Source organism: Musa acuminata, chromosome BXJ3-4, assembly GCF_036884655.1.
Source record: "Musa acuminata AAA Group cultivar baxijiao chromosome BXJ3-4, Cavendish_Baxijiao_AAA, whole genome shotgun sequence".
NCBI classification, from domain to species: domain Eukaryota; kingdom Viridiplantae; phylum Streptophyta; class Magnoliopsida; order Zingiberales; family Musaceae; genus Musa; species Musa acuminata.
This window is the reverse complement of record NC_088352.1, coordinates 8582647-8708368: the sequence shown is the minus strand read 5'-3', so window position 1 is coordinate 8708368 and position 125722 is coordinate 8582647. Positions and strand designations below refer to the sequence as shown.

At 39.3% G+C, this 125722-nt stretch overlaps 12 protein-coding genes, 1 long non-coding RNA gene and 1 pseudogene across 32 annotated transcripts; 8 read left to right on the top strand and 6 right to left on the bottom strand.

Moving 5' to 3' along the window:
* Positions 1–21878: 21878 nt before the first annotated feature.
* LOC135635580 (steroid 5-alpha-reductase DET2-like) lies at positions 21879–25045 on the top strand (annotated as a pseudogene).
* Positions 25046–27990: 2945 nt separating this feature from the next.
* LOC135634777 (uncharacterized) lies at positions 27991–29849 on the bottom strand. Its single transcript, XR_010495442.1, has 2 exons — positions 29591–29849; positions 27991–28555 (listed from the first exon to the last, which is right to left on the bottom strand). It is a non-coding gene; the product is annotated as an uncharacterized LOC135634777 (long non-coding RNA).
* A 920-nt stretch (positions 29850–30769) lies between these two features.
* LOC135634547 (18.1 kDa class I heat shock protein-like) lies at positions 30770–31660 on the bottom strand. Its single transcript, XM_065144915.1, has one exon. It carries the CDS (start codon positions 31384–31386, stop codon positions 30919–30921), a length of 468 nt encoding a protein of 155 aa, XP_065000987.1. The 5' UTR covers positions 31387–31660; the 3' UTR covers positions 30770–30918.
* Positions 31661–34454: 2794 nt separating this feature from the next.
* On the top strand, positions 34455–38046 carry LOC135636675 (steroid 5-alpha-reductase DET2-like). Of its 2 annotated transcripts, none has more exons than XM_065148559.1 (2): positions 34455–34621; positions 36913–38046. In XM_065148559.1, the coding sequence occupies exon 2, from the start codon at positions 36950–36952 to the stop codon at positions 37748–37750; it is 801 nt and encodes a 266-aa protein (XP_065004631.1). In that variant the 5' UTR covers positions 34455–34621; positions 36913–36949; the 3' UTR covers positions 37751–38046. The 2 variants fall into 2 exon arrangements, with proteins under 2 accessions (XP_065004631.1, XP_065004630.1); XM_065148558.1 differs by lacking the exon at positions 34455–34621 and adding an exon at positions 34699–35488.
* A 4045-nt stretch (positions 38047–42091) lies between these two features.
* LOC135636677 (ethylene-responsive transcription factor ERF096-like) lies at positions 42092–42600 on the bottom strand. Its single transcript, XM_065148562.1, has one exon. The coding sequence runs from the start codon at positions 42558–42560 to the stop codon at positions 42180–42182; it is 381 nt and encodes a 126-aa protein (XP_065004634.1). The 5' UTR covers positions 42561–42600; the 3' UTR covers positions 42092–42179.
* Positions 42601–43525: 925 nt separating this feature from the next.
* LOC135636676 (vacuolar protein-sorting-associated protein 37 homolog 1-like) lies at positions 43526–50913 on the bottom strand. 2 transcript variants are annotated; one of them, XM_065148560.1, is made up of 8 exons: positions 50679–50913; positions 50139–50182; positions 48842–49030; positions 47055–47142; positions 45207–45246; positions 45074–45120; positions 44365–44485; positions 43526–44040 (listed from the first exon to the last, which is right to left on the bottom strand). In XM_065148560.1, the coding sequence occupies exons 2-8, from the start codon at positions 50162–50164 to the stop codon at positions 43880–43882; spliced, it is 672 nt and encodes a 223-aa protein (XP_065004632.1). In that variant the 5' UTR covers positions 50165–50182; positions 50679–50913; the 3' UTR covers positions 43526–43879. The 2 variants fall into 2 exon arrangements, with proteins under 2 accessions (XP_065004632.1, XP_065004633.1); XM_065148561.1 differs by lacking the exon at positions 50679–50913 and adding an exon at positions 50499–50663.
* An 11145-nt stretch (positions 50914–62058) lies between these two features.
* Positions 62059–68439, top strand: LOC103981208 (mitogen-activated protein kinase 2-like). The gene is made up of 6 exons (XM_009397850.3): positions 62059–62487; positions 63417–63546; positions 65065–65202; positions 66116–66448; positions 67693–67876; positions 67974–68439. Exons 1-6 carry the CDS (start codon positions 62318–62320, stop codon positions 68147–68149), a joined length of 1131 nt encoding a protein of 376 aa, XP_009396125.2. The 5' UTR covers positions 62059–62317; the 3' UTR covers positions 68150–68439.
* Positions 68440–69234: 795 nt separating this feature from the next.
* LOC135635228 (putative invertase inhibitor) lies at positions 69235–69957 on the top strand. Its single transcript, XM_065146175.1, has one exon. The coding sequence runs from the start codon at positions 69259–69261 to the stop codon at positions 69826–69828; it is 570 nt and encodes a 189-aa protein (XP_065002247.1). The 5' UTR covers positions 69235–69258; the 3' UTR covers positions 69829–69957.
* A 558-nt stretch (positions 69958–70515) lies between these two features.
* LOC135583205 (UMP-CMP kinase 3-like) lies at positions 70516–77693 on the top strand. Of its 5 annotated transcripts, none has more exons than XM_065146579.1 (10): positions 70516–70639; positions 71336–71392; positions 71721–71775; positions 72332–72449; positions 73390–73546; positions 73633–73713; positions 73791–73898; positions 74680–74751; positions 75029–75075; positions 76455–77410. In XM_065146579.1, the coding sequence occupies exons 2-9, from the start codon at positions 71366–71368 to the stop codon at positions 75035–75037; spliced, it is 627 nt and encodes a 208-aa protein (XP_065002651.1). In that variant the 5' UTR covers positions 70516–70639; positions 71336–71365; the 3' UTR covers positions 75038–75075; positions 76455–77410. The 5 variants fall into 5 exon arrangements, with proteins under 5 accessions (XP_065002651.1, XP_065002650.1, XP_065002654.1 ...); XM_065146578.1 differs by lacking the exon at positions 76455–77410 and adding an exon at positions 77431–77693 and having other exon boundaries at positions 70517–70639; XM_065146580.1 differs by lacking the exons at positions 70516–70639; positions 76455–77410 and adding exons at positions 70792–70830; positions 77431–77693.
* Positions 77694–78820: 1127 nt separating this feature from the next.
* Positions 78821–83889, bottom strand: LOC135635432 (vacuolar protein sorting-associated protein 55 homolog). The gene is made up of 5 exons (XM_065146481.1): positions 83739–83889; positions 79655–79817; positions 79527–79566; positions 79357–79441; positions 78821–79274 (listed from the first exon to the last, which is right to left on the bottom strand). Exons 2-5 carry the CDS (start codon positions 79751–79753, stop codon positions 79082–79084), a joined length of 417 nt encoding a protein of 138 aa, XP_065002553.1. The 5' UTR covers positions 79754–79817; positions 83739–83889; the 3' UTR covers positions 78821–79081.
* Positions 83890–84854: 965 nt separating this feature from the next.
* On the bottom strand, positions 84855–85604 carry LOC135635576 (17.4 kDa class I heat shock protein-like). Its single transcript, XM_065146744.1, has one exon. It carries the CDS (start codon positions 85560–85562, stop codon positions 85095–85097), a length of 468 nt encoding a protein of 155 aa, XP_065002816.1. The 5' UTR covers positions 85563–85604; the 3' UTR covers positions 84855–85094.
* Positions 85605–87104: 1500 nt separating this feature from the next.
* Positions 87105–87611, top strand: LOC103981670 (RING-H2 finger protein ATL39-like). Its single transcript, XM_009398412.2, has one exon. The coding sequence runs from the start codon at positions 87105–87107 to the stop codon at positions 87609–87611; it is 507 nt and encodes a 168-aa protein (XP_009396687.2).
* Positions 87612–92132: 4521 nt separating this feature from the next.
* LOC135585838 (bZIP transcription factor 1-B-like) lies at positions 92133–100583 on the top strand. 8 transcript variants are annotated; one of them, XM_065148814.1, is made up of 14 exons: positions 92133–92292; positions 94174–94366; positions 94477–94542; positions 94659–94745; positions 95442–95528; positions 95632–95691; positions 95771–95798; positions 95877–95940; positions 96049–96103; positions 99136–99178; positions 99255–99511; positions 99649–99726; positions 99874–99999; positions 100090–100583. In XM_065148814.1, the coding sequence occupies exons 2-14, from the start codon at positions 94310–94312 to the stop codon at positions 100228–100230; spliced, it is 1149 nt and encodes a 382-aa protein (XP_065004886.1). In that variant the 5' UTR covers positions 92133–92292; positions 94174–94309; the 3' UTR covers positions 100231–100583. The 8 variants fall into 8 exon arrangements, 7 of the variants coding, with proteins under 7 accessions (XP_065004886.1, XP_065004885.1, XP_065004884.1 ...); XM_065148810.1 differs by adding an exon at positions 93968–94027 and having other exon boundaries at positions 92219–92292; positions 95771–95940; XR_010496048.1 differs by having other exon boundaries at positions 95771–95940; positions 99857–99999; positions 100090–100227.
* A 7395-nt stretch (positions 100584–107978) lies between these two features.
* LOC103981203 (protein TOPLESS-RELATED PROTEIN 2) lies at positions 107979–124933 on the top strand. 7 transcript variants are annotated; one of them, XM_065145775.1, is made up of 27 exons: positions 107979–108073; positions 108178–108286; positions 108532–108792; positions 108883–109062; positions 109132–109245; positions 109324–109482; positions 109667–109847; positions 109929–110055; positions 110140–110249; positions 110367–110502; positions 110595–110704; positions 110817–110886; positions 111000–111073; positions 111138–111233; positions 111316–111411; positions 111577–111704; positions 112080–112314; positions 112402–112575; positions 113871–113978; positions 114056–114205; positions 121627–121737; positions 121817–121996; positions 122104–122232; positions 122656–122751; positions 123003–123188; positions 123584–123756; positions 124320–124933. In XM_065145775.1, the coding sequence occupies exons 3-27, from the start codon at positions 108713–108715 to the stop codon at positions 124531–124533; spliced, it is 3417 nt and encodes a 1138-aa protein (XP_065001847.1). In that variant the 5' UTR covers positions 107979–108073; positions 108178–108286; positions 108532–108712; the 3' UTR covers positions 124534–124933. The 7 variants fall into 7 exon arrangements, with proteins under 7 accessions (XP_065001847.1, XP_009396115.2, XP_009396112.2 ...); XM_009397840.3 differs by having other exon boundaries at positions 107985–108286; positions 108532–108603; positions 108677–108792; XM_009397837.3 differs by having other exon boundaries at positions 107985–108286.
* The last annotated feature ends 789 nt before the right edge of the window (positions 124934–125722 follow it).

Below are 125722 nucleotides of genomic sequence, written 5' to 3'. Positions count from 1 at the left end.
TTAAATGGATCAAACAAATATTAAAGAGAATTAAGAATAAATTAAATGCCAATGGCTCAGTCTATATTTATGTCTAATATCTTTATATTTTACAATTTTATCAATCATAACAAGAATATATTATAAAAAAATTCAAATATTATAATATTAAGTTATAGTAAACTATTTTTTCAAGGTGTTAATGATTTATTAATAAATTAATTTTTAATATTTTAGTATACTAGTTATATTCTATAATGAAGTTTAAATATTATTAATATTTATTACAATTTAATTTTTTTTAATTATTTATCTTATAAAACTTTCAACAATTAAACTTGTGATTCTCTCAACAAATAAAGTCAATATCTAACTTATTATAATAAATTATTTATATTATAATAAATTTTAAATGGATCAAATAAATATTAAAGAGAATTAAGAATAAATTAAATGCCAATGGCTCAGTCTATATTTATGTCTAATATCTTTATATTTTACAATTTTATCAATCATAACAAGAATATATTATTAAAAAAATCAAATATTATAATATTAAGTTAAAGTAAACTATTTTTTCAAGGTGTTAATGATTTATTAATAAATTAATTTTTAATATTTTAGTATACTAGTTATATTCTATAATGAAGTTTAAATATTATTAATATTTATTACAATTTAATTTTTTTTAATTATTTATCTTATAAAACTTTCAACAATTAAACTTGTGATTCTCTCAACAAATAAAGTCAATATCTAACTTTATGTAAATTACACATGCACAAATTATTTATAATAATTTAATCTAAAAATTATAAAGTTATTAGAAACATAAAAAGATAAAAAAGACCATGAATGAAGTATTATTATAACAAAACAGTATAATATTTATATTTTAATTTTTTAGTAAATATTAAATTGATATCATCTATATTTCATCTTTAGTGAAATATTAACTTATTTAATGTTCACATAAGATTTTATCATAACGAATGATTGATATTAGAATAGTATTACTAATATATAATCTTAAACTATAATGATATCTAAAATAATATCGTATTACTAATATATTCCATCATATTATTTTAGAAGTATATTTTCATTTAAGATTATCTAAATCTTTTAATACTTGTGTTATTATGAATATTATTTTAAAATTATTTTTAATATAATTTCATAAATTTCTTAGTTTAAATCATTGTGATAATTATAAAAATACTATAAAAATATAAAATATTTTAAAAATGATAAGATGTTTATTATAATTTATATCTAATAAGATCATCATCGATCATTTTGATAGCTACTAGTTAGATAAAATTTAAATAATCATAATAAATATTAAATATTAATCAATATAAAAAAATTCATATGCTAACTATAATCATGATAAAATATAAATCATATATTTTCTTTAAAAATAATATAATTTTATAATATATATATATATATTAATAATTATATAAAAAATTTAAAAATAATAATTAAAATTTAAAAATCAAAAGTAAATTATTTTTATTAATATGTCATATGAATAAATTATAAAAATTTATAATTTATAGGTTTTTAAAATTCAGTATGGAACCTTAAATTAGACTAATAAATTAATTTTTAGTCCACAAGCCACCATCATGCCTCATCCCATAGCCCAAACACTATGACGTCATCAACACCATGACACTCATACATATTGAACATGTATGATTATGATATCCAAATAATGGTTCTGCAAAACAAAGAGATGATAAATGAATCATAAACATATAAGAAATTGGACAAATATCAATAGGAAAAGGGCTAAGTAGAGAGGGTTAAACAACCACAAGCTAATATATTGTTAAGAATGTTTAGTGAGTTCCTACATGTAAGACACTAATCATCAAAGCAACAAATGTTCTTGACTCAGATGAATACATACACACAGTTGTTCATCAAGAAATAACAAACAACTACAAGCTAATCGAATGTTAAGAATCCTATAGAAACATCAGTTCTTGGCTTTCAAACAAGAGATTTCTGGCACAACACCATCATCCTCGGTTGTCAGCAGTGCATTGAAGCAGAAGGCTGTTGCTGCTGCCTTCACCGAGGCCTCTGCAGGTCGCATGTCGACTCCATCCATGGTGGTTTGGCTGCAGGTTGGATGTTGGCTCCATCCACGGTGACCGGCCAATGTCTTCACCACCATGCAAGCAAAAGAGTTGAGGCAAACGAAAGCTTTTGGTAGATTCAAAACTATCAGTTTAAGCTGCTGCAGACATCTGCATAGTAACAACTATTCTTGTAATCAAATTGTTAGAACAAATATATGAGGAGTTGTGGGGATATAGGGAGAGTCAATGTATTCGAAGCTTCCTTCACTTCACCCGAGAAGGAAGGATGATGTCGTCTTCACCTCTCCTCGGGTGGAGAGAAGGCATCTCCGATCACCTTCTTTCTCCACCTTCATAAATGGGGCGAGCGGCATTGATTTTTGGGATTTGCCAAACATCCGAAGACCACCATCTCCGGAGGGAGAAGCTACTTCCGGAGAAAGATGTGGTCATCTATTTCAAAACGTGAGACGTATGGGTATAGCCGCACGTGTGTCACGTATTTGGTAACGCGACACACACGTACATGGAAAATATGTGTCACGCATCACGTTACTTGATCCGATATTTATGCATGAATGCAACAAAGTTATTACCATAGGTCAATTTGTTTTCTCGATGGGTATTAAAAAAATTATTAATGATATCCTGATTAATCCGATATGATTCTAATCTTTGTGTGTAGAAATGTCGAAGTACCATCAAGATATCCCCGAAGATCAATGATAGATTTTCTGAGAAAAACTTAGGAAGATGAGTTATCATTGTCACTGTCATGAGAAAGTGGAGAGGCTGAGGAGGGAGAGAAGAGATTCAACCGTTGTCATTAAGGTGGAAGCTCGAGAGGATAAATAAGTTAGTTAGACGAGGCCCATTAATGCATCACCACCTTTTCAAAATTAATGGTGCTCCAACCAACAACACTATCTGGCTAGCTGGTGATGCATTATTGGGCCTCGTCTAACTATCTTACTAATTTATCCCCTCGAGCTTCCACCTTAATAAGTCGAATCTCTTCTCACCCTCCTCAGCCTCTCCACTTTCTCATGACAGTGAAAATGATAACTCTGTTGAATCTCGGATTTTGATGATGAAGTCAATTGTCATTTGTTATCTAATCTATGTGTTGAGATAAGTGTGCAGGATTAACTACGATAAGAGTAAGACAAGCAGCAGGAGTTGCGCCGGAGTCAAGATCATGATCACGTTGGGAGTTCGAGAGTTCGACGGAAGTTCGGACGGTCGTCGGAGGTTCAGAGAGAACAGATCCGAGAAGTCCAGAAGCTTGCCAAGCGAAGCTCGTCGGAACTCGCCAAGTGGATCGTCGCAAAGTCCAGGAGTATGCCGGATGTCCGCAGAAGGATCACCGAGGGTTATCGGTTGATCGACGGAAGTTGGCCGGAAACTCGCCGGAAGAAGCGATTGACGCATCGGAGCAAAGCTGCAGAAGTTGTCTTAGAGTTAATCGTAGTTAGCATGATGATTAAGCATGAAAATGGGAGGTGATCCCATTAGCTTAATCTTGGGGCAATTGGGCCCCTGAAAAGATTCAAAGTGGGCCGAATGGAGTGAACCATTTGGACCCTGATTGCACCAGGAGGTGCAACCGCCCCAGCCAGGAGGTGCAACCGCCTGGGCTGTGGGGTTGGGAGGTGCAACCGCCCCAGCCAGGAGGTGCAACCGCCTGGGCTGTGGGGTTGGGAGGTGCAACCGCCCCAGCCAGGAGGTGCAACCGCCAGGGCTGCAAGGCTGGGAGGTGCAACCGCCCCAGTCAGGAGGTTGCACCGCCAGAGCTCAAGTTCCGAGCTCTGCCAGGCGATGCAACCACAGAGCTCAGTCTTCGAGCTCTGGCAGAGTGGTGCATCAGCCTGAGCTCAGTCTCGAGCTTTGCCAGGTGATGCATTCACCAAGCTCAGTCTTCGAGCTCTGGCAGAATGGTGCATCAGCTTGAGCTCAGTTTGGAGCTCTGCCAAGTGATGCAACCACCGAGCTCAGATTTCGAGCTCTGCCAGGTGATGCAACCACCAAGCTCAGTCTTCGAGCTCTGCCAGGTGATGCAACCATCGAGCTCAGTCTTCGAGCTCTGGCAGAGAAGAGCAATCGGCAGAGCTCAGTCTTCGAGCTCTGCCAGGCGGTGCCACCTCTCCAGTCGAGAGGTGCAACCGCCTGATCCCAGAATTCTGGGATTTGATCGTTTTGAGCTCGAATTTTGAATTGGGTTGGGGCCTATAAATACCCCACCCATTCAGCACTGAAAAGATACAGACCTATACCGAAATCTTGATCTTTTCTGTGATTCTAAGAGCTCAAAAGTGTTGTAAAGCCTTTAAGTCTCCTCCTTCTGTTCTTCAAGTTTTTGATTGTAAAGTGAGGAGAGAAAGGTCTGTAAAGGTTGTCTCCTAAGCCTGTCAAAAGGAGAGAAATTGTAAGAGGGAAGTTTGGCCTTCGCCCATTGAAGGAAGGCACCTAGTTGACGTCGGCAACCTCATCGGTGGAGGAAGCCAAAAGTGGAGTAGGTCAAGGCTGACCGAACCACTCTAAATCTCTGGTTTGTGTTTATTTTCGAGCACTTTATCATTACTGCAAACCTCCCTCATCACTACTGCTCTCTGCGCTTTCACGAACAAGTTCTAAGTGCTGTTCTTCCAAATCTGCATTCAGACGTAAACTCGTATTTTCATACATTACAGTTTACGTTTACGTTTGATTCTGCAGAACTGTTTTCCGTGCTTTTACGAACGAGCTTCTTTGCAGTTTACGCTTACATTTTAATCCTATTAATAACTGCAATCTGTCCTCTACGATTTTACGAACGAGTTTCAACATTTAGACGTAAAAACTGTATTCAGACGTAAATCGGCTTTCCTCGCTCAATCATCAGATTTCAATTCACGTTTACGTCTTGATTTCAACTGCATACTGCCTTCTGCGAGTATACAAACAAGTTTCAAAGTTTAGACGTAAATCTGCGTCTAAGACGTAAAACTGCGTTTAGACGTAAATCTGCGTTTAGACGTAAAACTGCGTTTAGACGTAAAACTGCGTTTAGACGTAAATCTGTGTTTAGACGTAAATCTACGTTTAGACGTAAATCTGCGTTTAGACGTAAAACTGCGTTTAGACGTAAAATTGCGTTTAGACGTAAATCTGCATTTAGACGTAAATCTGAGTTTAGACGCAAAACTGCGCTTAGACGCAAAACTGCGCTTAAACGCAATCTGCGCTTAGACGCAAACTGCACTTAGATACAAACTGAGAATTTGCTTTTGCATCATAATCGTTTTTGAACGAACGCAGCTTTTGGTTTATAAATTATTATAAGTTTTCCGCTGCACTAATTCACCCCCCCCTCTTAGTGCTCTCGATCCTAACAATTGGTATTAGAGCAAGGTTAACTCTCTAAAGGATTAAAACCCAAGAGAGATGGCATACGCCGGAAACCAAGAGGGGCATTCGATTACACGTCCACCCATGTTCAGTGGAACGGACTACACTTACTGGAAGACCCGAATGAGGATCTTTCTTATTTCTATGGATTTTGAACTATGGAACCTTGTTGAAAATGGATTTTCAAAATCTTCTCTTCCAATGATCAATTGGAACGATTTGGAAAAGAAGGCTTTCGCTCTTAATGCAAAGGCTATGAATGCCTTATTTTGCGCACTTGATAAAAACGAGTTTAATCGTGTTTCAACTTGCGAAACTGCTTTTGATATTTGGCACACACTTGAAGTGACCCACGAGGGCACAAGTAGAGTGAAAGAGTCAAAAATCAATCTGTTGCTACATTCTTTTGAACTTTTTCGAATGAAACCGAGTGAAACCATTGGCGACATGTTTACCCGTTTCACGGATGTCGTCAACGGTCTAAAAGGACTCGGAAAGAGCTTTTCGGATTTTGAGCTTGTTAATAAGATACTAAGATCCCTTCCTAAGAGTTGGGATCCTAAAGTCACCGCCATTCAAGAGGCAAAAGATCTGCGAAATTTCCCTCTTGAAGAACTAATCGGGTCATTAATGACCTACGAAATGACTTGCAAAGCTCATGAAGAGCAAGAAGACATCCTTCTAAAGAACAGGAAGGATATGGCACTTAAAACTTTTGAATGCCACTTGAGAGAAAACTCAAGTGATGAGGACTGTGATGATGACTTGGCACTTTTGACAAGAAAGTTTAAAAAATTCTTCAAAAGAAACAAGTTTAAAAACGATGTGAAAAATAAACTTGAACCTAAGAAGGACCAAGTGATCTGCTATGAATGTAAAAAGCCGGGACATTACAAAAGTGATTGTCCCCAAGTCAAGAAAAGAACAACAAAGAAGAAGGCGCTCCAAGCAACATGGGATGATTCGAGCGCATCTGAGGAAGAAGAATCCAACACCGAGCAAGTTGCTCATTACGCCTTTATGGCCATCGAAGAGGAGGTAACGGATTTATTAGATGCTGATTTATCTTTCGATGAATTATTAAATGCCTTCCATGATTTATTTGATGAATGCAAAGTTATAAATAGAAAATACAAGTTGCTAAAAAGGGTACATGATAATCTTACTTGTGAGTTTGATAAGTTAAAAGTCGAACATCATGATAGTTTAAACTCATGTATCAAATGTCATGATTTAGAAACTATACAAAAAGAAAACTTGCTGCTTAAGGACACCTTGAAGAAATTCGAGGTTGGTAGCAAGTCATTAAACATGATCCTTACAAACAAGGGTCATGCTCCCAAAAGAAGTGGGATTGGATTTGTGAGGAGTCCTCACCGAAATCCAACTACCTTTGTAAAAGGCCCCATCTTACATGTTCAAAACCAAACCAAGTGCAACTTTTGTTGCAAATCTGGACACAAGACACATTGTTGTCCATTCAAGAAAATAAGTCCAAACAAATTAATTTGGGTTCCTAAAGGAACCATGATAAACTCTATGCAACATGATAGAAAATATAGATCTATTTATGAGGCACCCCAAAGCAAATGGATTCCTAAAGATCATCCGTTCCTATAAAAACATTAAAAGTCTAGGCCGGAGCAAGAAATAATGTTCTGCTCCTTGACTCTTAATGGTCATAAACCAAGAATCAAAAAGGAACTCGCAACGCTTAAGTAACAAGTGGAAGCTATAAAATCACAAATACGATACAATTAGAAACATATGATATCCAAATTCACATACCCCCCTGATCTTCAAAACCTGTTCATCTACGAATTAATTCTTGTAGAAACTAAACATGTCATGATCTAAAAAGGGACACCAAACAAACATCAATTGCTCTGAAACTCTCCTCAAGGCAAAGGCTCCCTAATCAAATCATCCTAAGTGCTCACCTGCTGCAGGCGGTGGCACCTCTCCAGCTGGCGGTTGCACCTCCAGCCTTCACGGGTTGCCAGAGGTTGCACCGCTCCAGCCAGAGGTGCAACCGCCAGCAGCTCTGCCCCTTAAAATCACGCTAGGGCCGGCTAAGGAACCGACCCCAACTCACCCCCATTTCCTCCTCTACTCTTCCAAGTCTCCTCCATTCCCACTTCACTCCTCTAAGCCTTCCAAATACCTCCCATTTCGGAGCAAAACATCAAGAATCCTTCCTTCTCTTGAAGATTTCACAAAGGTACTCTCTAAGAAGCTCTTAAATTCTGTTTTGTTCTTCATTTACTTTAGCTCATCATCATCCCTTTAAAACAGCAGTAGTAATGGGATCTAGAAGATCCTCAAGGGACAAGGGAAAGAGGAGAGTAGTAGAAGAGTTTGATCTCTCTCTTTTTTATTCCAAAAACCATGCTGAAAAATTTCTCTCCTTCGAACTAAGAAGCATCAATAAGGGAAAATACGTAGATCTGAATGAACTAAGAGATGTAGAGACTATCCATTGGTTTGCAAACCTAAATCTACTTCCCATTTTGCAGATCAACGAACCCATTTATCCTAGACTAGTTAGATTGTTTTACAACAACATGCAAAAAGATGATGAAGAAAGGATATCAACCTATCTCTTAGGACAACACATTTCAATCACTGATAGATTCATTTGTGATATAATAGGTATTCCCATGAAAAGCATAGGACTTTACTTTAAAGGATCATGGGATGAAAAAACTATTGAAACATCTTACGTTGACGCCTTAGGAACAATCCTTGCCAATCCTAACATAGAATCTATTCCTAAAAGTTGTGAACATCTAATGCCCTTTAACACTAAGATACTTCATCATATCATGACTAGTATAATTCTTCCTAAGCAATATCATCATGATGAAGTGAGTCAATTGGAATTAGGAATTATGTACCTAATCATGAAAGAACGTGACATTTGTCTTGGCTATCTGATCCAACAAAACATGTTGGAATTATCTACAAAAGATATGATGCTCCCATATGGTGGAATTATTACTAGAATAATGAAAGCTTACGACATTCAAATACCACTAGAAGAAGAAGTAATGAAATCAGATAGATTCAGCATAATAAACAAAAATCTACTTCACCGACTAAGATGTCACTATAGAAACGGTAACTGGGTTAGAATGCCTAGAAGAACTGATCCCCCTCAGCCTGAACCTGAACCTGAACCAGAGCCGGAAACCCCAGTCTTTAGGAGTACCCACTCTCCTCTGATCTGTCCCTTTGAGGAAACACATCCGGTTGAGCAAACTCACACATCATCCATCGAAGATATCGGGATTCGGATGGACCGATTTGAACAAAGACAAGAACGGCTTGAACTTCGACAAGATCAAATCCTAATCGAGCTACAGCAAATCCATCGACAATTTGACTCTTTACTTAGGCACTTTAATCTTCCACCTCATGAATGAGCTTGTATAAACATCTGATGTTTTTAATATGACAGGTTGTAAACTCCTTATGTTATTCATGAAGGACTTTGTCTTTATGGTTACCTGATATGCTGTACATATGTTACCCTGATATGGTTATCTTTGTTTGTGTAAGCATATTTGCAAACATCTCTTGTTGTTTATCTCGGTTTTTACACTGACACTAAAAAGGTTTTAAAGTCTATGCCTTGAAAATATGAAGCAACATACCAATGAAAGTTGATAAGTCAGCAGTATGACATTGATATGGTTGCTATTGCTAATATGATTGCTATCATGCCATGTATCAAGATATCAAACAAAAATTTGCTGAAATAAAAATCTTGCTATACAATATGATATAATGCTGCACTTGAAATAATTGTGTTACTACATCAAAAGCTTAACACTCAAGAATCAAACGCATTGATATTAGACATCACTTTATACGTGATCATGTCACTAATCATGACGTGACCATAGAGTTTATTGATACCGAACATCAACTGGCTGATATCTTCACAAAACCCCTATGTGAAGAACAATTTGATTACATAAGAAGAGAATTAGGAATGTTGATGTGTCCAAATACTTAAACTAGTTAAAATTATCTTTCGGATGTTATTACTATTACATGCCTTGACAACGCTTGATCAAATAACATGTTGCAAATTATGTGACAAATATTTTTAACCAAATGCATGTAAGAAGTTCATTTTTCGGGTTGTATGCTAAAAATGGGATGTTCCCGTACACTCTTATGAAAACTCTTTGGAAAATGACTTTCCTCCGTCAAGCAAAAACAATAAAGAGTTATATGTGTCATGACTTCCTTTATATGCTTGATAATGCTATCATGCTTTTTGTTGATGACAAAGGGGGAGAAACATATGAATTGATAAACACTATGTCATAGCTGAACTGCCATAATCATATCTATGTCATAGTTGCAAATACTTGAGTGATGCTATAAACAATGTTATGCCATCCTTGCATCACCAAGAGATATGTGAACATGTGCTATAGTTTGTATCATATCTTGATTTGATATTCTATAGAAAATGCAAACTTGCTAGAAAATCTCAAATGTGAGCATCATGTAAAAAGTCATTCGTTGCTTTATATGATTACATGATGAATGGTTACAAACACTATCATACAAACTTGATGATGTATGTCATGCCTTGACATCATACTTGAAGAGATACATCATGATGGGCATCATGATGGGAGCATTGATAAGTTTAATTGATCTAACTTATCAATACGTCACTTGAATTCTTAGGTCTTGAATTCAAGGTTGACTTATCTCAACTATGGCATGTAGATAGGGGGAGTTAAGGACAACTCCTTTATCAATTGATTGTCATCATCAAAAAGGGGGAGATTGTTGAATCTCGGATTTTGATGATGAAGTCAATTGTCATTTGTTATCTAATCTATGTGTTGAGATAAGTGTGCAGGATTAACTACGATAAGAGTAAGACAAGCAGCAGGAGTTGCGCCGGAGTCAAGATCATGATCACGTTGGGAGTTCGAGAGTTCGACGGAAGTTCGGACGGTCGTCGGAGGTTCAGAGAGAACAGATCCGAGAAGTCCAGAAGCTTGCCAAGCGAAGCTCGTCGGAACTCGCCAAGTGGATCGTCGCAAAGTCCAGGAGTATGCCGGATGTCCGCAGAAGGATCACCGAGGGTTATCGGTTGATCGACGGAAGTTGGCCGGAAACTCGCCGGAAGAAGCGATTGACGCATCGGAGCAAAGCTGCAGAAGTTGTCTTAGAGTTAATCGTAGTTAGCATGATGATTAAGCATGAAAATGGGAGGTGATCCCATTAGCTTAATCTTGGGGCAATTGGGCCCCTGAAAAGATTCAAAGTGGGCCGAATGGAGTGAACCATTCGGACCCTGATTGCACCAGGAGGTGCAACCGCCCCAGCCAGGAGGTGCAACCGCCTGGGCTGTGGGGTTGGGAGGTGCAACCGCCCCAGCCAGGAGGTGCAACCGCCTGGGCTGTGGGGTTGGGAGGTGCAACCGCCCCAGCCAGGAGGTGCAACCGCCAGGGCTGCAAGGCTGGGAGGTGCAACCGCCCCAGCCAGGAGGTTGCACCGCCAGAGCTCAAGTTCCGAGCTCTGCCAGGCGATGCAACCACAGAGCTCAGTCTTCGAGCTCTGGCAGAGTGGTGCATCAGCCTGAGCTCAGTCTCGAGCTTTGCCAGGTGATGCATTCACCAAGCTCAGTCTTCGAGCTCTGGCAGAATGGTGCATCAGCTTGAGCTCAGTTTGGAGCTCTGCCAAGTGATGCAACCACCGAGCTCAGATTTCGAGCTCTGCCAGGTGATGCAACCACCAAGCTCAGTCTTCGAGCTCTGCCAGGTGATGCAACCATCGAGCTCAGTCTTCGAGCTCTGGCAGAGAAGAGCAATCGGCAGAGCTCAGTCTTCGAGCTCTGCCAGGCGGTGCCACCTCTCCAGTCGAGAGGTGCAACCGCCTGATCCCAGAATTCTGGGATTTGATCGTTTTGAGCTCGAATTTTGAATTGGGTTGGGGCCTATAAATACCCCACCCATTCAGCACTGAAAAGATACAGACCTATACCGAAATCTTGATCTTTTCTGTGATTCTAAGAGCTCAAAAGTGTTGTAAAGCCTTTAAGTCTCCTCCTTCTGTTCTTCAAGTTTTTGATTGTAAAGTGAGGAGAGAAAGGTCTGTAAAGGTTGTCTCCTAAGCCTGTCAAAAGGAGAGAAATTGTAAGAGGGAAGTTTGGCCTTCGCCCATTGAAGGAAGGCACCTAGTTGACGTCGGCAACCTCATCGGTGGAGGAAGCCAAAAGTGGAGTAGGTCAAGGCTGACCGAACCACTCTAAATCTCTGGTTTGTGTTTATTTTCGAGCACTTTATCATTACTGCAAACCTCCCTCATCACTACTGCTCTCTGCGCTTTCACGAACAAGTTCTAAGTGCTGTTCTTCCAAATCTGCATTCAGACGTAAACTCGTATTTTCATACATTACAGTTTACGTTTACGTTTGATTCTGCAGAACTGTTTTCCGTGCTTTTACGAACGAGCTTCTTTGCAGTTTACGCTTACATTTTAATCCTATTAATAACTGCAATCTGTCCTCTACGATTTTACGAACGAGTTTCAACATTTAGACGTAAAAACTGTATTCAGACGTAAATCGGCTTTCCTCGCTCAATCATCAGATTTCAATTCACGTTTACGTCTTGATTTCAACTGCATACTGCCTTCTGCGAGTATACAAACAAGTTTCAAAGTTTAGACGTAAATCTGCGTCTAAGACGTAAAACTGCGTTTAGACGTAAATCTGCGTTTAGACGTAAAACTGCGTTTAGACGTAAAACTGCGTTTAGACGTAAATCTGCGTTTAGACGTAAATCTACGTTTAGACGTAAATCTGCGTTTAGACGTAAATCTGCGTTTAGACGTAAAACTGCGTTTAGACGTAAAACTGCGTTTAGACGTAAATCTGCATTTAGACGTAAATCTGAGTTTAGACGCAAAACTGCGCTTAGACGCAAAACTGCGCTTAGACGCAAAACTGCGCTTAAACGCAATCTGCGCTTAGACGCAAACTGCACTTAGATACAAACTGAGAATTTGCTTTTGCATCATAATAGTTTTTGAACGAACGCAGCTTTTGGTTTATAAATTATTATAAGTTTTCCGCTGCACTAATTCACCCCCCCCCTCTTAGTGCTCTCGATCCTAACAAACTCATCTGCCTAAGTTTTTCTCAAAAAATCTATCATTTATCTTCAGGGATATCTTGATGGTACTTTGACATTTCTACACACAAAGATTAGAATCATATCGAACTAATCAAGACATCATTAATAATTTTTTTAATACCTATCGAGAAAACAAATTGACCCATGGTAATAACTTTGTTTCATTGATGCATAAATGTCGGATCAAGCACGTGTTGCGTGACACATATTTTCCATGTACGTGTATGTCACATTACCAAATACGTGACACATGCACAGGCATACCTATACGTGTCATGTTTTGAATGAGATGACCACATGCTTCTCCGGTAATAGCTTCTACCGCCCCATTTATAATTGCATATATAATATATTATATTCATGTTTTTAAAATGTACTAATTAGATCAGATGGAAAAAATAATCATAAATATTATTGATTTTTTTTTTCTTTTATTCATAATTTTATTTTATTAGTATTTTATTTATTGATTTTCTTTTCTCTTTTTTTTTTTTGTAATTTTCTCTCATTGACCACAAGTTGAATGTTTGGTAACTATAATCAATGGTTGGTTAGATTTTACTTTATGATTTGGTTAAAATTTGTTGTTGTTGTTGTTAATTAAAATTAAAATTCGAGCTGCATTGTATATATCATTGTATATATCATTTGAATTTCCATTAAAATTCAAGTCTCATTTTGCAAACGAAAGATATGGGGTCTCCTATATTAACTTTTAGTGTTTGTTTCTGCTAGTGACTTATTCATGGTTTTTTTTTTCTTTAAACTAAAATCAAGATATTAGTAGAATCATAAATGACAAAATTGTACCTTTGGTTTTATATGATTTCAAGTTGATTTATTTATTATTGGAATTTATAAAAAATATTATCATCATATTTTATATATCATTGTATAGAAACTTGTTGATGGTCAAAAATATTTTTTTAAATTCATATGTCAAATTATATATATATATATATATATATATATATATATATATATATATATATATATATATATATATATATATATATATATATATATATATATATATTGCGAATGCTTAGGTTAATCTATATAAAATTTTTTATCCAGATTTATATTCAAGAAAATTATTTTATATCCATATGATATGATGTTATTCAAAATCATAATAAGCCATTAATATTGTGACAATTGTTCACAAGTCTTATTGTTTTTCATGAGTAAAATCTTTAGTCATAAATCTGATTTTATATTATTTGTTGATATTATCCCTTAAGTCATGTTTAGTTTTAAATATTCATATATAAAATAGATTTTTTATAATTATTAAATAATTTAACAAGTTCTCAACCTTTGTTCAGATCGACTAATCTTAAATTTTCTTTTATTACATTATACTTTTTTTAAATTATTAATTTTCATAACTTGTAAAAATAATAAAGAATTCTTATGATATCTATATATCATAATTTGATTCTTATAAATATATTATATAATTATAAAAATAATATTTTTATGATTTTTTAATTATGATTATTCTACACGTTATCGGTTGTGATATCAAGATACTAGTTAGTTCAATTAAATTTATTTTTATTTATGTTATAATAAATTATTTATATTATAATAAATTTTAAATGGATCAAACAAAGATTAAAGAGAATTAAGAATAAATTAAATGCCAATGGCTCAGTCTATATTTATGTCTAATATCTTTATATTTTACAATTTTATCAATCATAACAAGAATATATTATAAAAAAATTTCAAATATTATAATATTAAGTTATAGTAAACTATTTTTTAAGGTGTTAATGATTTATTAATAAATTAATTTTTAATATTTTAGTATACTAGTTATATTCTATAATGAAGTTTAAATATTATTAATATTTATTACAATTTATTTTTTTTTAATTATTTATCTTATAAAACTTTCAACAATTAAACTTGTAATTCTCTCAACAAATAAAGTCAATATCTAACTTTATGTAAATTACACATGCACAAATTATTTATAATAATTTAATCTAAAATTTATAAAGTTATTAGAAACATAAAAAGATAAAAAAAGACCTTGAATGAAGTATTATTATAACAAAACAGTATAATATTTATATTTTAATTTTTTAGTAAATATTAAATTGATATCATCTATATTTCATCTTTAGTGAAATATTGACTTATTTAATGTTCACATAAGATTTTATCGATGATTGATATTAGAATAGTATTACTAATATATAATCTTAAACTATAATGATATCTAAAATAATATTGTATTACTAATATATTCCATCATATTATTTTAGAAGTATATTTTCATTTAAGATTATCTAAATCTTTTAATACGAGTGTTATTATGAATATTATTTTAAAATTATTTTTAATTTAATTTCATAAATTTTTTAGTTTAAATCATTGTGATAATTATAAAAATAATATAATAATTTAAAATATAATTTAAAATATTTTTAAAATGATAAGATATTTATTATACTTTATATCTCATAAGATCATCATCGATCATTTTGATAGCTACCAATTAGATAAAATTTAAATAATCATAATAATTATTAAATATTAATCAGTATAAAAATTCATATGCTAACTATAATCATGATAAAATATAAATCATATATTTTCTTTAAAAATAATATAATTATAATATATATATATATAATTATATAAAAATTTACAAATAATAAATAAAATTTAAAAATCAAAAGTAAAGAAAATTTATTAATATGTCAAATGAATAAATTATAAAAATTTATAATTTATAAGTTTTTAAATTCAGTATGGAACCTTAAATTAGACTAATAAATTAATTTTTAGTCCACAAGCCATCATCATACCTCATCCCATAGCCCAAACACTATGACGCCATCAAACCCATCACATGGGACAAGTGGCCTCTGGTGACTCCAGCAACCTCGATCGTTATATAGATCAGCACCATGACACTCAATCGTTATAAAGATCAGCATCATGACACTCATACAAAGAGATGATAAATGAATCACTAACATATAAGAAATTGAACAAATATCAATAAGAAAAGGGCTAAGTAGAGAGGGTTAAACAACCACAAGCTAATCTATTGTTAAGAATGTTTAGTGAGTTCCTACATGTAAGACACTAATCATCAAAGCAACAAATGTTCTTGACTCAGATGAATACATACACACAGTTGTTCATCAAGAAATAACAAACAACTACAAGCTAATCGAATGTTAAGAATCCTATAGAAACATCAGTTCTTGGCTCTCAAACAAGAGATTTCTGGCACAACACCATCATCCTTGGTCGTCAGCAGTGCATTGAAGCAGAAGGCTGCTGTTGCCTTCGTCGAGGCCTCTACAGGTCGCATGTCGACTCCATCCATGGTGGTTTGGCTGTAGGTTGGATGTTGGGTCCATCCACGGTGACCGGCCGATGTCTTCACCACCATGCAAGCAAAAGAGCTGAGGCAAACGAAAGCTTTTGGTAGATTCAAAACTATCAGTTTAAGCTGCTGCAGACATCTGCATAGTAACAACTATTCTTGTGATCAAATTGTTAGAACAAATATATGAGGAGTCGTGGGGATATAGGGAGAGTCAATGTGTTCGAAGCTTCCTCACTCCACCCAAAAAGGAAGGATGATGTCGCCACCACCTCTCCTCGGGTGGAGAGAAGGCATCTCCGATCACCCCTACCTTCTTTCTCCACCTTCAGAAATGGGGCGAGCGGCATTGATTTTTGGGATTTGCCAAACATCCGAAGACCACCATCTCCGGAGGGAGAAGCTACTACCGGAGAAGGATGTGGTCATCTATTTCAAAACGTGACACGTATGGGTATAGCCGCACGTGTGTCACGTATTTGGTAACGCGACACACACGTATATGTATCACGCATCATGTTGCTTGATCCGACACGCGTAGCTTCGCACACATTTTTTTAAGAAAAAAATGTTATTCAATTGGTATAGATAAAAACAGTAAAATCCTATTTGATATTTCTATAGAAATGAAAAAAAAAATTATTACAATGGATCAATTTGTTTTCTCGGTAGGTATTAGAAAAAAATATCAATGACGTCAGACGTGAGACTTATTCCCCCTCCACCCATTGACTATGACTTGTCTACAATAGGAAAGGATCTCATCTTCTTAGACATCGTTATGATACTATCTTATAGTGTTCATCCAGAAATATTATCATGCTAATATCACCACAAACCATAAACTCTTCTATGTTTACTTTCGATTGTATAAGGGATGAAGTGGATGTTACTTGACTACTTTGGAGGGCTTCAAAAGTAGTCAAGTAGTAAGTAACATCACTATCTGACTAGCTGATAGTGATGTTATTTGACTACTTGACTAGCTGGTGATGCATTATTGGGCCTCGTCTAACTAGCTGGTGATGCATTATTGGGCCTCGTCTAACTATCTTACTAATTTGTCCCCTCGAGCTTCCACCTTAATAACAAAGGTCGAATCTCTTCTCTCCCTCCTCAGCCTCTCCACTTTCTCATGACAGTGACAATGATAACTCATCTGCCCAAGTGTTTCTTAGAAAATATACCATTGATCTTCAGGGATATCTTGATGGTACTTCGATATTTCTACACACAAAGATTAGAATCACATCGAACTAATTAGGACATCATTAATAATTTTTTTAATACCTATCGAGAAAATAAATTGATCCATTGTAATAATTTTGTTTATATGTCGGATCAAGCAATGTGTTGCGTGACACATATTTTCCATGTACGTGTGTCACGTTACCAAATACGTGACACATGCGTAGGCATACCTATACGTGTCACGTTTTGAATGAGATGACCACATGCTTCTCCGGTAGTAGCTTCTATCGCCCCATTTATAATTGCATATAATACGTTGTATGCATGTTTTTAAAATGTACCAATTAGATCAGATGGAAAATAAATAAATATTATTGATTTTTTTTTCTTTTTTCGTAATTTTAATTTATTAGTATTTTATTTATTGATTTTCTTTTCTCTCTTTTTTTTTTGTAATTTTCTCTCATTGACCACAAGTTGAATGTTTGGTAACTATAATCAATGGTTGGTTAGATGGTGTGTACAAATTCTTTGTTTGCTAAGATTTTACTTTATGATTTGGTTAAAATTTATTGTTGTTGTTGTTGTTGTTGTTAATTAAAATTAAAATTCGAGCTGCATTGAATATATCATTGTATATATCATTTGAATTTCCATTAAAATTCAAGCATCATTTTGCAAACGAAAGATATTGGGTCTCCTATATTAATTTTCAGTGTTTGTTTCTGCTAGTGACTTATTGGTGGTCTTTTTTTTTTCTTTAAACTAAAATCAAGATATTAGCAGAATCATAAATGACAAAATTGTACCTTTGGTTTTATATGATTTCAAGTTGTTTTATTTATTATTGGAATTTATAAAAATATTATCATCATATTTTATATATCATTGTATAGAAACTTGTTGATGATCAAAAATAATTTTTTTAATTCATATGTCAAATTATATATATATATATATATATATATATATATATATATATATATATATATATATATATATATATATAATTTGACTTATTTAATGTTCACATACGATTTTATCATAATGGATGATTGATAATAGAATAGTATTACTAATATATAATCTTAAACTATAATGATATCTAAAATAGTATTGTAACCCATCATATTATTTTAGAAGTATATTTTTATTTAAGATTATCTAAATCTTTTAATACAAGTGTTATTATGAATATTATTTTATAAATATTTTTTTTAAAATTATTTTTAATATAATTTCATAAATTTCTTAGTTTAAATCATTGTGATAATTATAAAAGTAATATAATAATTTAAAATATAATTTAAAATATTTTTAAAATGATAAGATATTTATTATAATTTATATCTCATAAGGTCATTGATCATTTTGATAGCCACTCGTTAGATAAAATTTAAATAATCATAATAATGATTAAATATTAATCAATATAAAAAAAATTCGTATGCTAACTATAAACATGATAAAATATAAATCATATATTTTCTTTAAAAATAATATAATTTTTATAATATATATAAATAATTATATAAAAATATTTTAAAATAATAATTAAAATTTAAAAATCAAAGTAAGAAAATTTTATTAATATGTCATATGAATAAATTATAAAAAAATTATAATTTATAGGTTTTAAAAATTCAGTATGGAACCTTAAATTAGACTAATAAATTTTATTTAATTGTAAGGTCCAAAATTAGACTACCTAAAAATAAGCTAGTAGATTTGGGCTAAATATCAGCCTCAATTAGGTCAGTTTAAATTAAAATTATATCAAAATAAAAAATAATCAAAATTTAACTTTTCTTAAATTCGATTGAAGATCAAATCTAAATTTAGTAAGTAGTTAAAATATAGTAAAAATTAAATTCAATCAAAATATTTGATTAAAATAAGTCAAATTAGTTAATTTCATAGTTGAAGACATAAGTAAGAATATTTAATTTTTGAAGGATAAAATTATAATTTTATAGGGATATATTGAAAATATTTGATTTCTGAAGGGGAGAAATATCAAGGGCAAAATAATTTTTAATATGTGAAAACTCTTAAATTTTTTCTTAATTGTTGTAGTGCCTATGTGATACCTACGGTCATTGCGATGCATAGTTGTTCGTCGACTATGAGTCCCTTTCGATCATCCTCACGTGGTCAATCGGTGACTTTTACGGTCACTATGGTGTGTGATTATCCTCATGCTGCTAATCGGTAGCCTCTACGATCATCGTGACATTTTACCATGCCCATGCATAACTGTTCTCATACGCCATCATCGATGGTCATTGCTAGAAACAGCACCACAAGCCACCATCGTGCCTCATCCCATAGCCCAAACACTACAACGCCATCAACATTAAAACCCATCACATGGAACAAGTGGCCTCTAGTGACTCCAACAATCTCGATCACAACCTACAGCTATCGAGAACCACGGTGGTGACCCACTATGTAATCGTTATATAGATCAGCACCATGACACTCAGCCATCATATGTCGTCACACCTCTTCCGTGATAACCCATTGATGTTGCACTCCACCCTCTACAACTCCTTGATAAGGGCCATTACACTATATTGTATCGACAACTATAGTAGCATCCCGCAACAGTTGTAGCAATCATAGCAAGCTATCGTCTTTCGTAGTGTCATTATCAATAATAAACTTCCACGATAACCCATCGATGCCCGAACATAATGACTTTGCCTCTTGTAAATCATTAGAGCAAAATCTCCATCACCCACGAGTAAGCGAATAGTTTGAGAAGAGAAGACTCAAATGGATCTTGTAAGTCCCATACAATCGAAATAGAAATAATAATTTGACATAATCAAAATAGATTTAATGCATAAATTGATAAAAAAAATAGATCTAATACACAAATAGATCTAGATATTTTAAAAATCTACATAATCTATATTTCAATCATATAGCTTTATACCAATTGTAAAAAATAAATTTATTATAAGAATATTTTATGTCAAAATTGAAATCAAGTATCATAGATTCAAGATAGAAGATATCTAGTTTTTAAACATGATATAAATAAAGTATCTTAAATATCGTGAAGCAACACCATGATTTATAGGCACCGTGAATTGGCATAGGACAGAAGTTAGATTTTTTTTTTTTTTAAGACTACTGTAATTGATAAAGTAGGGATTTATTAGGAGGTGAGAGAAGAGATTTTAATGATCATTCTTAAAAGGCCTTACTTATATATAGACAAACGAGAGCAAATGGCCTATAAAAAGATAATTAGGAGTCCCTCCCATAAAGATCATATGTTATATCTAATATAAAGTAGATTTTTTTTATTAACCGATGAAATTAATCAAAATCTAATAAATCTTAATCTCATATATTTTATTGATCTGAATATATCTTAACCAATTATTCAGTGTTATAAAATCTAAAAATAGACAGATCGGATGTCTTTATAAAAATATTATCTTTAAGTATCATTCTAATTTTATCGGATGTCTTCATAAAAATAAAAATAAAAATTATTTTAAGCTCTCTAACTTTTGATAAATAGATTTGTTATATCATTACTATATCAATTACTAAACCAATATGAATTGACTATAGCCAAAATGATTCATCTCCCCTTTTTCAATAATTTCACTTTCCAAATAAAAGTTTCATTTAAGAAGGAACATCTAATTGAAAGCAAAATCCTTGGAGGCTTGTATTATGTCAAAACAGGATATCATCAATTGAAACCTAATATTCTAATAAAATTATTTTCTAAAAATTAATTTTTAAATGGATCTATTAGCAATTAAGTAAACATAATTCAATTGAATTTAATACATTAAATATTAAGGACTAAAATAAATTAGTGGATCAAGGCGATCAAAATTAGCAGACTCTTTTCTTGGACTTATAATTCAAATTCAAAACCTCAAATAAATCTGAAATTTGATATATAATCATAATCATTATCCCTTTATTTTGTTCATAATTAGAGTGATTAAGGATTCGAGTCACCAATATAATTTCTCCATTTGTGATCGTCCTCAGGTTCTCTAATGATATTATTGCATGTGACATTGACTCTCTCCATATTCGATATGATCATATCTTTTGAGATTTAGTGAGATCATCACATGCATTAAGTCTTTATATAACTCGTTTATTTTATGTTTCCTTACAAGAAGATTACAGGTGAACGAAGACAGCGTGGCCGGGCCCCAGACAAGTATGGCCCCACATCTATGAATGAATCTGTCCCCCCTCATCCACTCTATGACGGAGACATCAGTGTCGAAGCGCACTCGACCCCTAATTCCGTCTTCGCCCGTCTCCTCGTTCGCCGGCTGCTTCCGGGTCGTCGCCACTTCCCCTCCGGCCTCTCTTCGCCCTTCCCCTCGTTCGCCGTCTGCTTCGGGGCCGTCGCCATTTCCTCTCCGGCCTATAGGTAACTCTCTCCCGCCGTCTCTCTCCTTTGCTTTCTGATGTATGTTTTCATGATTTATTGAGGGTTTTCATCTGGCTGGAGCCGAAAGCCCCTTTTTCGCTTGCTTGCTTTCTTCCTCTGCTTTTTGGGAGTGGCATCCGTCTTTGTTTTGGCGTGATTGAGCACGGAACCTATTTGCTTGAATGCATGCTCGAAACTCGTGTGTAGTAGTTGTTTCTTCAGGTAATAAAACCAACGCACTACGCACCTTGATCTCAGCAAGCCAAGCTCCAAGATTGTGGTAGGATGAACGGCTTCTTCTTTATCTGAGAGGAGCGAAGAAGGTGGCAGAGATGGAGAGAGACCACGACGAGACCTATCTTAAAAATCCAGATCTGGATCGTACGATCTTGCGATCCTACGGCCTGGATCGAAGTGGTTGTTGAACCAGATAGAAGCATGGGCTCGGGCTGACCAAACGGAGTCGCTCTCCCTCTTTCTCTTGGCTGGCCAAATCTCTCTGCTTCTTCCCTTCTCCCTCCGATGGCCACCCTTCTCTATTCCACCAAACAGAGTTGCTGCCACGAGCTCCTCTCCTCTCTGTTTCTTACACAGTCCCGCCGCGACCATCCTCCCTTCTCTTCTCCTTTCCCGCCTCTGCTTATATCGTCCAACCGCAGGCCCTCCTATGCTTCTTTCGTCGAACATCACTACCCTCCTCTATTTCTTTGGTCGAGAAGCAATTTCCCCCTTTTTCGTCGAACAACACCCCTTCTCTCTCTCTCTCTCTCTCTCTCTCTCTCTCTCTCTCTCTGCTCTACGCTCGTCCTCGGCTTGCTCCACCAAGAGAGCCGCGCCGTCACCGAGCTCTCCGCAGGTCCCTTCCTTCTCTCTGCATCTTCACACCCCCCACCCTTCTCTCACTTACCGACAGCTCCCTCCCCCAAGCTTTCCCCTCTTCTTCTTGTTAAGAAGGGTTATCTTTTGTTAATATTAATTTATGAATTGTTTAAAGGGCTGAATTTGACATTGCTGGTAGTTTGGGTTGTTTTGGATTGCCTCAGATGAATTATCGGCAAGAAGTGGACCTTGATAATCGTTGATTTTCTTGATGAAATTCTTGGAATTTTGATGTTAACATTCTTTAGTTTTGTCATTTTCATTGTTATATATGGACAATGGAGCACATTAATGTGTTATAGATGGTTAAATGAATTAAGTCGGTGGTTTAGTAGTGACATTTTGAATAGGAAACGTTATGAAACTTATGTATTGACTACTTTTTATTCTAATAATTGTATTTCTCCTTAATGATATTTTTCACCTATGTTTGTTTCGGCAAGCACTTAGCGGCCCGAGCATTTTGGAACTTTGGCACTTTTTGCGCCTACCACCTTTGACAACACTGGTTTGATCATGAATGAAAGTAAATATGCTTGGTGAAAATTATTCCTAGTATATATTTTTGCAAGTTTGTTTGTCGTACAATTTCTACAATCGAATATCGTTGTAATCTTGATACGTTAAAGGACTTGTAACTTTGTTGATGAAAAATATATTGGTGCACTTTTTGGGCATGCAAATGCTTTCTTGCTATTTTGCTTCTATGTAGATAAACAATATGCCTAGACAAAATTGATTTTGCAACCAATATGTTGTATTCTTTGAGGCACCTTTTTCCCTTGCATGACTTTATAATTTTATCAAACTAAGTTTAGCATTATGATGTCATGAATATGGACCTAAAAATAATGTGATGAGGTTCAAAGGTAGAATATGGTAAGAGCTGAAGTTCGATGAACTGCTTGGTAATTTCTTGAGTTTGTCCTTAAGGAAGCCACTGGTAGAGTAATGTTTTAATGAGCTTGATTGTCTGTTATGGTGTAAATAACATGTTAAAATTGTTTGGATCCAAATAATTGGATTGGTGGATTGTGCTGCTCTCAAACTCAGTTGGTGATGATTTGGTAAGATTAGGTTGGATATGCTTTTGGTTTAGTTTCATGCAACCAGAATTGAGTTAATTTTTATCTATATAGATAGATAGATAGATAGATAGATAGATATAGATATAGATATATGTTTTGAAACTTGCCACTAGAAACCAGATTTTTTTTTTTTAATAGCTGGAATTGCATTCTGTTCCTATCTGCATTTGGCCTAACATACATTTGACTCTTGTTTCTTGTCTCTAAATGATTTTATGGTGGAACTCTTTCTTTTTCACTTGCTGCTTAACTTTAGTATACATGTAGCAAATGTGATCTTAGCCTTTGAGATTTACTGACATTTGTATTGCTTTTTCATGCATTTCTGCCTCTGTTGGTTCTTTGTAGGTGAAGAGATCCTTTTTAGTCCTAAGAAGAAGAAAGGATGGACCAATTTGACGATTCTAAACTCTTCTGGGCAGCTCTAGTGTCTCTGTATGTCATATGCCTGCTCACTATTGCATCCCTCCAGTTCCTATTCGCGCCCTATGGGAGGCATGCCCAGCCTGGATGGGGGCCTCCTTTGCCTGCAGCACTCGCCTGGTTCCTTATGGAGAGCCCTACCCTCTGGCTCACGCTCATCCTCTACCCCCGTGGCCATTATTGCTCCCACCCTATTCCCCTCATTATCCTCACCCTCTATCTCCTCCACTACACAAACCGCACCGTCATCTAACCCCTCCGCCTCCACTTCTCCAAGTCGAAAAAAATGAAGCCTAAAGACTTTCCCCTCTACATTGCCATCATCGCATTTGCCTTCAACCTCCTTAACGCCTACCTCCAGTCCCGCTCCATATCTCATTACACTGACTATCCCACCACCTTCTCTAATGGATGGTGGTGGATTTGCTTGCAGGTGGCAGCAGGGATGTTGCTGTTTTTTTGGGGCATGGCCGTGAACATATCTTCAGATTCAGTATTGCTGAGGTTGAAGTCAGAGGGGGGAGGATACAAGATACCCAGGGGAGGGTGGTTTGAGTTGGTGAGCTGCCCCAACTACATGGGTGAGATGATGGAGTGGCTCGGTTGGGCAATTATGGCGTGGTCGCCAGCATCCCTGGGCTTCTTCCTATACACCTGCTCCAATCTGGGGCCTCGAGCAAAGGCACACCTTCAGTGGTACCGGCAGAAGTTTGGGGATGAATACCCCAAGTCAAGGAAGGCATTCATACCCTTTGTCTATTGAGCTGCCTCTCAGTTTGATCTCTGCATCTTGAATATCAGGATTTATACAAGAAACATTTACCAGCCTTTTTAACCGAATACTGACTGCAAATACTTGCCTAAACAATATCAGGGTTTAAATAAGAAACATTTAGAAGCCCCTTTTTCAGTCAATACTGACTGATGGTTCTTCATTGTCACCTCCATTCTGTTCTGATTAATAACTTATCATGTTTGTTTCACTGCAAATACTTGCCTAGTAGTGATTTAGCTTCTAATTTTGACATTGAAAATATTATGTTGCAGATCCATTGTTCCTATGTTTTTATTGGATTGCTGGATGTCAATTTATCGATTTCTTATATATATTGAAGACAAATTTGAACCATATTGTATAAAGAAAATGCATCCTGTAAATTCATAGATGTAGCCAGTTCAGTACTATGAATAAATACCCAGCCTAAATCTGCAAACTACCTGAACCATTATGATTCTTAACACACTTGGATTTACATTTATCAAGGAGTTATTGCTGTCATGTCACCAAAATGATATGCCACAACTTGAAACCTTTTGGATCTGCAAAGCTCTAACTACAGGTAAAGAACCAATTTCATTCTGATATCCAAACACCAATGGAAGATCAGAGCCTAAAAGCTGTGCAAGTGACATCTATTGTTGGGTGCAACTGGATTTGTTGCACTCATTCCACATTCTTATTTCATTTAAAGAACCTCTCAATTACTCTGTTAAATTTCAAATTTTCAATCTAAGTACCTTTGTGAATGTTGGTTGTCTGCCTTGGAGTTTGCTGGCTTTATTAATACAAGGGGTATACTTTTCATGGTGTTTGGATTCTTAATTTCCATTAGGGTTGAACTATGCTGTTAGTAATGAACCATCTAAGGCCTGATGTAGGTAGAGGATATAGCATCATGTAAATCTTCTATGGGTTATTTTTGTTGTATTTTATATATTGTTGATTCTCTTAAATCTTTTTGGTATCAGAGCATATCTTGTACAACTACACAATGAGCACCAATATACTGCTGTTTCCAAATGAATTAAACTGATATTTTCATGAAATTTTTTTGTAACTGCTTGTCTCTCAAAAGGGAAATGAGATTAAAGTAAGTAACTACTGTGGTGAATGGGAGATGATCACCAAAAGAGACTGAATGGAAGCAGTACATGATAAGTATTGTGTGGTGAACAAGAGATGCACCTGCTGCAGTCTTCACCGAGAGGGACTCAGGTTGGAAGTAGTACATGAGAACTACTGTGGGTGGTGGAAGAGAGATGCATCTGCTGCAGCCTGAGATTGCAAGTACATCGTAGCTACTGCATGGTGAAATGGAGAATTACTAAGGTTTATTTCAGCCGATTTATGATTTTTGTCATGAATCTCTTATGCCCTTATTTTTATATTTTTTAAAACGTGATATATAAATTTTTTCTGTCAAGTTTGAGTTACAGCTTTTTATAAAAAGGCATGTATTATATTTACAACTTTTTCAGCTTTTAAAACATCTAATGTGACTGAATATATTAGTTTAGATTCAAACCACTTGATCTGCACAACATCCAAGTGGTCAGAAAGCAAGTTGAAGGTTGGACGCATACTATGTAGCCTCACACAAGGCTTCATATTGAGAACCACACAAGTGTGATAGGCTGCCAAAGGGAGGAGACTGGAGCTCCATTTTCAGGGTCCCACAAGCTAGGGACTTCAAGACAAGGAAAAAGGTCAGGATCCTTCCCTGAAACCCATAACTTCTTCCACCAAAGATCGGAGATTCATGGATTCTTTGTCTAAGAGAATAACTGCTCTTGCATTTATTGATAAGTCCACTCGAAGCTTGACTATACTGCTCCAATAAAGTTGCAATTGTGGGTACCCCACCTGGCATGGCACGCAGATTATGCACGCATGATCCACTACCGGCACAAATATTGAATCTCGGATTTTGACGATGAAACAAATTGATAGTGTTTGTAATTTAATGTGCGTTTAAGTGACACAGGACTAACGTCGATCAGAAAAGGCAAATTGATTAAAGCAGGAGGAATCAGACGTTGGGCCGGAACAAACATGTCAGAAGATTGGACGTCGGGCTGGAGGAACGGTTGATGTATCGGCAGAAGGTTTCGAGCTGTGAATTCGAGCATCGGGCCAAGAAGATCGGACATTGTGCCAAGAAGATCTGATGTTGCGAGAAGACAATGTGCCGATTGGGTAATACACCGAAGGAGAGAATGAAGCGCCGAAGGATCGAACGAAGCGCCGGATGAACCAATGACATGCCGGACAACAAGGATTCGCTTGTAATCGATTATGTCTAGATCGAGTCAGTTTAGAGTCTAATTGAGTCGATTTAGAATGTAATTAAGCCAACTCAATTAGGGGCCAACTGAGTCCAAAATATGGTTGTTTTGGGCCAAGAAAAAGGCTCATTCAGTGACCCAAGTATGGGATATGTTGGGCCAAGTGAAAGGCCTAAACAGTGACCAAACAGGTGAAACCATCGTGACACAATCTCCGAGACTGTGTCAGGCGATGGTACCACCCAATGGCAGGGTGTCAGGCGGTGGTACCGCCCAGCACAGGCGGTGGTACCGCTAGGACTCGGGAAACCCGGGATGAGACTCTTTTAGGCTCGAAGTTTGAATCCACTTGAGGCCTATAAATATCCCTCTCATCTCTGGTTAAAAAACACAAGAATTGAGAGTTAAAAAGAAAGAAAACGCTACTGTAATCTTGTGTGAACTCCTATCAAAAATCTAAGTGTTAGAATAGTTTGAGAGATGAGTAAGTGGGGGGTGTAAGGGTTATATCCTAAACCCGGTAAAAGAAGAAAGAGCTGTAAAATATGGTTGGTCTTCGCCTATTGAAGGAAGACCGTTAGTGGATACCGGTGGTTTCGACGGAAGACAAATCGGTAGAGTGAATGTAGGTCACGACGACCGAACCACTATAACTCGGTTTGCATTTAATTATTGTAATTTACATTTACTGCAAACTATCATTCTTTACTTGCTTTATATCCACTACACTCTTCCGTATGTTTTCAAGTTAACATCTTTCCGATCGATTTTATTGTACGAAGATTTTTAAACTAGTGATTTTACCGCTGCACTAATTCACTCTCCTTCTTAATGCCGACTCGTTCCTAATAGCGAAGCTTCCCAGTTTAAAACCCAAAGTTTATTGGGAGGTCATAAAGTCATAAAGTCATAAAGTCATAAGAAGTTCATCTTAGTTAGGATAGGAATGCAACCTAAAATAACTTTTATAAGCCCTCCATTAACATGAATTTTACAACACAAGAAATTTAGCGAGCTCTTAGAGCACAATACATTTAAAGAAGTTTTGACAAGTATTATCGCTCAACAAGGATCTTACTTTGTGCATCAGTGTTCTGCAGGTATATTGGTTGGCATGTATCCATTGACGTACAAGCCAAAGACATTGCCAAGTTTGTGTTAACACGCTCAACATAGCATATGAAACAGACAATACCATGGTACACTGGTACATGGCAACCGGTAAAAATCGTTGAACAAACAAGTCCATTGGTGCTTCAGTAACAAGTTTTTAGGTAAAAAATAAAAGGGTTTGTTTGACTTTCCACTTAGGAATCTCATGAGCAGCATTATTGTGTCTCATAGTAAAGTTAACAAAATAAGAAGAGAGAAAATATCCAACCAATATCAATCGAATTCAAAATTTTAACACTTCCAAAGGTAGTCGGATGAGGACAATAGTCCAGTACTGTGGATTTTATCACCATGTCTCAGCAACATAAGAAAGAGCACCAACCCTACTTGCACATGGCAATAGTACATTATCAGTTCTCTCCATACTCAATTTGTTACCAGATAATATTGAACAAAACAAATATAAATATAGCAGATATGACATCAACACCATGCTCTCATTGCTAATTTCTTGGTAAGTGACATGGATCCTTTACCACTATTTAGATATCTTTGAAGACTGATTGACACCAATGTTATGGAGATTGAAGTCTCTAGTATCAACTAGATAATTTTGAATCACTGCTAACAATGGATTCTACTATTCGTATTTTCTTACTTGATAATGCTATGGAAGCAAGATAAATTAACCAGGGAAAACAGTATAAATTTAATTATCTCAAACCCACATTCTGTGCAAAACGAGGATCAAACATTCTCTTGCACTCTTCATGTCAAAAATTCAAGTTCATGAGAACCCTTTAATTTTATGTAGATAGAGAAAATGCTAGTCAACTTAGATCATATAATGGCTAATATGGCAGATTAATCATCTGATCTAGCAACGACGTGCCATACTAAATGACCTTTGAGCTCAGATCACTAGTAATATCTCAACTTGATTGTACGTAGAACAGTCAAATTTAGTCCGGTAGAACTGAGTGTGAAGAAGGTTCAAAATTTGTTCATTTCATAGAAACAGAGATTTGTTCATATCATAGAAGCACGAACAAAAGCAAAAACACATATACATCCCAACAAAGGATATCATAACCTGCAGGCTATACTTTGTCCAACCAGATCTAACACATAACCAAGTCAGCATCCTTTTCATTCAAGACACATGAAAAAGTCAAAAAAGAAATTTTTTTCTTGTGGCGTAAACCAATTGCCCAAAGCAAATCAACCATCCCCTACGAAAAAAGATCGAATCGCTACTGCTTTCTTTGTGCATAATCAGATTAAGAAATCGCATCTTTCGTTGAAGAAACCATTCACCCCAGTCAAATAAACCATACGCTAACAAGATAAAGAAAAAAGCATCGAGATCATCCGGCGACGAAGAAGCCGAATAGAGAACCCGGACACAGATTACGTACTATGATGGGAGGAAAAGTAGCATTGCTTGCGGAGGAATCCGCATCAGTGTTGGGGGTTTCCGGTTCCCGGATCTAGGGTTCCGTCAAGAGCTGCCTAAAGCCGTCGACGAGATTCCTGAACGGCCGTCCCTCTTCTCGAGTTTCTTCTCTACCGGACGAAGGAACCGATAAAAAGAAAAATTAAAGCTAAGCAGTACTTTTATTCTGTACTCATGAGCGTTACCGTTCTCACCATCACTTGCCGGTCCCGCGGGACCCACTTTTCTCTACAATCATCAGTCGGGTGTTTTCCTGGGTAAGTTTCCGAACCGGAGTAAAGGATGATAATGTTCGAAAGGCTAAGGAAGCAGAAATAATTGAGCATCTTGTGACACGTGAAAATTAGACCAAAGAATAGACCCGTAGAGAAAGTTGCGCGTCCATACCTCGGCGGGCCCCACGTATATGTGAGTTGTCATTGTGGGGAAACGTGGTTTAGGTGTCGATAGACACAAAAGAATATTTAGCTCGGCTAAAAGGTCGCCCCGACCGTCGGCTTTTGGGTTGCCTCACACGCAGAGCTCCCCAAAGTTGGTGGGGGCCACCACGTAGTACGATCACTGATTGGCTATCATGCTCGTTTTTTTTCCCTTATATATATATATATATATATATCTTAATTTATTGGCTCTATTTTCTTTTTTATTTTTATTTTTTACAGTAGAAAAGAAGTAACTGAAACCAGTATTACATATTTACAAGCTCGTTATAACAGTAATATCATCATCATCATACATCAGTTGGCTTAGCAATTGTCGCATATTCATCATTATTTTGAGAATTTAGATAAGGTTATTCCTATATGATTTCTTTTGTTCTTCCATGATTTGGATTATGATCTTTATTGTCAAATGATAATAAGTATTATCATAGTATATGGATATAATTCTTCTTAATTGCTAAAATTGCTCTTGAAATGTATAATAAATAACAAATTTTCTAATAAATTTGTGTACTTGTAAATAATCTCAACAAGTGCTTCCAAAATTGCTATTGGAGTGAGTTGTTTGGTATAGGATGTATGAAGTAATCTCTGCTTTAGAATCAGATGATGTTAATTTGCACCTATAGATCAAACAGAGTGGGAGATCTGACACTGTACATTAGTTACTTGTTGCTGGCTTTGAGTGCTCAGAAAACTACAAAGAGCTTATTTAAGATATATTATCTCCATCTCATACTGCATACACTATTGTCCAACCTGCCAACTAGGGTTTCCGATACCAGGCAGCACACCAACATATATCATCACTTCATTGCATGCATGCATGCATATTTCAAGAGATTTCTTAGCCTTCGATCTGAAGGAACCTTACTGGGGCCTTCCTCTCTTGCTGCTTGGGCAGAGTCACAGTGAGCACCCCGTTCTCCAGCTTCGCCTTCATGCCATCCGTGTTGGTGTCGTGCGGCAACCTCACAGTCCGGCAGAACTTGTGGGCGCTGCGCTTGACGCGGTGCCACTTGTCCCCCTTCTCCTCGCTCTCCTTGACCCGCCGCCCGCTTATCTTGAGCACCTTCTCCTCCTCCACCTCCACGTTCACCTCCTCCTTCCTTACGCCCGGGAGGTCAGTGATGAAGACATGCGCATCGGGAGTCTCCTTCCAGTCCATGTCCGCCGTCTCGTGCGGAGACACCGCCAGTGTGGTGGTAGCGAACGAGAAGCGTCCGAGAGGCTCCCAGATGTCGCCGGAAAGGGGCTCCTGCGCGCTTAGCTTGTTCGTCCTGCGACCGAACAAGCTCGGGATGATGGATGGCATGATCAGAGGCTCTAATGGATAGCCGTCGGTGAGCTTTCCGGGGCTGCTTGTTCCATTTATAGATCAAGAAAGCTTCACTCGTGTCAGACAAGGAGAATCGAATCTCACCTTTGATCGCTTAAACTTGAACGGGATCTTATTCCTTTACAGCTTCCTACTGAGATTGCATCAAGAACTAAAGATTGATATTTCTCGAGAAGCGTCTGCTTACCACTGTGGATCAAGAAGCTACCTTTTTTCCTCAAAGTAGTGCTTGAGAACAAAGCTTAGTATATTCATGTTCTTTGAGGATAAGGGATGTTGTTCTGATCAGGGGATGCAATCTCTAGTGGAAGGAATACCTTCAAAACTATCAGTCTAAGCTGCTGCAGACATCTGCATAGCAACAACTATTCTTGTAATCAAATTGTTAGAACAAATATACGAGGAGTCGTGAGGATATAGGGAGAGTGCACGTGTTCGAAGCTCCCTTCACTCCACCCAAGAAGGAAAGATGATGTCATCTTCACGTCTCCTCGGGTGGAGAGAAGGCATCTCCGATCACCCCTACATACTTTCTCAACCTTCAGAAATGAGGGAGCCAAACATCCGAAGACCACCGTCTCCCGAAGGAGAACCTATAACCGGAGATATTTCAAACGTGACACGTATGGAAATTACTGCATGTGTGTCACGTATGTGGTGACGTGACACACACAGATCCGTGTCACACCTATACTTTGTGCTTTGAACACTTCGGATCAAGCAACGCCTGACACGGATCTGTGTGTGTCACGTCACCACATACGTGACACACATGCAGTAATTTCCATACGTGTCACGTTTGAAATATCTCCGGTTACAGGTTCTCCTTCGGGAGACGATGGTCTTCGGATGTTTGGTTCCCTCATTTCTGAAGGTTGAGAAAGTAGGTAGGGGTGATCGGAGATGCCTTCTCTCCACCCGAGGAGAGGTAAAGATGACATCATCTTTCCTTCTTGGGTGGAGTGAAGGGAGCTTCGAACACGTGCACTCTCCCTATGTCCTCACGTCTCCTCGTATATTTGTTCTAACAATTTGATTACAAGAATAGTTGTTGCTATGCAGATGTCTGCAGCAGCTTAGACTAATAGTTTTGAAGCTACTAAAAGCTTTCTTTTGCCTCTTCTCTTTTGCTTTATGTGGCTTTGCTTGCATGGTGGTGGAGACATCGGCCGGTCACCGTAGATGGGAGTCAACATCCAACCTGCAGCCAAACCACCATGGATGGAGTCGACATGCGACCTGCAGAGGCCTCGGCGAAGGCAGCAGCAGCAGCAGCAGCCTTCTGCTTCAATGCACAGCTGACGACCGAGGATGATGGCGTTGTGCCAGAAATCTCTTGTTTGAGAGCCAAGAACTGATGTTTCTATAGGATTCTTAACATTCGATTAGCTTGTAGTTGTTTGTTATTTCTTGATGAACAACCGTGTGTATGTATTCATCTGAGTCGAGAACATTTGTTGCTTTGATGATTAGTGTCTTACTTACATGTAGGAACTCACTAAACATTCTTAACAATAGATTAGCTTGTGGTTGTTTAACCCTCTCCACTTAGCCCTTTTCCTATTGATATTTGTCCAATTTCTTATATGTTTGTGATTCATTTATCATCTCTTTGTTTTGCAGAACCATTATTTGGATATCATAATCATACATGTTCAACATTTTTTAAAATAAATGTAACATCATTAATAATATAATATTTTTTTTTTATGAAAGATAGTATATTTATTTTTCAATAATATAATATTTTTTAAAGACATTTTATTATTAATTAATAATATAATATTTTTTTTAAAAAAATAAATGTAACAATCAAGGAATGAGTAAATAACAATTAATTTTGATTATTATGATTCGATGGGTCATTTATAATTGATTAAGTTAAAAAAAATTTATGATTTTTTTATAATTGATTTTAATTAAAAAAAATATTTTATGAGACCTCACTTATATATAGACAAACGAGAGCAAATGACCTATAAAAAGATAATTAGGGGTCCCTCCCATAAAGATCATATGTTCTATCTAATATAAAGTAAATTTTTTTTTATTAACCGATGAAATTAATCAAAATCTAATAAATCTTAATCTCATATATTTTATTGGTCCGAATATATCTTAACCAATTATTCAGCATTATAAAATCTAAAAATAGATAGATCAGATCGGATGTCTTTATAAAAATATTATCTTTAAGTATCATTCTAATTTTATCGGATGTCTTCATAAAAATAAAAATAAAAATTATTTTAAGCTCTCTAACTTTTGATAAATAGATTTGTTATATCATTACTATATCAATTACTAAACCAATTTTATCGGATGTCTTACTAAAAATAAAAATAAAAATTAGTTTAAGCTCTCTAACTTTTGATAAATAGATTCATCTCCCCTTTTTCAATAATTTCACTTTCCAAATAAAAGTTTCATTTAAGAAGGAACATCTAATCGAAAGCAAAATCCTTCGAGGCTTGTATTATGTCAAAACAGGATATCATCAATTGAAACCTAATATTCTAATAAAATTAATTTTTAAATGGATCTATTAGCAATTAAGTAAACATAATTCAATTGAATTTAATACATTAAATATTAAGGACTAATATAAATTAGTGGATCAAGGCGATCAAAATTAGCAGACTCTTTTCTTGGACTTATAATTCAAATTCAACACCTCAAATAAATCTGAAATTTGATATATAATCATAATCATCATCCCTTTATTTTCTTCATAATTAGAGTGATTAGGATTCGAGTCACCAATATAATTTCTCCATTTGTGATCGTCCTCAGGTTCTCTAATGATATTATTGCATGTGACATTGACTCTCTCCGTATTCGATATGATCATATCCTTTTGAGATTTAGTGAGATCATCACATGCATTAAGTCTTTATATAACTCGTTTATTTTATGTTTCCTTACGAGAAGATTACGGGTGAACGAAGACAGCGTGGCCGGGCCCCATACATGTATGGCCCCACATCTATGAATGAATCTGTCCCCCCTCATCGATTCTATGACGGAGACATCAGTGTCGAAGCGCACTCGACCCCTAATTCCGTCTTCGCCCGTCTCCTCGTTCGCCGGCTGCTTCCGGGCCGTCGCCACTTCCTCTCCGGCCTCTCTGTTCGCCGTCTGCTTCGGGGCCGTCGCCATTTCCTCTCCGGCCTCAACTCTCTCCCTCCGTCTCTCTCCTTTGCTTTCTGATGTATGTTTTCATGATTTCTTGAGGGTTTTCATCTGGCTGGAGCCGAAAGCCCCTTTTTCGCTTGCTTGCTTTCTTCTTCTGCTTTTTGGGAGTGGCATCCGTCTTTGTTTTGGCGTGATTGAGCACGGAACCTATTTGCTTGAATGCATGCTCGAAACTCGTGTGTAGTAGTTGTTTCTTCGGGTAAAACCAACGCACTACGCACCTTGATCAGCAAGCCAAGCTCCAAGATTGTGGTCGGATGAACGCGTTCTTCTTTATCTGAGAGGAGCGAAGAAGATGGCAGAGATGGAGACAGACCACGACGAGACCGATCTTAAAAATCCAGATCTGGATCGTACGATCTTGCGATCCTACGGCGTGGATCGAAGTGGTTGTTGAACCAGATAGAAGCATGGGCTCGGGCTGACCAAACGGAGTCGCTCTCCCTCTTTCTCTTGGCTGACCAAATCTCTCTGCTTCTTCCCTTCTCCCTCCGATGGCCACCGTTCTCTATTCCACCAAACAGAGTTGCTGCCACGAGCTCCTCTCCTCTCTGTTTCTTACACAGTCCCGCCGCGACCATCCTCCCTTCTCTCCTCCTTTCCCGCCTCTGCTTATATCGTCCAACGGCAGGCCCTCCTATGCTTCTTTCGTCGAACATCACCACCCTCCTCTATTTCTTTGGTCGAGAGGCAATTTCCGCCTTCTTCGTCGAACAACACCCCCTGTCTTCTCTCCTCCTCCCCTCTGCTTCTTTCGTCGAACAACACCCACCACACCCCCTCCTCCCTTCTCTCTCTCTCTCTCTCTCTCTCTCTCTCTCCTCTGCGCTCCTCCTCAGCTTGCTCTACCAAGAGAGCCGCGCCGTCACCGAGCTCTCCGCAGGTCCCTTCCTTCTCTCTGCATCTTCACACCCTCTACCCTTCTCTCACTTACCGACAGCTCCCTCCCCCAAGCTTTCCCCTCTTCTTCTTGTTAAGAAGGGTTATCTTTTGTTAATATTAATTTATGAATTGTTTAAAGGGCTGAATTTGACATTGCTGGTAGTTTGGGTTGTTTTGGATTGCCTCAGATGAATTATCGGCAAGAAGTGGACCTTGATAATCGTTGATTTTCTTGATGAAATTCTTGGAATTTTGATGTTAACATTCTTTAGTTTTGTCATTTTGGTTGTTATATATGGACAATGGAGCACATTAATGTGTTATAGATGGTTAAATGAATTAAGTCGGTGGTTTAGTAGTGACATTTTGAATAGGAAACGTTATGAAACTTATGTATTGACTACTTTTTATTCTAATAATTGTATTTCTCCTTAATGATATTTTTCACCTATGTTTGTTTGGGCAAGCACTTTTTGCGCCTACCACCTTTGACAACACTGGTTTGATCATGAATGAATGTAAATATGCTTGGTGAAAATTATTCCTAGTATATATTTTTGCAAATTTGTGTGTCGTACAATTCCTACAATCGAATATCGTTGTAATCTTAATACGTTAAAGGACTTGTAACTTTGTTGATGAAAAATATATTGGTGCACTTTTTGGGCATGCAAATGCTTTCTTGCTATTTTGCTTCTATGTAGATAAACAATATGCCTAGACAAAATTGATTTTGCAACCAATATGTTGTATTCTTTGAGGCACCTTTTTCCCTTGCATGACTTTATAATTTTATCAAACTAAGTTTAGCATTATGATGTCATGAATATGGACCTAAAAATAATGTGATGAGGTTCAAAGCTAAAATATGGTAAGAGCTGAAGTTCGATGAACTGCTTGGTAATTTCTTGAGTTTGTCCTTAAGGAAGCCACTGGAAGAGTAATGTTTTAATGAGCTTGATTGTCTGTTATGGTGTAAATAACATGATAAAATTGTTTGGATCCAAATAATTGGATTATTGGATTGTGCTGCTCTCAAACTCAGTTGGTGATGATTTGGTAAGATTAGGTTGGATATGCTTTTGGTTTAGTTTCGTGCAACCAGAATTGAGTTAATTTTCATCTATATAGATAGATAGATAGATAGATATAGATATAGATATATGTTTTGAAACTTGCCACTAGAAACCAGATATTTTTTTTAATAGCTGGAATTGCATTCTGTTCCTATCTGCATTTGGCCTAACATACATTTGACTCTTGTTTCTTGTCTCTAAATGATTTTATGGTGGAACTCTTTCTTTTTCACTTGCTGCTTAACTTTTAACTTTAGTATACATGTAGCAAATGTGATCTTAGCCTTTGAGATTTACTGACATTTGTATTGCTTTTTCATGCATTTCTGCCTCTGTTGGTTCTTTGTAGGTGAAGAGATCCTTTTTAGTCCTAAGAAGAAGAAAGGATGGACCAATTTGACGATTCTAAACTCTTCTGGGCAGCTCTAGTGTCTCTGTATGTCATATGCCCGCTCACTATTGCATCCCTCCAGTTCCTAGTCGCGCCCTATGGGAGGCATGCCCAGCCTGGATGGGGGCCTCCTTTGCCTGCAGCACTCGCCTGGTTCCTTATGGAGAGCCCTACCCTCTGGCTCACGCTCATCCTCTACCCCCGTGGCCATTATTGCTCCCACCCTATTCCCCTCATTATCCTCACCCTCTATCTCCTCCACTACACAAACCGCACCGTCATCTACCCCCTCCGCCTCCACTTCTCCAAGTCGAAAAAGATGAAGCCTAAAGACTTTCCCCTCTACATTGCCCTCGTCGCATTTGCCTTCAACCTCCTTAACGCCTACCTCCAGTCCCGCTCCATATCTCATTACACTGACTATCCCACCACCTTCTCTAATGGATGGTGGTGGATTTGCTTGCGGGTGGCAGCAGGGATGTTGCTGTTTTTTTGGGGCATGGCCGTGAACATATCTTCAGATTCAGTATTGCTGAGGTTGAAGTCAGAGGGGGGAGGATACAAGATACCCAGGGGAGGGTGGTTTGAGTTGGTGAGCTGCCCCAACTACATGGGTGAGATGATGGAGTGGCTCGGTTGGGCAATTATGGCGTGGTCGCCAGCAGCCCTGGGCTTCTTCCTATACACCTGCTCCAATCTGGGGCCTCGAGCAAAGGCGCACCTTCAGTGGTACCGGCAGAAGTTTGGGGATGAATACCCCAAGTCAAGGAAGGCATTCATACCCTTTGTCTATTGAGCTGCCTCTCAGTTTGATCTCTGCATCTTGAATATCAGGATTTATACAAGAAACATTTACCAGCCTTTTTAACCGAATACTGACTGCAAATACTTGCCTAACCAATATCAGGGTTTAAATAAGAAACATTTAGAAGCCCCTTTTTCAGTCAATACTGACTGATGGTTCTTCATTGTCACCTCCATTCTGTTCTGATTAATAACTTATCATGTTTGTTTCACTGCAAATACTTGCCTAGTAGTGATTTAGCTTCTAATTTTGACATTGAAAATATTATGTTGCAGATCCATTGTTCCTATGCTTTTATTGGATTGCTGGATGTCAATTTATCGATTTCTTATATATATTGAAGACAAATTTGAACCATATTGTATAAAGAAAATGCATCCTGTAAATTCATAGATGTAGCCAGTTCAGTACTATGAATAAATACCCAGCCTAAATCTGCAAACTACCTGAACCATTATGATTCTTAACACACTTGGATTTACATTTATCAAGGAGTTATTGCTGTCATGTCACCAAAATGATATGCCACAACTTGAAACCTTTTGGATCTGCAAAGCTCTAACTACAGGTAAAGAACCAATTTCATTCTGATATCCAAACACCAATGGAAGATCAGAGCCTAAAAGCTGTGCAAGTGACATCTATTGTTGGGTGCAACTGGATTTGTTGCACTCATTCCACATTCTTATTTCATTTAAAGAACCTCTCAATTACTCTGTTAAATTTCAAATTTTCAATCTAAGTACCTTTGTGAATGTTGGTTGTCTGCCTTGGAGTTTGCTGGCTTTATTAATACAAGGGGTATACTTTTCATGGTGTTTGGATTCTTAATTTCCATTAGGCTTGAACTATGCTGTTAGTAATGAACCATCTAAGGCCTGATGTAGGTAGAGGATATAGCATCATGTAAATCTTCTATGGGTTATTTTTGTTGTATTTTATACATTGTTGATTCTCTTAAATCTTTTTGGTATCAGAGCATATCTTGTACAACTACACAATGAGCACCAATATACTGCTGTTTCCAAATGAATTAAACTGACATTTTCATGAAATTTTTTTGTAACTGCTTGTCTCTCAAAAGGGAAATGAGATTAAAGTAACTACTGTGGTGAATGGGGAGATGATCACCAAAAGAGACTGAATGGAAGCAGTACATGAGAAGTATTGTGTGGTGAACAAGAGATGCACCTGCTGCAGTCTTCACCAAGAGTGACTCAGGTTGGAAGTAGTACATGAGAACTACTGTGGGTGGTGGAAGAGAGACGCATCTGCTGCAGCCTATATTGGTTCACCAAAGGGGACTGAGATTGCCAGTACATCAAAGCTACTGCATGGTGAAATGGAGATTCACCTGCAGCAGAGCTAGTGAGTTTTGTTTGATCTTTTTTAACAGAAGACTGGATTCGAACTCAGTATCTCGTAATACATTATTCTTTATCAATTAAGTTCGTTGATACTTTCGATTCATAAGTTCTTGTTGCTCAATAAACCATTGTGCAGGGTGCGTTCTCTCTCTAAATTGACCTTGGTTGTGTATCCATGTATAGTTTTCTCTCTCGTATAAATATTAGACTATTTCTATTTTGAGTGGTACAACGAAACTTAGACGAATAACCTCAATGACTTCAACACACACGCCACAATATAGCAATAATCACATCATGCAAAGAAAAAAAAAAGGGTTAAGGTTTATTTCAACCTTTATGATTTTTGTCATGAATATCTTATGTCCTTATGATTTATTTGTACATAAAATAACTTTTATATTTCTAAAAATATGGTATATAAAATTTTTTCGTCAAGTTTGAGTTAATAGACGTTAGAATCTGTTTATGTGATATGTTGATTCATGATAAATTATTAATATAATAATATATATAATTTAAGTTTAAAAAATCAGTGAAGATTCATTTTAGCCCATGTCTAGTATAACTCATATATGTTAAAAAACATAGCATATAAACTACTCTTATCAAGTTTGAGTTACTAGACATTAGATCCTACTTATCTGACATATTACACGTTGACTCACAATAAACTATTAATATAATGACACGTATAATTTAAGTTTTTTAAAAAATTGAGACTTCCATCGTTGGCAAGAGGAGGCGTTATCGTGAAAGCAACCATCATCAGTAGCACCGAGTTGTCATTGCCTAGTAGGGTGTCATACACACACAGCTCTCCCGTGTTGACAACGAGCTCAAGAGTTTCCGATCTTGCCTTAGTTGGATGCGCGTCGACTAGTCTGACGTTAAACACGCAATGGTCTCCTAGTCCCTCTTCCTCCTTCTGGGCATATTAATCCTCATCGCTTCCCACTTCGTCCTCTCTTGTGTCATCACTTGTCACGTCTACGACATGATAGTCCAACTCTCTCTCACATCTGCCTTCGGCCTCTCCTACCTTTGTCTCTCCGCCTTCATTCGCCGCTTCCTCTTCCTCGATAAGCTGGTCGAGGAGAGCGAGCGGGTCTCAGAGGGCTACATGAACCAGCTCAACTGTTTCTTCCGCTTGCTCTTCGTCTTCATGATGCTATGCTTTGCGGGGGAGATAGCTTAGAAGATATGGTGGTACTCGTCGAGATTAGAATGAGTGTCGTTCATGGTGGCGGGCAGCACCGTGGTGACATGCGCCCTGTAGCTGGTGAGCTGGATCTACCGGATGCCACTCGCTAACTCCAGGGTACATGCCATCACGTTCCCTGTCACGGTGCTACTCGCCATTATGAACGACACCTGCTCCAATCCCGACGAGCACCACCATACCTTACAAACCACCTTCCTCATGAAGATGTAGAAGTATGAGAGGCCGGAGGCGGAGGTGAGGGAGAGTTGAACTACCATGTGTTAGTTTGGCAAGTCCCATAGTCCTACATCGGGAAAATCAGACTTGTTGTCTCGTATTGGAACTATAAATAAGGGTTTGGGCTTTGAAGTCAGAAGCACCACAAGTTGCACCACAAATGGCACCACAAGAAAAACCTAAGTGTTTGCTTTGGGTTTAAGTCCACACTCAGTTAAATAGTTTGGGCTTATACTTTGGGTTTTTTCTTGTTTAGTATTTTCAGGTGTTTTATGGCCTAGGAACATCTTCCTAAGGCATTTGTAAAAGTCTCTTTTATAGTAGTGATTTGCTCCTCTTTCATCCGTAGATGTAGGTTAAGGTTAATTAACCGAACCATATAAATCTGGTGTTCTTGTCGCTTTTATCTTTTCGCTTTATTGTCTTTGTTGGGTTGCCAAAATTACCCTTTGGTAAATTTTCTAGGGCTAGCTTTAACACCATGTCATAGAAGCAACGAGTGGAGGCGCAAAAGAGGATGAAGTAAGAGACAATGGGGACGAAAATGCCTAGAAGGAGGAAGAGGGACCAGGAGACTATTGCATGCCTAGCATCGAATTTGTTGATGTATATCCACTTGAGGCAAGATCGAAAACTCTTGAGCTCATCATCAGTGCGGAAGAGGTTGCATGCCTATGACACCCTACTAGGTAGCAACAGCTCAATACTATTGTTGGTAGTCACTTCCACAATAATACCTCCTCCCACTATTAATGGTAGTCTTAGTTTTTCTATACTTAAATTATATGTATCATTATATTAATAATTTATTGTGAGTTAGTACGTCATATAAGAGGACTCTAACATCTATTAACTCAGATTTATCGGGAGGGACTTATATACTATATTTTTAAAAATGTATGGGTTATTCTAGACACGAGCAAATCATAAAGGCTTAAGAGGTTGATGACCAAAATCACAAGGACTAAAATAGATCTTAACTCATTTTTTAAATTTAAATTATACGTATCATTATATTAATAATTTATTATAAATTATCATAGTACTATTCTAATATTTGTTAATTTAGACATGATGGAAGAATTTATATGATATATTTTTTAAAACATAAAGGTTATTTTAGATATGAATAAATGATAACGATTTAAAAGATTTATGGTTAAAATTACAGGATTAAAATGAACTTTAATCGAAGTAAAAAAATATATATTCAGGTGCTGCTGAAGAGGAAGTACACTTTTGGACCCAAATGTTACAAAGTAATGACGACTTGTACACATCAGCCAAACTCATCGAGTAGTAACTGTTCACATTTGATATCTATCTTCAGTGGAGTCCATCACAACTAAATACTTGTTAGCACACGTCTCTGTCGAACAAACATACGACCTTCAAATTCTCTTTAAGTTTCTTCTCTAACTGTACTTTCTCCTGTAGTCCGCAAAAGCCAAGACTTACTCCTCTGTACACAAACATTCGTTTACTGCACACGCTTCATGAAATCTAAACAACACACACCAAAAATGAGGCAGTACGAAGACAGTTCACTTCTTCTCAGGCGTTCACATCCCAAAAACGCTCGACGGTTACAGCGCAGCTAACTCCAAAGCCTTCACTTCTTGTCGCTCTTCTCGCCGGACTCCAGAAGCTCCTCCAGCACCTTGTTATCCAAATACTCGAGCTCGATCACTTGCTTCTCCGCGCTCGAACGAGCTCCCCTCGTGGAGGACGAAGAAGATGATGATGAGGAGGAGGAGGTGCCGCGGGAATGGACCTCGCTGGGGAAGTTGAGGACGGCGACGGCGCCCCTCATCTCGTAGGCGGCCTTGTCGTAGGCTCGGGCGGCTTCCTCGGCGGTGTTGAACGTGCCGAGCCAGACGCGGGCGCCGTGCCGGGTGGAGTCGCGGATTTCGGCCGCGTACTTCCCCCACGGCCGGCGCCGTACGCCACGGTACTTCGTCTCGCCCTCCTGCGGCTCTCCTCCCTCCTCCATGAGTAGAGAGGCGAAGGAAGGCGGCTCCGAGGTGTCGTGGAGGTTTAAACTTGAGGCATCTAAACAAAGGCTCGGGATCCGCTCCAACTATTGTATTAGTGGGATGACGGTTGGACCGTTCGTATTTAAGCGTAGAGTCGGATTGTAAAGCAAAAATTTGCAGCGGATCCTCCCCACCGGAGGGAGAAGGTTTGTAGACTCCCACGTGTGGTTTAAAGATTTGCGACAGAAGAGAAGAGTGAGTGAGACAGAGAGTCGGGTTTTTGTTGGATGTATTTTGGAATAGTCAGAATGATGTTTCGGATCGGAATATATGAATTTTAGTTTTATATTAGAAAATACAAATATTGATTATACCTTAGTTGATAAAAATTAATGATTAAAATTTTACTCGGTTCATAATGGACTCGAATACAACAACAATCAGCTAAGTTCTAACTATTTGGGGAGTAGTTTGGATATCGATTATTTATTTATTTATTTATATTGATATAGAATCCAATAAATAATTTTTTTTTTAATCTGATTTAAATGCAATCGGCAGGCGCAGAGATGGTAGGATAAACTTGTGGACATTTGGTCAACACCAGCATTGGCAAGTATATGTTGCTAATTTGTCCGACCAACCACTTGGCGTTCTCACGTCCGTCCACCGTTGGCGGCAGCGTTCTCTTTTCTTCTACGCTTAGATTGATTGACTTCGATGGGCGGGATTGACACTTCCAAGCTGCCTTATCTCGGGCTTTTGACCATTATTTTATGACCGTAAATATGCAATTGACGAGGACCTAAGTTTTTTAGTCCTTTTATTTTTCGTAGATATAATTTAGCTCTGAAATCCATGTCGGAGTCCTCGATATCATGCTATGAGCTTAAACGCTGCATCTCAAATGCTCACATTAAAACACTTACTGTTCAAAGCACAAAGTACATGCCTATTTTAGGGCCATATGGGCATCCAACGATTAAGCATGGAAAATGAGGGCCATGCCGATTGAAGAACATGTGAAGCAACATGCGTTTTAATGATTTGAACAACCTGACTTTTTTTTGGACCAACACTATAAAGTGAAGAGAATGCATCTCATACATATGTCGCCTAACAACGATAGCTTGGCACACACCCTACTCCCTACTCGTTTGCACAGCGTGAACCATAGTTTCGGCAGAGTGAGGTACTAATGAACCTGCCAGTGATATGAAGACAGATGATGGCCCTCAGCTCGCCACAGGAAACAAAAAGGTAAAAGAAAAAAAAGCAGCGGAACTGTAATGCCCGGTGGTACTCGTGACAGCATCTTAGCAAGAACAAGTTGAATTTAGAAACCAGATGTCTTTGCAGCAAGATGGATGAGTGCCCGTCTGTGATAAGTGTTGCGGAGCTTCTTGTATTTCTGTACAAAAGTGGCAAGGTCAATCTCCTTGTCGAGAAGCTGCCTGTGTAGCATCTCAGATTCCTCTTCAATTTCGATCATTGCGGCTGGATAAGTTCAACCAAAAAAGTTATCTATTTGAGCATAATAATTAATATATGCTATATAAATGTAGGCATATTACATGTACATGGGTGGCATTCATGTGGATAAAAATGGATAGAAAAATAAAATGATGTAGATCAGGCAGTCTGCAATGTTACTATATTAGGCGCATACCAATTCAAGGAAAAAAATGCACATCATGTGGATAACCATATCATCCCTCAAACATTAAGTTGTACCGGCATCCATATGATGGAAAATGTTGGCTAAAATAGCAAAAAAGATACAAATGCATAGCTTTCTTATGACCACGAGGGGATTCTTACCATGCAACTTTTCCAAGAGAACTGATGGCGAATAGGTCTTCAGAGCTTCTTCCTTCTGCATCTCCAGTTCTGCTAACTTTTCTTGGGCAGCAGCCAGCTCAGTTGTTCGAATGATTGTGCACTGTGAATTTAGTACAAGCAGACCACGATGAACCAGGAAAGTATTAAATACTGAACTGTCAACAAAAGCGAAAGAAAAATAGGGTAAAAAAACAGCAATCAACTTGAAAAATTCTAGTCTATCAAGCAATACAGATGGAAAGGAGGCTAAGTAACAGCAAGGGCCAGCTGAAATATGCTGAAGGTGCTGACAAGTAGCTAGGTCAATCTTTGAGATATGCTGGTTGGCAAAGAGACATGCTGACCTACACTACATCATGCCATGCTAGAAAGGTATTGACTACACTACATCCCATATTGCAGTTTACAAGAGGTTATAGTCTTACATTGCAGACTTTCATTTTGTTTTTTTTTGCAGAATTTTCACTGTGCGGAGATTGGTGACTAAGAATTATAACAAGTTGTTGACAGTACTTACATAAAAATGTTATTTTCACTTCAAATCAAACACTTTAAAAAAAGCATCATCCCATGGTCTGGGTCTACCAGGACCAGGTTCTTGCTACCATTATGCAGAATTGTTGGTCAGAATGTTACTACAACATTTGTAAACCACTTAACATGGAGAAGTAGAGCATCAAAGGGTTACCTGGTTTCTTAGCTCCAAGATTTGAGGTTCCTTCTCCAAATTCTCCTCTGCAGAAGGTAGATAGAGTTGCCATTTTGGTGAAATAGCTCAAGTATAAAATATGTAGAGCACACCCAAAAAAAAAAAAACTTACTAGCAAGTTGCACGGTTTCCTTCCGAAGTTCATCACGTAGCTGATGAAAATGATTGAATATCAATTAACATTGAATATGAATACATTGCGTACAACAAAATTAAACCCAACAATCTAACATGGAAAATGGTAGTGATTTCCTCCTATGTATAACTAAAGAGGCCCATAAGAGTTCTAATAAATCCAAAAAATTTGACAACAAATAAATCTTTCTAGATCTTGGTTCTGACTCTGAGCTTTGGCATCAACTCACCCAACTTCCCATTTATAGTAGTGCAAGTATCAACCATGTTCTGTAAAAACATAAGATCGTGTACTACGGAGGGTGAGCCTTTATGCCATGATAATATGATTCCATGGTGATCTAGGTAAGGGTCACTAGGGTTCGAGATACTGAAATCTCTTCATTGTTTGCAAGGGTAAGAATTTGTATATTAACCCTCTCCAAGCCTCACATCAGTGAGAACCTAATGCATTGGCTGGTCATTCTTAAGATCATATAGACACAGGAGATTCATGTGATGCAACTACGTTGATACACATGATACATGACATACATAGGCACAAGATTCAATAGCTATAAAGTGCACAGAATTTGCTAATTCATATCCAAAATAGTAAAGATATTGAAATCATATTAAGTTACAAAATCCAAGGAACATACATACTATCTATAGTTGACATGCCATGTCAGTGGCTTATAACATAAATATGACACGTCCTATTTTTCAAAATATTAGAAATGTCTTGGACTCTTGGGAAGTGTCCAATAAGTGCCGTTGTCCAACACAGACAATGACAAGTGTTTAGAAGTGTTTGTGCTTCACAAATCATGTGCCTAATAGATAACTGAGGCCTCCAAAACCATCAGGTCCAATCTTGGATTCAAAGAAGTGCTCAGCAGAAGGTGGAAGAAGACAACCATTATCATTGTGCACCAAATAGTTCTTTAATTTAACAATTCTTTGCTGATCTGCAAAGCACAAGGGCCAAGTACTCTTCCGAACCATCCACAAAACATTACAAAAAGGAGATTAGAACCATGTGGATATTACAGATTTACAATTATCAATGGCATTTCAAAGGGTACCAGGTTAGAATGTGGTTTATGGCCTCATTGACCTGAAAGATAAAGCCCAATTCATTTTTGAACTAACCCCAGACTTAACAAGTATAACAAGGACAAAAGCATAGAGAGGATGAAGAGGAGTGACCTAAATCAGCCCAGGATAAAAATTGTAGTGGAGAAAATGAAACAAGCAGCTAGTGTATAGCTTACATCAAGCTGAGTCTAATATGTAATCTACAGCTATGTTACTAATCGAGAGGCAGGCCAGCTCAAGCAGCAATTAGATCAGTGGAACTTAACTCTATAGCTCAACCAGACTTGTTTACAAAGTGATATAACCATCATAAACATATATGATGGAGGATGAAATTCAGGATCAGTCCTGAGTAGTTGAACTGGGAAAATTAAGCACAACACTTAAGTGCTTAACCGAATTGAGAGCTAAACCATTATGAGTCCCACTCAAATGACAAAGGGACAAGAGAGGTTATCAGTGAAGCACAACTTCAAAAATAAAATTTCAGTAAGCATGTGAGCACTTTATAGTAGGATATTTGACAATACCAGGGATTGCCAAGTAGGTAAGTACTATCAACTTTTAGTAAGACATACAGCAATTAAATAGAAGCTTCCAAATTCCTACGAGGCTATCATCAAAATATAGGTTACCTGCCCAATATTGTACAAGGAGCATTTTAACATAAAGAACTGAATATAGCAAACAAAGAGAGTAAAATTGCATAAATACTTAAAAACACTAACATAACTTGCAGACTTACATTGTTCTGAATTTTAACTTGCTCAAGTGAATTAAAAAAAGCATTATATATTTCCTTGTCATTTAACAGCTTTCTCAATTCATCAACACTGCATTTTCAAAAAAAGAAAGAAAGAATAAAGAATTGTAATCAAAATGAACAAAGACATATATACAGTCAGCTAAATGATTTGATAAATTAAATATTGAAAATTATAACTAAGACAGACACATAATATCATTATTCATTGGCCAACCTGATAGACATACTAGTCTAATAATTGGGATACAGTAAACCCTTAAGCACACAACAAAAAAAAGTATTGAAGCCAAAATTACTTGTAGGTCACCCCTCTATTCTTAAATATCAAACCAAAACAACATCTACTTCCAATGTGAGGTTATTGGGGTGCCACAACTGTTGTGATGACCTCTCAAGTATTTTTAAATGTTTAGATGATATTCATTTGTTTGAGTACATTTATATTTGAACAACTACTTAAAATAAGCTAGAACTTAAATAAATCAAAGTTGCAAAGCATATTTGATCGTTACAATGATTCAATGAAACATTAAGCAAGCACTGCAATATTCACAATCCATTCCTGAAGCTAAGTGATTACTTACCGATTGTAATGAATGTAATCACATGATGTTGTATAGTGAATCAAGTTCTCAAGTTAAGTTCAGTCCATTGACAAATCCTTTGGATTGAACCCAACTAGAAATGAGGTGCTGACGTAGCTCCAGCCAAAGTCTAAAATCTTGGTCTGGTGGCAATATCGCTTTGTGGCTGGACCACTAAGGTACTAGAGTAGAATGTACCAATGTACTAATACCCGATCCAGGTCAATTCGTCTAAATTACAGAGGAAGTGGGAGAGAAGAAAGGAGGAACTTGGAGGAAGAAGACGAGGAAAAGGTGGAAAGAAAAGCAAAGGAGACTAAGAAGAGGAGAAAAAGGCAGGAGAAGAAGCAAACGAGAAGGAGAAGAGGAGGAGATGATACATATGAAACGAGGTGGTGGCAGCAGCAATGCAAGGAAGAGGTGGCAGCGACAGGAGGCAGATGCTAAGCTGGCCGAGGTGGATGCAGAAATTTCTAACTATTTTATATTTGTTATTTTAGGATTTCATTTGTATCACAATATTGTTATACCTTTTATAGATCTAATCTAAATAGTCAGCATTATGTGTCACTGCTAAAATGATTAAAGAATTCAGACTCTCTTAATCGGAATGACTAACTCAGCTTTCTTATTTCTGGCCGTTAATTGGAGTGGACTAACTATATCAAAAAGTTCATGTTTGACACTTCAAGATCTCAATAGTATCAATATTTTTTAATATAGCATCAAATCTATGTAATAAAAATTATGAGTCATCAACGGAATGATCAAGGATTTCATACATCCATCCATATGTAGGAGCAAATCTATATCATCCTTTTGGTGTAATCAATTTGAATAATGCATTTAGCAGTCAATGTATTCCTTTCTTATTTCACAATGTACTCCATTCAATTTGAATAATGCAAATCTATATCATTTATTCAATGCATTGAATAAGCCTATACCATTCTTATTTCACATTGTATTCCACTAGAGTCGTGTGAAGAGCCATCGGTATACAAAGAATTTATACTATCTCATCAGCAAAAAAGATGACATAATACAGCTGGTCTAAAGGAGACACAGAACAAAGACATCCAGATATGAAGTATGTCCATGCAACCAGATAATTTTTGTGTATTAATTAAGCACAATAAATACTTAAGAAGTAGTTGAGCAACCTGCAAAAAGAAGAAGTACCTTTTCTCTTTCAAACAAGCAATTACTCCAGCTGCTTCTGCAGGAGAAGGTTGCGCATGATGGGTATCAACACCAGAGGAACTGGCCGGAGTAGTGGGGCGTGAAGATGAACTAACAACTGATGAAGGATACCAAGATTGTGTTGGTATTTCTTGCAAATTTGAATGGGCTTGTTGCTGTTGGTTGCCCCTGTAAGCAAAAAGAAAAGGGAACTTCAAGAAACAGATATGCATATGATTAAATTTGCAATTTTGCATAACATATTCACCTAATTAATGAAGTAAGGCAGCATCCTATATGAATATAATTTACATTAATTATATAAAACAGAAAATTAAGGGAACAAACACCAAAGAAGTAACTATAAGATTAAGTTCCAATGCAATGTTTGTTGTACTACAATGTGTATCTATGCATACTTTGTAAACGGAAAGTTAACTTTAACTTAATGGAGGCATGCAGATATCTGACATAGTATGTACCTTCTCTTGTCAATCAGTTTTGCCTTAACGGCCAAAAAATTGGCCTAGCTACTTGTCAACTCAACTAACATTGACTCGGCATGTGCTCTATGCTAGCACATGAATCCATGGTTCTAACATTTCAAACTAAATACTTGTATAGCATTTTATGGGCCGAAACATGAAGATTGTGATTCCTCCAATGCAGGTCAAGAAGATTCCAACTCTCCCTCCCTTTCAAACTAACTCATCTTATTGTTGTTTTAATATGTTAAAGTTTCGATGATTATTCCTAGGACCCTCATATGTGGGTCCTCCAACATGTTTATCGGTTTATCCCTCGACAAACAATCCAAGCATGCAAGAGAAGGCCCAGGTCAAATCCGTACATGTCTCAGCAGGATGACCAAAGGGACTGTCATCAAAAGGATTAATTGATTGCTAGATTGGTGGTACAAGAGAAAGAGCTAATTTCTCAAGGAAATTCAAATAGTTGAAAATCAAACGGCTATCCATTATTTCGGTCTAATAATTCTTTGCAGTTTAGGCTTGATTTATGATGTGTTAATGTATAATCTGAGTAAAATGTGAGTATTATGACATCACAACTGATATATAGAACTGATATGTAACTTGGTATTCCATTTAATATACAAAAGGACTACAAGTATGGCTGAGTACATAACCAACAAACATATCTACTACGACTACTATCAGATCAGTAAAAGAATGTGTTTCAGTAAATGTTAAGCTGTCAGCTTCTACTTCAAAGATTCATGTTTGCCCAAGTAAAAAAGATACTGCTGCAAGCGTCTGATCTGACGATTGGGACTTACCCAAAAAATGGAAGCATCCAACTCATCGTGGCAGGTGCTGGTATCTATCAATAAAAGAAAAACATGGAGAGCAATTTATCGTTTCTATCACTGAAAACAAAAAATCACCTAAAACGATCACACAAATCAAACCATCAATTAATACATAAAATAACATTGAGAATGGAGAAAATAAGCAACCTAACAATCATACGTCGCAGCATCTTCAGCAGACAACCAATAATCATAATAAGACAACGAAGGAAAACCATACGGAAGCGCAATTAAGGCGTCGCTATAAATTACAGAAACCACAGTCAAACCCTAAAACTAAACCAAACCGACCGATCGATCCAAGAAAGAAGGCGATGATGACTATACCTTTCAGAACGAAGAATTACGGACAGAAGAATCGAAATCCACGGCAAGAATTCCCCGAAATTGTGGGTCGGGATCGCGAATGATCAATCCACGAAAGAAGGAATTGAAATCCAAAATAATTTTCCCCAAATTGTAGAGCGCGATCGATTTATCTAAGAAAGAAGGCGACGATGACGATACCTTTCAGAAAGACGAATCAGGGCCAGAAGGATCGAAATCCACGTAAAGGATTTCCCCAAATCTTAGAGCGATCAGAGGTTGACCGGCACCGGAGACGTAGATTTGTGGTTAGAGGAGACCTACCGGGGAGAGGAAGGGAGGGAGAAGGGAAACGGCGGACGTTTCCGAGTCGGTGTCCGTCGTACGTCGTCCGCGTATTACTTGGAGTTTACGAGTTATTTTGGTTGCTGCGGTGCGACGACCGGAGCGCGTGGCGTTTGGATGGAAATCGGTACGCGCTAATTTTGGTTCGTGTGGTTAATTCTGAGCCGGACCGAGCCAGAAGATTGCAACTCGAACCGGTTCAATCGGATTAAAAGACACAATTGTTGACATATATATATTCCGCCCAACTAAGATTGGCATATATATTCCTCCAAAACTCCAAAATTATTTATATTATTAGTGGAAATGCCTAAATTATATGAGGTTCCATTTAACATAATTCACAAAATTAAATTAATTTTTTTTTCTTAGGAAAGCATTCTATGTTAAAGATTACTACGTTCTAATTGAAGTTGTCTTATCTCGTAGAGTCGGCATTCGTATCAAATCTGGGAAACAACTTTGAGCCGTGGCCTCGGGGCCGACGCGGCTCGGTTCGGGTCCGGATGTCGAGGATCTCTCCGGGGCTTGCCTCGAGCCCGCGGGGTCGGTCCGATGCGATGGTCCGATCGGGACGGGGTCGTCGTGTCCTCCGGGCGGGAACTCCTCGTTCGTGCGTCCGGCGGGGACTCTCAGCTTTGCACCTACACAAAGGTCGGGCCGGGGCGCTCGGCCCGACCCCTCCGACGATCAAGTTAGCAGAAGATGTGGAGGGGGTTTCAGAAGAAGATGTGTTTGTATGTGTCTCTCCGTCCCCTCCCCCTCACTCGTTCAGAGTGCGAGGGTATTTATAGGGAGGCTTACTGTTTCCTGACGTGCTCGCTTGCAGGGGGCAGGCTGGTTGCGTATGACATTGGTTTGGCGTGGCGTGAAGAGCCGAGCTTGAGTAGGTGTTAATGCGCCTCGGCCTGTGTTCCGGTCCATTTGACCGGGTGCCGTCGCGTCGTCCGAGGCGTGAGGCATCATCTGACGTCAGCCAGGTCTTATCATAATTACTATATATATCATTGAGAGACACATACAAACACCTCTACTTCTGAAACCCCCTCCACATCTTCTGCTAACTTGATCGTCGGAGGGGTCGGGCCGAGCGCCCCGGCCCGACCTTTATGCAGATGCAAAGCCGAGGGTCCCTACCGAACGTGCGGACGAGGAGTTCTCACCCGGAGGACACGGCGACCCCGTCTCGACCGGACCATCGCACCGGACCGACCCTGCGGGCTCGAGGCACGCCCCGGAGAGATCCCCGACGTCCGGACACGAACCGAGCAGCGTCGGCCCCGAGGCCACGGCTCAAAGTTGTTTCCCACAACAGATTTGCGCTAGAATAAAGGCCCGGAATATCTGGTGATCACATGAGCAGCCTAGACGAGCCCACCTCAGGGTGGCTTACCCGCCTGAGACGTGTCCCTCGACCGCAGCCTGCCTGCGCCGAGCTCCTTGACCGTAGTCGGCCCGAGTCCACCTCAGTGCGGCCTGCCCGCCTGAGCCGTGTCCCTCGGTCGCAGCCCGCCTGCGTCGTAATCCTCGGCTCCATGCTCCCTGGGACACACCTGCGTGCCCAGCCTGCCTACGTCGTGCTCCTTGGCTCCTCGGCTCCATGCTCCTCGAGACACACTTGCGCGGCCAGCCCGCCTGCGTCGTGCTCCTCGGCCTTATGTTCCCGAGACCACACCTGCGCGGCCAGCCCGCCTGCGTCGCGCTTCTCGGCTCCATGCTCCCCGAGACACACCTGCGCGGCCAGTCCGCCTGCATCGTGCTCCTCGACTCCATGCTCCCCGAGACACACCTACGTGGCCTGCCCGCCTGTGTCGTGCTCCTCGGCACCATGCTCCCTGAGACACACCTGTGCGGCCAGCCCGCCTGCGTCATTCTCCTTGGCTCCATGTTCCCAAGACACACCTGCGCGGCCAGCCCGCTTGCATCGTGCTCCTCGGCTCCATGCTTTCCGAGATCATGCCTGCGCGGCTAGCCTGCCTACGCCGAGCTCCTCGGCCACAGACCGCCGAGTCCACCTAAGCGTGGCATGCCCGCCTGAGCCATGTCCCTCGGCCGTAACCTGCCCGCGCCGAGCCCCTAGGCCACAAACTGCTGAGTCCACCTCAACGCGGCTTGCCGCCTGAGCCGTGTCCCTCGGCCGCAGCCCGCCTGCGCCGACCTCCTCGGCCGTGTCCCACGGCCGCAGCCTGCCTGCGTCGTGATCCTCGACCGCATGATGCCCGAGACCACACCTGCGCGGCCAGCCCGCCTGCGTCGTGCTCCTCGGCTCCATGCTCCCAGAGACACACCTGCGCGGCCAGCCCGCCTGCTTTGTGCTCCTCGGCTCCATGCTCCCCGAGACACACTTGCGCGGCCTGCCCGCCTGCGTCGTGCTCCTCGGCCCCATGCTCCCCGAAACCACACCTACGTGGCCAGCCCGCCTGCGTCGTGCTCCTCGGCCCCATGTTTCCGAGACCACACCTGCGCGGCCAGCCCGCCTGCTTTGTGCTCCTCGGCTCCATGCTCCCCGAGACACACTTGCACGGCCTGCCCGCCTGCGTCGTGCTCCTCGGCCCCATGCTCCCCGAGACCACACCTGCGCGGTCAGCCCGCCTATGTCGTGCTCCTCGCTCCATGCTCCCGAGACCACACCTGCGTGGCTAGCCCGCATGCATCGTGCTCCTCGGCTCCATGCTCCCCGAGACACACCTACGCGGCCAGCCCGCCTGCGTCATGCTCCTCAGCTCCATGCTCCCCGAGACACACCTGCACGACCTGCCCGCCTGTGTCGTGCTCCTCGGCCCCATGCACCCCGAGACCACACCTGCGCGGCCAGCCCGCTTGTGTCGTGCTCCTCGACCCCTTGCTCCCTGAGACCACACCTACGCAGCCAGCCCGCCTGCGTCGTGCTCCTCGGCCCCATGCTCCCCGAGACCACACCTGCACGGCCAGCCCGCCTGCGTCGTGCTTCTCGGCTCTATGCTCCCCGAGACACACCTGCGCGGCCAGTCCGCCTGCGTCGTGCTCCTCGACTTCATGCTCCCCGAGACACACCTGCGTGGCCTGCCCGCCTGTGTCGTGCTCCTCGGCCCCATGCTCCCCGAGACCACACCTACGTGGCCAGCCCGCCTGCGTCGTGCTTCTCGGCCCCATGTTCCCGAGACCACACATGCACGGCCAGCCCGCCTGCATCGTGCTCCTCGGCTCCATGCTTCCCGAGACACACCTGCGCGGCCAGCCCGCTTGCGTCGTGCTCCTCGGCTCTATGCTCCCCGTGACCACACCTGCGCGGCCTACTCGCCTGCGTCGTGCTCCTCGACTCCATGCTCCCCGAGACACACTTGCGCGGCCAGCCCGCCTGTGTCGTGCTCCTCGGCCCCATGTTCCCGAGACCACACCTGCGCGGCCAGCCCGCCTGCATCGTGCTCCTTGGCTCCATGCTCCCCGAGACACACCTGCGCTGCCAGCCCGCCTGCGTCGTGCTCCTTGGCTCCATGCTCCCCGAGACCACACCTGCGCAGCCTGCCCGCCTGCATCGTGCTCCTTGGCTCCATGCTCCCTGAGACACACCTGTGCGGCCAGCCCGCCTGCGTCGTGCTCCTTGGTTCCATGCTCCCCGAGACCGCGCCTTCACGGCCACCCCGTCTGAAAGCTAAAGCCATGCCTCAAACTCCCATTACAACGTCCGACGCATAGCTTCTTTCCGGGGGGGAATATGATATGGATAGTAATTATGATAAGACTCGGCTGACGTCAGATGACGCCTCACGCCTCGGACGACGTGACGACACCCGGTTAAACGGATCGAAACACAGGCCGAGGCGCATTAACACCTACTCAGGCTCGGCTCTTCACGCCACGTCAAACCAATGTCGGACGCAACCAGCCTGTCCCATGCAAGCGGGCACATCAGGAAACAGTAAGCCTCCCTATAAATACCCTCGCACTCTGAACGATCGGGGGGAGGGGACGGAGAGACACATACAAACACCTACTTCTTCTGAAACCCCCTCCACATCTTCTGCTAACTTGATCGTCGGAGGGGTCGGGCCAAGCGCCCCAGCCCGACCATTGTGCAGGTGCGAAGCCGAGGTCCTCGCCGGACGCGCGGACGAGGAGTTCCGGCCCGGAGGACACGGCGACCTCGTCCTGACCGGACCATCGCACAGAACCGACCCCGCGGGCTTGAGGCACGCTCTGGAGAGATCCCCGACGTCCGGACCCGAACTAAGCCGCGTCGCCCCGAGGCCACGGTTCAAAGTTGTTTCCCACAACAAAAGCCATGGGTTATCGTCACGTTTCTTGACTTGGTCAATTCTCGGCCGTGTGTTGTTGACGTACGTTGACTTTGTGATGAGCAGCAGAAGGCCACCGTATACTACTCACAACGTGTGTTTTGTACAGGGATGAAGCAATCTCAAACTCTAGGCACATCTGGTCCTTGTTCTTGGTCGTCATGGGGTCGTCCTGAGAGTCTTAGCGTGGGCACGAGAACTTCTAGATGCCATTGATAAGCAAATAAGATTTTTTTATAGTAGTTGAGGAAATCTTTAAGCAGTTGAGAAAAATTCTTCAAATGTATAACCTTCCTGTTGAGTGTATATAAATAGTTATCAATAACTCACTATCAAAATGAACTAGACAATTACATCTTATACATTTTATAATTTCTTCTACAATTTTTATCCTTTTATATTCTTCGTTTAATTTTTATCATGGTATCACACACAAAATATCATCGGGTGTAAATGGGTCTTTCGAATTAAGCGGAATCCAGACGGATCCGTTGCCAAATATAAAGCACGTCTAATCGTCAAAGGGTTTTATCAATGACCTGGTGTCGACTTCACAGAGACATTTAGCTCCATTGTTAAACCCACAATAATCCGTCTTATCCTGAGTTTGGCATTTCAAAGGACTGTCACATACGATAATTGGATGTTAACAATGTCTTTTTACATGGGACACTTACTAAAGATGTCTTTATGCAGCAACCTCCTGGTTTCATTCATCCTCAATATCCGAGGCTTGTCTGCAAACTTCAAAAAGCTATTTATGGACTTCGTCAATCTCCAAAGGCTTGGTATAACGAGCTTGGCTCGTTTTTTACCTCAATTGGCTTCATCAATTCCAAGTCTGATACCTCGTTATTTATTTGCCAACACAATAGAAGCATAATATATCTTTTAGTATATATGGATGATATTATTATCATAGGAAATGATCTTTTAAAGACTCAGGTATTTTTAAAGCACTTGGCCGATCGATTCTTCCTCAAAGATCTAGGAACTTTAAGCTACTTTTTGGGAGTGGAAGCAATATTTACATATTCATATCTCTTCCTATCACAAAGAAAGTATATTCAAGATTTATTATCAAAGACAAATATGCAGGATGCGAAAGAGGTTACAACTCCTCTCTCTACTAGTGAATCACTTAAATTACGTGATGGAAGTCCTGCTACAGATTCGACTTAATATCGACAAGTCCTTGGCTCCTTACAGTACTTGGCTCTCACCCGTCCATATATTTTATTTGCCGTCAATAAATTATCGCAATTCATGCATTGACCATATACTACGCATTGGTCTGCGGTCAAATGAATTTTACGGTATCTTAAAGGAACTTTTAATCATGATATTTTTCCTTCGCAAAAATACTTTACTCCATCTCCATGCCTTTGCTGATGCTGATTGCGCAGGGAACTTTGATGATAGAATATCTATATTGTCTTCCTTGGAGCTACCCCAATCAATTGGAGTTGCATGATCTATAACTGAAGCTGAATACCGTGTCATCGCCCCCGCCGTTGTTGAACTCAATTGGGTCACAAATCTAGGAACTCAATATCAACTCCACAATTATTCCTACAATATATTGTAATAATATTGGAGCTACCTACTTATGCGCTAATCCAGTGTTCCATTCCCACATGAAACACATAGTCATTGACTTCCACTTCGTGCGAGATCAAGTTATCAGACATCAACTCCATGTTTCTCACGTACATACAGCTGATCAACTAGCAGACTCACTCACAAAGCCTCTCGTCCGTAAACTTTTTTCATCTCATCGGTCGAGAAAAATCCTCCATACTGAATATGTATAACCTCCCTGCTGAGTGTGTATAAATAGCTATCAAGAGCTTACTATCAAAATGAACTAGACAATTACATCTTATACATTTCATAATTTCTTCTACAATTTCTATCTTTCTATATTCTTCGTTTAATTTTTATCAGTCACCCCATTCCGACTACGGCTTCCTCATCTTGAGGTTTGAGGTTGAGGGCCTGCAGGTGCTGCACAGGGGCGAATGGATCACCGTCGACCCTCCTCGAGTTCCTTCGTCGTCGACGTCGGCGATCACCTGTAGGTCAGCTCTGAAACAGAGATCTAGTCTTAACATGGACGAGATTGGTTGTTAATCAAGTAATAATCATGGTGTTTGGATCTCTCACGATTCAGATATTTAGCAACGGGAGGTACGAGAGTGAGCCGCACCTCCAACCCTCGGCTGTCGGTGGCGTCTCTCCACAGCCTCTCCCTCGAGAGCGTGGTCCGCCCGTCGCCGGAGCTGGTCGACGAGGGACCATCCGAGGCTGTACAAGGACACCGACCTCGCTGCCTTCCTCGACTACATCTCCACCTGTGAGCCAAAGCACGGGAGGTTGACTCGCCCGAAGCAATCGAAAAGTCAAGCGAGTTGACGTTTTAGCGTAATGATTTCTGTCTAATTAAGCTTATGAAATATCTAAAGCCACAAGTCGATGATGGATTGAGTGACAACAAAACAAATCTTTTAGTGACATGCATTACGTGAAGTGTATGATTTGATCTTGTGAACGAGTTCATGAACCGTGGGACAAAAACAATCCTAAATAATTACTGCGCAAAGAGTTCATGCACTGTCCTAAATAATCTTTTAGGGTTTTTAATGATACAGTGCATGAACTTGACAAAGATCCCTGCGATGAAGATCTCTTATAAATATATTCTCTTGGTCTGATCTCATGTATGTGTTTTGGAGTTCCATTCGCTCCACACAAGAAAGAAGGATGACATCATCCTCACCTCCTCCGGTGGAGAGAAGGGAGCTCCGAGTCGCTCCCCTTTGGATCTTCCGCGTAAGATCTGCCGCAAGACCCCCGGTTGGTAATTGATCGGAGCTACTTGACTTGGAGTTCCGATCATCATCTTTGCACAAGTCAAGTAGCTCATCTTCTCCATCTTCTTTCCTTCGATGGTGAAGACGTAAGGCTCCGCCGTGTCATGGCATCGAATGCAAGATTTGTCGACGCAGTTGCAGAAGATAGTCAAATTGGGTGCTGTTCTCATGATGAAGGTTGAGGTAGACAACAGAAGAAGAGAAGGTCACTCGGTTTGGCATTCTTGGAAGGAGTTCATCATATGGCATGACGACTTGATTAGTTGTATTAAGACTATGAAACGCGCAAACAACATACAGCAGCATGACAAATCTATTAAATGGAGGATTGCCAAGAAACAAGCCGCAGAAGTAAACGAACAATGAGCAACTCACACAATCAAGGAGTGAGCGGAGCTCCAATCACCATTGTATCTATCAGAGATGCAAGTAGTGCAGTAACAGATGCGAAGAAGATGATCGAAGCTCCGCTCGCTCCATGAAAGGAGGTGAGGCTTTCTCGTGTGTGTGTGTCATATGACTCATTATTCATCTACTTCGGCAGGTTTCTTCCTTGGCAACACTCCGTTAATTGCATTTCTCATGCTACGTTTGCACATTTCATGTTCTTAGTACAACTATTCAAGCTTTCATGCCATAGGATGAATCATTTCGATGATGCAAAAAGCCTAGTGACCTTTTTGTTTCTCTACCTCGACTTTCATGAGAACAGTACTCCATCTTGCATTCAGGCTATCATCTATCATTCACAAATAATTAATCATTAATTTATTATGCACTTTAACTCTGCACTTTATCATTCACAAACTAAAAATTAGGGTATTCGGATCTCATGATTCATATATTTAGTAACGGAAAGTATATAAGAAATCTTACATGATGAGTGAGTCAAATTGGTCAAGATTAACATATACTGAATGGAACACCAGTTCAGTATGTCACTATCTATATAAGATTATAATTTAAAATATTTCATTTATAGTGGATGTTATAATTGAGAGTTCTCAGTTTAATAACTCTTGTAACAAACAAATTACAAACATTATATTTGGTTTTGAATGTATGAGATAAATTAATCTCTCAATTAAATCTTTATATTATTTTATATCTGATTTTTCAGCTATATTATCTTACGTAGGTTTATCATTTATTGGCTTATAAGCTATCATATAAAATATTTTTATTAAATCTCTAGCATATTTTTCTTAGCACAAAAATATCTTTCTTTTTAAAATAATGTCTTCCTTTTTAAAAAAAATATTATCTAAGAGAAAAAAAAAATAGGAGAAGGACCAATTAGTACAAAATAAAAATAAACTATTTTCCTATATGAAAAATCAGAACTATGTGGAAAAGAAAAAGAACTCATGCTAAAATTTTTGCACAAAATTTCTCGCTAATTAAGCTTATGAAATATCCGAACCCCATCTAAAACATTAAAAAAAAAATTGTTTCCTAAATGCGAAAGCCATAAATTGATGATGGATTATGTGACATAATAAATCTTTTTGGTGGTTGAAGCGTCACATAAATAGGTCAATAAATTGCAAAATCATAGCCGATAATCACACTTTTTTTTATTAAAATGAGAAACACTAGATCAGTCGAATATTCATTAAATTTGAAAGATTTAGTGATCAAATTTAGTGAAAAATCATGTTTTGTCATAATCAAATAATTACTTAGCGCGATAATTTCATCAACAAATAATCTGTGTGAGGTGTATGAGTTAATCTTGTGAAGAAGTCCTTTTATTGAGATTCCTAAATACTTATTGAGTAGTTCATGCACTGTCCTAAATAATCATTTAAGATTTTCAATAGTTACACAGTGCATGAACTTGATCATAGAAGATATCTTACAAATACGTTTTTGTGATTTGATTTTGTTTGGTGCATTATCAAGTTCTATGCATTTCGGAGTGATTGGTTAACTATTTCATACATGTTCTCGAAGATCCCTTCACTCCACGTAACAAAGAAAGACCATGACAATCATTCTCGCCTCAGGTGGAGAGCAAGAGCACTCCGATCATCGCCTTTAGACTTTGGGCATGAGATCTACCTTCTCCACTTTCACATGGAAAAGAAATGGATAGTTAGGACCTTCTGCATAAGACCTATCTTCTCGACCTTCACATGGAAAGAAATGGGGCATACCATCGTGTGTGCACCATGATTGTCAACTAAAGACGATGATCGGAGCTCCCTTCTCTCCACCCGAGGAGGTGAGGATGATTGTCGTCGTCTTTTTTTCTTGGAGTGAAGGGATCTCTAGAGACATGTCTGAAATGATTGGCAAGTCCTTTGATTGCTCCAAAATGTGCAGGAATTGATAATGTGCCAAACAAGATCAGACAGTACTGCATGAACACTTCAAATTGTCAAACAACCTCGTAAAAATTCACCTCTTCAAAAAAATAGTTTCCTGTTTCATTCTCTCTTCATAATCTTCAGAAGAAAATATATATTACGATAGGCATTATTGAAGAATGAAAGAGGGTATATGAAGCTCTTGTTCGTTAATATGATAATTTTATCTTTAAAATTATCTTTAAAATTATAAAAAGAAAAAATATATATCTTGATTTCTTATGTTACAAAAAAACAATCTTACCATTTTACCTTCTCACATATTTATAAATATTTAAAAAATATATGTTTATAAATATAATAATGAAATCCTTGGATTTTAATATAAAAGTAAATTATGCTTCAAATGCATATTTCTTCCAAATGTATTTTATATTATTTATATTTATTTTATTCAAACTAATCAGAATTAATTATGCTTAGTAAATAATTAATTTAATTATGTACGAGGAATGTTAATGGAATATTCCAGTTCAAAAGAGTAAATAATTAATGTAATTCTGTATGGGTACACAGTGCATGAACTTGTTCATAAGATCCCTATGATAAAGATCTCTTATAAGTATGTTTTCATGATTTGATTAAGTATGTTATCAACTTCTATACATACATTTCAGAGTCATTAGCAAACCATTTTGGACATATCTTCGAAGATCGCTTCACTCCACATAATAAGAGTTATGCTTTGATCTCGAAGGTACAAATTCATCCTGAGGGCTTGCATCGAAGCAGAGAAGGCAGCCGAGAAGGTAGGTGGACTCCCAAGGGCTAGTTCACAATGGCTAACTCATGGTCATCCTAAGGTGCGACTTATCAGTTCGGGAAAGTTTGAAATCATTCCGAGATACGACTTGACCTTTCAAAGATGCTTAATGTCACTCCAAGATGCTTCTTGGTCACGTTTGGGTCTTGTACAAGTGATCGACATCGAGAGGATGTCTCGATCCGATCTATTCGACGTTCAAATAAGTAATTTAAGAGAGTCTAATAGGGCTCAAAAGAGTTGAGGTAGAGTCTGCCTATCTCTGTTTAGCATGGGGGCTCGGGTTTTATATATGAGCGATCGATAGCATGAAGACAATGATAAGTTAAGGTATCTTTTATTCTGCTATAGGGTCATTGATGATAATAACTGACGAGTGCATCCTCCGAAGGATGACATATCTATGATGATATGATTTGTTAAGGCTCTTAATTTGTTTATGATAAACAAGAGATGACACAAAATATATATTAGGATGGACATATTAAAGAAATAAAAAGACATATTTAATATATGAGGCTCTCACGGCTCATCAAAGGAGAATCAATATATCTAGTTTTATTTTTAAATATTTAAAAATATTATTTTCTTAATTCGAATTTTTATTTTTTTAGGTTATAAAAAAATAATCTTATTGTTGTATCAAGGTCAACCTTAACATATTTATAAAGATTAAAAAATACATTATAAATATAATAATAAAATCCTCGGATTTTAAGATAAAAGTAAATTATGCTTCAAATGCATATTTCTTCCAAATGCATTTATTATATTATTTATCTTTATTTTATTCAAACTTATCATAATCAATTATGCTTAATAAATAATTAATTTAATTCATTATGAGGAATGCTAATGGAATATTCTCTTTCAAAGGAGTAAATATGATATTTTAATAGTGTTTGAGGGTATACATGTAAAAGTACTCAACAATACAGCCGTAGAAAGTACTCTCCCTCCTTCGGTGCTTCGGAACTGATCTCGGGGAAGAGCGATCGATGGCGACGGGAAGCGTCCAAAAGAAATGGCCGTCACCGAAGCGGAGTAGAAAGTGCTCCTCAACTCCCGTTTCACGGGCATCCCCTTCCCTCCCTCCCTCCTTTCCCTCATCCTCCTCTCCTCCACAAGTTCCAACGTTCCCCTCCCCCCATCCCTTACCTGTTCTCCCTCTTTTAATATCTTTTCCGAGGAAGAAGAGGAGGAGGTCCACGGAATGATGGAGTCCGGGTCCGCCGCCGCCGGCGGGGATGGTCACATCAAGGGCGTCCAGACGCACGGCGGGCGATACGTGAGGTACAATGTGTACGGGAACCTCTTCGAGGTCACCGCCAAGTACGTCCCCCCGCTTCGCCGCATCGGCCGCGGCGCTAGCGGCATCGTCTGGTGAGCCAGAAAGCTCCCGCTTTTATGGTTTTCGAGTTGTTTTTAGTTCCGGTTGATAAGCTTGTGATGAAGATGTTGTCGAGTTCCGGTTGGGTCTTCCTTCCCTTCGCGTTTGCTCTACGTTTGAGTTGGAGTTATACAAGAAAAAAGGAAGGTAAGGATTCCATCGGAGTGACTTTTTACGGAGAGATATTGAGTTCCGAGTTGGTATCATGGCTCAGATAGATCCAAAGAGATCTTGAAGCAGAATTGCTTGTAGAAGAGAGATGGACGCTTTGAAATTTTATCCTTCAAAGAAAATATTTGAAAGAAAAAGGATGATTAGCTATAAGGTGATTGTTTAAACGGTCTCCTCCGCATGAATCCTTGTCAGCACTGATATGGGATAACCTAAATTATGGGGGGTACGCCTTTTAGTATCCTAACCATTACTCCAATGGTGGTTGCATGTCATCTCTGTCATCCAGCTAGTAATTTAGCTTTGGTGCATTCAATTGATTTTTGTTTATAGTTGATTTTGGTTCTGATTCTTTTCATTTTTAATTACGCATAGGAAGTCGGGCTGATTATCTTTGTGCTTTTCCGAAGTTATTGCAGAAATGTTTAATGTTGTTTTCTTGCTAACTCAATAGCATATCAATATCTTTTCCTAAGATATTGAAAAGATGGGAAAAAAAAGATATTATGGATGCCTTTTCAAAGAAAAGGGTTTCTTCATTCACCATGATGATGTCTTTTGCATAACTACCTTCTTCGTTCAACTTTGAGAGTCAGGATGCAATCATGAAATAGTTTTTTTTTCTCTCTTCACTTTATTAGCACAGGATAATTTTATCTTCTTTGCTGCAAAGTTTGTTGGCTTAATTCTTCTAATCAATTTTTGGGAATATCAAGATTAATAAGGTGTTACTTCTCTACCTTTACTTTAGTGCTGCAGTGAATTCTCGGACCCATGAAGTGGTTGCAATAAAGAAGATCAGCAATGCATTTGATAATATAATTGATGCCAAAAGGACTTTAAGAGAAATAAAGCTTCTTTGTCACATGAATCATGAGAATGTAAGTTTGGTGTGAAACAGACATTACTCCTACTTCTATCAGCTTCTCTCAGGTTGTTTCTAGTTGTTGTTATCATTCAATTAATTTGCAAGTAAAACAGGTCTTCTGAAGATCTGATGTTGGATAACCCTGTCCTTCATAATCATTGTCCAATATTGAAATGCTTTACTTCCCCACCCAAGGGAAAGTCATTAGAAGCAGCCTTTGACTTGATGTTTCTTATGTGATCTTGATCTCTTAGGAATAATTTCTGGCCAGATGTTTCTTAAGCACTTAAACAGGTATCATTATCATTAACATAAATCTTGTGCTGATGAGTTTGGTTATGATGTTCGTTGTAGGTACTATAAAGCTCCACTATTTTTGTGTCATACTATCCTTTGTTCAAGTCCTAATGAATTGCCACCAATGAAGCCTTTGAATACAAAATTTGGTTTGGTTCGTTTATGAAACTTTAAGTCCCACAGGATGTTCCATTTTCCAAATCACAGTGACTAAAATATTAAAAATATGGGGATGTAGCATAGAGCCTTCGAGCTGTGATCTTGGTTTAGGAAATTCTCTTGTTTAAAAGAAACATCAAAGTAAAGGCATTAAAGCAAGGGGATACACCGATGTGCTCTGGCTGTCATGGTTTATCTGATCTGCTCTGAAAGAAATGCTTGTTTCTCCAACTGGAGAAGTAGATGAGGCATGTTCTTAAGTCGTTAATGTGGTGGAAGTGTAGTTTGGTAGGAACTCTAATATGAATCAGGAAGAAGACAATCATCTTCAATAATTGGAATCTGTTCAACGTAACAGGTTGAACTTTGAGCCATGTCATTGTAAAGCTTTGGAGTCTATCTATTTGAAGCTCTAGTGCAGATGGCATGTTAACCTTAAGCGTGCATCATTGTAAACTATGAAGTCTTTCTGCTTGAAGCTTATTACTACTCTGTTCTCAGTTGGAACTTAGCTACTTTTGATTACTCCTGATTGGTGGCTTTAGTTGGTAGTCAGAGGTACCATCAACTGTATGTTGAGTCTCAAAGTTCTTTTTGTATTTTGACTTTGGGCTATATGTAATATTCATGCTTTATCAATATAAATTCAGTTATTGAAATTTTGATTAATAACTAAAAAGGAAATTGTGTGGAATATTTATTTTTATTGATTTTCGTATATTTAATCTGGCAGCTTTCACAAAGGAAATATTCAAGAAAGGAACATTTGATCCCTAATGTTTTGTTTCAACAACTGTGCATATTTGGTATTATTATTTGCTACTTTAGTTTGGTTAATTACTCTTACACTTTGCAAATTTTGGATTTGATCTATGGTTTATTTTCATAGTTTGATAAGGTTTTAGTTAAGTTATTTTAATATGGAGTTAATTATTCCTTACGAGGTTCTTCATCTTTTCAGAACATATGTACTTAATTGTTTTGTGCCAACATATATATCTAATTGTTGAAGCTTTAAACATTCAGCCTTACCTTTGTAGTACTTGCACACTGTGATAACTATTCTCCAGTACAGGTTATTGCAATAAAGGACATCATACGCCCTCCAAACAGGGAAAATTTCAATGATGTCTATATTGTTTACGAGTTAATGGATACTGATCTTCATCACATAATACACTCCAACCAGCCATTGACAGACAACCATTGCCAGGTTTGATGCTAGCAATTTCTTTGGATTACAACCCACCTGGAAGATGAATGAAGTCCTTCATGAGTTTTATATAATATTATCAAACCTACATGAGTTTTATTGTGAAGCTCTAAAGATCATTTATGAATTTGAAGAATGACTTGTTTTCTTGTTGATATATCTTCGAGCGAGTATTTAAACGTAGATTTTTTAAAGATTATGTATTGTGTTCTTGAATGCCCTAACTTCTACATTTGGACACTTATGTGTAAATTTTCACTCTCCATTACTTGTGATCTCATTCTTTTGTGAATTTTCTCCATTTGCTCATTGAGCGCTTTACTTTCAAAAGTTTATATGTGATTATTGCAAAACTTTAAGATTTGTGCAAAGTACAGATCTCAAGAGCTTCTAAGTTAACTGGAGTGTCAAATGAAACCCACATAAAAGGAAAAAGAAATTGTTGTAGTCAAGGTTCGCAATACCGTACCGGTATTTCGACCTGGGCTCGGTACCGGTACGGTACGGTATACCGAGCGGTACACCTATGTGTACCGAGTACTGTAGCACTGCTACGTATTTCTAACTAAAATATCAGCCTTTCAAATTCAGTTATTCACATGGTCAATCTTTCTTGATTATTGACATATTAGTTCTTAGCAGATCTTGTTGCAAATTTAGGGTTCTAGGCTCCAGATGTTAGGGTCTGTTTTTTTTTCCCCTCCAAATGCTGATTGCCATATTGAATATAAGTTGTTAATATAGGCTTCAGTTATTTATCTTTTCAGTTGTTGCTGTTAAGGAGATTTTCTGCAATACCAAAGGCACCTTAGTTTTTTTTGTCTTGCTGCATGATAGTTTGGTGTATCACAAGGATTTGTTTACCTAATATCTTTGAATTCTGGCTTGCATGATATTCAATTATTCTTGGCAGTTCTTTCTGTATCAATTACTTCGAGGGCTGAAATATGTGCACTCAGCCAATGTCCTGCATCGTGATCTTAAGCCCAGTAATTTGCTGATAAACGCAAATTGTGACCTCAAGATTGGAGATTTTGGATTGGCAAGGACAACTTCTGAGACAGATTTCATGACTGAATATGTTGTCCCACGTTGGTATCGAGCACCGGAACTGCTCCTTAATTGTTCGGAGTACACTGCTGCTATTGACATCTGGTCAGTAGGATGCATATTTGGCGAAATTGTTACCAAGGAACCATTATTTCCTGGTAAAGACTATGTCCATCAGTTAAGGCTGATAACCGAGGTACAAGTTTAAGTGCATTCCATGATCAAATATATAGTATACTATGATTACTTGCATATGAAATTACCTGTTATAATTGTCTTGTTAATGTCAAACAACTTAAATCTTATTACACCTAATGCTTTACACTGTTAAAAATCATGATTCTTTTTGGTATTTATCTTTTATCCTTGCTATGTTTTAATCATTGTTAATGCCTTCTTAATGCACCATACAAAGTAGTCTATCTGATGTACAACAGTGTCTTGACTTCATATAAACTACTTTAATGATGATTAAGTGATCACTAAACATTACTTTGTGTGTTCTATGATTAGTTGTAACTCATTAGTCCTTTACTTCTGTGGTCTTGTTTCTTAGCAATTCTCCATGTACAACAGTGTCTGTTGTTTGCACATTTCATGTACTTAATATAACTTGTAGAATGCAAAATGTAGTGAGTGGTGACATTCCAATTTCTACCTCAACTTTCTGATAAAATGTTTGATCGTGTTGTTCATGATTGAGCTACATTTTGATTATTATCTATTTTCTGTGGCTAAAACTTATGTCATAGTCATAGAAGGGGCATTGTAACATTTAAGAATAAGGTCAAAAACCATTATTAGCAACCAAAAATACAACTCTCAGGTGCATATGCCTTCTTGTTCTGTTGAACCTGTGCACCTAACATGCCAATCATTTGCAACATATGTATGGTGAAATCTCTACCAATGCAGCATGCCAGTATATGGATTGTTACCAAGGTATGACAAACCTACCAGTCTTTTTGGACATCAATACAAGATCTCCCTTCTGATGTGAGGGAGTGCTCATGACACCCTTGACAAACATAATTAACTCGTACAGCACCAGCCTGTGCCATACTGTTACATACTGGTCCACTGTGGCACTGATATATGAAATAGCAATCCTTGGTCTGTCTTTTATGTAAAGAATATCCAATATCCATAATAGCTACCTGACTAGCAACTATGCTAATGCACATAAACGTATACTCATTCATTCAACCACAGTTGAAATTTTTGGTGATACTGGTGGTGCAATTGAATTTATTGCTGACACAACTGTATAATGTATCAAAACCGTTGTTTGTACTTCAATCACTTTAATTGTTTAAATATCTATACTCTTTGGCCTAACATAAATCAATGATTTGAGAAAATTCACTTTCTTTTGCAGTTAAAAGATTTCTTCTTGTAGCTAATAAACTGACATTTCATTTAATTCTTCACTGTGGGAAGCTAATAGGTTCACCTGATGACTCAAGCCTCGGATTTCTCCGAAGCGACAATGCCCGAAGATACATGAGACAACTTCCTCAATACCCAAAGCAACAATTTCATGCTAGGTTTCACACCATGTCTAACGAAGCCACTGATTTGCTAGAAAAAATGCTTGTTTTTGATCCAAACAAGCGAATTACTGGTATATCAATTCTTCTAATGTTTCTTGATACAGCTTTAGGCAGCTGCTGTCATCTTATTTTTTCAAGAAAACAATCATGTTTATTTTTTTGTGGCAGTTGATCAAGCTCTGCACCACCCATACTTGGCTTCTCTTCATGAAATTAATGATGAACCTGTTTGCTCGACTCCATTCAGTTTCGATTTTGAACATCCATCACATACTGAAGAAGATATCAAAGAACTCATTTGGAGAGAATCACTGAAATTCAACCCAGATTCAGTAGTGCACTAGGATATGTTCTCTATTTGCTGTTGGAATATGTGGTTGACATTAATCTCCAATTTGAAGCCTCCTAAAGCTGGTGAAGGTTAATTTGGTAGTCGTCGGAGCTCTTCAAATCTTCACCTGAAGTAGATTCATATTGATAACTCCTCAAAAACAGTGCTTTAAGTGACTACTCAGTAAGTGTGATCCTTGAGAAGTTTATACTGTTTGCATGGCAGAATATTTCATGTCTTATTTTCCTCTGTCAGCTTCATCTATTTCCCTTGAATCTAATTTGAAAACACTGATATGTAGCACATCTTTCATCTCTAACTGTCATAGCACTCTTCTTATAGCTCCATTGCTTGATCTCTAATTATTGACTGAACATAAGTACTAATGATTCAACTCAAGACATGATAAGAGAACATGCTTTTAACTAGTATTGATTGGCAGGATATCATTTCTTAGCTGCATTTATATTTCCATGAATCTAAATTATCTTCCTGTCATCTTTGTGTCCCATGTGAAATGCATGGATACATAAATGAGTCTCAATGCCATAAATTTCTTTGGCAGCCAAAGCCTACATAGGCCACATCCCAAGTTTGTTTTCCTTAGCTGAACTCCGCAAATGATCTCAAGAACTTGTACCAGTATTTCATCCTCCAATTCGTGTACCTTTTCTTGGTGTCAAATAATGTATACAAATTCAAGTAAATATTATTGCCTTGAGATCCAAATTCCTTTCCATGTTCATTGTTTTCTTCAATTCTCATATTTCTTTCTTCTTTGTTATAAGCATAATAAAAGTGTAAAGCATATACCCAAAATCTTATACATATAACATTAGAATATATAAATTTGGTCACTAAATCGTATTTTGCATATGCTTTTATTCTCCTCTTTCTTTACCATGCTAATAATTAGTGAGATATCTAAATATATATTTAAATGTAAAAAAGATACTCCCACACTCGGTATGTGAACACTAGACTCGCTATTTGTGTATATGAACTGTTCAATGCCTCTCTCCCCGAAGAACACCTGCACGCCTTCCCCGAAAGAAGAGGTCTCCACCACAGTGTTCATAAGCAGCCTTCTGCTCTCTGTGCGCCGCCCCCCCCCCCCCCCCCATGAGCCCCGCCATGAAGCCACTTCTCTACCTCTACCTCGCCATCTTCCTCTCCGCCCCGTATGCCTTCCCCGCCGCCGTCCAGCAGCAGACGTGCGGCAGCCCCGCCACCGTCGAGGACGCCTGCAAGGCCGTCGTCGACACCCAGCCGGCCGTCGGCTACGACTTCTGCGTCTCGTCCCTCGGCGCCGCGACGTCGCTGGTCAAGCCCACCGACCTGCACGAGCTGGCGGCCACCGCGGCGAAGCTGGCCATCTCCCACGCGACAGCCACCGAGTCCAAGATCGAGGAGCTGATGGACCTGGAGAACGACGCCACCGTGAAGTCCTGCTTCAACACCTGCCTGGACGTGTACACGGACGCGGCCGACCGCTTGAGGGACGCCCTCGACAACCTCTCCGCCCGGCTCTACCAGAAGGCGATGGCGCAGCTCGACAGCGCCATGGACGCGGCGGACAAGTGCGAGGAGGCGTTCAAGGAATCCAAGGGATCGTTTCCTTTGGCGTCCATGGACAAAGACTTCAGCAGGTTGGCGAGCATTGCCCATGGCATCATCGTCTCCATCGAGTGATCTTCTACTTGCAGTCATTCACGTGTTTGATCTGCCCCTCTTTTTCCTTTCTTTTTTCTGTTTATTTAAGGGTGTAAGAGAGTAAGAGTTCATGTTTTCTAGCAATATTGATGCAGTTCGTTTAGCAAGCTTCATTAAACTTTCGAGACTTCCTTTAATCTTGTGGAGTGTGATGTTCTAAAACCTACGTTAATTCATGAAAATAATCATTAAAGCCACAATAAAGTACATCGATCACAGCATCAATTTTTTTAGGCTTCTTAATAAATATGATCAAGAACAATGTATCAATTAGTGAAACAAAAGAACAATATGATCAATAATTGAAAGAAAATAAAGATACCACATCATGATAATGGATCATTGTTTCTTCCTTATAAAATTAGCGAAGACAAGTGTCCCTCGAAGATATATTATATTTATATTATATTTTATATATATATACAGATTTTTCGGTTATTTGGTTTGACCGGTTCATATTTGCGCGACTTGCCTCTGAGGACGAACAACACGGGCCCCATGGTGGGACCCGGTTGGGCAGCGGACGAGCGAGGGGCAACTTTTGAGTATGGTCTCCTCATCAGGTAATACTGACCGCTCGATCGAGATCGAAGCGCCGTTGATCGTTTCCGAACCTTGATACTCAGGAAGCTTTTTTGGCTCGTCTCGTGGCTTCCTTGGCCACCCTCTCTGCGTATAAATAAGCCCGTGATCCCGATTTCCCTCCTCCAAGGTTTGTTTCCTTGCAACCGAGAGAATAGAAGCGTGGAGGAGAAGGGAGAGGCGTCGGAATCGAAGCTGTCGGTCTCAGGTATCGGATCTCGTTCTCTTCTCACCTCCCCCTCCTGCCTCCCTCACCGGATCTGATGCGTTGATGCGATTCCCTCCTGCTTTCCCTCATGCTTCGATTCCGTCGCGGAGCATCAGATCATGTGGTTTAATATGCTTTGATCTGGCGAATTTGGTGTACGGATCTGTGGGTTTCTACGATTTCTTTTCTTGGTACGCGTTCTTGCGTTCAGTTGAAGCATAGATCTTCTCCGGTTCTTGTTTATTCTCTGGTGGGATTTAGGTGTTAGATGGAACCAGGGGTTTTGCTTCGTTTCTTGAGGTAGATGGTGGAATTAGTGTTGTCGAATGAATGACCGTTCTTTCTGGTTTTTGGATCTGCCTCTCTGTGCGTTGCAGTTTACTTCTGTTCTGTTTGTGTTGTGTGGAGTAACGGATATACGTGGATTAGACCCGTTATAGAGATGCATTTGACTTGACATGGCATAACTCGTATTCTGCTAAGATCAATAAAACTGCTCATTCATTTGAAGCTGATGACTTCCTTTGATTGCAATTTGCTACCTCTCTTTGTATTGATTAGTAGAGTTTCGTGGTCCTGAAGTTTCCAACGTGATCTCATTTTGGAAAAACCTTTCCAATATACTGCTGTGTTTATGTATCTTGGTTGGCATGCACTTGATATATGCTGAAACAATTTGAACGACTGCCCTTGCAGACGTCACAACTTGAAAGTTAAATTGCGTTCATGGGCACCATGGTAGATTCAACCAAGGTATACTCCTTTCTGGTCTCGATGCATAATTGTATGGAGTTATTTTATTTGAAAGAGATTATCTTGCTGGTCATCGAAGCTCTACTTATTTATTCCACTGGGACTTCTCTAGTGTTCCTCTGTTGGCATTATCAGTACCCTTTGAAATAGACCTTCTGTTAGCATTTTTCCCTTATATTCATAATGCTCTTCTTGAAGATGGTATATAAAGTTTGAATAATCACTTTATCTATGTTTTCTCTTTGGAATTTCTTTCCTTATTTTTTTCCGTAGAAGTTCACTTTCTTTAAGGTGATATCAAGGACAATACTTAGCTGTTTGAATGCAGGATGTTAATGGGAGCTTCCCAGGTGACAACAAGATCATTGTTGTTTTTGTGTTAGGTAAGACTTTCTTGCTTGAAAAAAAATGATTTGAATTCTTTGACCAATTTTAAATTTTCCAAGAAATTCGTCGCTTAGTCCAATTATTGTCTTTGTAATTGTCCATAATTCTGGCAAGTTTCTAATGCTGTCATCATCAGGCAATGAAAATTATGAGCATTTTGTTTAGTAAAACTTTGTTATTGAACTTACAATCCATCATTCCTTCTGAATGGTACTACTGCTTGTATCCTAGTTCCCATTTTTACAGAAATTCAAATGGCAATCTAATGCTAAATAACAAGAGACATATTCATGTGTTAGGAATACTTGACACTAATCCAGTTTTCTACTTTCACATTCCTTTTTGTTCTTTTGTGAAAAGATGGCATGCAGTTCTGTATGTGCCAGTGTGATTTATGCAATAAATTTTTTACTAGTTGACAAGTGATTTTCACAGATGTAGTAAATGACCAAATTTCATATTGTATTACTTTCTTGCCTCTGCTTTTGTTGGTTGGTTGATGTCTCTCTCGTTTCTCTTGTTGTTTCATTTTCTCTCTTTTTTTTGTGACAGGTGGGCCTGGCAGTGGAAAAGGCACACAGTGCACAAGAATTGTTGAAAACTTTGGTTTTACCCATCTTAGTGCTGGTGATCTTCTGCGTGCAGAAATTAAGTCCAGTTCAGAAAATGGGTATTGAACAATGTCTTTCTTTGGTTTTAGTATCTAATATTTATTTGCAAGCTTATAGCTCCTATAATTCTGTTATCAGGCTTCAACTTTGACGAGGGTAGAATTAGGTGGGACAGATTGTCCTGACTTCATACTTTAGGATCTTACCACTCTGCTACATTAGCAGTCTAGAGTGCCATGAAATTGACTGGGAAGTCACTTGAAATGATTGAACTTTAAGTTGCCCGAAGTTAATAAAGGTGGATATGCAGTTGAAAGCTGTGGGAAATGTAAATGACACATTTTCTATAATTGTTTGAAGAACTTCGAAAAGGTGAGAGGAGAAATAAGGGAAGAATAGAAGAAGAAACCGAGGAGAGTTGACAAGAGAAGGAATCATGAAGTATGTAGTGACAAGGAATCAATTAGTTATGGAGACCACCATATTGCTGGGTTGAAGAACCATTTTGCAGACCTGTTATGAGGTGGCTAGTGACTCTCTCTCAATGGCATTTGAACCAAACTCTGACCTGAGTTAAGGAAAAATTCAGGCAAAGGAAAGAAGACTACCAAGAGTGTGTTTCAGGAAGAGAAGTTAGCCACAGAGGGAGAAGGGAAGGCAACCAAAGGAGAAATTGAGTGAGAGAGAAAATACTCAGAAATAGTTTGGCTTAGGTTGAAGGCATTGGCAGTATCGTGACATAAATAGTTTGAACCTCCAGGTCAGATGTCTTAGTTTGGCCTTCCAATGGTCATCCTCTGTTCCTCCGTTAAACTGAACAAGCCTCTACAGAGCATGGATTTGCTTGGTAGTCCATTACTTATCCTCTCTTTTAAAACTTGATTTCTTTACAACTGGTTGGTATGCTCCATATGGATATGTAAATTAAGCTGAAGTTCTATGGCATCTTATGCAGTTGGAAATTCTCATTTTTTTTTTCTTTTAATGCTTTTTGTCCAGCACCATGATCTCTAACATGATAAAGGAAGGCAAAATTGTCCCCTCTGAGGTTACAATTAACCTTTTACAGAAGGCTATGCTTGAAAGCGGAAATGACAAATTTCTTATTGATGGCTTTCCTCGAAATGAAGAGAATCGTGCTGCTTTTGAGAATGTTGTAAGTTAGCAATATGCTGGTAGCTTCATGATTAGCTATAGCTCAATATTGGTTTACATCCACAGTAAAATTGTTTGTTATTACAGACAAAAATTGAGCCAGAATTTGTCCTATTTTTTGATTGCCCTGAGGAAGAGATGGAACAGAGACTTTTAAGTCGAAACCAGGTTCTGTCATTTGTTTTTTGAATTTGATTTTCGCACCCACTTAATTTGTGAACCACTAATATTTCTGTATGGTCCAGGGAAGAGATGATGACAACATTGAAACCATAAGGAAGCGTTTTAGAGTTTTTGTGGAATCCAGTTTACCTGTAGTTGAGTATTATGACATGAAGGGCAAGGTTCGAAAGGTATCTACCAGCAGTCCTTCCAAAAATTTGTCAATGCTAGATTTTACCATGTTTTCTTCTTCATTCTACAATAAAAGTTCAGAGTTGTTTGATTTTTGACTCAAAGTACCAACTTCTCTGATATTAGTGTAGTGGCACTGTAAGTAATTTTTACTTTTTGAGTTAGTTGATTATTGCTCTTGTCTGAGTATTCTCAGTTTCCTACAGGGTTTAGATAAGAAATCCAGTGCTAGGGTGGTACTATCTTATGATCTTGTAATTTTCTTCTAGGCTTGTTCTAACCTAGTCCACCTATTTGCAGAAGATAAGAAATTCTGTGCCTTCATGCTGTGCCCCCCTTCTTTTTTGCCATACCGGGTGGACAGTAAACCGATACCCGGACCGCTCGCTACCAGGCGATATATATATATATATACATATATATATATATATATATATATAGGTGATGTCGCCGAGGTGGTGTCGCCTCATTTTTCTACGACATCGCCCCGCCTAGGGAGAAGAGAGGCGACGTCGCACATTTTTTTTTAACTTATATGTATGTATATATATATAGCGAACGATATACCGCTCGGTATACAGTACCGTACCGTACCGAAAGAATGTCAAAACTTTGGTACGGTACGATATTCCAATCCTTGCTACTAACTATACTTTTAGATAACATCTGATATTGATAATTATGAATTAAATTTTTTTACTTTCCCATAAACCAAAGTGGATGTGCAGTAAGGCTTCATGAGAAAATTGAGAAATTACTAATTGTCTGGATACATTACAGGTTGATGCTCTGAAGCCTATTGATGAGGTTTTTGAATCTGTGAAGTCTATTTTTGCCCCGTTCCATACCAAGGTAAGATCTTCATTTATATGATGGATGTTTTCAAGATGCATCTAGATGTACAAGCACAATATTTTATTAGCAAATTGCTTCAGCAAAATATAAGTTGAATGGTGTGCACACTACACAATTTTATTATTTTATAGCCAATTCATTTGCATGTGATGAGAAGTTGATGAACACTTCTGAAACCTGGGGTATGTCTGTAGCTGCATAAGCCAGCTTATGTGCCCGTTTATGAAGTCAGACACACATTAATGCTTTGTTTTTTGTTGGCATGCATTTGCAGGTTGAATAGAGCAGCTTATGATGATAATAAACTACATTATATACAAGGTAACATTATTCTAGGATGCTAATATTTTGGATAACATTGTTGATAAAATTTATAACCAACTTCATTAAAAATATCAATCATGCTTTGGTGTATAGACCATTTTAGTTCCTTGTACACAATTATTTGACATTTTTATACACTGTCAGTAATTTCTTTTACCAAGAAGTCTTTATCAGGGTAAGGCACAAACTTTTAGATTGGATTTTCTGCTTTCTAATAAAGTAACAATCATTGTCCTTCGTCACATATTGGTTAAAGGATAAGGTACAATGGTAGTTGAAAAACAATGTATCTTGCCAGTCATACCATCCTGTGCAGGAATGGTAGTTGAAAATCACTATCCTCAGTTACATACTGTGCAGGAACACCACTGTTCAGCACTGGTCTGAGGCTGGTTGGTCTGGATCATGCTGCATAGTAGGTGTTATTTTCTATCTACTTTTTTTCCTCTCATTTTGGTACCCTTGCTTTCTCTTGTTTCTGACTTCTAGTTAATAGTTTGATTCTTTGCTTTCTAAGAAAGTAACAATCACTATCTTTAGTCACATCCTAGTTAATGGATAAGGTATAATGGTAGTTGAAGAACAAGTCTTGCCACTCATACCATTCTGTGCAGGAATGGTAGTCAAAAAATCACTATCCTTAGTCACAAACTAAGCAGGAACACTGCTCTTCTGTACTGTGTTGCTGATATGTACTGGTTTGAGGCTAGTTGGTCTGGATCATGCTGCATAGTAGGTGTTATTTTCTATCTACGTTCTTTCCTCTCAAGTTGGTCCCTTCTTTACCTTCTCTTGTTTCTGATTTCTAGTTAATAGTTTGATTTTTCTCTTTCTAATAAAGTAACAACTATCCTTAGTCACATTCTAGTTAAAGGATAAGGTACAATGGTGGTTGAAGAACAATGGGTCTTGCCAGTCAATACCATTCCGTGCAGGAATTGTAGTTGAAAAATCACTTTCCTAGTCACAAATTGTGCAGGAACACTGCTGTTCTTACTGTGTTGCTGATATGCACTGGTTTGAGGCTGGTTGGCATGGATCATGCTGCATAGTAGGTGTTATTTTATATCTACTTTCTCTCCTCTCACTTTGGTGCCCTTCTTTGCCTCTTCTTGTTTCTGATTTCTAGTTAATTGTTTGTTTCTTGCTTTCTAATAAAGTAACAATCACTATCCTTAGTCACATCCTAGTTAAAGGATATCATAAGTAGTTAAAAAACAACGGCTCTTGCCGGATACCATTTGACAGAAAGATGGATTCAGACTATTGTTTTCTAATCGTTGCCGTCTCTGTTCAAAATGTTGCTAGTGTGAATGTAGATATTGACTACAACTGTTGTCTGGATTAGTCAATTGCTGTATCGTTCTCTTAACCAGGCATTCCTCGTTGAGGGACAGGGTGAAATCAATGTTATCACATGATGGAATCTAATGAAATTTTCAAACATCTTCATCTTGCTTGGGGAGGAACAAGTCCAATGGCATGTTTAAGGAATGGAGTCCCTGCATACAAACTGAAAGGATACATGTTGTATTGACATGAATATTGAATTATTAATGACCATTTTGGGTTGATGGTCCCCTAGTTGATCATGTAAATTCCTCTAAAACAAAATAATGTTATTCTCCACCGGCTCTAAATGCTTCTATAGTGAAAACATTCGATGATACAATAATGTGTTTTATTTACCATTTAGCATCTCAAAGGTAATGGGATTGGACCGTCATGTTTCCAACATGTCAAGATCATCAGCAAATGCTGTGTGTATCGGTATATGAGATTTACAATACTTTAGGGTCATCTGTTTGTTGATACCTCCAGAAAGTTACAAGTGTTTGGTTTAGTAATTGCAGATTATAAGTCATGATATAGATCCTTATCCAAAGTGGTTGATAAATTGTCTAGCAATGCTAAACAGCAGATGTAGAAGAAAAATATTTTGTTTTCACATGCTCTTAGGCTACTAAACATTATCAAGCTTAGTTTTAGTTTCAATATTTTCTTACTGATAAGCATTCACCTGTTCCAACACAGTTGATCACGGAGTATTTCACACATTTGGCAGCTCAAAGTTTATTCGGGTTATCCAAGTTGCTTCTATGTTTAGGTTCACTATATTGGCTATTTTGGGCATGCTATGATCTCTAGTTCTCTACCATCTTCCTAGCACTAGACAATCTCATATTATAAAAATAACCTTGCTCTATCTAAAGATGAGAATGTTTTATTATCTCAGTATTCACGCATTCGGCAGCAATAATATTATTGTCAAATAATTCTGTTCTTGACAGGCATATATTTATTGTACATGTCACTTCCATTCAGATTCTAATTATCAGTTTCTTTTTGCAGGTATTGTTGTGCGGCAGAGTCCAGATTTTTTCGTAGCATGATCAGCTTAATTAGGCATGTATACCGGTCATTAAGACTAACTACCCCTCACGTGTTGTTTCTGTTTAACAAGACATGCTCGGAGAATTGAAAAGAGATTATGTCCTATCACTAGAGTTACTTCATCCTCATTGCAGAATGCAGCTGCACTGCACTACTGCATTCCTTGTAATAAATACTGAACACGCAATTCATTGCTTAGCAGTTTGATTGGCTTTTCTAAATGCAATCACTAACTATGCTTTCATTCACAAAGCATTCTTGCCGAGTTGTGACAAGGGAAAAGTCCAGCTGATAGAGTCAGTAAATTTTGTAAGACTAGGAATGGTTTTTCAATTCTTGTACTTGATGTAGATAATTATTCATTTACTCATTTACGGTTGTGCAGTTGGATGATTAGTTTCTAAGGAGTGGTGCATCGAGTGATGTTGGAAGTGGCACAAGATAAGAGGAAGATCAAAATGATATGGGGAAGAAACTGTACACAAATGATCTGCCATTTCAGAGAGCAGCTCAGGGGAAACTTTACATTTGCTAGGGTCAAGATTACCAACAGCAGAATGTCAATTCTCTCCCAAAGGTGATTTAAAACTGATATGGGGTTTAATATTGATAAAGGGTTTTGACACGTGGATGTACAAACATTGACGTCGTGCTCTACCGATCATTTCGACACAACGGTTAGACTAACCACCCGGGTAGCAGCTCCTAGGTGTTATACTAGCTGACACTTCACAATACTCTGTGAAGCTAGAAAAACTCAAAATTATAATGATTAGTTGGACAACTACACACAACTTACGTTTGAAATAAAATATAAATAAAATAACATGATTACATTTGATAACCTATTACAAATATAAATAAAATCGAAAGATACACAAACATTACATTGAATAACCCAATTTATAACTTTGTTACATTTGATATAATAATTGATGATTTTACAATAATCACCCATCAAATTAATCCCCCACTTCTCTCGATAAAAAGGACAGCAGGTGCATCCCTTAAAAATAACACGAATTTACAGTAACAAATATATTGTTGCATGATTTTTTTATCGAGTCCATGCTTTGACTTGATGAAATGCACCAAAATTATAAGCCAGTCAGTAAAACTTTAGTTAAGACACACAATGTGACATATTAAATTGACTATCCATATTTTTTATTTATCTGACACGTCAAATCCATGATAAGAATACTAGTATTCACATGATCACAGCATAAGCAGTCTTTGGTTCACTTAATGATCACTTTTAACCTGACTCCTTATCCAGCATATTGCACAAACAGTGTCCTTTTCATGATGCATAGTTTTTTATTTCTTTGGGTAAAGGAAACAAATCGGTCCTCAACATTTGTATGCATTTCTTGTGATAGTATCTCCAAAATCTGAGTCTTTTGGTTACACGATCAAGTTCACATAATTGCAAAATCACAAGGCGTTGTAGCCACTCATTACATGCAACTTTGAACAAATGTGATCGAGTAGCATAAATGCACAAGCAGTAATTTGCCTGAATTCAGATAAGAGGGAAGAAATCCACTCCCGTAACTCGATAATCAAAACATTAGAATATAAAAATCACACGCATATTAATCAAGCATTAGAAATAACTGTAGTCATCGTGATTGCTCATCTGGAGGAACCATAGGATGGCCACACCGAAAACCACAAAAGAAGACAGCTCCATTGCCAGCGCCCCCCATCCGATGAGATTTGCATGCTTCAAGATGGAAGGTATCGCAATGCTTCCAATGACTGAAGCACCGGTCAAGAATTTTGTGAAGTTTACCCATCTGTCAATAGGTAGGCCATGAGTTTGTTAATAGATCTAGGGAAACAATAATTCAGTCTTAATTAAATACAGGAAATGCTAACCCATTTCCCTCACTGGACATGAGTGAGCTGCTGTTGGATCCCGTAAAGAATAACAATGGCATCGGAAGAATTACATACATCAACGCTGAAGAGAAGAATTCAGAAACTTATGAAGACAAACATTCATCTTAGAAAAAGGAATTTTGATCACAAATCAATTTCTCCATTACCTGTTAGCATCGGCCACCAGTTATTGTACAAAGCACATGCCTGAAACATCACAGTAGACAAAAGAAAACATAGGGGTGATGTTTTACAAGAAAAAAATAAAGAAGACCAATGTGGAGATTGTACTAACCAAAATTTGCAATACTATTCCACCAGAGACCAGAATTGCCAATAGAGCAAGCTGTCCAGAGTGCAGGCAAGTCGACAAGCTGCGTGATAAACCCGCCATTGTTTTTTGAATTAGTTATAACTTCTGGCAAGTTCAGTAGATACAAGAATCAACCATCTGAAACCTGCAAGGATGGAACAAAATATATGATAATTCAACATGTTCACACCATATATTATCAGTTTCCATTATGAATTGTATAATTCATCAAGCCACCAGATAATTACTAGTGATTTGCAGATTTAGGTCCACAGTGTCAAACTATTAACTAGAAATCAGAAACAAGAAAAGACAGAGAAGTGTGGCAAAGTGAAAGGAAATAAAGAAGATAGAAAATAACACCCATTGTGCAGCATGATCCAGGCCAACCAACCTCAAAACAGTACATATCAGCAACACAGTACAGGACAGCAGTGTGCCTGCACAGGCATGCAGGCAATGAAGACGAGGAAGAGAACAAAAAAAGATGAGAAACAGGTCATCCGCAAACCACTTTCTTGCGATCACCAACGGAAGATTCCTCTACAGTACTAACCGGACAATTCCTCTTTATATGATGATCATGACCTCCTCAAAAGCCTCTAAGTCAAACAAAAACCAGAGACATACCCAGTAAGTTTCTTCCGTTAAAGAAACTTCTAACACTTTGAGACTCTACAGTTCAGGCTTTTCAGTAACATGAAAACTTCTCATATTAAACCCTTTTCCCCAGTTTATGAGAACAACTGCAATAAAAATCTTAACAATGTCAAACCCAATATCAAAGGCACAAAGAGGCCAACTATGAAACAAAAAGGTATCCTGATTCAATAATGGAGTACAAGATTGTATAAAAAGGCATGTATTATATTTACGACTTTTTCAGCTTTTAAAACATCTAATGTGACTGAATATATTAGTTTAGATTCAAACCACTTGATCTGCACAACATCCAGCTGGCCAGAAAGCAAGTTGAAGGTTGGACGCATACTATGTAGCCTCACACAAGGCTTCATATTGAGAACCACACAAGTGTGATAGGCTGCCAAAGGGAGGAAACTGCTCTTGCATTTATTGTTAAGTCGACTCGAAGCTTGACTATACTGCTCCAATAAAGTTGCAATTGTAGGTACCCCACCTGGCATGCAAATTATGCACACATGGGCCACCACTGGCACATTGCGAATGTTGAATCTCGGATTTTGACGATGAAACCAATTGATAGTGTTTGCAATTTAATGTGCGTTTAAGTGACACAGGGCTAACGTCGATCAAAAAAGGCAAATTGATTAAAGCAGGAGGAATCAGATGTTGGGCCGGAGCAAACATGTCTGAAGATTAGACGTCGGGCTGGAGGAACGGTTGATGTATCAGCAGAAGGCTTCGAGCTGTGAATTCAGGCATCGGGCCAAGAAGATCAGACATTGCACCAAGAAGATCTGATGTTGCGAGAAGACAATGTGCCGATTGGGCAATACACCGAAGGATCGGACGAAGCGACGAAGGATCGAACGAAGCGTTGGATGAACCAATGACATGCCGGACAACAAGGATTCGCTTGTAATCGATTATGTCTAGATCGAGTCAGTTAAGAGTCTAATTGAGTCGGTTTAGAATGTAATTAAGCCAACTCAATTAGGGGCCAACTGAGCCCAAAATATGGTTGTTTTGGGCCAAGAAAAAGGCTCATTCAGTGACCCAAGTTTGGGCTATGTTGGGCCAAGTGAAAAGCTCAAACAGTGACCAAACAGGTGAAACCGTCGTGGCACAATCTCCGAGACTGTGTCAGGCAATAGTACAGCCCAATGACAGGGTGTCAGGCGGTGGTACCGCCCAGCACAGGCGGTGGTACTGCTAGGACTCGGGAAACCCGGGATGAGACTCTTTTAGGCTCGAAGTTTGAATCCACTTGAGGCCTATAAATATCCCTCTCATCTCTGGTTAAAAAATACAAGAATTGAGAGTAAAAAAGAAAGAAAACTGTAATCTTGTGTGAACTCCTCTAAAAAATCTAAGTGTTAGAATAGTTTGAGAGATGAGTAAGTGAGGGTATAAGAGTTATCTCCTAAACCCGGTAAAAGGAGAAAGAGCTGTAAAATATGATTGGTCTTCGCCTATTGAAGGAAGACCGTTAGTGGATACCGGTGGCCTCAACGGAAGACGAATCGGTAGAGTGAATGTAAGTCACGACGACCGAACCACTATAACTTGATTTGCATTTAATTCTTGTAATTAACATTTCCTGCAAACTACCCTTCTTTACTTGCTTTATATCCACTACACTCTTCCATATGCTTTCAAGTTAACATCTTTCCGATCGGTTTTATTGTACGAAGATTTTTAAACTGATGATTTTACCGCTGCACTAATTCACTCCCCCTCTTAATGCCGACTCGTTCCTAATAGCGAAGCTTCCCAGTTTAAAACCCAAAGTTTATTGGGAGGTCATAAAGTCATAAGAAGTTCATCTTAGTTAGGAATGCAACCTATAATAACTTTTACAAGCCCTCCATTAACATGAATTTTACAACACAAGAAATTTAGCGAGCTCTTAGAGCACAATACATTTAAAGAAGTTTTGACAAGTATTATCGCTCAACAAGGATCTTACTTTGTGCATCAGTGTTCTGCAGGTATATTGGTTGGCATGTATCCATTGACGTACAAGCCAAAGACATTGCCAAGTTTGTGTTAACACGCTCAACATAGCATATGAAACAAACAATACCATGGTACACTGGTACATGGCAACTGGCAAAAATCGTTGAACAAACAAGTCCATTGGTGCTTCAGTAACAAGTTTTTAGGTAAAAAATAAAAGGGTTTGTTTGACTTTCCACTTAGGAATCTCATGAGCAGCATTATTGTGTCTCATAGTAAAGTTAACAAAATAAGAAGAGAGAAAATATCCAACCAATATCAATCGAATTCAAAATTTTAACACTTCCAAAGGTAGTTGGATGAGGACAATAGTCCAGTACTGTGTGTTTTATCACCATGTCTCAGCAACATAAGAAAGAGCACCAACCCTACTTGCACATGGCAATAGTACATTATCAGTTCTCTCCATACTCAATTTGTTACCAGATAATATTGAACAAACCAAATATAAATATAGCAGATATGACATCAACACCATGCTCTCATTGCTAATTTCTTGGTAAGTGACATGGATCCTTTACCACTATTTAGATATCTTTGAAGACTGATTTGACACCAATGTTATGGAGATTGAAGTCTCTAGTATCAACTAGATAATTTTGAATCACTGCTAACAATGGATTCTACTATTCGTATTTTCTTACTTGATAATGCTATGGAAGCAAGATAAATTAACCAGGGAAAACAGTATAAATTTAATTATCTCAAACCCACATTCTGTGCAAAACGAGGATCAAACATTCTCTTGCACTCTTCATGTCAAAAATTCAAGTTCATGAGAACCCTTTAATTTTATGTAGATAGAGAAAATGCTAGTCAACTTAGATCATATAATGGCTAATATGGCAGATTAATCATCTGATCTAGCAACGACGTGCCATACTAAATGACCTTTGAGCTCAGATCACTAGTAATATCTCAACTTGATTGTACGTAGAACAGTCAAATTTAGTCCGGTAGAACTGAGTGTGAAGAAGGTTCAAAATTTGTTCATTTCATAGAAACAGGGATTTGTTCATATCATAGAAGCACGAACAAAAGCAAAAAAAACATATACATCCCAACAAAGGATATCATAACCTGAAGGCTATACTTTGTCCAACCAGATCTAACACATAACGAAGTCAGCATCCTTTTCATTCAAGACACATGAAAAAGTCGAAAAATAATTTTTTTTCTTGTGGCGTAAACCAATTGCCCAAAGCAAATCAACCATCCCCTACGAAAAAAGATCGAATCGCTACTGCTTTCTTTGTGCATAATCAGATTAAGAAATCGCATCTTTCGTTGAAGAAACCATTCACCCCAGTCAAATAAACCACACGCTAACAAGATAAAGAAAAAAGCATCGAGATCATCCGGCGACGAAGAAGCCGAATAGAGAACCCGGACACAGATTACGTACTATGATGGGAGGAAAACTAGCATTGCTTGCGGAGGAATCCGCATCAGCGTTGGGGGTTTCCGGTTCCCGGATCTAGGGTTCCGTCAAGAGCTGCGTAAAGCCGTCGACGAGATTCCTGAACGGCCGTCCCTTTTCTCGAGTTTCTTCTCTACCGGACGAAGGAACCAATAAAAATAAAAATTAAAGCTAAGCGGTACTTTTATTCTGTACTCATGAGCGTTACCGTCCTCACCATCACTTGCCGGTCCCGCGGGACCCACTTTTCTCTGCAATCATCAGTCGGGTTATTTCCTGGGTATGTTTCGGAACCGGGGTAAACGATGATAATGTTCGAAAGGCTAAGGAAGCAGAAATAATTGAGCATCTGGTGACACGTGAAATTCGACCAAAGAATAGACCCGTAGAGAAAGTGGCGCGTCCATACCTCTGCGGGCCCCACGTATAAGTGAGTTGTTATTGTGGGTAAACTTGGGTTGCGTGTCGATAGACACAAAAGAATATTTAGCTCGGCTAATAGGTGGCCCCGACCGTCGGCTAATGGGTTGCCTCACACGCAGAGCTCCCCAAGTCGGTGGGGGCCACCACGTAGTACGATCACTGATTGGTTAGCATGCTCGTATTTTTTTTCCCTTTTTTTCATTTATATATATATATATATATATATATATATATATATAGCTTAATTTATTGGCGCTAATTTCTTTTATTTTTATTTTTATTTTTTACAGTAGAAAAGAAGTAACTGAAACCAGTATTACAAATTTACAAGCTCGTTATAACAGTAATATCATCATCATCATATATCAGTTGGCTTAGCAATTGTAGCATCTTCATCATTATTTTGAGAATTTAGATAAGGTTATTCCTATATGATTTCTTATGTTCTTCCATGATTTGGATTGTGATCTTTATTGTCAAATGATAATAAGTATTATCATAGTATATGGATATAATTCTTCTTAATTGCTAAAATTGCTCTTGAAATGTATAATAAATAACAAATTGTCTAATAAATTTGTGTACTTGTAAATAATCTCAACAAGTGCTTCCAAAATTGCTATTGGAGTGTGTTGTTTGGTATAGGATGTATGAAGTAATCTCTGCTATAGAAACAGATGATGTTAATTTGCATCTATAGATCAAACAGAGTGGGAGATCTGACACTGTACAATAGTTACTTGTTGCTGACTTTGAGTGCTCAGAAAACTATAAAGAGCTTATTTAAGATATATTATCTCCATCTCATACTGCATACACTATTGTCCAACCTTCCAACTAGGGTTTCCGATACCAGGCAGCACACCAACATATATCATCACTTCATTGCATGCATGCATGCATATTTCAAGAGATTTCTTAGCCTTCAATCTGAAGGAACCTTAATGGGGCCTTCCTGTCTTGCTCCTTGGGCAGAGTCACAGTGAGCACCCCGTTCTCCAGCTTCGCCTTCATGCCATCCGTGTTGGTGTCGTGCGGCAACCTCACAGTCCGGCAGAACTTGTGGGCGCTGCGCTCGACGCAGTGCCACTTGTCCCCCTTCTCCTCGCTCTCCTTGACCCGCCGCCCGCTTACCTTGAGCACCTTCTCCTCCTCCACCTCCACGTTCACCTCCTCCTTCCTTACCCCCGGGAGGTCAGTGATGAAGACATGCGCATCGGGAGTCTCCTTCCAGTCCATGTCCGCCGTCTTGTGCGGAGACACCGCCAGTGTGGTGGTAGCGAACGAGAAGCCTCCGAGAGGCTCCCAGATGCCGCCGGAAAGGGGCTCCTGCGCGCTTAGCTTGTTCGTCCTGCGACCGAACAAGCTCGGGATGATGGATGGCATGATCAGAGGCTCTAATGGATAACCGTCGGTGAGCTTTCCGGGGCTGCTTGTTCCATTTATAAAGCAAGAAAGCTTCACTCGTGTCAGACAAGGAGAATCGAATCTCACCTTTGATCGCTTAAACTTGAACGGGATCTTATTCCTTTACAGCTTCCTACTGAGATTGCATCAAGAACTAAAGATTGATATTTCTCGAGAAGCGTCTGCTTACCACTGTGGATCAAGAAGCTACCTTTTTTCCTCAAAGTAGTGCTTGAGAACAAAGCTTAGTATATTCATGTTCTTTGAGGATAAGGGATGTTGTTCTGATCAGGGGATGCAATCTCTAGTGGAAGGAATACCTTTTTTGATCGATACATGTGAAGGAAAAGCACAAGCCACCGAAGAATTCTGTACCTCTTTGCATCAATGCTCAGTGGATATGCTTCCATTCTTTGCATTTCTTTCTCGATGAGCTCTGTGAATGTGAGAATAATGGACGCTAATTATCTTCGACTTTAGTTTGTTCCATCTGCCATTCACTGACACTGAAAGTGACTTCATGCATATATGTAAGTTGGTATTATACGAAGCTTTCAATTAAAATCCATTTAATCAAGGTTCGTTGTACCGTATCGTACCGACGTTTCGATCCGGACTCGGTACGATACGGTACTAGTGTATCGGGCGGTATATCAGGGCGTACTGAATATTTTTTTATACTATAGCAGTGTTACAGTATAGTATTATAGCATTGTACGATACCGGACGGTCCGCGTACCGATAACATATCGGACCAATACATATCGTCCGATACGAGTGGTACACTCCGGTATGGGAGACCTTGCATCTAACCACGATAAGCTTTTGTGTCGATTCACATACATACCTCCTTATGTTCATCTTCAACTGCTTCCCTGCTTCCCTGCTGTCATGTCACTGAATTCATCAGTATCTCATATTCAATATTTGCCGGATAGCTCCAATGGACGTACCCATTTGTTGTAAACTAATTATTGTTGGAGAAAAGCATGTGTTAGATTTTTACCATCCCTTCTCAACTCCTCAAACAACTCTTTTGGACCAACAAAGATGACTTAGGCGATGGAAATTACCTTGCAGGGGCATATTATAAGTATAAGCCGAAGGCTTAGATTGAAGGGGAGTACAGATGGCAAGCATCGATAACACTTGCATCTCCTTCCCTTGCAAGAAACCGTGCAGGATGGTTGTCAACTACTACCTATCCATGCCCTTGACACGTCCTGGTAATAACCAGCAGGCCCCATAGAGGGTCCCATGCTGCTTCCTTTATGATTGCCAGGTGAGATCCGGTAGACAACCGCCGGAGATGGGAATAGGAGCGACACCTGATGGCGGAACCCGACGGAGACACTACGGGAGAAGTGGGTTAGGATCCTGTCCAATTATAGTATCAGGAAAGGGAGCTTCCTAGCGAATATATATAGAGGGTTTTGGCTGGGCCCACTTCAGCGGAGCGGTTCCGTTGTGGGAGTCGCTTGGACGAATTTAAGTCGCGGTTGGAGAGGATCCGCCCGCCCAATGGACGACGTTTTCTACTACGCCACCGGCGGTGACTGCGTCTCCGGCAGCAGCCCTCCACCCCCGGCGGTGCCGCCCGTGCCGCACGGTACAGAGCTAGCTTGCATCGACCGCGCCGTTCCCGAAATCTTCTCCTTCGTCCTTTGCTTCCTCGTCATCGCCTCGCTCGTCAACTTCGCCTTTGTCTCGCCCTCCGACGACGACGAGGAGGAGGAGAGGCGGGCGAAGAAGGTTGTGACCGGGGGGCTCGACCCGGCCGTGCTGGCGTCGTTCCCGGTGGTGACGTGCCCCGAAGCGAGAGGCGCCGGGGAGGGGACGGTGGGGCGGGAATGCGCCGTGTGCCTGACCGAGTTCGGCGTCGGCGACGCTCTCCGGGTGCTGCCGCCGTGCCGCCACGGGTTCCACCCGGTTTGCATCGACCCCTGGCTCGCCGGCCACGCCACCTGCCCGCTGTGCCGGTCCGACTTGGCGGCCGGCCACGTCATTGTCAACGGAGTAGAGGGGTAATGGCTGCGACGGTGGAATGCTTTCTCATGCAGGTCAACGCCTGGTGTCGCGTTGACCTGATGTTGGCATTACATGAACTTTGAGCCCTAAACACATTCGAATGCATAATTTTTTTTTGCCTTTTTTATACTTTTCCTGTACTTCTTTTTTATTCATGAATTATTTATATTCTACTGTTCTTTTTGGCTTTTTCCATTGTCTTTTGACACGGTGACTCCTGTGATAAATAAAATCATCAAAACTTTGGAAACTTGAGATGGAGTGTTTTGTAATCCCTATTATTTGGTGTTGGCACTCAACCTGAATTAAATCCGAGTAGATGTCTAGTTAGGTAAATCACACACGGCTAACCAAATTGTACTCGTAAAAATTACACAGAAAATAATGTTGATGTGGCAAGGATATTAGCAGACAACAGAGAGGAGACTGGGCTTGGAGGAACGAGTGAGGAAAGAAGATCCTATTGAGCTTCACTCTTAGCTGACTTGAGTTGAGAGGTGTGTAGTAAACGGGAGTCAGATAGTTCATCAGCCAAAGTCAAAAGATCGATTACAATGTTGTTCTTCTACTTATTCCATGAGTTTGAACAATGACCTGACTCGTCCCTTCGGCTTCAAGGCCCGTGTCACGAATTGACTCGGGTGGAAGACGCTGTCAACTGCAGGATTTGATTGCGGCGGTGCATCTGCTAAGAGTTAATGGGAGTTATTTGCAAATTTGTCCATGATCTCTGGAATAGGGTTCACAGGAATCCTTTCCATGTTTGGCTCGACAAAGCTATGATTTAATCCATTAGGCATCTTAGTGCATCTCAGATGACACAGAAGATGAAGGCATTGTTGAATGCCCAGAGCTTGTGAGCATAGATGAAATGCCTGAAGTAGGAGACACTTCAGATAAGAGTAACTCCTGATATCCGGTTTAAAGAACTACTATCAAAAGCTTCCAAAGGTGAAGAATAATTCTCAATCAACAAGTTCTGAGAACTGCCAAAAGATTCCAGCCTAGGAGACAGTGTCAGAATTAAGAATCTGCAAGGCACTTTCAACATCCAGGTTATTTTCTTGCCTAGGCAATCTCCATTTTTTGTTCACTCCAACTATGCACCGATCGGTGTCATTTTGCTGTACCAACTGACCTAAGAAACCAGGGCTCTGCATGGCTTTTGCCAAAAATGACATCATCTGTTGCTGGCACTGTTCCCTACGTTGAAAGCGCCGACCCAAGGTGTTTAAACTGCTGATCAGTGGCCTGCTGCTGCTGCTGCCTTAGCCTGACCAGTTCCTGCATGAGTACATTCTTGCCTCTCTTGATCCTCTCAATCTCCTCCTCTAGCCCAAATTTCCCCCACCTCGATACTACTCTGTGTTTGAGGCTTCTGCTGATGGTTGTGTGCATGGGTTGCTTTCCTCCTACTGATGATCTTCAGCAAATGCTTTTGGCCTCTCAGGATCAACCTTTCTAAACCCCTGAAGAAACAATAGAAGGACAAACCAAAAAAAACAGAAGTTAGTGCTAAAATGCATAAAATGTCACAACTAAACCCAATCCAACCATCCCCAACAGTAATGACAAGCCAAAAGGTCCCAGCAATGATGTAATAACTCTGAACCTCATGAAATCCAAGACCCAGAGCAAGTCCCAAAGGCCCTCATATATACCATCCATGCTGCAAAAGAAACTCGGTAAGAAAAAGATGTACCACTTACAGTTCTAAGGAGTCACCAAATTGGCTTCAGTCTGTTGAAATATATCACACTAGATACCTTATTACACTAAGCTAAATCACCATGGGCTAACTCACCTATAACTTCATTTGATCCAAATTACTAATCAAAATATTTAAATTAAATTAATATAATATATTAATCAGACTCTTATAAATCAAACTTAGTCTTTGCTCATTTTCGATGTGAGACTAATTAGGGTGTCAGAAAGCATCGAGAACAAAAGATAGTTGCTAAGTGGAGACCAACCTGGGAAGACTTTGTATGAAAACTAGTGTGGGGAAGACTTCCTACATATCTAAATGGTTCTCTAGATTTGGTCCCTCGGCTATGCTCTCATGTTCAGTTTGTCAGAACTATAGTGACTCAGCCAAACCACTTCCTCTCTGAGTGTTGCTTTGCTCTTTGAGTTCTGAAATTTGGAACAAAGCATACTAAGTTCAATTTTGATTGCTTTGCCTGTTGGAAGAGAAAACAGTTTCTTGTTGTTATTATCTGCTCCTTATGGATTCTTTAGAACCATTGAAATAAATGACTGCCATTTTTGCAACTGCAAGGCTAAGATGATGACTTTAGTAGCTGAGGACATGATTGATGTTCACACACTTAGGAAGATGGGAAACAATGGATGCAGCAGGAACTATTGTTAACTATGATTTTTCCAGTGATACTCATCAACTTTTTAGGTGTGAGATATATTATTATAAGAGATAAAAGAGCAAAGACTAATTAATTACTGCGGGCTACTTCTCCAAGAAGTTTAGCTGGGTGTTGCAAGCCGAAAGCATTGCAATCTCGGAGGCCCTTCTTTTTGCTTGCAGTAAGGGCCTCAAGAACTTTTGAGTGCGATCGGATTGTCTCTAGGCAGTGAAGGCACTCAACTGTTAAGTGATCGTATCATACCTTTTTGTAAGCTTTCATTTTCTATATAGAGAATGTAACAGGGATGCTTATTCTCTAGTTGGTCATATACATGTGAGAGTTTAACTTGTACTTGGTTTGGTGACATACCCAGCTATCAAGACCTTACACCTTATGAGTTTTTTGTATTTTTTTTTAATTTTAAGATTTAATATACAATTTTATAAAAACAGAAAGAACTAAAAACTATGGCACCTTCTACGAAAATACTTTTTTATTTAAGATTTAATATAAAATTTTATAAAAAAAGAAAGAACTAAAAACTAAAACCTAAAAAGAACAGTTATTTAGGAACATCACCCAAATCATTAATCTGAAATTTCGTTATCGATATTTAATATTATATGTATTTAAGAGTAATTTATCAAAAAAAAACTTTTAGTGTTAGGCTCCCGTAATTAGTTTTTACCAAAAAGGTATCTTTTTTTTTTAAATATTAATACCCTTAAAGTGTGTTGTTTTCGGCTATAGATCCATGGGCCGATTTAATCAATTCTGATTATTACGATTCAAGTCAAATCAATAGATTTGAATTAGGTCGAGTCGAACTTCATTGAATTTATTGAATTTATGAACTAGTGTAACACTCAAATATAACACAAGCTACACTCCAGTGTAACTAAGGTATTTTTATCAAACCAATCTAAATTTCTTCGTAACTACTAATACATAATTTTAAAATATTTATTTTTTTAATTATGATTTTAGGATGAATAAATTTTTAAATAGAATATTTTTGAGTTGTAGCTCGTTAAATTTTTATCAAATCATTCTAAACTTTTTTAGAATTACTAGAGTGAGATAATAATATATTTAATTTTTTTTATTTTTTTTATAAATTTAAGATGATTAAATTTTGAAATATAATATTTTTGGATTGAATTTATGATCAAATAAAATTCAAGCTTAATAATATGATTATAACTTAGTGTACTCTTTAAACTTCTTTGGAACTACTAGGATGAGATGTAATAATATGTTTAGTTTTATTTGTATATAAATTTAGGATCTAAAAAATGAAGTCAAATCTAGTGAAATGATAATAACTATCATTTTATGATTTTATTAAAAATATTTTAGTCAAAATAAAAAATCCCTTAGTAAAAATCAAATATGAGGTGCCATCTTGTAAAAGTCCATGGATATGAGTTTTTTTTCGATAAATTATATTATTTTTAATTATATAAATATTTTCTAACATATAAATATTACATATATATAAGTATGATTAATCTCCATCAGTTAATTATTATTATTTACAAATTTAAATAAATGTTATTCTATTTAAGTAAATTATTAAATTATATAACATGAGATGCATTTGAGGTATTTTACATATTTTAAGCTAAATTAGATAATACTAACTATACTTAATTGTTAGCAATACAAGTTTCTTAGATTGATATTGGTAGGAGGATTGTATTTGACGGATATTAATATTTTGAGTATGCATATGCTATATCAAAAATTGTAACCATAAATGGATTATTTTAACATTTTAAAAAACATAGATATGTAAAGAAAAAAAAAACAAATTACATGTATCTATAAATACTCCTTGATATTTCTATCTATCCTCTAAATCTAAGTTAAGCACACACATTGTTGTAAAATTCAAAAACTTGAAGATACATGAGGAAACATATAATTAATGAAAGTAATAAATGATATTCTATGTATTTAATATTTAAAGATAATAATGATCGCTAATACTGATTTGAGTTTATTAGACATGAAAGATATAAACATTTAGAGGACAAGAGGGATATGCATGTAATATTAAAGTTTGTAGGGGCAAATATGCCATTTAGGAAATTGCGAAAGGATAAATATGTAAAACCAAAAAAAAATACTAATACGTGGTTCGGGATCGGTCCGGGTCCAGCTCCCGGTTCCGGTACGTGCGAACCCAGGTCACGAAGCAATTGCCCTAGTTGTGAGTACACCCGTCTCTCTCTCTCTCTCTCCCGTGGCGTCCGCACAGAGAAGACGGGGCTGAACTCCTCACAGTGCCTCCTCCCTATCTCTCTCAGGTTCGTCTCTCTTCTTCTTCTTCTTCTATATCCTGATCTGTATCTCGATCCCTCTATAATCATGTTCTATTTAGATCTCAAAGCTTAGGTCGAAGACGGAAGAACCGTGGAGAAACTCATATTTCTCCACATATCTTCTGCTGTGGTTTGGGTGTTATTGGCGCTTGATACACTAGGGATTTTAAAAAGGTGCATCTTTAGGTCTGGGTGGTGGTCCTGCTTAGTTTTGCCCTTTTCGTGTAATCCCGATCTGTGTCTCTATATCTCTATAATCATCTTTCGTTCAGTTTTTTCAAATATTAGATTGAAGACGGAATAAGCGTAAAGGGACTCCTTTTTCTCCGCATCTTTGTCTCTTTTGTTGTTCTGGTTTTGAAATTTGATGTAACTGGGAATTCAGAGAAGTTACATTTCTAGGGTTGAGTGGTAATCTGCTAGACATTTTCCCGTGGAAGTTTTAACTCTTCCATGCGGACTGCAATGTATCTGAAAACACTGGCAGAAATCTTTCTGAGGTAAATAGTCGTAGATTGGAGTTGAGTAACACAATCTAACTTCAAAAAGAACTTGGATTTGGTTATCTGTTGGGGAAGGTTTGTGCTTTCTTGACCGAGAATGAAGCACGCAGAACGATTCCAAAAGAATCATCTGGCAATAAACAATGTTATTTGGAGTTCTGATTGGCTAATTCTCCAAGTATTAAGAAATTTTTGTCTGCTTGTTTGCCTTAGCCATTTTCCTTCAAATTCTTTTGAATATTATGGCTAAGATATGTATCTTTGTCATGGTGGATCTGTGTTACGTTCTCATACCTAAGAATAAGTTCTCTCTGTTATGATCTATACTCTGAGCCTAAATTTGTGTAAGAATAATATTTTTATTGTCTTATCGCAGCCCTTGATTGTCAAAAATTGAAATTCATTAAGTAAAAAAAATCTCGACCATTGCGTGTTTCACTAGTGGGTTTCTCTACTGTTTCTTCTCTCCAAATCAACTGCCATTCTTGCCTGAGGTATTTGTCTATCCATTTTTACTTTTGGATGCAGTCAAGTAAAGATAATTTTAGTGACCATATATTCTAAAATCGGCAGAGAAGTCTAAATCTAGGAACAGCCTGATACTTCAGTTCTGTGTCACTAAAGTTCTTCAACTTCACATTTAGTTATCCTTGATTCTAGTACTAAAACAACACTAGGCTATTTCTTTAGACTATTTAAATGAGGAGAGGTTAAACAATAACTCGAATTCTCTCAGTATATTGGAAGTCCTAATCCACAGTAAAGATGACATCTGTGCAACCCTCAAATAAAGTATCAGCTCTTTATGGTGTACTTTGTAGGAATCAATTTGTGTTTTGTGTGATCCGCATAGTTTGAATATGATATTATGATATGTCATACAAATTAGTATTTGTTTTACAGGGTAAAAACTGATGCAGTAAACATTATCATTTAGATTTTACCAACGTGGTCAGCACTCCTTTGTTGTCTCCAAAATTGTTTCCTTAAGAACTTCATCTATCATTTCCTTTGGTCGTGGATTCATTTCACTTCCTGCTTATTTTATTTCTTACTGTCTACTTCCCCCTTTTTCTTCATCTCCCTGTTTCCTCGCTTTGTTGATTTTTCATGGATTTCATCCAATTTGGTCCCTAGAACAAGCAAATCTCTCGCAGATTATCTTTTGGATCTCACTTCCCAGTTTCACATCACTAGAAAGATCGTCCTGAAACAAGGTATTCATTTGTCTCTTCCTAATTGAGATTTTGACCCCATGTGATATATTTGGGCCCCTGCTGAGCTAAAGAGCTCTTTGATTACAATTTATGCAGTTATTCTTCCTTTTCATTGCCATGTTTTTGTGCTTCTTGAGTTTGTGCAGACTAGGGCTTGGGAGTTCGATTGACGGTGGAATTGGGGTGATCCCATCCTTTGTTTCTTCCTGATTGAGTGTGTGTTTCAGAAATCCTCAATTTGGAGGATTAATTGGGAGTAGTTGTTGGAGGGGTCATTGGATTATGGGCAGCAGTGAGGCTGATGCATCTGCCAAGGCTCCAAAGACATCCACAGCTCAGGTACTCAGATGTCATCCTTGTAGTCTAAGACTCTAAAATTTCTATTTTGTCTGTTTGGGCTGTTGTTTGCTGGAAAAAACAGCTTTTTTTCTCGAGTGTTCTTGTTTTAGGAACAAACTCCTGCCACTAGCTCCACCCCTGCTGTGACTGTTTACCCAGACTGGTCGACCTTTCAGGTGTTGCTGTATTTCTATGGACGAACTCTTTCATCTTTTCGTCATAAATGTTCTTGCTAGTTGATTATTTATATGCTTTGGGGAACTTATCAAGTCCTTGTTTCTCACTCTATTAGGCATATTCACCGATTCCACCACATGGTTTCTTCCATTCTCCGGTGGGATCGAGTCCCCAGCCTCATCCTTACATGTGGGGACCTCAGGTGCTTTTTATTATTGATTTATTTAAAGGATTGTGTTTTTGGGATTTGTTCAAATGTTTGTCTTTCTCCAGGACAGGCAGGTTCTCGATGCATCTATTGTTGTTTGGACATTTTAAAAGAAGAAATCAGTGAAACATTGAGAAAAAAATTATAGTAGAAAACTTTCCTTTTTAGTCCATTTTAATAGCAGTTATGATGGTAGTCATTTGAATACATTGTTATGTTAACATCACGTGAACTAGATGGTCATAAAGTCTGTGAAATTGTTTTAGTGTCTTGTCAACAGGTAAATTAGACACTAAGCACTGCTAAATATTCATCACATATTATTTTGAAAATTGCATATGTTGTAGAATGGTTAGATTTGGCTATTCACAAGCGAAACAATACCAGTGTTGAAAGTTTGAAACGATGAAGAAAGCAGAGAAGAACAGTAATATACTGGATCATTCTCTCCCTACAAGAAATGTCTAAAGTGAAATTTGTGGTGGACTGCACATGTCCTATATTTGCTAAAGCATTTATTTGTGGATTTTAGATGTCGTTTTTATGCTGGAACTTCTTCACAAAATTTTCCACTGCTTGTAACATTACTAACCATCTTCATGAAGTGGCCATTAGGTCAATACATTTCATTGTGACATCTATATTATTCAACATGTGAGCAAACTTTCATATCCAACCTTTTGTTTGCAGCACCTTATGCCACCATATGGAACTCCGCCACCTCCGTACGTAATGTATCCTCCTGGAGGGTTATATTCTCATCCATCTATTCCTCCTGTATGTTTTTTTAAATCAAACCTAGCTGTAATCTATCTCATGCAAATTCTCTTTTCCTAGATGCAATTTTTTTGCTTCTTATCATTCTGCAAATATTGAACAGGGGGCACATCCTTTTAGCCCTTATGCTATGGCTTCTCCGAGCAGCAACATTGAGGCTTCTGTGAGTTATTTGCTGCACCAAACAAACCTTATTATATATTTGAAATAATCAAATTGATTATGATGTATTATATCTCTAGGGAACTGCTCCTGGAGTGGACATTGATGGTAAGTCATCTGTAGGTAAGGAAAGAAGTCCCCTGAAAAGATCCAAAGGAAGTTTAGGTAGTTTAAATATGATTACAGGGAAGAACAACAGCGAGCCAGGTAAATTATCAGGGCAACCAGCCAATGGAGCCTTCTCTCAGAGGTATATCAAAAATAGGTTTGATTGTCATCATTTTATTTACTACATTTAGGGTGACACTGTTTGCAAAATATATGTCATCCCTTTTCTAAAAGAACTGATTTTTTTTAGTGGTGAAAGTGGAAGTGAGAGTTCAAGTGAAGGGAGTGATGCCAATTCTCAGAATGTGAGCATCTCTTTCCTTTCCTTTTGTGGGCTTTCTTTCTCTAGTTGTCATCTAATATCACGGTAATAGGAATCTCTTGGTGCTATGGATGTCATTTTTTACCCTTCTTGCAAATACCTCATTGTATTTTATCATTCTTCCCTATCGTGCCTAAATTGATTTGCTTACTCATAGTCACTAAGCGCTTCTACTATGACATGAAGTAGTTTTTGGTTCCTATAAGAAGTTAATCTGCATTTTAGGACTTCAAGTGACACTAGGAGAACATAAAAGGACTTTCCATCATATCTTTGGTTATATTTTCTGTTGTCTGTGTTATTTTGGTTGATATTTTGAATGGAGAACGAGGTAAGTTAATGTTGTGTCATGCCACATGTCTGTTGTCTTCTATGATATTTGAATGTGCATAGGCAGCTGTAATTTATGGTTCGGAATGTTGGGCAGTTGGTAAATTGCATGTACAAAAATTAGTGATGGGAAGATGAGGATGTTGAGATGGTTGTGAAAATACTAGAATAGAATAAGAAACATTTACATTTATAAACAATTAATTATAGGTTCAATTGGGGATACATTGATGAAAAAATATTTAAAATGGTGCAGATGGACAGACACAGTTAGAGGAGGTGAAATAATTATGAGTAGTGTTGTGAGTTTGTGAGAGGTAGAAATACCTAAGAAAACTTTATTAAAAACCATGAAAAATGATTTGATGTCTTAGTTTGACTAGATATACTATCCTCGATAAAGGTAATTGGTGGAACAGGATTTGTGCTTTATGGTTCAAGTTAGATCTTAGGAGATTATATCTACAAATGCAAAAATAAGAATGTTGAGATGTGTGGAGTTAATAGAAAAAGAGTAGAAAATTTTACATCTGTGAACATTGAGGTGTAGGTCCAATCAAGGATAAATTGAGGAAAATTAACTCAAGATGATGAATCATATTCGAAGAGAAATTATAGATGCATTACTTGGATGAGATGAATTTAATGATTGATTAGTATAATGAGCCAAGATAGAGGAATACTTATGTATACTTTATTAAAAACCATAAAATGTTTTGTTGTTCTTAGTTTGACTAGCGATATTGCCCCCAACTGAGTTCAATGGCAGAAGAAGACCCATATATCCAACTTCTAATAGTCAAATAGTTTTTGCATTATGACTTATTGTTGTCATATCATATTGGTTTTTTTTCTAGGATACAAAATTTGTCATTTCATCCTTTATTTAAGTTTTGATCAAAATGAAGAAGAAGATACTTGCTTTAAGGGAAGAAATAACATAATGACATATACAAGTAATGCAATTTTGTTCGGACCGGTGATTTAAAAGGCGCTAGGCGTCAAAAGGCGCTAAGGTCCAAAAATGCCCGAGGTGCTAGGCGCTTGCCCGAGCGAAGCGAGACGCTAAAATATAAAAATATATAATATAATTAATAAATATAATTATTTAAAATTAATAATTTCAAATAAACCTAACAATATTAACAGTATACAGTATATTGTTAACAATATACAGAAAGAGAAGAAGGAAGAGTGTAAGGGGGTGCTGACCGCTGACTGAGAAAAGAGGAAGCGACAACGGTAGCGGGAGCCGGAGTGGGAGAGTAAGGAGGCAGCGGGAGTGTAAGGAGGCAGTGGCAGCAGGAGCGGTGACAGCGGTTGTGAGTAGCGGGCGCGGGAGCGACAGCGACAACGAGCAGGGTTAGGGTTGGGCAGGGACAGCTAATATCGGTTTTAATTGGTTCAATTGAACCAACTAACCACCGGAGATCGAACCAGACCTAAAATCCTGGTTCGATTGCCTGGTTTAACCCAGGCGCTTGCCCGAAGCGCCCAGGCGACGCCTCTTTGAAACGCGCCGCCTGGAAGTTTAGCGAGGCGCTCGGGCCTCGCTTCGCCTCGCCCGAGCGCCTAGGCGAGTGCTCGAGCGCCTTTTTAAATCATTGGTTTGGACTGGATGTATTGTTCATATTTATCTGTCCAGACATAAATCAACAATGCACACTCCCCAATTTTCGGCGGTTCACATGCGGTATGGTGCTTACCACTTGTTCCAGGCCCACAGTCCTGGTAATGAGTTTGGACCAGGCAGTAAGCCTGTTTTCTTTGTTTTTTGTGTTGGTGGTATTCCTCTCATCAACCTTGTCTGCCATGAGCACCTCCTCATCTTCGTCGGCTGCAGCCTCTTCATCTTGCTTGGGTGTGGTCTCCTCCTCATCTTCCTTGGTTAACATCTCCTCATTTTCCTTGGTCGCCGTTGGCTCCTCCACCACCACCTCCTCTACTTCTCTGTTTTTTCTGCCACCTTCTCCCCTCTTCTCCTTTGCCTCCTCTCCTCTTCCTTCTATACTTCTCTTCTTTTCTTCTACCTTATGGTACCATGGTACATAACAGCATACCACAAGTCAGTATGTTCATTCATACTAGAACCATAGCGGTGCAGCCAATGACTACCATAGGTCCGCTACCCAAAATTGCAATCCTCGACATGTATCTGATGTTTGAAGAAAGAAGTACATGCATATGAGGTTTATTTAATGATAGACAATGAAACAGATTGATAGAATGCTGATGTTATTATAGGAGAGCATTATTTTTCTTGCAGAAAGCACATACATATAAATCCGTGTGAAAATTTGTGCTATGGCTTCTTGATTTTATGATGCTAATTATTGGCCATGATGTGCATCGAGATGAAATTTCATGCTTAGTGGAAAAAAAAAATGTAAATCATACATGCGCATCAGAGATTGATGTGCAATATCTATATTTTGATCTGCGAAAAGTATGATTATTCTCTTCATTTTTTTCAATAAAATTTTAATTAATTGTGATCTGATGTTACTTGTACTGCACATATTCCCCGAGTTCTTGACGCATTTATAGAAAGTTCACTTGGACTTTGTTCAGTTATTTTTCTTTAATCGATATTGAGGAAATAATTGTTTGCACTTGCAAAGATGAATGAATTTCAGGTTTCTGTTTTGTTGAAGCTTAAGCATTCATTTCATTTATGTTGTGCAGGATTCACATCCAAAGACAACCGGTGGGCATGAATCTCTTGGTGGTTGGTGAATTCAAATATATTTTTGCTTGTGTTATTATTATTAAGTATGCCGACTTCCAATTTTTACGAACTGCAGCAGAGGCATCCCAGAGTGGTTCTCAGAATGGTGTTACTCGAACTCCATCACAGGCAATGCTGAGTCATCCGATGTCTATGGTGCCTATGCCAGCAACTGCACCAGGGGCAGTTGCTGGTCCTACCACAAACTTAAATATAGGGATGGACTACTGGGGTGCTCCAAGCTCATCACCTATACCAATGCATGGTAAGATTCCTGCAACTGCAGTTGGAGGAGCTGCTGTGCCTGGTGCTCCTAGTGATATTTGGTTGCAGGTTTTCCCTTAGCTCCATCTTTTTTATTATTAAACTGTTTCAAGCTTCTTCGGAAATGTTGAAGTTTTTATTGCTCCAGAAGCTAGAGATATTTTGTTCGGCATGTTGTTTCTGTTAACAATTTTGGTGATATTTAGGATGAAAGGGAACTTAAAAGGCAGAGACGAAAGCAATCTAACCGGGAATCAGCACGTAGATCCAGATTACGTAAGCAGGTACATGTCTGGCTTATGAAGATATAATTTTTTTTTATAGTAAATAATTCCAGATTATAGCAATCTAACGATTATTTGTTTTACAAGTACTAAATAACTCTTCCAGTTGTTGAAGATAAAGTATCATTAGTGTTTGATGATTCACAGGCAGAGTACGAGGAGCTGGCTCAACGCGCTGAGGCTTTGAGAGAGGATAATGCTTCCTTGAGGGCAGAGCTGACCAGGATCAACAAGGATTACGAGCATCTTCTTTCTCAGAACATGTTGCTTAAGGTGACGAGCCTTTTCTTCCTCTGATACTCTCCTCAACTCGCCCATGTTATATGTGTTTTTGCATGTACCGATTACTGACCAACCATGCAGGAGAAGCTTGGAGAAGCAAAGCAAGGTACGGAAGACCAAACTCTCGACAGAAAAGAACAACATTCTGGAGATGGCCCCAGCAGGAACTTGGATACCGAGGTCCAAACAGTGGAAACAGAGCAAGTGCGGAGTGGCGTGTAGCACTCACCTGCTTGAGATTGGAGCCTAACCCTAAACGACCTGGCACGCAGATTACATAGAATGATTAATATCTGAATATTATAGCTGTTGCTGTTGATTGGAAGTAGGTTGACTTGTGTCAATATCGACCACTTTAGCCTTGGTTTTTGTATTGAGCACTGTCTTGCTTTTAAATAGTCATTAATTGAGCAGATATAGGGTGCACAAACCCAATTTCATCTGCTGTCAAGGCATGGCTAGTGACTTCTCACAGTTGCCTATTAATATGCTGTGTATGGCTAACCTTTGATTGGATGTATTGATTGACGAGCAATCAACTATTGTTAATACACTAATCTCAACTGTTTATCTCATTGTTGATTATTAATCTGTATCGGATTATTTCAGCTGCTTGCCAATCTGATAAGAGGTTCATATGGTGGTGTGTGTTGCAACTTTTAGCTAATATATGTATATATAGCTGCTTAAAATTTTGGTGGTCACCGAGGAGATTTAAATGATTTTGATTTAATTAGGAATAATACAGAACCAATATATATTACCTCAAGCTTCCAAACCGTAATCTCTCATCTGGTCATTAATATTTGGTATCATCCGTGTCATTTAAAAAAAAAAAAAATTCAATCCTTATCATATGGTATTTGCTTATATCGGTCGTTAGTCGGACCCGGAAGACTTGTGTGTATCAACCGGTATTTAGGATCAATTTATCTTAAATACTTATTGTTATATTATTTTTGCAACCATTACAAGGAAACATGCAAAGGTTGAAAGTTGTGAGCATTGTAAAATCATTAGCATGTTTTTTTTTCTTTAAATCATCAACTATCTCAATTGGAGCAAGATAAATGATTTATAAAGTGATATATGTTTAGATCTATGTTGATTGAGTATCAATGCCAGTGTCACCCTTTACCGTAATGTTGACTTATTTAAAATGGATAATTCCTCGTGAGCTCTCTAATCAGATAGACAAATGATATCTAATAATTAGAAAGATAATGATGGTGAATGATATGGGTTGAGTTGAAATCAACACGACCCAAATCGATAGTGTTCAGAGCATTTCGAGTCAACAATAGGTTGGTCAACGACATACGTATTGGTCAAAATCCAAGATAAATAAATTACGATATGCTATGATGCCTCAACAAGTCCAAAAATCCAAGATAAATAAATTACGATATGCTATGATGCCTCAACAAGTCCGAGCTAAACTAACGTAGCTAACTATAGCTCGCGTTTGATCTAAGTGGAACAACTTGACAAATAGCATCAAAAGGGGTTAATTGTCTCATCTCGACTTTAAAACCACCCCATCACCGTCAAACAAACTATGATGACATGACTCATATCAGAACAACGAATAATTTTCACAATAATAAATTCAAAAGTTCACTCTTTGAGCCCTATCCCAACCCTAAACATTTTCACTCACTCGCCCTCTTTCTTGAAGCTTACATCCTCTCACTCTCATCAAACAAGATTGAAATCATGACCTTATCTTCTCTCGTCAACTAGAAAGATCCATATCTGCATAATGACATGAAGCAGGAAAAAAACATGTCGATCTTTGACACACACAAGCAAAATGCTTCCCTCTCTTGTGTTTTTTTTTAGAAAGAACCGAAAAATTAGCGAACATTAATTGTTGACCGCCTCTCATTTTATGTTCATATTCCAACATCGATGAGCGGTGTCTAACAACAACAACAACAACAATAACAATACACGAGATGAGATAATTAGTGTCACAGGCAGTTTTATTGGTAGATAAACCAAGCGAAAAGAAAGAACATCATTTGAATATCTAAGCAATTAGATGCGACATGATCTATAATTTTATTTTCTTAATAACAGAAATAAAAAAATTTCACACATTGGATCATTATTATTATTATTATTATCATCATCATCATCATTATTATTTTGTTATTGTTGTCAGTATAGTAGCACTGTGTGAAGCAATGCTACCTAATGCACATTAATGGCCTAGCTTGATGTTGACATGAGAAGTGGGAATTTTCTATGGATAAGGATTAGAAACTTGCTTTCCGATCTTTGAATCAAAGTCCTATCCTTCATTGCCTACCAATTGCATAAAAGGCAAACATTGCCTACTCTAAAAGTTATCCATTTCTTAAGGAAGATATATGGCCACGTGGTAATTTGTTTACCACTTTTTTAAGAACAAAAAAAAATGTCTTGGCAAACAATTTTAATGTATATGTATCAAATTAGGGAAGCTAAAATGGCATTCAATTTTTCTTCTAGAAAAAAGATTTTTACACTCTATCAATTTACATATTATTAATCTTATCTACACATAAGATGGATTTATTTATTTAAGTTTAAAAATATAGAAAAGAAAAGAAAATATATTATGATTTTAGAAACATAGTGAATTTTAAAGGGCACTATTGCATATTAAAACTTATTTATCATATAAATAGCCATTTCTACAACAATCAACTTCAAATTTTAAAGGGATAAATACAAAAAAATCAAACATATAAACATGCAAGTTTTCCTTTATGATTAGCTTATCACTACACATGCAAATTCATGAGGTGATGATGACATGGATTCCACATGGGTCATAAATTCATAGATTCCACATTGACATCAACACTACAAAACACATATTCACAACGTATATATATTGTATATGTGTATGTACATGTAGCATTGGTTGCAGATGAACAATCACAAAAACTAAGAACAATTTATGATCATATACAGCACTGACAGATATCTGTTGCAATCATAATAATGATTGAAACATCTGTTGCTTCAAACTCCCCAAACAAAATTGTTTTGGCTATAAAGTGAGAACTAAGGCTAAAGTCATGCTTCCTGCATGAAAAGGAAATCACATCCTTTTCTTACAGAACACTGATGTTGAAAGTGATTGAATTGTTTGTCCATGTTGCGTGGCTTCAACATGGCCATAACGTTGTCCAAATAATAGTAAATACAATGAGGCTTTTACATACCAAACATATTATATGTATCCCTCCAAATATTTAGACCATAATTATTCATTTATTTATTCGAACATTTATGTCACTCCTGTAAGTATTATTCATCAAAAAAATTCAGGTTATATCATTAATTAATTAAATGTGGTGAGTAGTGAGTTTCAAAAAACATTTAAAATAAAAACCTTTAATATTTCATTAAATACTTAAATTAAAAAAAAAATATAATAAATATATAGATAATTTTAAAAGACATTTATATCCAATAAGTATGGGGGCTATAGAGGAGAGGAGAGGAGGGGAAATTCCATCGAGACCATCTCCTTCTCCATCGCCAAGGTCGCCGAGGACGATAGGAGGGAGACGTGACGAAGGAAGACAGAGCTTATTATAAAAATAATAAAAAATAAAAATATTTTACGGGAATAAATCAAACTGAGGGGTTTTTTTCTGTAAAATAAAAATAAAAAATAAATAAAACTTTGGATTTTTTTTAAGAATTTGCTTATTATAAAATAAAATGATAAGAACATGACAAGGAAAAAGAAAGCTACAGATATTTAATATTATTTTAACAAGAAACACTAACCAGTGGTCCATCTCGCGTCATCGCCCCCATCTGAAAATTTTGAGAGACAGCAGGAGGTGGGGAATGAGACTCGGATTTCTCCGCTTCTTTTTCCACCCTCGATTCTTCCTTAAAGCTCAGGAAAAGAAGAAGAAGAGGAAAAGACTGCCGAAAGGTCCGCGGCATGGAGGAGAACAGCACCTGACCGCGGGAGGGGAAGGGGAGGCGCGGACGATGCCGCGGTCGGTGTCAGCTTAGACCCACGAATCGGCGGTCGGGCAAAAGCTCGAACATCTCGCGTGCATTCCGTCTCGCTTCGTTACGCAACGACGAGACGAACGAAACCACCCCACCCCGCGCGATGGTATGGGGTTGCGTGCGCTGCGCTCCCATCTCACTCTCGCTGTCGTTTTCCGCCGTTGTATATTCCAAAGCTTAGTGTTTCGCACGTTTTAGATTCGTGAATCGATCACTTTCTCGCACGTACGACACTGCAGAGGGTAAAGAGTATTTTTTTTTGAGGTTTTATTGGATGAATTTTCGAACTGATTTTTTTTATTTAAAAAATATTATTTTAGTTATTTAAATCATGATAATATGAGTAATTGTTGGTGATGGATATTTAATTTTAAGAAAAATCTTTTATTTATGTATACAATTTTGGTATATTATACATGTATCCCTTTAAATATGTATACTTCAAATACCTAAAATGTTTGACAAACTAATATAGAATATTTTTAGAGTACCGATAATTAGAGTTTTATCATCATAGTATCGACGGTCAAGTCCATGATTTTTTTTTAGTTTTATAGGGAAATAAATGTAAGACTTCAAATTAATTCGGCAAACATAAAAAAATCATTTACTCTAGACAGATATAGATATAAATTTATTTTTAAAAAGTCATGTATTTTTTTCTCGAGTGATTTTTTTTAATTATCCTTTTTTAGCTTTTTAAATAAGATGTCTATAGTTTTTTTTCTTTCATTCTCTCTTTTTCATCTAATAATCTAAATGTCTCTCGTTATCGTTATCTTTTCATTTACATACATTGTCGATTGTTGCCTTCACTTTATTACTGTGTTGTCTCTGTTATCCTCATTTATGTCTCTATCATTATTGAGAAGGATATTCTCAAGAATGAGTGGCTCAAGACCTTCATTTGTGTTATCAATCGTATCCACTATAATGTATATCTTTATTTTGAACTTATTTTAAAAAGATGATATGGGAGGTTTACCTTACGAAGGGGAAGAGAGGGAGGTCACGTCAAAGCAGATGGGCAAAAATAGTATGTCTTGTGATAGGACAGAGGCAACGATCGACAATGTTTATTCTGTCTATCCCGAGAGAGAGACGACATTGAGAGCAAAAAAAAAAAAGACACAAAATAAGAAAATTTAAAAATATAAACACCTTCGTAGAAAAAACTCAAATTGAGGAATATTTTTATAAAAATATTTTTTTAAAAAATAAAAACATAAAAAAGTGTATAGATTAGAGTGGTAAATACTTCAAAAAAAAAATCTACGTGTGCTTATTAGAATCCACAAGTCTCTCATCGTGAGTAACAATGTCTCTCACAATTTATCAACTCACCTGACATATTATTCTGATTACATAGTCAAAGATTTGACGTGTTCGAGTAAGAACATGTTACGACTTCCACCTCAATTTCGTTGTCGGTCGAGAGGAAAAAATCGATCCATTCGTTTTGATATCCTTTTGATTGATGTGTGACATGTAAGCGTTTAAAAAAACGACAGTGCAAAGTTATTAGCTTCAGTCATCTAATACATCAATCAATTTGGCCCTTAATTTCTCTATCGAGACAAGTCCCAACAGCTAAAATATTGGTAGAGGTTAGATTACATGAGCTATCATCCGAAAGCTTTCCTTGATGAGTAGGCGAAACGCACAAGTTGTCAATTAGTCCATCTGTTTCGTCCTGCAATGATCTCAACAGAGATGTCACCATCCGACGGACGACGAGCTACCACTATCTATCACTAGTTGAGTATAAGTGATGATATAGGTTTAGTAAGCCGACATGTAGTTCGAATACGTAAGGGTTTTCCAAGTATTTTGGTCAAGTAAGAATTATAATATGTTTGAGCACATTCATTATTATTTGAATTTTCTTTTTGTCTTTTTTGCATGTTGTCGTCACGCTGCAGGCGACTTTGGTAGATTCCCGGGCCTTTCCATTAGCCTGCCCAGGTGCAGCTCCCCGGCCCCCACCGTCCATACCCCGGCTCTGTACACACCAATCACATCGACGCGCTCTCGTGGGGCCCGGCACTCCCCCTCCCTATCCTCCATCGGGTCCCACCCAGCCGATTTAGCGGCGAAAGAATAATTTTAGCGTATCGCGCGATACGAGCAACTCCGTGTCGGGCTTCCCCGATCCAAAGCGCGTGTTATCGCGGAGTTCTCGTCCGAGATCACGAGAAATCGGTCCTTCCCCGCCATAATTAACGTCACCATTCTCGGAGTAATCCAACCATACCACAAGTCATCTCGTCAAGGTTCTGTCTGACGTGGCTGTTCTTTTCTTTTCGTTTAGCCACTATACCTTCCCGATAATGACTCCTACGTCCCCGTCCTCCCTAAGCCGCGATGGTCGCCCGAGTCTCAATTAGGCACGTCTTAATCGATTAATTAAGTACTAGTAGTCGCAGTAATTAGTATCACTGGTGCCTTAACCATCACGCATTTCGTTGTACTTGGTCTTTGTTCCTGTGTTTAATAAAAACTCACCGCTTCACCCGCCCCCGTCGCTGCCGCTCGTTTGGTCGCGGCGTAAAGGACCGTGCGGGACCCGGCTACTGGCTACTCAGGTATGTCAGACGGGTACGAACTTAGGAGATGGGAAGTTTCCCGCGTGGCCGGCTGAACCGTAGCGTACGTGTCAGCTAAAGGGCACCGGTACTTTTTCCATACCCTTTTACGAGTCACAATTAATTGCACCTTTCGCACCACGGCCGGCAGCTCCAGTCACATGGCAGGTACCGGAGCGGGTAAGAAATAAATATCTGGATAAAGTATTGGTCCCTGAGACGTCCGCTGGTCGTACCGACGCACATGGTGGCCGCTAATCGGGGGGCCCCACCGCAAAATAATGGTGCGCCGGCACGAGGGACACGGTTAGGTGTGTGCACCGCCGGTCCCGAGGCATGTGACTGGGCGGGCCCGCAGTACGGACGGCCTCGATGGATTCCGGTCTCCGTGCGTGATAAATCCCGGTCCACCTTTTATGTCCATCGAGGAATAATTTAATTGCCGTCGATTTGACACACCTGCTTTTTTTCGTAAGGGACAGCAGGCGTCGATGGGGCCCGCAAAGCGGTTCCTTACGTCTCCTCGCACGCGCTGTCGGTCCCGCGGAGTGCTCGAGTTGCGGGGCGGGTTGGAGAGCCGTGTGACGCCGGAGAAGTGTGCCTGTTTTGGGAAGCAAAGGAGCCGAGGGAATCCCTTGGCTCCCCCGCTCTTTCGCTGGTGCGAGATGCAGCATCACGTGAAGCCTGGCCAAAAAGAAACAGAGAAGACGGACGCGTGTGTGGACACTACTAGCGGAGACTGGCAGTTGTCCGTTTCGGGGCTGATCTGGCGTTCGCCTTCATTCCCAGCGCCTGCTCCAAATTGGAAGAGGACAGCACTTGTCAGATACGCCGACGAGCTTATCAGTCGGATAAGTGTGTCGGCTTATATCCTGTAACGGAAAGCGACGTGCTACGCGCACCCACCTTTATTACAACAACTCCCTATCGCCTAATTAAAGGGGAGAAATAAGGCTGAGCTCAATGGAAAAATATGGGAGTGAGAGTATCGCGTGCCAAAATTAGTACACAAACTTCGGGAGAAATTTGACTAAAAGGGCGGATTAATAAGTCCGAGAAGGGATGACGTGGCATGACAACGCGGAGAGTGGTCAAAATGACGGAATCATCCCTGATGCCCTTTAACCCTCGGATAAAATAACAACTATGTCCCTGAAGGTCGCATTTGACGATAATATCCTTATGATAACCGTACGATAGGTCAGATGACGTGACGTTTGGGTGGCATGGAGGTAATTTGAATCGAAGTTGAGGGATCGATTGCCATTCTGGGAGCGACCTAATCGCCAGGCTTTGGCCAGTATAAAAGCGGAGGTGAGCGGATCGAAGACTACGGCTTATAAAAGGCGAGAAAGAGATAGCGAGAGAGGAGAAGAGAAGAGAAGACACGGCGGCTTGAGAGGGGAGACGAGACGGGAGAAATATAGGAGGACCGGAAGCAGGGTGGGGAGGTGAGCCTCCAAACCCTAAAGATCGAGACGAGGCGTCGATCTGGACTGCGTTTTATTTTTGGAAATTTCTATTTTGACTGAGTTCCCGAGTAATCGAACTCCAGATCGAGGGTTGATTGGTGGGGATTAGCAAAGGGAGCTCGTCTCGGTTCGGATCAGCGCTGGATCGCTCGAGCGACGTTCTTTCTCGGCCTTGATGGCGGTCCTATAAGGGTATCCTCCTGTTCTGCTGTGTTCATGGTGGATTTTCCAAGTTAGGTTGGATTATAAGTGGATTACTCTTCTGTGATGGTTTTTATGGCGAGCCTGGTTTTGTTGTGCTTTTAGATTTAGATATGTCTGTGGTTGATTTTGGTGGTTGAGCATCTCAGATCTGTTCATCCCAGTGATACCGACGTAGTAACCGGAGAAAGTTTTGATTTGTACGCATTTTGAGGAATTTATTCGTGTTGTTTCAGCGGAAGACTTGTGGCCGAATTAGATCTGCAGTGGTGGTAGGAGAAGAAGAAACATTTTTCTGAAGGCTTTAGGTGGAAAAGATTTCTTGCCAGATAAAAGGGTGTTTATCTGATCAGAGACCAGTCTAACTTGTTTGGATTTTAGATCTTTGCGCTGGAGCGATTAGGGGTTCCGGGAACTATGTCTTCCTTGAGCAGGGAGTTGGTTTTCCTGATACTGCAGTTCCTGGATGAGGAAAAGTTCAAGGAAGCCGTTCATAAGTAAGTCGTCTTATCTTTTGTTGAGCTGCGTCATTTAGGCTATATATATATTTTTTGTGCCGTTTAATTAACCAGCTGGGTGAATAATAGGTTGGAGCAAGAGTCAGGCTTTTACTTCAATATGAAACATTTTGAAGATCTGGTTCAAGGAGGGGAATGGGATGAAGTGGAACGATATCTTGGTGGTTTCACCAAGGTTGAAGATAATCGCTATTCGATGAAAATCTTCTTTGAGATTAGGAAGCAGAAGTACCTTGAAGCACTTGATAGGTGGGATTTTGGTTTTTCATTTAAAGCTTATTTCTCACTTTTTTAATTGTTTTTTGTGTCTGTATTCAGGCATGATAGGGCAAAGGCTGTTGAGATACTCGTCAAGGATCTCAAAGTTTTTGCCTCTTTCAATGAGGAACTGTTCAAGGAGATCACCCAGTTGCTTACCCTGGAGAATTTTAGGTAAGCTAGTGTGGAATTTAATGGTGATGGTTTTTATAACTGGGCATTCTAATTTATGTTACATGAAAAAAAATGCAGACAAAATGAGCAGCTCTCTAAGTATGGGGATACTAAATCAGCCAGAAATATAATGCTCATGGAGCTTAAGAAGCTTATCGAAGCTAATCCTTTGTTTCGTGATAAATTGACATTTCCACCATTTAAAGCTTCTCGGTTGCGGACACTAATCAACCAAAGGTATGCAATTTTTCTTATATTATTGTTACCGTTTCTGAGCTGTTAAAGTAGAGATGTTCATCATTCATCTGGAAACATGATAGGAACTCTGTGCATGATTCTCATCAAATCTCTTTTTTTCATCTTGCAACTGTTGTTGTGGTCAAGGTCTTAATTCAAACCAACCGTCTTTTTTCTTGTTCAGTCTTAACTGGCAGCATCAACTTTGCAAGAATCCACGCCCAAACCCTGATATTAAAACACTTTTCACCGATCACTCTTGTGCTGCTCCTACCAATGGAGCTCGTGCACCACCACCTACCAATGGCCCACTTGTTGCGGCAATTCCTAAACCTGGAGCATTTCCACCAATGGGTGCTCATAGTGTAAGTGGAATATTCAGCACCTTTGTCGGTCTCTTTTTGTTGTTCTTTTCATGAACTAATATTGACTTGTTCTGAATGCAGCCATTCCAACCGGTTGTCTCCCCGCCAGCAGGTGCCATCGCGGGGTGGATGACAAATGCTAACCCACCATTACCACATGCTGCTGTGGCACAAGCCCCTCCTGGTCTTGTGCAACCTCCAAGTACAGGTTTTACCTCCCTCCAAATGTATATACCAGTTAGTGGCCATGATTTACATGTTATTAATTCACTACCTTGTTGTACTACTGAAGCTGCTTTTCTGAAGCACCCAAGGACTCCTACAAGTGCGCCTGGTATGGATTATCAAACAGCAGACTCTGAACACCTGATAAAGAGAATGCGTATGGGTCAATCAGAGGAGGTATGAAAGAGGCGAGAAAAAAATGCTTTCATGATTCTCTATTAGCTATATCTTGGTTGTACTGATTTCTGAATCAATTTGATTTCTTATGCCATAGTCACCAAATGATTTTAATAGGTATTCTCCGGTTCAAGTCATCCACCCAACATATACTCCCAAGATGATATCCCAAAAACTGTTGTACGTACTCTTAGTCAGGGTTCGAACGTCATGAGCTTGGATTTCCACCCTATGCATCAAACAATTATTCTTGGTAGGTGCTAGAATCATTTTATTTCGTATAACAAGTATTGATTTTTTTGTATGTAATGTTGACTTATATTTATCTTGAATTTTCCTTCCTAGTTGGGACAAATGTTGGTGACATTGGCATATGGGAAGTTGCATCTCGCGAGAGGATAGCACACAGAACATTCAAGGTTCGGGAAATTGGGACTTGTAGTTTGACCTTGCAGGTGCTTCCGCAAGCTAAAAAATTGTCTTCCTTTTTTTATTACAACAATGTAAAACTATGATTTGGAATTGTGGTTCAATGTTACAAGTAATCCCTGTTTGTTTAATTTGCAGGCTACACTAATGAAAGATGCATCAATATCTGTAAATCGATGCTTATGGAGTCCTGATGGATCTATTCTTGGTACTAAATCATAGCTAAGATCTTGTTTCCATTCGTCATGCTGCATCACCAAATTTGGGTTTCGCTGCATGTTTTTTATTCTTAACAAATGTAAATTCTACAACCTTTTGTAGGAGTTGCTTTTTCAAAGCATATTGTCCAGACATATGCTTTTAGTTTGAATGGAGAATTGAGGCAGCAGATGGAGGTAAGTCAATAGTTGTTCATTTATTAGCATCGGTGTACTAGTGTCTAACTTCTTGTTGTTATAGATTGATGCACATGTAGGTGGTGTCAATGACATTGCCTTTTCCCATCCCACCAAGAGTTTGTCGATAATCACATGTGGCGATGACAAGGCAATCAAAGTGAGCATCAAACAATATGCTGACTTATTAAAGCATCGTGAAAACTGATGCACATTCTCAATTTTTGTGACGTGAATGGCAGGTATGGGATGCCACAACAGGACAGATGCAATACACATTTGAGGGCCATGAAACTCCTGTATACTCTGTATGCCCACACTCTAAAGAGTCTATACAGGTATCTCAACCGTTAAAGATTAGTTTTGTTACATCAACACTTATGTTAGATCACTTGACATGTTGGTTTGGGGTTTTTTTCCGTATTGTTTTATTGTATGGTATTGGAAGAGTCAATCACAAGCAACTCTTTCAAGAATCATTTATATAAATGTTCATTATGCAGTTTATCTTCTCTACTGCCATTGATGGGAAAATCAAAGCATGGCTATATGATTGTCTGGGATCCAGGGTTGACTATGATGCTCCTGGGCATTGGTGCACAACAATGGCATACAGTGCAGATGGAACAAGGTAAATTTTGTTAAGTGAACTAATGTTGGCATTATCTGAAACATTTCTATGCTGTGTAACAAGGTTCAGCTTGCATGTGATGGCCTTCGTTCATGTTACCAATATTTTTTGCCTTCTTCTTTTTTTTGTGTGTCCATGGGCATGCATTTATGTCTATGTCATAGATGCTTGGAAGTTTGAAACATTTGTGTGATAGCCATCTTTCTTCGTGTTACTAGTAGGTTTTTTTCTTCCCCTTGTGTGTTCATGTGGATATGTTTGTCAGTCTTCTAGATGTTATTGATTCAATTTCAGGATTGTTATAATATGTGCAACCTCTATAAGATCACATGTCACTTTCTAATATTCATATTTTGTCCTTTAATCTGCTTGTAGGCTTTTTTCTTGTGGAACCAGTAAAGATGGTGACTCACACTTGGTTGAGTGGAATGAGACTGAGGGAGCTATTAAAAGGACATACGCTGGCTTTAGGAAGCGTTCATTAGGAGTTGTCCAATTTGACACAACAAGGAACCGTTTCTTGGCTGCAGGAGATGAATTCATGATTAAATTTTGGGAAATGGACAACACCAGTGTTCTGACTACAACTGATGCAGACGGTGGATTGCCTGTTAGTAACTGTCTTTTCAAATTTTGCTTTGACTATACTGCATATGAAACTTTTAGCTTAATCGAGCTTCTTGCTTCGCTTCTTCAGGCAAGTCCTCGCTTGAGATTCAACCGTGAAGGCTCATTGCTTGCAGTTACAACTAGTGACAATGGTATTAAAATCTTAGCTAATGCTGATGGGCAACGGTTGGTGAGGATGCTTGAGAGCAGGGCATTTGAAAATTCTCGAGGTGCTCCTCAACAGATTAATGCCAATATAAAGGTAATCCTTTATGCCAACTGATTTTTCGGAGAGAATATTACCTCTGATAAGAGTTCTTAAGGAATATCTCCAAACTCTATAAAAAAACATTTTGTAGTCAGTTAATGCACCAGACTAGGTGTGTATATGTTGGACATTTACATAATACATGTAGGCCTATTAAGTCACAAATGGGTCATTCCTAATTACCACATTTGTTGTGAAATTGCCATCCACAGGCCTCTGATCTATAGTCAATGCAGAATCTCAAGATTGGTGATCAATGTCCAGAAGGTAGTGAACTGTTTGATGCCACATTGGTATCTGAGTCTTTGATTTGCAAAATGGTCAACATCGTGGAGGAAAGGCTTAATAAAATTCAACGTTGGGATTCAGATTTTAGTCTTAATTTTTTTTTTTTACATTAGTGCAGTTTTGTATTAGTTTCATTGGAGTTGTTCTGGTGGCTTGAGCTTGGGTTAGAACATGTCTCTGTCTACTAAAACGGTTCATGATCGTGTCCTGAACAGACTTTTTAACTTCGGATAATGCTACAGAAACTGAATCCCAAGTCTTCTTTTAGTGTTTAAGTTCTAAGAGATCTAGTTTTTTTACAAAAGAGGCATTATTAGGTTAATTATGTATTTACAAAAGAGGCATCCATTGGCCTCTTAGAAAATCAGATAGTATGCGAGTTCGGGATATCTGTCTCTTCCTTTGTTCTCTTCCTCCCATTTCTTCTTTCATCCTCTTACCTGATATGGCTAATAATCTACTGCATACACAAATATTCGGTATAAATTTTGCTGCAGGCTTGTTACACAGAGTGCTCTGTTTTCAGATATTTATATTTTTATTTCCTTCTGCAGACTTGCATCTTTTTTTAACAGTGACATTCTTAATTTGGTTCTTATCAACATTTATGTAACATCTTTCGGAACTTATTGTAATCTTTTTGTTGCTATTCTGTTCCTCAATGAGAAACAACCAGAAATGTTTTTTTATTTGTTTTTAGATTCTGAGCTTGCTGTTCGAGAGGTCTTCTACGCTTTCAGGCTGATTCGAGTTGAACCTGCAACAAAATATTTACATATTTTGTGATTATAGGTTGTCTAAATTTTAAAAAGGTTGTTGGCCAATATTTTAATTTTGTAAATGTCCAACTTTATTAATGAGATATAATGCTTTATGTTATAAATCCTAGATAGAGTATTACGTAGACTTAGTTAATTCAAGATGTTTGTGAGACTTTTTCTTTCAAAAATTTGATAATTCATGCTCAATCTTCTTACGATTTCATTCTCTGCTTCATACAGCCACCCATTGTCAATGCACTGGGAACTGTTTCAAATGTTTCTAGTCCTATAGCAGCTACCCCTGAACGAGCTGATCGAGCCCTACCTGCAGTGTCAATGAGTAACTTAGTAAGTTCATAACACATTACAAGTGTCACAATAGCAAATTTTCAAGTGCTAAGATATAACTAAAACAAAAATTGCAGGCTGCTATGGATAATAATAGGATTGTAGACATTAAGCCGAAAATTTCAGAAGATGCTGAAAAGATGAAAAGCTGGAAGTTAGCTGACATAGTTGATTCTGCTCATCTGAGAACATTGCGGTTGCCAGATACAGTGACAAACTCAACAAAGGTATGTTTATGAACCATAAATGGAGACCAATTTCTAGGAATTACACTTGCATGGCGACCAATATACATGAATGTTGTTTTTTACATATGAGAAACATGTCTATCCATGGATGGGCTACATGTTAAACAAATTCACTTGATATAATGATGTTTACTAGTGGAAACTATGTTTGTTTTCCTGTACATTTTGGTAGCCTTGTTATATAACAATGTTGATGTTTTGATCAAGGATTTTAATTTCGAATAATATTGTCCGTACCGGGCAGTACGTACCGGTCCATCAATAAACCGGTATGCGGACCGCTCGCTATCGGGTAGTAGCGTCGATTGAGACTGTTTCCGCTCTGTTATCACCCTAAATCAACCGTTGTATTAGCAAAGAGAGACGAAAGAGAAGAGGGAGAAGAAAAGAGGAAACCTGAAGATCCGATGTTGCTCTCCCTCGACGATCCCGATCAGTTGTCGCCCTCCCTCGTTGGACGTCGCATATGATGTCGCCTCCTTGTCTGACGTGATGAAGCCTCGCGACTTCTCCTTATCCGCGAGGGGAGAGGCGAGAAGGAATCCTCGGTTTCTTCTCCCCACGCGGGCAGAAACCGAGCGACTGTCACGACCTTAGCTGGAATTGCCTAAGGCGTGAGGCACCCTTGCGGCCAAAGACTCGAACCTAGCTTGCGTTGCCTAAGTCGCGAGTCACCCGTGTGGCAAAGACGCGAACTTAGCTTGCGTTGCCTAAGTCGCGCTTCGCCCTTGCGATCTTGCTCCGCAAGGATCAGCCACTTTGTAACCTCTCGCAGGTCCCGAAGGACCTGTAAAAGAGAAAGAAAGCTAGATCGAAAGAACGAGCAACGGACAAGTCCCGAAGTCTCGCGAAAAGGGAAGCTTTACAAGCAAATCGTCGAACACCTTGTGTGCACAAGAGAAAAGAGGGAGAGGGAGAAAAACAAGGCATTCAAGGATGAACGAACAGCTGCAAGCCCACAAACAGCCGCTCACCTGGTCCCGGGCGCAAAACCAAGTTCCCGTAAAGGTCACGTGCGAACTTGCAAAAGAGTGTTCAACGCCCGGTATATAACCGAAGCCCCATCCAGCCATGTGCCACCCGGGGGGTTCCTGGGTGCTGAGATGGCTGACATTTTGGTGAGCGGAGGCAGCACTCCGCTCACCTCCCGCGGCACGCGAAAACGGAGCCGTTTTGGGCTGTTTTGGGGCTGTTTTGCTCGGTTCGGTGAGCGATCGCTTTGCAACGCTGCAGCTTGTTCGAACTTACATATTTACAGCAAAATGACCCCAAAACCATGAGAAAACATGCTGTCAAGCAGCTGTACATGCGGGTGTGAGCGACGAACGGTTCGTTGAACGGAGTTGTTGCGGGTGCGCGACGACCGTTCGTGACATTCTCCCCCACTTAAACTGTCGACGCCCTCGTCGACGCTTGGTAGTTGTTGATGACTTCTTCTTCATGTCGCAGGGCGTCTTCAGGCTCCCAACTGGCTTCAGTTCGGGGAAGCTTTCGCCACTTCACCAAGTACTCTGTCTGTTCCGCTCCGCTGGGTAGCTTTATCTTACGATCCGCCAGAATGGTTTCCACTCGCTTCTCGTAGGAGGCTGTGATGGGAGGAAGCCGAGTTGGAACACTTCGAGAAGCATCTTGCGGATCCGAATGGTAGGCCTTCAGGTTGCTGGCGTGAAGAACGTTATGAATTTTGAACCACGCCGGCAGCTGCAACTTGTAAGAAACATTACCTACTCTGCTGATAATTGGGAAGGACCCTTCATACTTACGCACCAATCCTTTGTGAACTCTGTTCCTGAAGAATTGGAGTGATGCTGGTTGGAGCTTTACCAACACCAAATCGCCAACTTTGAACTCTTGTGGTCGCCTTCCCAAGTCTGCCCACTTCATCTGTTTTGCCGCCTTCTCCAAGTAAGCTCGCGCAATATCGGCATTTCGATGCCACTCCTTTGCGAAATGATAGGCTGATGGACTACTCCTAGTATATCCAATTGCCATAGTGTGCGGAGTCGACGGTTGTTGTCCTGTGATAATTTCGAAGGGGCTCTTGTTGGATGCAGAGCTCCGCTGCAAGTTGTAGGAGAATTGGGCGATGTCCAACAGCTTCACCCAATCTCGTTGATTGGCACTCACGTAGTGCCGGAGATACTGCTCCAAGAGCGAATTTATTCTTTCAGTCTGGCCATCCGTCTGGGGGTGGAGGCTTGTAGAGAAGTATAACTTTGACCCCAACAATTTGAATAGCTCGGTCCAGAATCGTCCCAGGAACCGAGCATCACGATCACTAATGATATTGTGTGGGACTCCCCAATACTTCACTACACCCTTTATCATTAGTCTGGCCGCCTCTTCAGCTGAACAATGTAGGGGAGCAGTAATGAAAGTTGCATACTTTGAAAACCGATCGACCACCACGAGTATCGATCCAAGTCCCCCTACAGGTGGCAAGCTTGATATGAAGTCTAAGGAAATGCTCTCCCATGGCCTTTCTGGTACAGGCAACGGCTCCAAAAGTCCCACCGGCTTCCGTTGCTCCGCCTTGTCTTGTTGGCAAGTAAGGCATGTTCGAACATACTCCTCCACATCAATCCCCATCTTTGGCCAGTAGAAGGTCCTCTCCACGAGAGCCAACGTTCTGTGAATGCCGGGGTGTCCAGCCCATAGGGAATCGTGACACTCTTTTAAGAGTTCACGCCTTAAATTGTCCACTCGGGGAACATAAACCCTATTCCCTTTTGTGTAAACAAGTCCCTCCTGGACCCAAAATCGTCGTGCCTTGCCTTCTTTGATGAGCTGCAGGATAACTGCCTGGGGATCACTATACAGTCCATCTCTGATTCGGGAAAGGAAGTTGGAGTGTAACTGACTTGCTTGGCCTGCCCTCCAGTTGTGCAGCATTCACGCATTCACGCATTCCACTTTCCGACTCTGCGCATCGGCCACGACATTCGCCTTCCCGGGCTTGTATTCCATTGCCATATCAAATTCAGCCAGGAAGTCCTGCCACCGTGCTTGCTTTGGGGAGAGCTTCTTCTGAGTTTGGAAATAACTCAGGGCGATGTTGTCTGTCCTCAGCACAAATCGCGGCCCGAGAAGGTAGTGTCGTCAAACTCGTAGACAGTGAATCACTGCTGTCATCTCCTTCTCATGCATTGGATACCGCCTCTCGGTCTCGTTGAGTTTGCGGCTCTCGTAGGCCACCGGATGACCTTCCTGCATGAGTACTCCCCCAATAGCGAAGTCCGAAGCATCTGTGTGGACTTCAAAGGGCTCTCCATAGTTTGGCAATTTGAGCACTGGTTCTTCTAGGACAGCAGCTTTTAGGTCTTGGAATGCTATCTCACATTTGTCCGACCACTTCCAAGGCTGCTCCTTCTTCAGCAACTCCGTCAGTGGGGTTGCCCGCTTCGAATACCCGGCAATGAAGCGTCGATAGTAGTTGACGAAACCAAGGAAGGATCTCAACTCTGGCACCTTCTTTGGAGTTCGCCATTCCGCAACTGCTTGCACCTTCGACTTGTCCATCCGAATGGAGCCATCACCGATTCGATGCCCCAAGAATAGGATCTCAGTTTGACAAAGTAGCATTTCTCCCTTTTTACGAACAATGTGTTCTCCCTGAGAATCTTGAAAATCGTCCGAAGGTGCTTGACATGCTCCTCGAGCGTTTGGCTGTAGACGACGATATCGTCCAAGTAGACGATCACGAACTTATCCAAATACTCCTTGAATAGCTGGTTCATGAGAGTACAGAATGTGGCCGGAGCATTGGTTAAGCCAAAAGGCATCACCAAGAACTCAAACGCTCCATATCTGGTCACACAAGTAGTCTTTGCTTCGTCGCCTTCAGCAATGCGCACCTGCCAATATCTCGATCGAAGGTCGAGTTTTGAGAAATACTTCGCCTTGCCCAATTGATCGAACAAGTCCGCAATGAGCGGGATGGGATACTTGTTCTTCACTGTTACTTTGTTGAGGGCTCGGTAGTCGACCCATAATCGGAGGCTCCCATCTTGTTTCTTCTGGAAGAGAACTGGAGCTCCGAAAGGTGCTTTTGAGCTGCGGATGAGACCACCGCTTAGCAGTTCACCTAACTGCTTTCTGAGTTCTGCCAACTCTGGCGGGGGCATGCGGTAGGGTGGTCTCGCTGGAGGCTTCACTCCTGGCTCCAGCTCGATACTGTGATCCACGCCTCTGCGTGGTGGAAGAGTCTTCGGCAACTCGGGTGGCATAATGTCTTTGAACTCCTTCAGGACGTTCGCCACCACAGCAGGTTCTTGAATGGCCTCTTCGTTGAGTGGCTCTAGCTTCATAGCAGCCACGAATGTCAGTTTGCCCTTTCGCACCCCTTTCTTCAATTGTAACGTCGAAATATGTTGGGGCTCCTTGGTTCCTCTCCGAGAGACGGGAACCACGCAGGGGTCATCGCCTCCCATCATACATAGGGAGTTCAAGAACGGCATCGGCACCAACTTCGCCGCGTGCATAAACTCCATTCCAAGAATCACTTGGAAGTCGTCCGGTGGCACAGCCATCATGTTGGTGTTTCCGCTCCAAGTCCCGATTTTGATAGGAACACCCTTCTCCAACCCGGAGATTCGCCTGGCCTCCGAGTTCACCGCTTTCATTCGGCTTGGGCTCTTCTCCAAGGTCAACCCAAGTCGCTGTGCTTCGCGATCGGCTATGAAGTTGTGGGTAGCGCCCGTATCCACCATTGCACGGGTCGTTTGGCCATTTAGCTTAATGTCCACATACATCAGCTCGCTACTTCTTGCTTTTTGTGCCTTCGTCTTCATGTTCTCCCCCACTTGACCCCGCATAGCGTTCAGCAAACGCATTGCTCCCATTCGGGGTCCTTGCGACTCCTCATCGTCGCTGCTGGATTCAGAACTGCTTGAGCTAAGGGCGACAACTTTGCCCTTGTCCGATCGGGGAGGGTGGATGGAAGCCGTCAATGCATTGAGTGCTTGTTTTTGTGGGCACTCCCTTACCATGTGCGGTCCTCCGCACAAGAAGCATCCTCCAGGTTTTGAGGCCTTGCCTTTCGGGTTCGGCCCTTTGTGGGAGCTCTTCTTCTTCTGTTCGCCCCCGAGCTCCTTCCCTCGAGAATGTTTTGGAGGGCGATTGCCTGAAGATTGTTTCCTTCTCGCTGGGTCTTCAGAGGAAACAAAATCGGTAAGCCTTTCTGCAGCTGCAATTGCCCCGACTACATCGGTAACATTCCTTCGATTCAACTCCTGTTGAGCCCATGGTTTCAAACCATCAAGGAAGCTGAACAATTTGTCCTTCTCGGAGATGTCCTGTATGTCCAGCATTAGTGCAGAAAACTGCTTCATATAGTCTCGGATGGTGGTACTTTGGCGGAGTTGTCTCAACTTCCTTCTTGCGACGAACTCTGTGTTCTCCGGTAGGAACTGAGTTCTCAACTCCCGCTTCAAGTCTTCCCATGTGTCGACTCGACACCGACCTTGTTGGATTTCCTCCCAACGAGTTCGCCACCAAAGTTTCGCATCTCCATTCAGATACATTGTTGCTATAGAAACTTTGGTATCTTCAGAATCGGGCCTCGTAGCTCGGAAGTATTGCTCCATGTCGAACAGAAAGTTCTCGAGCTCCTTGGCATCTCTGGCCCCTCCATATCCATGGGGCTCAGGTGCCCTTAAATTTTGTGGCAGTGCAGCGCGGGTGTTGCCTCCTCCCGCATTTAGCGTTCTTGTAAGCATGGCCACCTTTGCGGTGAGTTCCGCCACAACATCTTGTAAGTGCTACACGGAGTCCTTGGTGTCATCAGACAGTCGGTCGACTAGGGCCTCGACCTTGTCGATCCTGGACTCCGCTTCCTCTTGCGAGCTCTCTACCCCAACAAGTCTTTGTTGGCCATGGTAGAGTTCCTCCATGCTCGCTTCCAGAACATCCAGGTGGGTTTCCGCCGTCGTGAGTCTCTCCTTATGACTCTTTTTCCCAGTTAGCGCACCAGATTGCGCTTCCTCCGCTCGCGGAGAGTTGCCAACTTCTCGCTCATCCTGTTCGCTGCCGCGATCCTCGTGAGCGACTCCAACAGCATGAGAGCGAGTGTGCACATGCAGCCCACCTGCGGCTGCTTGGGGCAAGGTTCCGGCTTGCCCCGTCTTGCTTGATTCGCCACGATGCTTTGCCATGGCGAAGTTGCGAAGTTCATTCGCTGTTCGATCGAAGAGCTTGCCCGCTCTGATACCACAATGTCACGACCTTAGCTGGAATTGCCTAAGGCGTGAGGCACCCTTGCGGCCAAAGACTCGAACCTAGCTTGCGTTGCCTAAGTCGCAAGTCACCCGTGTGGCAAAGACGCGAACTTAGCTTGCGTTGCCTAAGTCGCGCTTCGCCCTTGCGATCTTGCTCCGCAAGGATCAGCCACTTTGTAACCTCTCGCAGGTCCCGAAGGACCTGTAAAAGAGAAAGAAAGTTAGATCGAAAGAACGAGCAACGGACAAGTCCCGAAGTCTCGCGAAAAGGGAAGCTTTACAAGCAAATCGTCGAACACCTTGTGTGCACAAGAGAAAAGAGGGAGAGGGAGAAAAACAAGGCATTCAAGGATGAACGAACAGCTGCAAGCCCACAAACAGCCGCTCACTTGGTCCCGGGCGCAAAACCAAGTTCCCGTAAAGGTCACGTGCGAACTTGCAAAAGAGTGTTCAACGCCCGGTATATAACCGAAGCCCCATCCAGCCATGTGCCACCCGGGGGGTTCCTGGGTGCTGAGATGGCTGACATTTTGGTGAGCGGAGGCAGCATTCCGCTCACCTCCCGCGGCACGCGAAAACGGAGCCGTTTTGGGCTGTTTTGGGGCTGTTTTGCTCGGTTCGGTGAGCGATCGCTTTGCAACGCTGCAGCTTGTTCGAACTTACATATTTACAGCAAAATGACCCCAAAACCATGAGAAAACATGCTGTCAAGCAGCTGTACATGCGGGTGTGAGCGACGAACGGTTCGTTGAACGGAGTTGTTGCGGGTGCGCGACGACCGTTCGTGACACGACGTTGCCTTTTTTTTTTTCGCACAGGGAGAAGGAAACGGTTTCTTCTCCCCACGCGGGTAGAAATCGAGCGACATCACCTTTCTCTCTTTTTTTTTTTTGCATGGGGAAAGGCGACATCGCCTTACTCTTTGTTTTTTTTTTTTGCGCGGGGAAACTCGACGAGGTCGCCTTTCTCTTTTTTTTTTTTTCAATGTGGGGAGAAGGAAATAAATATCAAGGCGACGTAGTTAAAAATAAAAAACAATATATATATATATATATATCTCGAACGACATATCGAAACGTACTGCTTGGTATAGTTATACCGTACCGTACTGAGCTGAGTTCGAAACTTTGGTACGGTACGAAATTATGAACCTTGGTTTTGACAAAATAATCTTTTGATATACAGGTAGTTCGGTTGTTATATACAAACTCTGGGCTAGCAATACTGGCACTTGGTTCCAATGCTGTTCATAAACTATGGAAATGGACACGTAATGAGCGAAATCCATCTGGGAAGGTCAGCAATTGTTATTTTGTCAGAACAATACATCCACCGTTGGATTGTTTTCTAATTGCTCCTTGTGTTGATTCTCCAGTCAACTGCATCTGTGGCCCCTCAGCTGTGGCAACCATCAAATGGCATTCTTATGACCAATGAAACAAGTGACGGCAATCCAGAAGAAGCAACCGCATGCATTGCTTTGTCCAAGAATGACTCTTATGTTATGTCTGCATCTGGTGGAAAGGTCTCTTTATTTAACATGATGACTTTTAAGGTACAAGGCATTTTTCAGTGCTATGTTGCAAGTTTTGTTCTTTGGAATAGTGAACATGCATAGGAAGCATTTTTATATTATCTTTCCAAACTAAAAATGTTTCACAGGTTATGACTACATTCATGCCACCCCCACCTGCGGCTACTTTCCTAGCATTCCATCCTCAAGACAATAATATCATTGCAATTGGAATGGAAGATACTACTATACAGATATATAATGTTCGAGTTGACGAGGTGAGCAATCTCATATTTTTATGCATGCTCTTTTAAGTATGTTACATCCGAATGGCCTTGGAAATTGGAACAACTCGATTTAGTTCTTCATGGTTCTTCCCTTTTGGGTTTCTATAGCTTGCCTATAATGTTACTTGTTTTCGTTCTTGGAAACCTACTGTATCTGTATATCCCCTCTGTCCTACCTGTGACCTGTGACTCCAAAATCTCCAGAATCAAACATTTGTAGTGCATTACCGAGTTAGTCAAAACTTGGCTTCTCTACAAGCACTTATATCATAGTGATCCATTATAGTGTGATCACTGTGACGATATAAGATATGGATATTTTTGCATTTCATGATTATGGGAGGAAATTTTAAATTTTTATTGCTCTCTTTGTTGTTTGCCTATTTATGCTTAATCATGTTCTTGCAATTTCAGGTTAAAACCAAGCTCAAGGGCCACCAGAAAAAAATTACTGGCCTTGCATTTTCCCAGTCGCTAAATGTGCTTGTCTCCTCAGGAGCTGATGCTCAGGTTTGCAGAATGAATAATATATAGATGCTTTAGGATTGTGCTTTGGCATGTACTTTCTCCAAATAGTGGAGGAATAACTATTCTTTGACCATTGAATTATTTTAGACTTCACTTATGTTTTCAGCATCAGTTTTTATTATGCCTCTTTTATGAGATGTATAGATGTCTGAACACGTATTTCAGGGGCATATATTTTTAACTTTTAACATATTCTCTTGAAAAGGTTATCAACTGATGAATTGAAATGGCAGCTCTGCATGTGGAGCATTGATGGATGGGAGAAGAAAAAGTCACGATTTATCCAAGCACCTCCTGCTCGTGCATCCCCATTAGTTGGTGATACCAAAGTTCAATTTCACAATGATCAGACACATCTCTTAGTCGTCCATGAAAGCCAACTGGGAATCTATGACAGCAAGCTTGACTGTTTGCGCTCGGTTAGTTATTGTGCTCTGGTTATTGTTGCAGTTTTACTTGTCAAAAGAGTGGATGAGAAGATTTTTAATAAGAGAATACTGTTGCAAGTCTAAGCATGTTCCTTAGTAGGGCACTTAATTTGAATTTGACGGACCCTATTTCTAGGTTTAGTGCACAACTTTTAATATCTGAAACTTTTAGAAATTGACAGCATTGTTGAATTCTCTCACTGAAGGGTGTCGGGCTTTTTAGATGCTTACATCTAGATCCAAAGGATTGTTCGTCTTTGACATGTTGCTTCATGTAGAACTAAATGATGGATCTCTTCAATCTCCTTAGTTGTCAGACAGGAGTTACTCCATGTGCTTTCTGATGTACCTTCTACCAGTGCACTAATCACGCTTTCCCCATGCAGTGGTCACCGAGAGATGCACTACCAGCACCAATTTCAACTGCTGTGTATTCCTGTGATGGTTTATTGGTGTATGCCGGATTTGTTGATGGTGCTGTTGGAGTTTTCGAATCAGATAGCCTGAGGCTTCGTTGCCGGATTGCATCCACTGCCTACATAAGCCCATCCATTGCTAGGTATGAAATTTTTACAAGTCCTGCATAAATGTAGCCTATATCTAATTATGACTGATGGCAAAGATATTAGTCGTCTAACCTTCTTTTGCATAACTAAATGATGATGTAATTAGGGTCTAATCATGATAGCTAAAAGGATTTGTGATTTAAATTATATCGAAATATGTTTCCTTTGAATAAATGTTTCATTGCCTTCCTATTCTTGTTTATGTAGGTTGGATTCTTTTTTTTTTTTTTGCTTAGATTTGTGTAAGCTACAACATTTTCTCTGACTAAATCAGTTGCTATCGAATCTGTTTATCTTATGTATTGAGAGGATAATGTGTTGTATTAAGAAAGATGCAACCCATAACTTTTAAAAACAGCCTTCTAATTTCTAAATGCGTGCCAATGATATTTTTATTTTTATTTCTTATAGAACATTAGATTATCATGAACGACCAGCGAGTTAAGCAATTTGGAAGGCACTTAATCGCTGGTCAATTTCACTTTGATGCCTTATAGGAGACTCAGAATTATGTATTCACCCTGATGAAGTATGTTTTCTCGTTTTATCTTTCCAGTCCTGGATCAGTTCATCCAATGGTGATCGCAGCTCACCCATCCGAACCCAATCAGATAGCACTCGGGATGAATGACGGTGCAGTTCATGTGGTAGAGCCATCTGATCCAGACTCAAAATGGGGTGTAGCCCCTCCCCAAGAAAATGGAGCTCTCCCGTCCTCCTCCAATCCTGCTTTAAACAATAGTCAGGCATCAGAACCCCCTCCCAGGTGACTAACTTCGCTTTAGAACGACGATAGTTATATACCTGAAAGACATGGTATGGTAGGAGAAAGCATAATAGCCACCTCAGAGTCACAAGTGCTCTCTTTTTGTTTCTAGTAACTTGTGGTTCTTGTAAAGCTCCTCTTATCTATTTGGTACTAGAAAGGGTGGGGATAGATGTGAGATGTAATATATATAGCCTATGCTGAAACTTGGTATTGCTTAATTTTGGCATTCCCCTACAACGTTGACGTTGTCGATCGATCGAGTTTTTCAAGTTAGTGGCTACTGTCAGAGAATGCGAATGCTGGACTAGTGATTCTATGGCCCCTACCATGGATTTCTTGGCTTCTCTTCTCATATACAAGTTTCTCACCAAAATGATAATGCATGACTTGTTTCAATTTCATGCGGAATTGGTGTGACATCTATTTTACGTTCTAATGATTTGTTAAACAGGGATTAGCAGCTGACCCTTTCATTTTACCATTTTGTTGCTGAAACTTTGATTCAACTATGGTCTCATTTTGGCTTAATTGGTAACTGAAACAGGTCTCCAGATTTGTATGTGAGCACATTAAGATGAGATGCGATTTCTTTTCCTGAGCTTAAATTTTATTGTGTGACGTGAAGTGTATCCATGCCATTAAATTAAGTGGAACAATGTTGGGAATAGAGAATCTATTACACGAGGGACTATTGCTGTGTGATAACCTATTCAAATCTTATGACAAGTCTATGAGTCTCAGCTCAGCAGCTCAACAGGAAACCTACAACTATGAGTCTCCATAAAACTCTGTTCCAACCAAACATCCTTCAAATGTAAGGGCACTCTGAAAAAGAAGCAGATGAATAAAGACCAAGATTATCTTAGGAAAGTTAAGCAACAAGGAGACAAACTATATATCTGGCAATTATGGGTAAAAATAAAATGTTGAATTATGTGAGCAAATAAAGTCGAATTAGCAAGGCATAAAACTTAGGTTCAAATCAGATTTTGATACAGAGCTCCTCCTAAGACAGACCAGCCTGCCACAAATTAATATTCACCTTCACTTGAGTTCCCTAATTTAAGGCAAAAATTGGCTTCCAGCAAATAGAGGGTGAACCTTGGCATCATAGTAAGACTGCTCCTTTGCAAACTAGGTGAAAGTTGAGCAATCAAATAATAACCTTTATGCTTCCAAAAGTAAGGCCA

Coding starts and splice junctions, on each gene's coding strand:
- LOC135634547 (XM_065144915.1), bottom strand. CDS start 31,386: ATGCCATCCATCATCCCGAGCTTGTTCGGTCGCAGGACGAACAAGCTA.
- LOC135636675 (XM_065148559.1), top strand. CDS start 36,950: ATGGACCAATTTGACGATTCTAAACTCTTCTGGGCAGCTCTAGTGTCT.
- LOC135636677 (XM_065148562.1), bottom strand. CDS start 42,560: ATGGAGGAGGGAGGAGAGCCGCAGGAGGGCGAGACGAAGTACCGTGGC.
- LOC135636676 (XM_065148560.1), bottom strand. CDS start 50,164: ATGAGTTGGATGCTTCCATTTTTTGG. Junction 45,247..47,054: donor AAGTTAAAATTCAGAACAAT/GTAAGTCTGCAA, acceptor CATTTTCATCAG/CTACGTGATGAACTTCGGAA. Junction 44,486..45,073: donor TCTTGGAGCTAAGAAACCAG/GTAACCCTTTGA, acceptor CTAAATTCACAG/TGCACAATCATTCGAACAAC.
- LOC103981208 (XM_009397850.3), top strand. CDS start 62,318: ATGATGGAGTCCGGGTCCGCCGCCGCCGGCGGGGATGGTCACATCAAG. Junction 62,488..63,416: donor GGCGCTAGCGGCATCGTCTG/GTGAGCCAGAAA, acceptor CCTTTACTTTAG/TGCTGCAGTGAATTCTCGGA. Junction 67,877..67,973: donor TCCAAACAAGCGAATTACTG/GTATATCAATTC, acceptor TTTTTGTGGCAG/TTGATCAAGCTCTGCACCAC.
- LOC135635228 (XM_065146175.1), top strand. CDS start 69,259: ATGAGCCCCGCCATGAAGCCACTTCTCTACCTCTACCTCGCCATCTTC.
- LOC135583205 (XM_065146578.1), top strand. CDS start 71,366: ATGGGCACCATGGTAGATTCAACCAAG. Junction 72,450..73,389: donor AAGTCCAGTTCAGAAAATGG/GTATTGAACAAT, acceptor CTTTTTGTCCAG/CACCATGATCTCTAACATGA. Junction 73,899..74,679: donor TGAAGGGCAAGGTTCGAAAG/GTATCTACCAGC, acceptor GATACATTACAG/GTTGATGCTCTGAAGCCTAT.
- LOC135635432 (XM_065146481.1), bottom strand. CDS start 79,753: ATGGCGGGTTTATCACGCAGCTTGTCGACTTGCCTGCACTCTGGACAG. Junction 79,567..79,654: donor GAATAGTATTGCAAATTTTG/GTTAGTACAATC, acceptor GTGATGTTTCAG/GCATGTGCTTTGTACAATAA. Junction 79,442..79,526: donor CTGGTGGCCGATGCTAACAG/GTAATGGAGAAA, acceptor TCTTCTCTTCAG/CGTTGATGTATGTAATTCTT.
- LOC135635576 (XM_065146744.1), bottom strand. CDS start 85,562: ATGCCATCCATCATCCCGAGCTTGTTCGGTCGCAGGACGAACAAGCTA.
- LOC103981670 (XM_009398412.2), top strand. CDS start 87,105: ATGGACGACGTTTTCTACTACGCCACCGGCGGTGACTGCGTCTCCGGC.
- LOC135585838 (XM_065148809.1), top strand. CDS start 94,310: ATGGGCAGCAGTGAGGCTGATGCATCTGCCAAGGCTCCAAAGACATCC. Junction 99,512..99,648: donor CTAGTGATATTTGGTTGCAG/GTTTTCCCTTAG, acceptor GGTGATATTTAG/GATGAAAGGGAACTTAAAAG. Junction 100,000..100,089: donor CTCAGAACATGTTGCTTAAG/GTGACGAGCCTT, acceptor CCAACCATGCAG/GAGAAGCTTGGAGAAGCAAA.
- LOC103981203 (XM_065145775.1), top strand. CDS start 108,713: ATGTCTTCCTTGAGCAGGGAGTTGGTTTTCCTGATACTGCAGTTCCTG. Junction 113,979..114,055: donor CAGTGTCAATGAGTAACTTA/GTAAGTTCATAA, acceptor CAAAAATTGCAG/GCTGCTATGGATAATAATAG. Junction 114,206..121,626: donor CAGTGACAAACTCAACAAAG/GTATGTTTATGA, acceptor TTTGATATACAG/GTAGTTCGGTTGTTATATAC.